The sequence below is a fragment of the Bos taurus genome, chromosome 4 (assembly GCF_002263795.3).
Source record: "Bos taurus isolate L1 Dominette 01449 registration number 42190680 breed Hereford chromosome 4, ARS-UCD2.0, whole genome shotgun sequence".
Lineage (NCBI taxonomy): Eukaryota > Metazoa > Chordata > Mammalia > Artiodactyla > Bovidae > Bos > Bos taurus.
Genome location: NC_037331.1, coordinates 14,002,336 through 14,146,514, shown reverse-complemented (window position 1 = coordinate 14,146,514; position 144,179 = coordinate 14,002,336). Strand labels below are relative to the sequence as shown.

Below are 144,179 nucleotides of genomic sequence, written 5' to 3'. Positions count from 1 at the left end.
TTGCTGCCAAAATGAGACTATGACCCACAACAGAATGTGTTCCCCAAAGTCACCACCATGTTACTAGCAAGAATTCTTCAGAATAAATTATGATGACTCTCCCAAAACCTTCAACAGTTGAACATTACCAATATGAGTTCCTCATTGGCTTGGCTATGGGTCAGGGAAGATCTAAAGGAAAGAATTTGTTTCCTTGTCTCTCTTACTCTCACTCCCCTTTCCATTTCACCTTCTGTGATGATGGAGCCACTGTTACAATTCTTTCTCTGTCTCCAGGGTCTACTATTTCCCCATTCTACTAATGCCCAGATATGCGACTTCCTTCATAAGGTTTACAGATGTCATGGGCACTTAAAGTGGAAGCTGTTGTGTGATGGAGCTTGCTCTCTCTTGGGCCTCTGCCTTTTGCATGAGACAAACATTCCTCAGCTAGCCAGTTATTCACAGAGAGATGGGAGACAGAGTCTTGGCTGACCTATAGACCTGCGGTTTGAACCCAAGAAGCCCAGTAGATCCCAGCCAGCCTAGGGCAACTGATCACCCCCTGATTTGCATTTGCGTGAGCAAGCCTAGTAGAGATCAGCAGAGTTGACCTACAGATGTGTGTTAAATACATAATTATTGTTGTATGTCATTGAGATTTTGTGATTGTTATTTTGTGTTCTTGCAAAATACACCATGGCTAATGGGTTCATTCCCTCTCCTCTGTTTCTCTGTCTCTCTCCCTTTCTTTCCTTGTCTTTCATCATCTTCACTGTTGAGAAGTGTCCCACCTCAACTGATGCTGGTCCCTTAGTTATATCAACTATCTGCTAGATAATAACATAAATCCCAGGTAATCTACTTTTAAAGTTTATTACAGCAAAGGAAGGAAATCCATATAAAAGGATTTGAGCAGGCAATTCTCATTAGCCATGCCTATTTTTTAACAGGCATTTGGAAATGTTTTTGTTGTTGTTCACATGTACCTATCACTATCATGGTGATTAATTTTCACTATAACACTATGTAGGATAAAGTGAGGTATATAATAAAAGTGATATTGGGTAACTCTGATGTGTAAGTCATTCATTATCCCATATTATGGCATTTTATAGGATATCATTCATTGTGAGAGGAATCTCAAAACATCCAAGCCTGTATGTACAATATGTAACATCTTTTCTTCCCCTGATCTCTTGTTTGTTCTTTTTTTTTTTTTCCAGGCTGTTTATTATGGAGAAGTTTGCCAGGCACAGAGTTACCATTCCCTTTTCTCCTTTACCATGTAAATGTCAGTTGAAAACGTGCCAAGTTCCAGATACAATAGAATCATAATACTACCACTGTGCTTCTGGATTAATTAATCATAATGAATGAAATTTTTCTTGATTTTGTATGCCAAGCCTGGAAGCATAATTCAATTACATCTTTGACTTCTGTAGCCTGAAGCAACCACTTAAACTCAGCTGTCATAAAGCTTTTGGAGTGAGATCAAAAAACACTAAGTAATAATAATTTAAAAAAGATTGTAAAAAGGAATAAGAGGAAGTAAAAAATATTCTTTAAATATATCAAAGGAATATATGTATGTATCAAAGAAGGGCACGATAAAATATTGTTTCCAAATATGAGAATCGAATGTGATGACACTGCCTTAAAAAATCTTTGTTTTCTCCTCCCAAACCATCTGGAAATAGTGTTAGGCATAAACAAAACCCACGCTGGAACACTGAAAGGGAGCACTGAAAACCTCAGTGAAGACTAAACTAATCTGAAATCTGTCAGAACTTAAACTAATCTGAAATCTGTCAGAACTTATTTTCACTTTCAGAACTAGGAGATCATTATGAAACCTCTAAGTTACTCCTGTAATATAGACTTTTTGTTCTGTTTTGCTCTGTTTGCTTGTTTCTAATGTAAGTGCCATCCCCTTGAGGGCTGTCTGTATATGAAGCCAAATTGTCTGTGGTTTAATTTATAACAGCCACTGTTTTCCTTTATTGCAAAAATTAAAATGACCATAAAGAAAAATTTAAGAATCCTCTGTAATCCCAGCACTTATAGATATCCCCAGCTAATATTTGGGTGTAAATAATCTCATTCTTTGTTACCCAAGTTTTGTGTGTGTATAAAAAAAATCAGATAATGTAATACACATTGTGTTTACTTTTAATGAGGCAGCAGGAACATCTTTCCTTATTATAATACTCTATGTCCTCCTTTTAATGACTAACTCTCAAGGATGTTTCATTGAATCCCAAATTGCTCAGAAATAAATAACATTGATGAACATCTAGCAAGAGAGGATAGTTTGTGCTTGCAAAGACTTTGACTGAGAAGACATCTTGGATCTCCAGTATTATTGAATGACAACCACAGAATTTTAAACTTCAAGCTCATTCCCCATGATTACAAGCCCCTGAAAACTAGAAATTAATAAGCCCGGTATTTCTGAGAGAATAGTTCCACTTTGAGGATGCTTTTTCTGTATGCTCTGAAAATGATATCACCGCATTCTTTGCTGCCTTACTGCTGACACCAGTGAGAAATAGCTTTCAGTATGACTCTAAGCATCCACTCGATCCCAGGTATCCATCCCACTGTGATGTGACAGAAGCCTAGTGACTTAAATGAGTATCTCCATGCTTCTCAGCCGCAAAAAGCTGGAGCAGCTGACAATATACAGAAAACATATCGAATAGTCAACACCTTCCATTCACCTGTGGAATGATTAGTAGGAAGGATTAATCTGGGAAGGATTAGTAGGAAGGGGACAAGAAGGAGTGTGTGTAAGTTTAAATCTGCAACAATGAGATGATGCAAAGAAGCATGAGGAAGATGGGATAGGAATAATTATCTGATCAGAATGATGAAAATACAACACAAAAGCCACAGGAATCTATTAGGGTTGAAGGGAAAAAGTGTAAAAGAACCAAATCAGTTTCATTATAGGACTAGGCCTCAGTCCAGAGATTAGAGGTGCTTTGATGGTGACTGGAGAGTCTCAGCAAAGCAAATCCATTTAATCTTTGATTACCACCTTTAGCCACAGTGGAATAACTGTAGATTTAATTTTAGGTTGAATCTACGACTTTAGGAAAAGTATTTGTTTGAATTTTTATCCCATTTAGACTTTTGATAATCATTTTATAAAATGGTGTCAACCCTGCCCAAAACCATTCTCCACGGATGTTAGCACACAAAGCACTGTATATAGTAGACATTTATTCATACTTTTTTTTAAAATGGAAAACTAAACATCAGACTAGTTATAGTTACATATGTGTTCAATTTTCCAAGAAAAATATTCTACTGGTTTGCAATTTGGGAAATAACCATTGTGATGACATTTCCTACCCATCTACCCTAAAGTAGCTATGAACCAATTCATTGTTCATTTGATGTAGCAATTTTCACAATATAGAATCGAGTGGAAAATCTGGAATTGTTTCCCATCATACTCACTTTACGACTCTAAGAGACTTAAGTCCCAAAGGGAATGGCAACCCACTCCAGTGTTCTTACCTAGGAAATCCCACACATAGAGGAGCCTGGTCGGCTACAGTCTACAGGGTCACAAGAGTCAGATATGACTTAGTGACTAGATCAAACCAAAGAACACTGTTAAGGATTAGAAAAGTCTTCCTCTGCCCCAGGAGGAGATTATTTACTTATACTGAGGCTTCAGTCTGTTTCCAACAGAAAACAGCGGCCCGTAGTCCTATTGACTGACTAGCTAATTATCCTTATGCAAGGTCTTTGTACTATAGCACTTGTGTAGGCATTTCTGAGAGATGACACCCATAATCAAACAGAAAACCCATGAACATACTTTTTCCCATGGCAAAAGCTTGGTAGCAACTCTGGCTCAGTAAATTCATAGGACGGGGAGACAAAGTTCACCAAGAGAAATCTACTTGGGTCTCATGCATGGTTTCACGGGCCATTTCTCCTTCATCATTAATCAACCTACAGAGACCCCTCTTTTTCTGAGTTTCCAGAGAATTAGGCTTTTTATTCTGTTTCACTTGAAATGAATTTCACCTAAGTTCTTCAAGGACAGGTGTCATAGTATAGGTTTTCCAGCCACAATTGGTGGGCGTATACTGACTTCTTACAATGTACTCATTGTGATTACTCAGTGATGCTAAGACTTACATGCGATGGCTCCCTTCAGCATCCTTTTCTCTGCCCATCCTGGGAAAAGCAATGCTTATTAGATGTTAGATAAGTCGCTCTTTACTGTTTCTGTCAGATATCATTCACTGAGGGACAGTAATGTGCCTTATGGAACTACAGTGAATTGCCTGTTTCATGGCACTAGTCTGAAAGCATCCTTGAATTCAATTCAACAGCCTGACTGCCAGGTGGCTCCTGAAACCATGTAAGATAAAAAAGAAAAAAAAAAAAAGAAAATGGGATTCTTATCTGGGAAGTGCCATACTATAAATGACAAGCATGATATGCTGACTGACTGACTGGTAGGTGGATTATGTTAACACCTGAAAAGCAGAGATTTGCTGGGAGGAAAAAGAAAATAATTTCACTTATAAAATTTGCCTAATTGTAAGCTTCCTAGATTTTTTTTAAATTTTATTTTATTTTTAAACTTTACATAATTGTATTAGTTTTGCCAAATATCAAAATGAATCCACCACAGGTATACATGTGTTCCCCATCCTGAACCCTCCTCCCTCCTCCCTCCCCATACTATCCCTCTGGGTCGTCCCAGTGCACCAGCCCCAAGCATCCAGTATCGTGCATCGAACCTGGACTGGCATCTCGTTTCATACATGATATTTTACATGTTTCAATGCCATTCTCCCAAATCTTCCCACCCTCTCCTTCTCCCTCAGAGTCCATAAGACTGTTCTATACATCACTGTCTCTTTTGCTGTCTCATACACAGGGTTATTGTTACCATCTTTCTAAATTCCATATATATGCGTTAGTATACTGTATTGGTGTTTTTCCTTCTGGCTTACTTCACTCTGTATAATAGGCTCCAGTTTCATCCACCTCATTAGAACTGATTCAAATGTATTCTTTTTAATGGCTGAGTAATACTCCATTGTGTATATGTACCACAGCTTTCTTATCCATTCATCTGCTGATGGACATCTAGGTTGCTTCCATGTCCTGGCTATTATAAACAGTGCTGCGATAAACATTGGGGTACATGTGTCTCTTTCCCTTCTGGTTTCCTCAGTGTGTATGCCCAGCAGTGGGATTGCTGGATCATAAGGCAGTTCTATTTCCAGTTTTTTAAGGAATCTCCACACTGTTCTCCATAGTGGCTGTACTAGTTTGCATTCCCACCAACAGTGTAAGAAGGTTCCCTTTTCTCCACACCCTCTCCAGCATCCTAGATTTTTAAAATAGACTTTTTTCCATTTTCTTTAAAAGATTAATGGTCTTAATCCAAACAAAACTGTAAATTAGTTGAATTTAATTCCGTCCCTCATCCCCTTTCTACCCACTCTCCCACTCAGAGAAGCCACTTGTCCGCATCATCTGTGGTTCTCCCATCTTATCTATGCCCCTCCCCATTAAATACCATTTGAGGGAAGAATTTGATACTATCATTCACATGGGCTTGAAAAAAAATTCCTCTAGAATGCGAGCTTCACAAGTGCAGATCGGGTTTTTGTTTTTGTCTATTTTGCTCATTGGTACATTCCAAGCACCTAGACAGGAACTGGAACACAATACTCAGTAAATACTTGCTGTTGAATGATAAGTCTCAGTGCTTTTCCTGACCCTGGGGTAATTGCAATTTTCATTTTATATTCTCATATATGTGTGTAAGAAAGAGGGAAAGGCCAACTCCTGGGCTACCAGGAGCTGGAGGCTTGAGATATCTTGAATCTCATACTTTTACAAATAAACATAATGTGTACAAGACAAAACTGTGAGAATTATCTCCTCTATAGCCTGTTCTCCTGCCCTTCTTGAGAGGGAGGAGAGGGCTGCCTCAAAGGAACCCCAGGGAGGAAGTGAGGCCACATTGTGAGAAGCCACACGGCAATCATGCTGTGGGCCTGTTCACAACCAAGAAAGAAGATGGTGTCTGAAGTTGTAGCAAAGGCTGAACTCCACCCTTAGGAAGTATACTGTGACCCAAAAGAGCCGGAAGCCCAATGCAAATCCCCTAGAGGATATAATGACATTTCCTGGAAAAATTCTCTAGCACCACCTAAAACCTTGTGACATTGCCCAACCCTTCTTGGTTTCTGACTCAGTTTCACTGTGAAGTCTGAATTCTGGAACATCAGACAAAGCTCCCAGTATATGTACTGTGACTCCCTTTTCCTCTCCCATGACTCTGCTTCCCAGATTATAAATATAACCTGACTCTGGTCATGCAGGTGTGATGCTGTGCAACATATTCCAAGGCCTTGGCTCTGCTCTACCTCAGTGCAAGGGGCAGCAGGTAGGTTTACAAATGTGGGCCTTTTATCTCTAATATCCTAAGGAAAGAATACTCAAAATATTTTAAATTTTTATTTTCTTATAATTATTTCTAAAGGTTAACAATGATTTCAAATGTAAAAAGAAAAGACATAAATGAAAACTACTATAATAAAAGTTAATGCAACAGAAAACTTCAGGAAATACTTATAGAAATAATTTATACTATACCATCTCTTATAAAATCTTCCCCAACCCGCCAAGTGGAGTGTGGATTTGCTCTGCCCACCATTACTTCTCTTGGTCACAGAACAATCCTTGCCTTCTGGGGAGCTTCCCCTCCCCTACAAATATTCACAAATAATGCACATAGGTCTGGTCACTCTAGCAGACCCTAGCAGACCTCCACACAGCACTTCTCAGGGGGATTCTGTTGTCTCCCTCCACACAGCTTCTCTACATGCTGGGAATTTGTTTTATCTTTGTTTCCCTAGTACTTAGTACAGTGCTTGTTATTGGGTTGGCCATAAAGTTTCCGTATGGAAAAACCCGAAGACCACGTGCTACGAAGCAGCTGAGCCTCTACTCCACAACTGTGAAGCCTGTGCTCTGCAACAAAAGAAGCTGCTGCAATGAGAAGCCTGTATGTCACAACTAGAGAATGGCTACCACTGGCTGCAACCAGAGAAAAGCCTGTGCAGCGATGAAGACCCAGCACAGCCAAAAATAAATCAATAAAATCATTTTTTTAAAGAGCTCTACAGATGATTCTGCTAGTGCTGAAGTGCTAGTCCAGAGAGGTTGTAGTAAGATAAAAGAACATAGCATCTGTCCATTTTTATGTCTGTACCTAGATACTCTATGCTCCCAGGATACTGAAAGAGTTAGCAAGTGTGATCTCCAAGTCAACATTAATTCTTTAGGGGACGCCACAGAAAATAAGTGAGGGCTCTAAAGGGTCTTGATTTTAAAAAGAAGGGTGAAGATTATCATTTTTAAAAATTACTTACAATGTGAAGTTGATTGCTTACAAAAATTTGAACTGCTTGCTAAACAATGTGTGAACATTTGGGAAATGACACGGGAGTCTAGAATTCAATCTGGATTAACTAAGAAAATTGATGCCTCGGTCTTTGTTTATGTTTTTTTGGGGGATAGTGTTAAATACATTGTTAGTCTATAAACTCATTTATTTTAGAAGTAAACATGCCAAAACTCTGAAGACTGTTGTTTTTCTGATCATACTTTATTTTAATCATTTTTGTACATCTCTCTTCTGTATTAGATTATGGCTTCTTTGTAGCTCCAATGCTAGCACAATTTCTGGCACATAATTTCACATTCCAAATGTTTATGTAAATTGAATCAAAATTTATCCTTGTGTAGAAGATAAAAATACAGGCTAGGTAATAATAAATGTAACTAAAAGTGTAGCCAGGAGTATAAATAAATGTAATCTTGGTAGTTTGGTACCTACTAAGTGTTTGATAAACAATTGTTGAGTGAAATTATATGAAATGAAAGCTAGTTGAGTATCACAACAATTTTTGGTCTGTTGTTTACTCAATGTTTATACAGTAAACTTGATATGAGGTATCAATTTCTTCCACAGCTTAATGTGACTTATTTGAAAGATGACAGAATAAATACTCAAATTTATTTCAACATTTTAGAATGCTAGTAAAAGACCAAATAGGTGAAATTTAATTAGAGGTATATGAAAATAGGATTTAAAAAAAATTTGGCTCAGTAACAAATGAAAAATACCAGGTGGCAGATAAGACATTTGCTATTCTGTCTTCTATTATTGATTCTCTGGGAATTATCCCCTTTCCACTCTTATTCCATGATTCAGGTGGCACTGAATCCATCCCTCAATATTGGAAAATGACCATGACTCAGGCCTGGCCCATTAGAACATTCCAACCCTTCAACCAGCATGTTTGGTTCAAGAACAGACATAGTGATAACTGAACTGGGATTTTTGATGGAACTGTTAATATACTGACCATCATGGTATCATGAGTTTGAAAACAAATATTCCAGGCCAAAAGTTCAATTTTCCATAATGTTTACTATGCTCTGCCATGAGCTGTATATTCTTTTATTTGACGATGATATGCAGAGGGCTGCTCACCTCACAAAGTGAAGAGTTCTTTAAGCCCATTTCTTAATAAAACCACTCCTTAGCCCTTTCAGATAGATGTACATTACTCTAAGGATAAAGGAAGAAAAGTGTTAGGCGATATAGTACGTGTGTGTGTGTGCGCACGCATGCACATGACAGAGAAAGAGAGAGAGAGAACTGGAACCAGACTGTCTGAAATCTCTCCCTTGTCATTTCATTTATATACCAAGCCATCATACAACTGCACAGCCTACACAATCATATGTGATAATCCTATTTATATAAAGCCAATAAACTCTCTTTTTTTCTTTGACAATATGTAAAGTTCTATGTGTTTAAGAAATGAGGCCCATTACAATGTTCTGCTAAGCAGCGTCTACCTAAGAGTCATCTTACTCTAGGTATGCAATGAGGTCCATAAAGACATGGCAAGAATCCATGAAATTAGAGTTTTGTCTTTACAATGAGTTAGGTCAAATTTTGGAGCAAAGCTTCTCTTCTCTCCTTCCCCTAACTCTCTCTCCTTGCCACCTATGCAAGAGGAGGAGGGCAGCAAAATAAATAATTCTTTGTCTAGAGAAAATTTCTAGAGAGTGAGGCAAAGAGCAAAGTGCTATCATAGTTACTGTGGGAAGATTCATAGGTTGGATACTATTCATATTTATAGATCTGAAAAAGAAGCTACTGAGAACCAGAGTGAAGGGAGATTAGGCACCTATTTATCTGACATTTTAGCAACTACAAGTTTAGAGAGGATATCTGAAGATTTAAAATAAGTAGCTATTAAGCTTTAGTACATCACAGCTTACAGGCCATTATGATTTGATCAGTCATCTGAGTGACTTGTTTGCCCCAGGAGGACACAAAGGTGGGAAAAAGAGCAAAAGCAGTCCCATCTGCCTGATAATCTCTATCTCCTCTCATTCTTAATCTAACTCCCTGAGAATATTATCTGCCTTTCTTAAAACTCCAAAATCCAAATGTCAGTCCTCCTTCCATCAAAATACTACCACATTGGAATTTTCAGGTCTCTCCCTATTTTAATAAAGGAAGAAAGGAAACGTCTGAGGTTACTCTTCTTAATTTTGGGTTAAGGAACCCCAAAGATGTTCATCTTAGCAGCTTTCCCATCACTGTGGATGTGTCATATCTGTAATAAAGATTCAATAAATGTGTGACAGATGAAGGAAAACACTTTTCATTTGGTGACACAATCTCTTGCACCACCAATGAGTTCTTGAAATGTTTTAACAATCATCACCATTTTCCTTATTTTTACAGCCTTAATACATTTACCTCATCAAAAAGCTAGCTAACTTTGGGGAGTCTAGGCCCCAATACGTTAGAGAACAGGAATGATCATCTCTGCCAGATATAGAAGGGACTCAGAAACAGGGGTTTGCAGTTACAAATGAATACAAGCCTCTTGGTGTTGAAATGCATTTACAGTTGGCGAATCATTGCTTCTTCTTTTTGGAATAAAATTTTCTTTAAAAGACTCAAAAAGTTTCTTGACATCAACTAGCTTGTAAAAAACACTATTTTGATTATTTAAATTTAAATGAATCAAAAACACATGGGTTAAATTTCCCTTAAAATATATACGGTTTATAAAATGAGAGGAAAAGTTGCTTGGCAAAAAGCAGCTTGGCTTTTACTGAACCCAAAACTTTTCAAAAATAGTTTAAGCTGCTTGATGAGCCCAAACCATGTTTATTTAAAATATGGTTTAAAAAAAAACGAAAGCCAAAAAGATATTTAATAAAAATACTCAAATTATAACTTTTTATAAAATATTTTTAATGAACAGTTTGAGAGGGTTCAAATAATTCACTTAATGGATTCCACAGACCTATAAGATTCTTTGAAATTGACTCAAGAAAATTACATTTGGCTTAATACCTTCAGACCTTTTCTTTTTGTGAGCCATAGATTATCTTTAGCCTCTTTAAAAAGTGGCAACATGCATTAATATTGGAAACATTCCCAGACAAACTTGACACTTTGTGAAACCATTTGTAAGGCACCCTTACGGTTTGCTGTCACTTTTCCAAAGCTGTTTGTTTTTCAAAGAAGACATTTAATTAATCCAAATTGCTTGGCTGATACCATTCAGATCTCCTTTTCCTTTCCCACTGCTCCCTTTCTTATCCTATTCTTACCCCGAACCAGAGAGTCTCTAAGAATATTTTTCTAGAAATATGCATGGTATTAATTCCCCAAATTCGTTATAACTCTGGGTGAAAAAAAAATGCCTGTTTTCTACAGTCAGTATCATTATCAGTCATTCATTCATCTAAGCATAATTAATTAAATAGATATTATTTTCAGCAACCCACTCCAGTATTCTTGCCTAGAGAATTCCATGGACAGAGGAAGCTGGTGGGCTACAGTCCACGGGGTCGCAAAGCGTCAGCCATGACTGAGCACATCAGCAGCATTTTCAGTGTTTGGCTATGGCACATATCATTTTCACCCATGCTTAACTGCCCAAAGTAAGTCACCTAATCAGGTTTGACATCAACTTCCATAGGAAAGCTAAGCTAAGCTAAGTCGCTTCAGTCGTGTCCGACTCTGTGTGACCCCATAGACGGCAGCCCACCAGGCTCCCCCGTCCCTGGGATTCTCCAGGCAAGAACACTGGAGTGGGTTGCCATTTCCTTCTCCAATGCAGGAAAGTGAAAAAGTGAAAGTGAAGTCGCTCAGTCGTGTCCGACTCTTCGCGACCCTATGGACTGCAGCCTACCAGGCTCCTCCATCCATGGGAGTTTCCAGGCAAGAGTACTGGAGTGGGGTGCCATTAAGGGATATTTTGAAGGATAATGTACCTACCATACCACATGGATACCCAATTGTGGTGTCAGAGTTAGAATCTGGTCAAATGCAATCTTAGGTCTAGTCTCCAAAGGGCTTGCTAATTTATATTTTAAAACTACATCAAAACCTCCTTTCAGAGTTAAGCGAATGAAGTGCTATTGAGCTGGTTACTGGACACTCTTGTACAGGGAAAGATTTCTTCTTGAACAGCTGTTTTCCCCCTAGTATCTTAATTTCTCCCTAGCACAATGTTGTTGAATGAGATTTTCTACTTGCCATGTACAGTATCCTATTAATTTTTTCCTTAAGAAGCTTAAATTTAATTAGAGTCAGCAATACCCTAGCCTAAAAAATCTATTTTTCCAATGTTGCTAATTTAAATTTTCTCTTTGAGAATCATTATTATGCTAAGACTGAATTTATGTTTACATTAATTTTTAGATATTTCTGTGAGGTTCTTTTTCTAAAGCAATGTGAAGTATTCTTTTTTTCCCTTTTCCCATAACTCAACACGTCCTAACTGATTTTATTCATTTGCCTTGGAAAAAATTCATCTTTTGGATTAAACCAAGCATGGAAAACCATAGCCTCAAATGAATATTTTGGAAGATGGTTGTATAAACAAAAGAAAAAAAGAGCTTGGGGTTAGAAAGACAACATTTAACAACAATGTCAGCTAATTCAGGGCCACAGAAGAAATAAAGAGAACATTAGTTTGTTCTTAGTGATGATAATAAAAATAGCTAACAATATGTGCAACAGTAATAATAGGAAGAAAATAGCTAACTTTTATTGTACACTTATTATGTGTCAACACTGGGTATATTATCTCAACTAATTCTCACATCAATAATATAACATAGGTACTACTATTATCTGTATTTTGCAAAAAAGAAAACCAAAGTTTTAAGAAGTCAAGAAATGCAACCAAGATCTCCAAGGTAATACTCTATGTCTGAGTAGATCTAAATAACTCTAGAATTTAAAAGTAATCATTGGGATAGCCCAGTGGTTCTCAAGAGTGGCTCCCAGAACAGCAGCAACTGACCTAGCAACCAGGAATCCCAGGGGTTGGTCCAGCAATGTGTCTTTTAACAATACAAGCCTAAGTTTGATACACACTGCATTATCCTATGCATCCTCCAACGATTTTCTTTTTAACCAAAAACTCTTTCTTCTTTTTGCTTTTTAATTGAGATGCGGCATACATAGAGTAAAGAGTATGAAGTACACTATTTCCTGATTTTGGAATGTCTATGAATTTTTGCTTGTTTGCTTGTTATTACAGGTATTATGTTTGGTGTTGGATTTTGCCTTTTTTTAAAGAGTGTTGGATTATTTTTGATATACTGTTGTTACTTGCATTTTATTTTGATCCCCATGAGACTTGTTTGTATGAATTTTTGGAGTGGGTCTAGAGCAACTGTTACTATAGGGATAGTTTAACCCCACTACCAAAAATGTGACCCTTTGGGGATCTCTATTTAATGCTCCAGTTAACCAGTGAGGAATCTCTAGTTTGGCTGACGGGAACAATTTCAATCCTTGTGTCAATTTTGAATTCAGCTTATGGCTCTCTTGCTCTTTTCCTGACCTCAGAGAGTTTTACCTTATGTGTTCAGGTCTTAGTGCTCAGCAAAATCCCAAGGGAAATTTTGTGGAGATTTCTGAAACTCTTTTCTGCTTGGCTGCCTTCCCTTCGTAACTCTTCTCTGCTGCTTCTAGCCACCTCAGAATCCCTGAACTCTGCTGTGTTCTCTTTGACACCCTTCTTCCTGTTCTACAATTCAGAATGTGCCTCCAAGTATTGGTAAGCTGAGGTGATCATATGAGTTAGTTTACTGGTTTCCCTTTTCTTGGGGTCCAGTGTCCTATACTTTCTGTTGTCCAACGTCTAAAAAGAATGTCTATCTATTTCATAGATTATTCCGTGCGCTTTACATGAAAAAGTAAATCTAGTACCTGTTGCTCCATCACGGCCTCTAAGTGGGATTTTACTACGTATTTTTAGAAAGGAACTGCCAAGTTGATTCCAATCTTAGCTAATACAATTTTTAGAAAGAACAAAGTTTGACTTATACTACCTAATTTCAATATGACCTATTAAAGCTATAATGTGGTATTAGAATAGACTATGTATGCCCAATGGAAGTGATATCACCCTAAGAGGGTGAAAGTTGATTCCTGCAGGAAAATACTCATATTCTTTTCATGCAAAAAGCACATATATACATTTATAGTACATTAAAAAGTATATACATAAATATATTTCAGGTAGTAAAAGTCCATGAGGTAGAGGGGCAATAAGAAATTAAACAATCTAGAAAGACTCTGTTGGAGGGTAATAATAAAAAGAGGTTGAGAAATACTGAAACAGACATTTATATCAGTGGAACAGAAGAGAAAGTCCAGAATAGAATCACACATAGTGGTCAAATGAGTTTTAGTCAAGCCACCAGTTAAGAAAGTCTTACTAAAAAATAGTGATGTAACAACTAGATATTCAAAACTGTGGAAGAAAATGAACCTCAACCTCTATCTTTATCCACTCACAAAAATTTCTCACAATGACTCATAGTTCAAAATGTAAAACCTAAAAACCAAAGCTTCTCTAAGGATATACTAAGAAATATCTCCGCAAACTTGGGAAAATATAATAAAAACAAAGATTTTTTAAGGACATAAAAGTACTAGCTATAAAAGAAAATATTGAATTAAACACTTCATATCTTCAAAGACACACTATTAATAAAGCAGATAAACAAAACACAGACTGGGAAGAATGTCTGCAACGTACATCTCTTATACATCAGTCATACGCAGAATACACAAAGAAGACTTACAAAAATAACAATTAAAATAACGATTTTAAATGAGCAAAAGACTTTAATAACCACTTAATAAAAAGGTGTACATATATTAATAAAACCAGGAAAAGATGGAAATCGAACAAAACATTCTTTTACTCTCACTAGAATTGTTAAAATGAAAATTATTGATATCTAGTTATTTTATCAAATGTAGGCAAATGTCCGGAGCAACTAGGACTCCTCTACACTGGTGGTGGAAGTGTGAAGTGGAATGACCTCTTTGGAACACTGTTTTTCATTTCCTTATAAAGTTAAACATACATTCATAACAGGATCCAGCAATTCCACTCAGATATCTCCCCAAGAACAATGAACACAAATGTTCATAGCAGAGGTTCTCAACTGAGGATAAATCTCCCCACTGGCCTCCTCACCACCCCAAATCAAGAAACATTTGGAAATGTCTGGAGACATTTTTGATTGCTACAGCTGGGGACTGCTACTAGGGACTAGTAAGTAGAAGCCAGGAATGCTGCTTATAAACTTGCAGTATACAAGTCGACTGCCGCAACAATTCTCCACCCCAAAAGTCAGTAATGCTGAGGCTAAGAAATCATGGTTGACACAAAAACTTGCAAATGAATGTTCAAAGTAGCCTCGTTAATACTAGCCCTAACTGTCAAATCCCAAATATCTATCAACAGGTGACTGTATAGACAAATGGTGGTGTATTCATACAATGGAATAGTAACTGGCAATATGATGAAGCAAGCTACTGAAAAAGATGCAACAATATGGAAGCATTTCAAAAACATTTTGTGGTGGAAAAAGCAAGACACAGAAGAGTATGACTATTTGATTCTATGTAAACAAATGTCTAAGAAAGACAAGACAGAGAGCAGATCAGCGGTTTCTGGGAATTAGACGTAGCAAGTAGCAACTGATTATGAAGAGGCCTGAGGGAGCTTTTTGGAATGATGGAAATATTCTATATCTTGATTGTACTGGTGAATACATTGGAATATACTTTTTTCAGAATTGTTGAAATCTATGCTTAAAATGAAGGCCTCATATTGCGTATTTATTTTCCCTCAATAAAGTTAGCTTAAAATAAAGTCTGTAGGAATAGTATAGTATCTGTAGAATAATTTGGAATAAATGGGTATCTGAAAAATATTGAGTCTTCTAATCTATCTCTCCATTTACTTGGTTCTTCTTTAATTTGTCTCAGCAATTTTTTGAGTAGAAGTTTTACACATCTTCATTAGATTTATTATTAGATATTTGATATCTTATGATGCTATCATAAATGGTATTTTAAATTTTTTATTTTCCAATTGTTCATTGCTATGTCTGGTTGTTTTTAACTTACAAAGCCCCGTAGAACTACTGATATGAGGGGGGGGGGTGAGCTTTAAACAGGGACAGTGGCACCACTCCTAAAACATGAATGAAGAGACCTGATTTTATTCATAGAAACTGGTTCTAGCAAATATAATGCATTGCATTTTCTATACTGCCTGCTAGGTGTCCAGCACACAAACTACCAGAGTGGATCAGGCTAAAATGTATCACTTATATAGTGAGGTCCCCTCACTTAGATCACGACATTTTGTGTGGCAGCCATGGAGGTTCTCTGCTCATATCTGCCTTCAAGAAACAGATTCCTGTTCATTTGCCAGGAATGCAGTTAGCAGACAGAGGCTTTGGCATCCTCATTATTTTTTGAGCAGAGGTAGTAGTCTTTCTGAGAAGTCCTCAGCCAGTGACCGGGCATGGCAAGGTTCTTGTGCTTGGCCATTCTGCCTAGTGGCGCCTCCTCGAACCAGGTATCTGTGCTCTGGAGCTCCCTACTAGAGTGGCCAAAACTCTGTTGGATTTCTCTCATGATCAGAGGCTCTTGTTGCTGAATTTGGCTTCCCTGGGCTCTTTTTCTTGCACAGGTATCAGAATGGTATTTCAGTCTGAAGGCTTTCCCTGCCCATCAGATTCTTTGCTCCTTTAAATTGCATACATTTCCTCATCTACTTCCTTGGCCCCATAAGCCTCTTGAACTACACTCCATTCCAGCATCTACTTCTGAGAGGATGTAACTGAACCGCAACCTCATAATACCTTTGAAGAAACTGAAATCTTTGCTTCAGTTACCCTTGCTATCAGGCCCATCAAAATTTACATTCCTCTCACACTCAAGTAGGAAATGGCAACTCACTCCAGTATTCTTGCCTGGAAATCTCATTGGAAAAGGAACTTCGTGGGCCACAGCCCAAGGGGTCACAAAGAGCTGGACACAGCTAAGCAACTGAACACCCATGCACGTGCACTATCCCTCGCAAGATGTGGCCTTTCTCTCCCTGCAAAGTTAAGAACTTCTCTTTATCTTAAGAATTCATATCCAACTTTGGCACATCCTACTTCACTGCTGGAGGTTGGTTCCTTTGTGAGTTTCTGCCTCTTTTTCTAGAAGAGTCTGAAGTGTCCTTATGCATGGATTATAAATCTCATCCAACAGATTTGTCTTACATATGGATCTAAAGAGCCTCTCGATGAAGGTGAAAGAGGAGAGTGAAAAAGATGGCTTAAAACTCAGCATTTAAAAAAACTAAGATCATGGCATCTGGTCCTACCACTTTATGGCAAGTAGATGGGAAAACAATGGAAATAGTGACAGACTTTATTTTCTTGGGCTCCAAAATCAATGCAGATGGTGACTGCAGCCATGAAATTAAAAGACGCTTGCTCCTTGGAAGAAAAGCTATGACCAGTGTAGACAGCATATTATAAAGAAGAGACATTACTTTGCCAACAAAGGTCTGTATAGTCAAAGCTATGGTTTTTCCAGTAGCCGTGTATGGATGTGAGAGTTGGATCATTAGGAAGGCTGAGTGCTGAAGAATTGATGCTTTTGAACTGTGGTGTTACAGAGGACTCTTGAGAGTCCCTTGGACTACAAGGAGATCAAACCAGTCAATCCTAAAGGAAATCAATCCTAAATATCCATTGGAAGGACTGATGCTGAAGCTGAAGCTCCAATATTTTGGCCACCTGATGAGAAGAGCCACTCATTAGAAAAGACCCTGATGCTGGAAAGATTGAAGGCAGGAGAAGAAGGGGATGACAGAGGACGAGATGGTTGGATGGCATCATTGACTCAATGGACATGAGTTTGAGAAAGCTCTGGGAGATGGTGAAGGACAGGGAAGCCTGGTGTGCTGCAGTCCATGGAGTTGTAAAGAGTCGAACACCACTGAGCAACTGAACAAAAACATATCCTTAGCTCTCTTCCCAAAGACTACACTTTTTTTTACCCATGAGTCCATTTACAGCTGCACAGGCCCCAAATTAGGCTTTCCTGGTGGCTGAGCTGGTAAAAAAATCTTCCTGCAATTCAGGAGACATGGGTTCAATCCCTGGGTTGGGAAAATCCCCTGGGGAAGGAAATGGCAATCCACTCCAGTGTCCTTGCCTGGAGAATCCCCAAGGACAGAGGAGCCTGGCGGGCTACAGTCCTTGGGGTCACAAAAGAGTAGGACACAGCTGAATGACTAACATTTTCTTTTTTTCTTTCAGGCCACAAATTAACATCCCTGCCCATCATGTTGCAAAACTACACTCTCATTGTTTTGAAACACTGTTACGTTTTTGAACTCTCATTGTAAGTCTTCTTTAAAAAAAAAAAGTACTGCCAATTCTTTATTCTTGGTTTCAGTTGTAAGATTAAGAAAGGAAGAAAAAAAAACTGAGTATTTTTCTTTTCAAAAGTTCTTAAATGGAATATGTTGTTTGAAGGCTTTTGTCCAAGTCTCTGGGGTCTCTAGAGGTAAGGATTTCTGGATATCTCATCTCTCATTGGTTTTCTGAATATGCCCACGACATAGAGTGGTTCTTATTTAGACTCTAACAACATTGCCATGCTCTCCTTCCATTCCTGTGTGGTCTTTTCAGGAAAGAGTAATTACCTTGTGGCTTCTCCATTACCATTCATTCATTCAACAAATATTTACTCAGTACCTACCGTGTGCCAGGCATTTTAATGCATATTTCATTTTATTACACAAAATAAAACTAAAGAGAAAAATTAAAGCAAAGCACAATCATCATGTGAATTTTAAAACCCGGAATAAAAGAGGCTTTTTGTTTTGTTTTATAGCAACAGGTCAAGGGAAGGTTGTATAAAATGGGTGGTTCAGTTCAGTTCAGTCACTCAGTCGTGTCCAACTCTGCTACCCCATGAACTGCAGCGTGTCAGGCCTCCGTGTCCATCACCAGCTCCCAGAGTTTACCCAAACTTACGTCCATTGAGCCGGTGATGCCATCCAACCATCTCATCCTATATTACCCCCTTCTCCTCCTGCCCTCAATCTTTCCCAGCATCAGGGTCTTTTCAAATGAGTCAACTCTTCCCATGAGGTGGCCAAAGTATTGGAGTTTCAGCTTCAACATCAGTCCTTCCAATGAACACCCAGGACTGATCTCCTTTAGGACGGACTGGTTGCATCTCCTTGCAGTCCAAGGGACTCTCAAGAGTCTTCTCCAACACCACAGTTTAAAAACATCAATTCTTCGGTGCTCAGCTTTCTTTATAGTCCAACTCTCACATCCATACATGACTACTGGAAAAACCATAGCCTTGACTAGACGGACTTTTGTTGGCAAAGTAATGTCTCTGCTTTTTAGCATGCTGTCTAGATTGGTCATAACTTTCCTTCCAAGGAGTAAGTGTCTTTTAATTTCATGGCTGCAGTCACCATCTGCAGTGATTTTGGAGCCCAGAAAAATAAAGTCTGACACTGTTTCCACTGTTTCCCCGTCTATTTGCCATGAAGTGATGGGACCAGATGCCATGATCTTCATTTTCTGAATGTTGAGTTTTAAGCAACTTTCTCACTCTCCTCTTTCACTTTCATCAAGAGGCTCTTTAGTTCTTCTTCACTTTCTGCCATAAGGGTAGTGTCATAGTGTCATCTGCATATCTGAGGTTATTGATATTTCTCCTGGCAATCTTGATTCCAGCTTGTGCTTCCTCCAGCCCAGCATTTCTCATGATGTACTCTGCATATAAGTTAAATAGGCAGGGTGACAATATACAGCCTTGAGGTACTCCTTTTCCTATTTGGAACCAGTCTGTTGTTCCATGTCCAGTTCTAACTGTTGCTTCCTGACCTGCATACAGGCTTCTCAAGAGGCAGATCAGGTGGTCTGGAATTCCCATCTCCTGAAGAATTTTCCACAGTTTATTGTGATCCACACAGTCAAAGGCTTTGGCATAGTCAATAAAGCAGAAATAGATGTTTTTCTGGAACTCTCTTGCTTTTTCCATGATCCAGCAGATGTTGGCAATTTAGTCTCTGGTTCCTCTGCCTTTTCTAAAATCAGCTTGAATATCTGGAAGTTCACGGTTCACGTATTGCTGAAGCCTGGCTTGGAGAATTTTGAGCATTACTTTACTAGCGTGTGAGATGAGTGCAATTGTGCGGTAGTTTGAGCATTCTTTGGCATTGCCTTTCTGTGGGATTGGAATGAAAACTGACTTTTTCCAGTCCTGTGGCCGCTGCTGAGTTTTCCAAATTTGCTGGCATATTGAGTGCAGCACTTTCACAGCATCATCTTTCAGGATTTGTAGGGAAAGACAGTAGAGTTAGATAATCTCTTGTTCACTTAATGCTTTGCAGTAGAAGCATCTATGCCAAGCTGCATCTCAAACTTTACCTATCCAAAATAGTTCTCCCCATACGCACACCCTAAACTTCTGTCTCTTAAAAAATATCCCATTTTATAAAAGACAAATCCATCCTTTCAGTTGCTCAGGTAAAAATCCTTAGTCATTCTCCTCTCTTCTCTTTTATACTTCATATCTAGTCCATCAGGAAAGCCTATGGACTAGACTCTACCTTCAAAAAATACCCAGACTCGAACCACTTACCATATTTCCCACAATACTCTAGTCCAAGCCACCATCATTCCTCCCCATGGTTACTGATACATCCTTCTAACTGACATTCTTGTTTCTGTTTCTGGCAATTAAAGTTTATTCTCAAGAGTACCCGAAGAGCTCCAGGGCTACTCCTCCACTGAAAATTCATTGCCTCTCCACCTCAGAGTAAAACCTGGGACCAAAGTCCATCCAGTGACTTTCACAGTACTACATAATCCGCTCTCATTTTCTCTCTGACCTCTCGTATTCTCTTTTCTGCCCCCTCTTCACTCTCTTCTACCCAGATGATCTCCTTAGTCACTGAGCATATACCTGCCTCAGGGCCTTTGCCCTAACTAATCCCTCTGCCTGGACTGCTCTGCCTCCAAAGATCCACCTGGTTTTCTCCTTAAATTTCAGATTTTACTCAAATTTTGCCTTTCCAATGAGGCCTTCTCTAGCCATTCTATCTAAATTTCCACATATCCTCAACTGCTTTCCCACAAAAGATATATCCAATCCCCATTTCTCTTTCTGTTTTTTCCTTAGCTCTGATACCTATCTAAATCCTATATATTTTACTAATTTATCTCATTTACTTATGACTAAGATTGCAAGCTCCACATAGCATGAATTTTTATGTTTGTTCAGTCTTATATCCCTAGCAGCTAGAACAGTTTTTAATACATAGTTGGCACTCAAAAAAATTAGTCGTGTGAATGAATCTTTAGATAATATAAGCAAAATTCCAGAACAGAATGTATTTTGTTGTTTCTATACTGAAAGTTCAAAGTCATCTCTTTTTTTAAACAAAATCAATGCTTGTAAAGCTTATACGCCTAGCATCTTTATTTACATATGTATTTTTAAAGGGATCACTTAAACCATATTTATACAAACTATATTTATACTAAATATAGTGTACTATATGTAGAAGTTCTACTTCTAAAGGTCTCTATAGAAGGAGATTCCACAACTCTCTCAGTAACTCTACTATATAATTCTCATTATCATAATCTTTTTATTCCAGCCCATCTGCTACAGTCTGAATATTTGTGTCCCAAGTTGACATTCACATGTTGAAATCCTCATGCCCAATGTGATGGAATTAGGAGGTGGAACCTTTGAAGATACTTAGATCATGAGAGGGGAGCCCTCATGAATGGGATTAGTGTTCTAATTAAAAAAGAAAGATCCCACGGAATGCCCTTGCCTCTTTGTGTCATGTGAGGAAGCAGGAAGAAACCTATAACCTGGAAGATGGTCCTCACTCCCCTATGCTGGCACCTTGATCTCAGATTTTCAGCCTCCAGAACCGTGAAAAATAATTTATGTTTTGGAGTTCCCTAGTGGTCCAGTGGCTAAGAATTATCTGCCAATTCAGGGGACACAGGTTCAATCCCTGGTTGGGGAAGATCCCACAAGTGGAGGCACAACTGAGCCTGCACACAGCTGCTGAGACAGGCTCCTCTGGAGCCCACAGGCTGCAGCGACTGAGCCGGCGTGTGCTAGAGCCCACGCTCTGCGAGCAGAGAAGCCGCTGCAGTGTGGAGCCTGTGCGCCGCAGCGCAGAGTGGCTTCTGCTCGCTGCAGCTAGAGAAAGCCACGCGGCAATGAAGACCCAGGGCAGCACTGCCCGGACACACACACAAAATACATACATATATATAAATCTAAAAAAATAAATTTATGTTTTTATAAGCTACCCAGCCTGTGGCATTTTATTATAGCGAGTGGAATGGACTAAGACACTATTCTAAGACTTTTAGGCCAGTGTTTTGGCCTATTTCTTTGTGTCTGCTTTCAGTGAAAATGGGTAGAATTGGCACCTTTTGTAAATTAATCTCTTCTCCAAATTGAATCATTCTAGCTATCCTAACTCTTCCTCCAAGTTTGGATTCACCAGCTCCCTAGCCAACAATTCTGTGGCTCTTCTGTCAATTGTGCTCAAGACTGGCATCCTTTTAGTGAGAATTTCTCTCCTGGGCACAAGTTTTGATACCTGTAAGGCCACTTCATTGAGACAAATGGAGAAACACACACACATCCATTCTTATCTGCCACCACAAACTGGTCTCATAATTAACACAATGCACAGAGTCTGCTTTATATCAGTTTAGGATAATATCACAAAACAGCTCCGTCGACAATTCAGGACCCCCAGCTTCACCTGATCTGACTTCTGCAGTAGCTACAAGTAGTTTCCTTGTCTCATCACAAACCCTTCAAGTTCTTTTCCACACTGACCACCATTACCTCAGAAAAAAATCTGGATTCTCAGGATGACACAGAAGGCCTTTCTTAATCTGGTCTCTATCTCCTTGTCCAGCTTGACTCCTCACCTTATTCTCTCAGGCCTTGTACTTTAGATTCTGCTTACTGAACTAACTACAGCTTCATGAGTATACCACATCCTTACAATTGCTTATTTCTGTTTATGATGCTTCTTTTGCCTAACCATCTTCTCCCGACCTATCTGCTTGCCTACAGATCTTGGTGGGGGGTGGGGGAGGGTCTTGGAAGGGACTTAATATAGAATATCTTTCTTCCCTATTTCAGTTCTGAATAAATTGAAAAATAAAGCAAAAGATGAAGGGGTTGGGAGATCAAAATATCATATTGATTACTCTTGGAGCTCAGACTAGAGGTCACAGCTTCTAGGTCTATGAACTCAGTGAGGATGCTCATAAGGAATGCCAGAGCTGGACAGCTCACTAGCTCACTGCAGCAGCACCGGGGGGAACTTAGCCCTGCCTGGTGGTCAGGGGAGAGCCTTCTCCAGTGACTGAGGGGGACCTGGAGAACTACGATAACCTGTGTGCCCTGCAGGCAGTGGATCTCAGCAGGAAGAAGAGTGAAACTGGCCCTGGTAAACCCAGTGATGTTTTGTAAACTTTCCATCTAGATCAGTCATTTCCCGCTCACGAGGACAGAGTAAGTGAAGAGGCAGAGAGAGGCCAGGAATGTGCTTTAAAACATCCTTTCACATGGACACCAGGAGTGGGAGAAAGGCAGTCCTGTATAACAGATTTCAGGCCTCACTTCAGTTCTTGCTCTTATGTGCATCCTCCTCTAGCTTTTAGTGAGAGATTTAGAGGCTCCTTTCCCTTGTCAGTGGTTCACAAACAAGGGTAATTTTTTTACCCCAGAGGAATTTTGACAATGTTTAGAGACATTTTTGAATGTCTTAATTGGGAGTAGGTATGCTACTGGCATAGTGGTAGTCAGTAGTGGGCTGCTGCTAAACATTCTACAATGCACAGAATATTTCCCCCAATAAATAATTATCTGACTCAAACACTCAGTAGTGCCAAGGCGGAGAAACCTTGCCCGAGGCATACATTGCCCCTCGTTTGTGCTCGCCCACCTTAACTCTGTAGAGTCTCCCAAAGCAGGCATTTATGTGTTTTAATTTTGGATTTCCAGTACTTAGAGGTGAAAAATAAACTTTTGTTGAAAGACTTAATGAATAAATGAGTCAGGCCATTAAAAATTAAAACCACAAGGAAATAGTCAACCAAATCTCTAAATGATATAGAGACTGGTTATATCCTACGGCTGTGAATCTGAAGGTGGGATGTGTGGTGTCTGTGATTTTCTAAAATTCCATGTAAAGTATGTTCATATTGGCATTTTTCTGAGTAGAGAACCTAGATTTTATCAGATTCCCAAAAGAAGGCTACTGCTCCAATAATGTTAGCAATCACATTTAACACACTAGTTAAAAATTATACCTTGATAATTAGTGTGTCAGCCCTCTTTCCAGGAAACATCTGGCTGTACCTGTCTGCCATGAAAGGATTACCTTGTGGTTCTGACTCATTATCCCCAAACTTAAGAGCCACAAGTGCTTGTTTTCACACCCAGAGGCTCCCGCCTTTGACTTTTTCATTGTTCTGCTATTGTTTGTGACCCTTGGGTCACATTTACTGAATTGACACATATAAGTGAAAGTTAAGGTCGCTCATGCCCGACTCTTGTGACCCCGTGGACTGTACCATCCGTGGAATTCTCCAGGCCAGAATACTGGAGTGGGTAGCCTTTCTGACACATAGGTAGCCCTCAAATATTGTATTCTGAGTGTTTCCTTAATCTCATTCCAGTTTGATTGTATTTCTAATTATGCATTGAATTTACCAAGACTACATTAAAATTTAATAGCCAGATTACAAATTATCTATTCAATGCATTATTTTACAGATGACAAGAAGAAGACCCAAAAGAAATAGGTTGGTTGTTCCATACCAGAGAAAACTGCAAGGATCAAAAAGAGATCTCCTGTTTCCTGGTTTAATCTGCTTTTTTAGCAAATATACTGAGGTTTTAACTATCATGACATTCTACTCACTAGTGAGCCTGTCTTGCTTCTTAAGCAGCTTTAGCTCCTGTATGTTATAGAAACTGCCTGCCATTTCCTGAGACCTGATCACAGCAAAGGAGAAAGAAAAAATAAATGAAACAAGACTGACAGACAATACAGTGACTGAGTAATAATTACGGACCTTGGGAGAGGTTCCTTGTACATTATGCCTTAACACAGAGTTCTTAGAAAATAAGGGCTTCTGAGGATGTTCTTTTTTCCTTAGGTGAAAAAAGAACTAGCCCCAGACCACTGCAGGTCCCCAGGGCTGCTTATGTATGCACTGGGTCTCACTCGGACAGGTCTAACGAGCTGGGGTCTTATATCATGAATTCCAGAGGACAGGAAAATTGTGCATTTTCATTTAAGGCCAAAATGATCACCAGGTAAGCAAACTGGCATCAGGGGAGCAGAATCTCATCTCCCAGGAAAGGGGGTGTGTCCACACATCACCTGCTTTTAACCTGTTACTAACCCTGCAATTCAGAAACTGCTGCTCTGCCCTATTACAGACATGAGGAGATGGCTCTTAAAAACTGGCTGCTTTTTATCATTTTGGCCACCTAGGAGCCATGTTATCTTCACCTAAATGCTTTCCATTTCTAAGCCTTGTTTCCCTCTTTTGTAAAAAAGATAATGACAGCAACTACCTTATAAGTCACTTAACTATTGCAGAGAACCCAGTAAGCTTATACTAAATGTTAACTATTTACATTTGAATATTTTTAATGGTATTGTTTTGGAGGGTAGCCATACTCTAGTTAACCATTATCTTTTTTCAGTTTCTTAAGAAGTTAATAAACTCTGTTTGGAAACTGAGCTTTCTCTTTCAACAACTTTGGTAAAAAACCTTCCTGACATTTCTGATGAGAACTTTGCTACTAAGCAAGAGAAGTACCATGTTTAATTTCATGCTGGCAATTTACTAGTCAAAATTGCTGTCTAATTACCTGATTTTCCAATTAACCTGTACAAAGATTCAATACCTGGAGGAGATACACTTGGCTAAATTAATTTTAATTTATGTTTAGTTTTACAAGTTACTTTCAGCATTTAATTTTATTGATTCACCCAAGTTGTGCAGAGTAACTGATGTGGGGGTGTGGTGCTGACTGTGCAGAGAAATCTGCCTAAGGAGAAGAAAATAAAAGTACAAATGCGCATAAATGTTTTAATTGATTTGACTGGTTGTTAGAAGCAAAAATAAACCTTTCCAGTTAAGGCTTTAAAAATAATTGGTTCTGGCTTGGTTCTTACAGGGTGTGTGTATATGTGTTTACATCCTATATTTTGAATTATGGGAGAGTTTGTATGAAAAATTAGAGAATAAGGCACTGGATTTTTTTCTTTCAGACTCTGGAAACATGGTTATGTTTAATATATTCTTGGGTTCCTGGCTTTATGCAGATGTTTTTTCATGTTTTATTTCTTATTTTTCTCCTTTCAACTTCAGTACCCACTCCATTCACCAATAGACATTCTAATCTGCTTAATATAGTGTTTGATATGCACATATCTTTGAAAACCGCATTAATATGTGCCTCACTTTTGTCACTAACAGTGTGTTTATGACACCTATCCATGTTGCTGTACGTATGTCTAGGGTATGATTCTAACTGCTATAAGATATTCCAAATATTCATTGGTTACATTTTATTTATGTATTCCCCAAGTGGTTGCAGCAGGGTTGTCCCCACTCTTTTTATATATCACCCAGTAGGTAACTATTTATGGGTCTGTGAGAATATTTTGTGGGGTATAAATGAACAGGAGTTATAGGAAACTGAATGGATAGAGCTATATCTATCTGTATACTTTTTATTTATTTATTTTTATCTGTATACTTTTTAAACATAAGTAGTGACAGACTGCTCTCCAGAATGGCTCTTCTTGTTTCCAAGCCTACTTCCAGTTTTCCCTTTTCCTGTTTCCACCTAGATTTTACTTCATATTATCTTTCTTCTAACTTTGGCCTCTCAAATCAGTAAAATATAATATTAAACAGTTATTTAAAATTTCTACTTTTTCCTGCTTACTAGTGAGGTTGAGCATCTTTTCATACACCTATTAGCTCTTTGGATTTTTCATTTTGTGAATTATTTCTATAGCCATGGTTCTTTTTACCCCCCTGCATTTTTTGGTTTGTAGTTACTAGAGATGTTCCTTGTTTATTCTAGTTTTAGAGCTAGCACATAACAGGTCACATCCAGTGACCTGTTAGCTTTGTCTATAGTACCCTTCACTAAACAGAAATTCTTAAATTTTGTATAGTCATAGCCATCAGTTTTGGGCAGCATCATTTGTACTTCATCCAAGAAGCCATTCCTTAGGATGGAGTTAGAAAATATTCCTTTACATTCTAAATATTAGCTTTAGGGTTTAACCTTGCACTTTTTGGTTTTTCATTTATTTGGAGTTATCTTTGTGTATACTTTGTGTGGAGTTACTTTGTGTAAAGTAAAAAGCTACTTTATTCTTCTTCACATGGTAAACCAGCACAGCCAGAATAATATGTTAAAAATTTATTTTTCTCTACTGCTTTATAATGCTTCCTCAATCATAAACTAGGTTTATATACCTATCGGTCTGTTTATAAGCTCTCTGTTCAATCACATTGGTCTCTTTGTCTATTCTTATATCAATACGACATTGCTTTTGTTGCTAAGGTTGGAAGTGTATCGTAAAGTCTAAGCTGTCATCTAGCTTTGCTATTCTGTTTAAAAATTTACCTAGTAATTTGGAGACTTTTATTCTTCCATTTAAATCTTAAAATCTGAAAACGTTCTGCTGGAATCTCAGTAACATTTTTAGGTCAATATTAAGAGAAAAATGTTTTGTTGTTATTTTATCTGTTTACTCAGATTCTCTTCTTACATTCTTACTGAGCTTTAAAATTTTCCATGAGTTCTTGTGTATTATATAGTTAAGTTTGTGTCTAGAAACCACAGTTTTTATTGTTACCATAAATGGTATCTCCTTTCTATTAATATTTTTAGCTAATTATTCCTGGTTGAAGTTTTTAAGTTGATTTTGTTTGGCAAATTTGCTGAACTCTCACAACACTTTAAATATTTCAATATTTTGTCTGCTGACTCATTTGAAATTTTTTAATATAGACCTGAAAAATGGCAGTTATTTGTTCCTTTCTAATCCTATATCTGTTATTTTTGAGTACTACTGTATGGCCAGAACTCCTGTTATCATATCACATTATGATTGTAGCCAACCTTCATAGTTTCTCTATAAAGTATGATGTTGGTTATAAAGGTTAGTAGATATAAAGTGGGTATAAAGTAGCTAGTAGATATAAAACCTATATTTATATCTAGGGAAAATATACTTCTAAAAAAGGTTTTTAAAAATAGTCCTTACCAAATTATTTTTCCAGCAATTTTAACAACAAAATTTTTTTCTAGTCCCTTAATATGTAGATTTTATGTTAAACCACCTTTGTATTCTCAAAACAAAAACTTCTTGATCATATTTCTGGTTTTAAAAATACGCTAGTTCTATTAGCAAAAACTGTGCTTAGAATTTTCTCATCTATGTTTATAAGTAATATTGCTTCTTACACTATTCTCATCTGGGTTTGAAATCAAGATCTTGCTAGCATGGTAAGTTTACTTAGGCTGCTTTCCCTCTTTTTCTATTTTTCTGGAATAACTTATATAAAGCTGAACAGTTCTTTAATAATTCAATAAAACTCTACTATAATATTGCACAAATGCTTTGATTACCATAAAAGTTTAATTGTATTAGTCTATTAAACTTTTTTATTTCTTCTTGGGCCAATTATACATTTTATGCTTTTCTCAAAATTTATATAATAAAAATATCAAATCAATATGTGTATATCTGAAACATATTTTAAGTCAACTATACTCAACAAAATAATAATAAATAGAATTAAAAGAATATGCATTTTTTGTGTGATGGGCATAAATTTCTGTACATATCTATTAGTTCAAATATATTAGCTGTTTAAATATTGTAAGTTGTTTCTTATTTTTGACTCTTGAAGGAGTAACTGTACTGAGTTATGTCTTAAAAACTCTTCACATGTAGTACTACTTTCAATGGTTTGAAATTTGCCTGATAGGTATTATTCTAATCTTTCATTTTCAACATTTTTGGATTTTTTCATTTTAAATTTCTTTCTTCTTAAGAACATGCTGCTCAGTTTTGTTCTCTTTTTGAATCTGAACATTTACTGGTGAGTTTACTCATATTGATCTTAATTATATCACGCAGTCATGTTCAACTCTTTGTGACCCCATGGATTATAGCCTGCCAGGCTCCTCTGTCCATGGAATTCTTCAGGCAGGAATACTGGAGTGGGTTGCCATTGCCTTCTCCAGGGCATCTTCCGGACCCAGGGATCAAATTCGAGTCTCCTACACTGCAGGCAGATTCTTTACCATCTGAGCCACCAGGGAAGCCTCATTATTATTTACTAGGACTGAAATGGCAAACCACTCCAGTATTCTCCTGGAAAATGCCAGGACAGAAGAGTCTAGTGGGCTATAGTCCATGGGAACACAAGAGTTGGACATGACTTAGGAACTAAATCATCACCATTTCTAAAATACAATTTTCTGTTTTCTTTATCATTGTTTTTGTGTTTTATTTGGTATTTTTTTTTATTTTTTTAATATATATAATTTTATTACAAAATTAAAAAAAAAACAAAAACAAAAAATGCAACATTCTCATTCTAGAAAACCCAAAAGTTGCTATTGATGCTAATTTCTATGAGTTTGCTGTGCTACCATACACAAGTCAAGAAATTAAAGAAACCATTAAATATTTAGAAACATTTAACATCAGAAGCTTGAAACTCTAACTGTATGTAGTAGCCCCTCAAAAAGCCACAACTTGCATTTTTAAAAAAGTATTTTCTCTACAAAGAATCTTATCAGCTATACAAAAATCTGTACAGTTTTTATACTGAAGCTAATATTGAGCTGCACTTGAATTCACATTCTTAGCAAAACAATTGCCTGAGCACACACGCACACTCCACACATATCATTACAAGATAGCCATTTATTCCTCATCTTCATCCTCCTCCTCCTCATCTTCATCTTCCTCCTCCTCTTCTTCTTCCTCATCTTCTGGTTCATTCTTCTTCTTGGAGCCTGTCGGCCTGCCAGGGCCCTTTTTTCCCGCTTCACTCTTGCCCTTGGCACGGTATGCAGCAATATCCTTTTCGTATTTCTCCTTTAGCTTAGCTGCTTTCTGTTCATACGGCTGTTTATCTTTGGCTGACTGCTCAGACCACATTTCACCCAATTTTTTTGCAGTATCCCCAATGGATAAGCCAGGGTGTTCGCTTTTGATCTTTGGGCGATGTTCGGAGCAAAACAGGAAGAAGGCAGATGGAGGCCTTTTCGGAGCGTTGGGATCTTTTTTCTTTCCCTTCTTGTCACCTTTAGGAGGGACATAATTTTTCATTTCCCTGTCGTAGCGAGCTTTGTCACTTTTTGCCATGTCTTCGAACTTGGACTTTTCCTTGGCCGACATGGTCTTCCATCTCTCGGAACATTTCTTGGAAAACTCTGCGAAATTGACTGAGGAGTCGGGATGCTTCTTCTTGTGCTCCTCGCGGCAGGTATTTATTTTGTGTCTTATTTGTTTTATCTTTATTTCCTATGGTATCAGGTAGCTCTTGTGCCTTGTTTTACATATTCTCACCCTACATTTTACTCCAGTCTTTCTTGAAGTGATCACCTTTACAGGGGTGTGTCCTAACAGTGCCCTGACTCAGCTGCATCTTCTAACTCTTGCTTCTTGCTTTCTGCCCCAAGGCTTATCTGATACAGCAGCATGAGCACTACATCTCTTCTTTCAGTCCTTAAGGAGGCAGACAATTGCTAGGAACATTTTCCACAGCTTCTTAAAATGTCCCATGAGAACCACTCTGTCTCTGTCCACAGCTCCATAATGCATTTTGGCTTTTCCTCCCTTCTTTCTATTTTGCTCCTCCAGTCCCCCACTCCTACTCACTGCAATCCCTTTCTCAAATAAACTATCTGCATTAAGCCCTTGTGTCAGATTCTGCTTTCTCAGGGATACCTAGCCTAAGACTCCTAACTTGCTTAGAAATATGGAATTTTCTTCAGCCAGTTTGAAAGTTACATACTATAGCATTTTATTTTTCATTGATACTTAATTTATTAAAATGAATGTTTTCCTCATTAATTTCATGAGCTAATAATATCTATAACTGCCACTCTCTCATTTACAAAAAACAGATTTAGTTCAGCATATGTTCACTTTTCTCTGGTTGCTCTGCTTCTGGTGATTTTGGTATTACATAGGATTTGTCTGGAATTATTATAGACGCATCTTGTTTCTCTTCCTGATTCTTGCATTTTCTCTTTTCTTTTTTTGGGCCACATTGTGCAGCATGTGGGACCAGGGATCGAACCAGAATCTTAACCACTGGACCACCAGGAAGTCCCCTGATTCTTTCTTTTTAATATGAAGTCAAACTTTACTCCCTATAAAGCTATAGAATCCTGCAAGATCTATTTCTCTTCCTCTGTAAATATTTGTCCAAGAGTGTATTTAATGAGAATCTTCTGTTATATATTTTCTCAGTCTTACATCACTGAGAATATAAAACCTGAAGTTCAGAGATTTTTTAACACTTTGTGTTAACCAGTAACACAAATATTACCCTATTATCTTATCCATCTAAGGTTGTTGTTGAGAAGTTATATAATAACAATAGCTACTACTTATAGAATGCTTATTATGTGCAAGGGAATGTTTTAAGCAATTTGCATATATTAACTCCTTTAATGTCAATGATAGCAATCTCATTCTTATTCCATTATAGATATAATTTCCTGTCCCCATTCCTTTCCCCATTTTGAAAGTCTGTAGAATTTTTTGTTTTTGGCTGATGGTCTTAAAGTGTGAGTATATTGCTCCCAGGTTTGATTTTTTATTTCTGTTTTCATCTATTCAATTTACCAATCCATAGTTTTTTTAAATCTAAGGTATTATATACTTCCTTAGTTCTGAAAAATTCTAGTTTATCATTTCTTCAAATATTTTCTTTCCTCCATTTATTTGGTTTTGACTTCTGGTTTTTCTCCAGTATTAGTAATATATAATTGACTTATAACATTGTGTAAGCTTAAGGTGTACAATGTGATGATTTGATACACTCATATATTGTGAAATGACTTACCACAGTAAATTAGTTAATATATCCATCACCTCACATGATTACCATTTTTTTTTCCTTTTTTTGTGGTGAGAACATTTAAGATCTACTCTCTTAACAGCTTTCAAGTATATAATATAGTATTACAAACTATAGTTACCAGGCTGTACATTAGATAATTAGAACTTATTCATAACTGGATGTTTGTACCCTTTGGCCACCATCTCCCTCTTTCCCTCATTATTCTAGCATGTAGTCCCCACTCTACTCTTTGTTGGTATGAATACAACTTTTTTAGATTTCATGTATATAATTGAAGTCATACATAATTTGTCTTTCTCCCTCTGACTTATTTTACTTGGCATCCATGTTGTCAAGTAGCAAAATTTTCTTCCTCCCTTTATTTGTTCCCTCTTCCCAAGACTCCTGTTATATAGATCTCAACTTTTGAAACAAATTTCTATCTTCTGTATCTTATGCCTTTGCTTTATACTTTCCTGGCTGTGCTTCCTGGGAGAGTTCTCTATCTGATCTTCCAGTTCACTAATTCATCTTCAAGTGTATTGAGCTCTTTATTTTAACTTTTATGTTCTGATGTCCAAGTTTCTTCCACTGATTCGTTCTTATAAAGATCTGTGTTTTGTGTTCCTAATAATCTCCCTTAATTTCTTCAATGATTTTCATTTGGCTTCATTTTTTTCTTCTCTCTAGTGTATTAGTTGTACTTCATCTAGTGCCAGTTGTTCAGTTTTTCTTCTTTTCAAAGGCTTACACCTCAAAAACTTACTACTTTTGCTGGTAACATTTCCAAACTGAAGGAGCAAAAGCCTAGACCTTACCCAGAACCTCACAGAGTGTATTTGGCACCAGGAAGGAGATATTCCTCAAGGAAGGTCTATGGTGTTATGTCACCCTCCTATCACTCACTCTGCTTGCTCTCCTGACCATCAAATAGGCAGACTGCTTTGAAATCTTCCTGTGCCTTGGCTTACGGAACTATTGTTTCCAAGAGCTGCCTCTCTGAATTGCAACCACCTATTCTATGGGAAATAGGAAGTGGAGAGGGAGGAAAGAATATCAGCGTCCACCCAAGATAAAAAGCTTCCCCTCAGCTGACTCTGATTCAGAGGACAGAATGGTCTTCTGCTCTAGGCTACCATGCTCCTCTCACCTAGGCCTAACCTACCTCTGTCCTCCCAGGAGTTTCTCACAGTTTGAATGTCGGGTTCTAGGATTCCTCAATCTTTTTCTTCCCCCTTGGCATCCTCAGGAGTGGGTCAGGGAACTTAGAGCTAGATCAATTTCTTGACCAGTACCAGCCAAGTACTTTCTGGGAACTCCCAACTGTATCCTCATTTATAAAATGTGTCTAAGAAAACATTTCTCCCAGAAATATGTTCAGGCTATCTTTCACCCAAGAAGTTTTACAGAGGTGACAGTTTTATGCCAAGGTGTTGAAGTTTCAGAAAGAATAGAGCCAGGACAAGATGGTAGGCCCTGACAAGTACATACACCTCAACCATATGAATTGGCTTCCAGTACCTCTGCAGAGACTTTTCATTCATTTCCCCCTTTCTTTCCTTCTTTTTTCCTTCTTCTCTCCCTGACCCCCACATCTCTCTCCCTCCCTCTCTCTCCTTTCCAGCCACCCCCCATCCCCTGAATGTAAAATAATCAGAAGCTGTTTGGTGGCAACATGAATCCACACAGGAGGACTCAGGTAAAAGCAGATCTGCAGCAGGAAGTTTGGTGAAAGGGCAAAGAGAAACATTTTGGTCAGATGAGGGTGACTGATTTGACTCCAGAATTAAAGTGTTACAATATAAGTTCCCCAACAATAGGTGATTCTTATAAGGAGAGCATTATATGGTTCTTCTTTGCTCTTCTAATTATAATGTCCCCTCTGATTTCTACCCATTAATGTGTTTCTTGCCAGAAGCAAGCCAGATGATTGAGTAACAACAGCTGGATTAGTCACTCCAAATTACTTAATAGTTTATAAAAGAAAAATACCTGAAATCTATAGTCAATTTTTATTTTCTCCCCAAGTGCGAAGTTGCATGAGGCTATCCAGAAAATGTTATTTTGTTTGCATTCTACATTTATGTAAATTCACAAGAATAAATGTTTCTAATGATATTATCTTCCCTCCTTTGTAAGTAGATAATTGACTGTTATACTTTCCAAAGAAGGATTTCACCAAATAAGGGCCTTTGCAAATGCAAATAGCACACACTTGGTGAATAAAAATAAATCTACCCCCAAAGAGAAAGTAACTGCTTCTCAGTAATGATAATGTTATTCATTTACCTCAGATTTTTTTCTTCAGATATTCTCAATTCATTCAATATAGAAAAAGGCTTTTAGAGTCAGGGTTTTGTTTTGTTTTGTTTTGTTTTTTTGCAGTTTTTGACATCTAAATTTATTTCATTATGGCCAGAACCTATTCCCCCTATTAATCTGGCCTTCTAAGTATGTCTTAATCATTCCCTGACTACTTTCTGTACCACTGTCACATCCTTTGAGCTTTCCTGGTGGTGCAGTGTTAAAGAATCCACCTGCCAATGCAGGAGACGCAGAGATTCGGGCTTGATCTCTGGGTGGGGAAGAAATAACACAGGGAAAAAGACCCTGTCCCTGTCCAACATAACAATTTCTTGGGGAATGTTAGAGTGTGACAGAGCTGTAGAGAGATGAACATAGTGGGTGCAGGAGTACCCAGGACAGGCATTTAATCCTGTCTTGGGGGACTATGGAAAATACTTGAAGAACAAATTGTCTATTGTTAAATCAGTATGATTATAGAGAGTTATTCAGGTGAAAAAGGATTGGTAGATAGCATTAAGGGTAGAAGGAACGAAGACGAGCAAGAATGAGTCAGAATATTTGGAGAGTTGCCCGCAATTCAGCGTGGCTGAGGCACTGAATGTGAGACAGAAAGAGGAGGGAGATAAGGCTGGAGAGGAAAGCTGTATATAATATGAGCTGAAACTCATCTTGAAGGCAGCAGGGGAGTAAGCAGTATCTTTAAGCAAGGGCATGACAAATCAGATTATTGCCAGAGGCTTTGTTTTGTTTTTTAAATTAAGATAGAATTGAAATATAAATGATATTAGTTTCAGGTATACAATACAGTGATTCAGTATTTATATATATATTGTGGAATAATCACTGCAAGTCTACTTAATATCATCACCACACGTAGTTACAGTTTCCTTTTAGAATGAGAACTTTTAAAATCTACTCTCTTAGTAACTTTCAAATATATAACATGGTATTATTAACTATTGGCACCACGCTGAATATTACACCCCCAGAAATTGTTTAGCTCATAACTAGAGGTTTGCACTTTTTGACTACCTTCACACATTTTGTAGCCCCTCTGGCAACCACCAATCTATTCTCTATGAGTTTCGCTTTTTAAAAAAATTCAGATTCTACACATAAGAAAGGTTTGGTAGAAACCAACACAATAGTGAAAACAATTATCCTTCAATTAAAAATAAATAAATTTCCAAAAAAAAGGTCAGATTAAATTTGTCTTTGTCTTATTTCACTTAGCATGATGCCCTCAGGGTTCACTCAAGGTTTGTAAATGGTAGAATTTCCATTTTTATGGCTGAATAATATTACATTGTGTGTATATGATGTTATATAATTATATACTATACAATAATATAGTATATATATTTTTCCTTATTGATTTACCCATCAGTGGACACTTAAGTTGTTTCTATGTCTTGTCTATTATAAATAACGCTACAGTGAACATGGAGGAGCAGATATCTTTTTGAGTTAGCGTTTTCATTTTTTTCAGATAAGTTCCCAGAAGCAGAATGCTGAATCATATGGTAGTTCTATTTTTGATTTTTTGAGGAAATTCCACACTGTTTTCCATAGTGGCTGTACCAGTTTATACTCCCACTGTTAGGGGAAGCACACTGATTGAAACCTCCCACCCTGGCCGGGCATCATAGTAACCATTTGCATGAGTTGTTTTATGACAGGAGATCCTGATAAGGAATATGGAACTAATAAGCCACCACCAACTGGAAGAGTTGGGAAAGGTCGAAAGGAGACACCGTGTGTCCGTCCACTTCCCAGAATACCTCTCGCTAGCATCCATCTTGGCTGAGTGATGCGTGTGCCACCAGGAAAGACTATGAATTAGAATGATTGGCCAAAGGCCACCCGGAAACTAATCACATCACCATAAAACCCGAGGCCCTTTCCCAATAAAATCTCTTGCTTTGCCAGCACATGTGTCTCCTCGGACAATTCATTTCTGAGTGTTAGACAAGAGCCCAGTTTTGGGCCCTGGAAGGGGTCCGCCTTCCTGCAACACCACCAGTAGAGCACAAGTGTTCCCTTTTCTCCATATTCTCTCCTGTTTTAAATCTCTTAAAATGGATTAATTTTTTAAAAGATCACCTTGTCTACTCTGTGGACCATAGATTAAAGGGAGACACAAAGAGATACAAGGAGACCAGTTCAGGAGGCTATTGTAATAATCCAAGAGAGAGATGAATGTGGATCAGACTAGGGTAGTGGAGAAAAGTAGATGATTTTCAGAGATATTTGGAAGTGAATTTAACAGGATTTGGTTAGTAAGTGAAATAAGGGTACAAAGCAAATATTGGTGTCACTAGTTTGGGGAACCTGGGAGGAAAAAGAGGAGAGATGGAGAAGAGAAGAGTAGGATAGGAGCTGGATGAAGAGGTGCATGATGAACGGTGGTCGGGAAAGGATGCCACACCTTGATGCTAATTAAACAAAAATGCTTGTACATATCACCAACCAGGCATGTAAGGAGGACCTTCCCAGGACCCTGAAACCACTCTACCATGGTGGCCATCTAGCCTGTTCATGTGATGTGATGGGTGTGGGGGCCAAATTCAAGCTGGTATGGGCCTAGGAGGAATGCTATGGCTCAGTGATGCTTGAGACACAGATCAACCCAGCTGTGGTTACTACAGGCGGGACACAAAGCTGCTAAAGATAAGACTATGGGTCTCTGTGCATTCTCTCCTAATTGGGCTTAGTATAGTTATAGTTGTTAACAACTCCTTCTTCCTTAAATACACACCCACTGGTGAGGTTCCTGAGAGATGCAGCTCATCCCTACTTATTTGATGTTGCCAAACTTCCAATACTTCATTAAAAAATGAAAGAATTAAGTCTGAGAAAGTTAAAGTCAGTTTAGCATTAAAAAATTATCTTCCTGAACACAGAGTGATGATAAAGGACGCAGAGACAGCAGTGATGCAGCTACAAGCCAAGGAACACAAGCATTTCTGGCTACTACAAGAAACTAGAGAGAAGCATGAAGCAGATTCTCCCTCAGAAACCCCCAAAGAAAATCAACCTTGCCAACACCTGGATTTTAGACTTCCAGACCCCCAAACCAAGAATATAAACTTCTGTTGTTTTAAACACCCTCTAAAAAATGATCTTCCTTTTGAGGAAACTGAAAGTGATATTTAATCTGTATGTCTTGAGAAATAAAATTTCCTTTGCTGGAAGAACAATGAAAATACGTTCTTCATATTTTTTCTTCATAACAACTAAAAACAAAGACAGACTTACAGAATTTTTATGTTAATATCAGCAATACTGGAAGGTTGCCCCGAAAGAAAATAGTGCCCACGGGAATGACAATTGCATAGCTCAAGAAAAGCAACTGTGTACTTAATGGTTTGCAGTGTGTTCAGTTCCTGGGTAGATCGGCAACTCAAAGTCCTTAGCAGTGCAAAGGGGTATTAGATCACCCACCGCCTCCCAACTCCCCCAACCAGGGCAGGATTCTTTTCTCTGGTATGTTCATAAGGACTCTGTTCAGTCTCGTTTTAAAGGTCTTAAGCTTAGAGGTTTTAATCATCTCTTTTAAAAGACTCTTCCCTCCTATCATAGGAAGTATGTCCTTAAGGGAAATTCACTGATACTTAACCCATATTTTACTTGTTATAATTTCCTATTACCCTAATTAATACCTTTCTGTGAGCCTTTCCTTGTGACTCATTCAGCAGGTATCATCTCTTCCTCTGCAGAGTTTCTACCATTCAGATCCCTTGCGTGTGGACAGTTATCCCAAGTCTGTAGTCAGCTTTAATAGTTAGGAAATGTTTAAGCCTGTAGTACTAATAAATCAGCTCAAGGTATAATTAGAGGCTTAACTCTGTGAAGAGAAGATGTAACCCATTTGTTAATAACATCACTTAGGTCTTTTGAAAACATTCTTGCCTAAAATAACTGAGTCAAATTGAGAATGAGCCTTTAACAAAATGTCAAAGTGATGGCCTTCTAGGAGAGTATGAGCCCAGTTCCTTCACTGAAAGTACAGCTAAGAATGCTCTGTAGCTTTCTGCTAGAGAGGCAAGTTGACTCAGCTTCTCCAAAGCTGATTAAAATTCATATATAATTAATATTCATTGATGTGCTAGATGCTTTTGTTTAATCCCCACATTACACTCATTTTATAGACTACAAGGCAAAGAGATGTTAAGAAATGTGCCCAATGCCACACAGTTGGAAGTGACAGATTCGAGGTATAGACTCAGGTTTTTCGACTCTAAATCCTGAGCTCCTAAAGTGTCATTCACCTAACTGCGGGATGATAAGACGATTACTTAGTGGGCTTGAGTCTTTCCACCACACACAAGGCCTCAGCAAAATATCTGCTTTGTATTTTCTGTTGTGCCATAAAGTATATGGACATTAAGAACAAAGATTTTTATGGATGTATAAGAGCCATGTAATTCATAGTTTCCACCTTGTAGTAACCCATGTCTCCTTGCTCAACCTACTTCGCATTGCTCATTTTGTATTCTTGTATGTATAGTCACTGACCCCTTTTATAGCCCAGGTGCTCCAAAAAGTTTTCCCAAAGATTACAGAGTAGAAAGTGGCTAAGTTCAAAATCAAACACAAGTCTCTCTGACTCCAGAGCTCTTCCTTTATTTATTTGTTGGAAGTGAATGAAGGAAGCCCTATTTTGCTTTCTTATTAGGAGTGTTGTGGGGGAAAAAAAAAAACAAAGAATGATTGCAACTTGTTTTACAAAGTAAAATAGATCAGTAAAGAACCAAGAGTATCGACCTATTCCTAGGAATAGTGCACATGATGAACTTTAAGATTCACTAAACCAGTTTTTCTGTTGTGTAAATCCTCCTCCTGTCACTGTCTTAAATATGCAATGTCATCTCTTACGTATTGTAATCTGTACAGCTAGTTCTAATTCTATTGCTACTCAGATAAATTATGTTTAAAATTGAAGCCAATAATTTTTAATGAAGAGATCACTCTGTATAATCAAATAATATTTCAAAAGAGCATGTAACCTGACAAACACTACCTCAGCCAGGGCGATCAAGGTCAACGTTAATGGTGATAAGTTATGTTGATAGCACGTTTGATGTCATGGGATGAAAATGACACCTTATCGCTGTGGTTTTGCTCTCAAAGATGCTAATCCTAGCCTAATTATGAGAAAAACACTAAAAAAAAAACTCAAAAGAGGGACATTCTTAAAATATTAACGTAAATATAGATATAGCCAAAACCAAAAAAATTAGCACTCCTCAAAATTAGCAAGGTCATCAAAAACTTAGAAAGTCTAAGTAATTGTCCCTGCCAAAGAGGACTCTAAGGAGACGTGATGACTAAATACAACTTCATATCCTGGATGGGATCCTGGAACAGAAGGATAGTAGGTAAGAACTAAGGAAATCTCAATGAAGTATGGACTTCAATTAGCAATAAATGTATTACAATATCAATAATGTATTGATAACGGTTCATTAATTATGACAACTATACCATACTAAGGTAAGATGTTAATGACAGGGGAATCTAGGTATGGGGTATATGAGACTCTCCATAGTATTCTCATAATTTTTCTATAAATTTAAAATTGTTCTAAAAAAAGTTTACTTAAAACTAAAACAAAAGAGCATGTATGTAGGTTCTTGCTTTGAACAAATTCCTTAAAATGTATATTCTCCTTCTCTTGTTCTCATGTTTTTTTAAAAATTCTAAGAACACAGGAAGAATAGCATCTTTTTTAATTCATAGGAAATAAGTTTATCATGGAAGTGTAATAAATTAGACTATTCCCATCCTTCTATCATGAACAGACATTAAGAAATTCAGGGCTATTTTTCTTTAACTTTACTGTTAATTAATTATGATTCTAAAAAAAATCATTTTTCCATTTGTAAAACAGATAAAGTTCTGCCATGTGGGAGGCTTATAAAATTTAATGAGATGAAATAAACGGATAGTGCATGAAAAGAATTACTTTAAGCACTGAAATATACACATTACCATATGTAAAATAAATAGCTAATGGGAAGTTGCCGCATGATGCAGGGATCTCAACCCAGTGCTCTGCGACATGGGATGGGTGAGAGGTGGGAGGGAGGCTCAAGAAGGAGGGGACACGCGTATGCTTATGGCTGATTCACATAGTTGTACGGCAGAAACCAACACAACACTGTAAAGCAATTATCCTCCAATTAAAAAAAAATAATTACTTTAGCACATTCTAATATCAGAGCCTTTAAATATAATCGGTTTTCATCCATTTCTACAGCTGACCAGAAGATTTTACTTTGCTGTCAGCAAAGAAGCCTATAATGATTTTATTCCTTTGTTGGATTTTCTTCACACAAATGAGCATGCACTTACACTGCTTAAATACCAGGACATGCTGACACAAGAATTGCATAGACAATCCACACCCTGGCTCCTGCTCAGTTTTTAAAATCCAGGACACAGTGTAACCCAGCAAGGCACTGTTTCATGAATCAGCCCCTTGATGCGAGGAAAAAGTCCTTGGCAACCTGGCTGTGCTGTTCTAAGGTACGAGAAGTGATTGCCTATGGAGAAGATATCAAGGCCACCCCATGTACAGGCTTACTCTGCCCAGGAAATTGGGAATTTTGCTTTGCTTAGAATCAGCCCTAGAATTCAGAATTAAGCTAACTACAACTTACTTTTCTAATATCCTAAAAATGCATGCTTTTCATAAGACCCTAGGCACTAGCTTTCGTATTTGTGCTTGCTTTGCCTTTGCTCACCAGCCCTGTGCCCTTGAAGTTAATACACCATTGCTTGATCTCATCAGGTAATATGAGGTACAGTGAGGCAATCAGCTGTTCGATTCAGTCACAGGTATGAGTGTGGAAACAACCCCATGTGTAATCAGAAGTCACAAGATGGTAAGGGCAACTGCAGGTTCTGAAAGGAGACCTGATTGGGTCTATGCCAGAAACTAGGCAGCCTAGCTTCTGGGGTAGGGTATGGTCATCAATTCTATGCTGTCTGTTGTTCTTAGGGTTTCTGCTATCACTGCCTGATTCAAGAGAATATCACCTGGTGGGACCAACCAACAAATTACCTCCAGTCTCTGGCCCAAGGTAATTTGCAAGTGCACCTTTTTGTCCCTCGTGTAGGCCTGTGGAACTCATGCTGATAGACTCATGGTAGCTACTGACAAGAATTTTATGGAAAATAAATTCACCCAGTTTTGTGGCTTGAGTTTTAGTATTACATGACTTGAAAGTTATAATACTGAATGCTATAGCCTGCGCTTCTTTTCTCTTTAATACTGTTCTTACCCATCTTTCCCTAGAGACTCCTCTCTCTTCTCATCTCCAGGACTCCGAGTCTGTGAGTGAATCATGTACTCTTCTGTAATTTTTTGTGAACTGTATAAGCAATGGACACCATTTCTGCTTTAAAAGTTTAGACTAAGTACTACAGGAATGATGACACCAGAAAAGAATGTAATAAGCATGGAAAGTTGTAAAAGCTAATAAATTATATCAAATTCTTCCAGTCAAAGTCCCTTTGGCTATGATGACACTATTTGGCTTTCAGTTCTTATTTATAAGAATCAAGTTCAGAAGAAATAAGGAAAAGTGTTGACTGAGTTCCTATTTATGGGTAATAGTTATTTTTCAGGCAATCTCATATGTATGTTACCAAACTCAGTGGGCATTTTCACAACACAGGAATCAACTCCTATGAACATACTGGGATACTCACATCCCTTCCCAGAATTTTCTGAATGCTAAGGAGTTATTCAATCAATATACAGAACAAAGAAGAATTTGACTTCAAATTTTATTTTTATCATTTGACTCATAAGAGCAATTAACCAGAATTTTATTAAATATAAATGTGATTCTGAAACAAATGCACAAGACTGCATGGCTTGGTTTCCAATTTCATTACCATATCTCTGCTCAGCAATGTTATGTGGACTCAAAGTTGGTCTAGGATTTTCTTCTTCACTTAGTCCTTAGATTCAGAACATCATTTAACAGAGGCTTATGTTCCATTAAAGCCACCAGATAATGCAAAAATATTTACACTAAGAAAGTTTATTTTTTTCCTCTAGATATGGAACTCATGGACTAAGGACAACCTTGGGTTTAATACTTATGGAATCAGGGAACAAAGCAAAGAGAATGTTTTGAAGCTGAGACAGCTAGCTGACACTTCCTCTTCCAATTGCGACATGACAGAGTTACATCTGCCCAGGAGCCTAAACAATACTATCAGTGGTCTAGGAGTTCTTGGTTTAAGGATATACCAAAAAATTCTTACTTTACAGTTTTCATTTTTCCAGATGCCTTATGAACCCACATCTTTTGAATTCTACATTTTCAATCCCACTGCAACTCTCTTTATAACATTTGGATAATGTGTTTTACATTCCATTTACCTGACTTCCTATGGGAAGAGAAGGGAGTATCTATGTATATTCATTTCTGTTAGTCCACAATAGGACTCACCTTTTTTTTCCAATTACCTTCTAGCTTATTTTGGTCTGTTTTGTAGATCCAGTTATTTTAGTACAATATAAGAGTAACTCACCACATTTCAAATTTGTATTTATATCTTCAGTTGAATGGGTGTCAGAAGCACAAATGAGGAAAATGGTGTTATAAAATTACAAAGAACTAGCATCTAGGATAAACATTGCTTTGGTCTTCATTCTATATGTGTGAATAGGAAAATAAATACAGGATAATTATATTATCCTTAGTACTTTAATATACAACAATAAGTGAGGGTGTATAGTTGAACAAACCTATCATGTGGTCAGTCATTATTGACTTGAGGTTTTAATTCAGAAGACATTTGTTTTGTTCTAAATACAGTGTTTACAAAGCTTTGATACATTGGCAGGAAAGCACCCAGAGAGGAAAAATTGTATTATAATATTAATAAATATGTTGGAATAAACATAGCCTCTGGAGTATTTTTACCTAAATTTTAAAGTGCTCCTAGAATCAATAAATGGTGCTGGGATAACTGCATATGCATGTTTTTAAAAGAGAATGAAGTTAGACCCTTATTTTATACCAGATACAAAAATTAACTCAAAATGGATCATAGACCTAAATTTTCATGACCTTGGATTAAACAATGGTTTCTAGATGGGACTCAAAAGCTCTAGAGATAAAAGGAAAGAAAAAGATAAATTGGGTTTCATTAAGATTAAAAACTTTTTAATGGTAACTATATGAGATGATATGCTAATAAACTTAACTTTGGTAATAATATCACAATGTGTATATATATATATTTATATATAATCATCACTTTGTGCACCTTAAACATATACAGCTTTTATATTAAAATTTACAAATAAGGAAGATTTAAAACTTTTGGCTTTAGTGGAATCATCAAGAAAATGAAAAGACAATCCACAGAATGGGAGAAATTGCAGATCATATATCTGATAAGTGACTTTTCTCAGAATATAGAAAGAACTCATAATAAAAAAAAAAAAAAAAAAACCTTGAAAAAGCTTTTGGCAAAGTTCAACACCCATTTATGATAAAAAAAAATCTCCAGAAAGTGGGCATATAGGAAGTATACCTCAATATAATAAAGGCTATATATGACAAATCTACAGCTAACATTATACTCAGGATATTGGAGAAACATTTCCTCCAAGATCCACTCTTGCCATTTTTATTCAACATAGTTTTGAAAGTTCTAGCCATGGCAATCAGAGAAGAAAAAGAAATAAATGGAGTCCAAATTGGAAAAGAAGTAAAACTGTCAATGTTTGCAGATGACACGATATTATAGACAATCCTAATGAGGCTAAAAGGAAACTACTAGAGCTCATCCATGCATTTGGTTAAGTTGCAGGATACAAAATTAATACACAGAAATCTGTTGCACTACTATACATTAACAACAAAAAATCAGAAAAATAAATTAAATAAACAATCTCATTTACCATCACATCAAAAAGAATAAATTATCTAGGAATAAACCTACCTAAGGAGACAAAAGACCTGAAAACTATAAGATGCTGCTGAAAGAAATCAAAGATGACACAAAGAGATGGAAAGATATACCATGTTCTTAGACTGGAAGAATGAATATTGTCAAAATGACTATACAGCCCAAGGCAATCTATAGGTTCAATGCAATTCCTATCAAATTACCAATTGACATTTTTGATAGAACTAGAAGAAAAAAAATCTTAAAATTTGTATGGAGACACAAAAGACCCCAAATAGTCAAAGCAATCTTGAGAAAGAAAAACAAAGTTGGAGGAATCAGATTCCCTGACTTCAGACTATACTACAAAGCTATAGTCATCAAAACTGTATGATGCCATCATAAAAAGAGAAATATAGATCAATGGAACAGAATAGAAAGCCCAGAGATAAAACCACCCATCTATGGTCATCTAATCTATGACAAAGGAGGCAAGTATGTACATTGGAGAGAAGAGAGTCTCTTCAATAAGTGGTCCTGGGCAGGGAACTCTACTCAATATTATGTGGCAGCCTGGATGGAAGGAGAATTTTAGGGGGAGAATAGATACATGTATACATATGGCTGAGTCCTTTTGCCATGAACCTGAAATTGTCACAGCATTGTTAATTGGCTATACTTTAATATGAAATAAAATGTTAAAAAAAAAAAAAAGTGGTGCTGGGGATTTCCTTGGAAGTCCAGTGGTTACGACTCTCTTTTTCCAATGCAGGGGGTATGGGTTTAATCTCTGGTCAGGGAACTTAGATCCCACATACTGCAGTGCAGCCGGAAAAAAAAAAAAAAAAAGTGGTGCTGGGAAAATGAGACAACTACATGTAAAAGGATGAAATTACAACACTCTCTAATACCGAGCACAAAAATAAACTCAAAATGTATTAAAGACCTATGTAAGGCTGGACACTGTTTGACATAAATCACACCAAGACCTTTTTCAAGCAGTCTCCTAGAATAAGGGAAATAAAAACAAAAATAAACAAATGGGACCTAACTAAACTCAAAAGCTCTTGAACAGCCAAGGAAACCATCAGATCAGATCAGTCACTCAGTCATGTCCGACTCTTTGCGACTCCATGAATCGCGGCACGCCAGGCCTCCCTGTCCATCATCAACTCCCAGAGTTCACTCAGACTCATGTCCATCAAGTCAGTGATGCCATCCAGCCATCTCATCCTCTGTCATCCCCTTCTCCTCCTGCCCCCAATCCCTCCCAGCATCAGAGTCTTTTCCAATGAGTCAACTCTTCGCATGAGGTGGCCAAAGTACTGGAGTTTCAGCTTTAGCATCATTCCTTCCAAAGAAATCCCAGGGCTGATCTCCTTCAGAATGGACTGGTTGGATCTCCTTGCAGTCCAAGGGACTCTCAAGAGTCTTCTCCAACACCACAGTTCAAAAGCATCAATTCTTCGGCACTCTTCACAGTCCAACTCTCACATCCATACATGACCACAAGAAAAACCATAGCCTTGACTAGACAAACCTTTGTTGGCAAAGGAATGTCTCTGCTTTTGAATATGCTATCTAGGTTGGTCATAACTTTCCTTCCAAGGAGTAAGCATCTTTTAATTTCATGGCTGCAAGGAAACCATAGACAAAACAAAAAGACAACCCACAGAATAGGAGAAATATTTGCAAATGATGCAACCAATAAGGGATTAGTCTCCAAAATTTACAAACAGTTCATGAGGCTCAATACAAAAATCAAACAACCCAATCAAAAAATGGGCAGAAGACCTAAATAGACATTTATCCAAAAAAGATATACAGATAGCCAAGAGAACACATGAAAAGTTGCTTAACATTGCTAATTATTAGAGAAATGTAAATCAAAACTACAATGAGATATTACCTCATACCAGTCAGAATGACCATCATCAAAAAATCTGCAAACAAAATGCTGGAGAGAGTGTGGAGAAAAGAGAACCCTCCTACACTGTTGGTGAGAAGATAAATTGGTACAACCACTATGGAGAATAGTATGGAGATTCCTTAGAAAACTAAAAATAGACCTACCATATGATCCACTAATTCTAGTCCTGGGCATATATCCAGAGAAAAATGAGGTTTGAAAGAATACATGCACCTCAATGTTCATTGTAGCGCTGTTTACAAAAACCAAGACATGAAAGCAACCTGAATGTCCATCAACAGATGAATGGATAAAGAAGATGTGGTACATATATACAATGGAATATTACTCAGCCATTAAAAAGCATGAAACAATGCCATTTGCAGCAACATGGATGAACCTGGAGATTATCATAAGTGAAGTAAGTCAGAAAGAAAAAACAAATATCATATGATAATGCTTATATGAAGAATCTTAAAAAATGATACAAATGAACTTATTTACAAAACAGAAACAGACTCACAAATTTAGAGAATAATCTTATGGTTACCACTGGAGAAGAATGGTGGGGGACAGATTGGGAGTTCGGGATTGACATGTACACACTACTATATTTAAGATAGATAGCCAACAAGAACTGACTCTATAGCACAGGAAAATCTGCTCAATATTCTATAAAAACCTAAATGGGAAAAGCATTTGAAAAAGAATAGATAGGTACAACTGAATCACTCTGCTGTATACCTGAAACTAACATAATATTTTTTATTATTTTTTTTGAAGGATAATTGTGTTACAGAATTTTGTTGTTTTCTGTCAAACCTCAAAATGAATCAGCCATAGGTATACATATATCCCCTCCCTTTTGAACCTCCCTCCCATCTCCCTCCCCATCCCACCCCTCTAGGTTGATACAGAGCCCCTGTTTGAGTTTCCTGAGCCATACAGCAAATTCCCATTGGCTATCTATTTTACATATGGTAATGTAATTCAAACTAACATAATATTCTTAATCAACTATGCTCCAATATAAAATTAAAAAAGAATCTTACTGACCAATAAATGTCTAATCTGAAAAGCTAAAAATAAAGATAACTCAATTTTAAAATGGAGAAAGGATTTGAATAGATATTTCTCCAAAGAAGATATCCAAATGTCCAATAAGCATTTGAACAAGTGAACATTATTAATCATTAGGGAAATGCAAATCAAAACCATAATGAGATACTACATCAAAACCATGAGAAAGAGTATAATCAAAATGACAATGACGAGTGCTGCCAAGATTGTGAATAAACTGGAACCCTCAAACATTGCTGATGGGAATGTAAAACGGTACTACACTTTAGAAACAGTTTGATAGTTCCTCAAAAAGTTAAATAAAGAGTTACTACTTGAGTCAACAAATCCACCCCTACAGAATCCACTCCTAGTTATATCCCAAAAGAAATGGAGACATAAATCCACATAAATGTATAACACACAAAAAGTGAAAAACAACCCAAATGAGCATCAACTGATGAATGGATAAACACAATGTGTTGTGCTCAAGCAATGTTATATTTCTGACCATAAAATGGTAGAAAGTATTGATACATGTTATAACATGGATGAACCTTGAAAAGGCTATGCCAAGGGAAAGAAGTCAGACCAAAAACCATACGCTGTATGACTCCATTTGTATGAAAAGTCTAAAATAGGTAAATCTTAGAGAGAGTACTTGGAGAAAGTAGATTAGTGGTTCCCAGGGCCTGGTGGAAGGGGAAATGGGAGTGACTGCTAATGGGTATTGGGTTTCTTTTTGGAGTGATGCAAATATTCTGAAATTAGCGTGATAGTTGCAAAACTGTGACTATACTAAAAACTTGTGAACTGTACACTTTAAAACAGTAACCTTTATGGTATGAGATAGGTATATGAAGTCCCCACACTTTAAGGTAAAGAAATTATGGTTTAAAAAGGTTGAGAACTTTAAGACTGATTCAACCCATAGGTCTCAAAATGTAGTCTGCAAGTCACCAGCGTCAACATCACCTGGCAACTTGTTAGCGAAGCACGTTCTTAGGTTACATGCAGGTCAAATGAGTCAGAACCCCCGGAGGCTGGGTTCAGGACTCTGTTTTAACAAGCCCTGCAGGTGATTCTGATGAATACTCAGGTTTGAAAGCCACTGGGTTAGTTACAATTTTAAGGCCTCATTGCTCTTCCTCCACTCACCAGATTCGTAAACTTTGGCAAGTTTCTTGACCTTCCTGTGCCTCAAATTATTCATCTGGAGAAATGGTTCCTAACAAAGTTATTATGAGGATAAAATATTTAAATACAAGTAATGTGCTTGGAAGACAGCTTGCCACTTAATGAGTTGAATACTCAGTAAGAATCAGCTATTATTCTATCAATCAAATGCAGATCCCCTAATTTGGGGGAATTGAGCCACATATATGTTTTAATTTTCTAGCAGCCACATAAAAAGGTAAAAACAAAATAATAATTTATTTCACCCAACGTATTAAAAATATTAGCGTTTCAACAAGCAATCAATGTAAAAAATGTTTAAGATAGTTTACATTCTCTTTTTAGAGTCAACGAAATCCAGTGTATTTTATACTTAGAGAACTTTTCCATACAGACTAGCCACATTTCAATTGCTCAGTAGTCACTTGTGGCTGGCGACTATCATACTGGAAAATACCACTCTGACACAAATGCTGAGCTGTTTACTCTCTCTAAAGTTCCTGTGCCTTCAGCACATAGTCTCTGCCCAAGGATTTTCGAGGAATGGATGGCCAGATGGGCACAGGTCAAGACATGGTGTTCCTAACCATGTCTCATCTTAACAGGTGATGCTGGTTACAGACAAGCCTTCAACACATGCTTTTTGCCCAATGTGGGCACAATAAAGGACAGAAATGGTAGAGACCTTGTAAATGTAGAAGAGATCAAGAAGAGATGGGAAGAATACACAGAAGAACTGTTCAAAAAAGATCTTAATGAACTGGATAACTATGATGGTGTGGTCAGTCACCCAGAGCCAGACATTCTGGAGTATGAAGTCAAGTGGGCCTTAAAAAGCACTGCTGTCAACAAAGCTAGTGGATGTGTTGGAATTCCAGGAGAGCTATTCAAAACCCTAGAAAATGGTGTTATCACAGTGTTGCACTCAATATGTCAGCAAATCTGGAAGACCCAGCAGCGGGTCTTTTACACTTGACTGGAAAAGGTAAATCCTCATCCTAATTCCCAAGAAGAGTAATACTAAAGAATGTTCAATACATCAGACAGTTGTACTCATCTCCCATGCTAGTAAGATCATGCTTAAAAGATTCCAGACTAGGCATCAGCATTATGTGAACCAAGAACTTCCAGATGTCCAAGCTGGGTTTAGAAAAGGCAGAGGAACCAGAGATCAAATTGCCAACATTTGTTGAATCATGGGCTTCCCTGGTGGCTCAAAGGTTAAAGCATCTGCCTGCAATGTGGGAGACCTAGGATTGATCCCTGGGTCAGGAAGACTCCTGGAGAAGGAAATGGCAACCCACTCCAGTATTCTTGCCTGGAGAATCCCATGAACAGAGGAGCCTGGTGGGCTACAGTCCACGGGGTCGCAAAGAGTCAGACATGACTGAGCGAGCGACTTGACTTGACTTAACTTAGAGAAAGCAAGAGAATTCCAGAAAAAAATCTTCCTCTGTTTCATAAACCATGCTAAAGCCTTTGACTATGTGGATCATAACAAACTGTGGAAAGCTCTTAAAGACATGGAATACCAGACCATCTTACCTATCTCCTGAGAAACCTGTATGTGAGTCAAGAAGCAACAGTTAGAACCCTGTATGGAACAATTGATTGGCTCAGGATTGAAAAGGATCATGACAGGGTTGTCTGTTGTCACCCTGTTTATTTAACCTATAGCACATCCTGAGAAATGCTGGGCTGGATGAATTACAAGCTGGAATCTAGATAGGTGGGAGAAATCAACAATCTCAGATATGTGGAAGATACCACTCTAATGGCCGAAAGCAAAGAGGAACTAAAGAACCTCCTGATGAGGGTGAAAGAGGAGAGTGAAAAAGTGGGCTTAAAACCAAATATTAAAAAAACTAAGATCATGGCATCCAGCCCTGTTACTTCATGGCAAATAGAAGGGGAACAAGTGGAAATAGTGACAGCTTTCCTCTTCTTGAACTCTAAAATCACTGTGGATGGTGACTGCAGCCATAAAATCAGAAGACGATTCCTTCTTGACAAGCTATGACAAACCTAGACAGTGTGTTGAAAAGCACAGACATTACTCTGCCTACAAAGGTCTGTAGAGTCAAGACCATGGTCTTCCCAGTGGTCATGTACAGTTGTGAGAACTGGACCATAAAGAAGACAGAAAGCCAAAGAATTGATGCTTTCAAACTGTGGTGCTGGGGAAGACTCCTAAGAGTCCCTTGGACAGCAAGGAGATCAAACCAGTCAATCTTAAAGGAAATCAACCCTGAATACTCATTGGAAGGACTGATGTGAAGTTGAAGCTCCAGGATTTTGGTCACCTGATGCAAACAGCTGACTCATTGGAAAAGTCCCTGAAGCTGGGAAAGATTGAGGGCAGAAGGAGAAGAGGGTGTCAGAGGATGAGATGGCTGGATGGCATCACCGATGCAATGGACTTGAACTTGGGAAAACTTCAGGAGATGGTGAGGGACAGGGAGGCCTGCCATGCTGCAGTCCATGGGGTCCCAAAGAGTTGGACACAACTGGGTGACTCAATAACAATGACAACAAGTTCTCAACTACATATTATTATACAAGAATGATCATGTAAACTGCCTGAGGAGAATCTTAATACAGTGGCAGATTACAGCTTTTTGTATGTTATTTGCTGTGGTATTCACAGGGTCTAGAAAACTTGCCGGGCACAGAGCAGACACTCAACAGATTTTTTTTTTTTAAATAAGTGAACAATGCTTTTCTAACTTAACCTCTTAATTTTATTACCATTTTTTCAAATATCTGAAAACATCTAATAATTCCTTTAATATTGCCCTTACTTCTCACAAAGCAGATCCATTTTTGTCTTCTAAATTGATTTTTAAGCTCTTATTTTAAAATATTTATCAAGCCCCTAGTAAAGATCAGGTTTCTTAGAGTATGAGCCCATAACAGAATTGCTGATATTAGGAGTTTATTTTCCATGACAGAATACATATTTCATATATGTACAGACATCATACAAAAATTACAAACAAAATTTTGTTTGGATTTTTCTATTGCTGGCCTAAGAATAAATGGAAGCAAGGAAGCAAATGTCTTAGAGTTTCAATATTGATGAGCGTTCCTTATTCTTAGTATAATCTAGGACATATTTATTGGAGAAGGAAATGGCAACCCACTCCAGTGTTCTTGCCTGGAGAATCCCAGGGACGCGGGAGCCTGGTGGGCTGCCGTCTACGGGGTCGCACAGAGTCAGACACGACTGAAGCGACTAAGTGAGCGAGTGAGCGAGGACACATTTACACATTAAGGGCCCACACCACTGGATAATGCTGACGTTATTAAAACATACAGACTGAAGGAGCATGAAGAAACACTGTTGATGTTGGGGTGGAGTGGTTTCCCAGAGAGACCGGTATCTGCTTTGAATTAGTTTCTTCTCTGAGTTCCTAGGAGTCCTGAAGCAAGATGGTATGTGAAGTTTACTCAGAGTAAAAGATGAGGTCCTAAAAACAACCTATAAGGCCTCCCAGACCTCTCTGTAGTAATATTCCTTAAGCTCACTCCCCTCCAGCCACACTGGCTTTCTTCCTGCTACTCAGACACACCAGGTTTGCTTCAACCTTCCTCCTGTGCTTTAGGTTCCCTTGGACTGTATTGCTCTTCCCCCAGTATACATTGGGCTACCTCCTTTTCTTCCTTCAAGTCTTGTTCTGATGTATTTCCTTTACAAGTTTTACCCGAATGTACACATTGAATACAGTAAGCACCTGGATTCCACCTCTGCCGCTCATTTTCCTTACATTTCATCCCCCTTAGATTCCTTACATTTCATCCTCCTTACATTTCACCAACCTAGCAACCTTAAACTGATTATCAGTATGTTGTTCATTGTTCCACACACTACTATGTTTAATAAAAGCCACAGGAGCAGAGATCTCGGTTTTTTTGTTGTTGTTCACTGATGTACTCTATCCTAGAGCAGTGGCTAGCCTATATAGTAGGGGCTCATATCCTTGTAGAATGAGTAAATGAATTAGTTCACTCATAGACCAGGCTCTGTAATAGATTTCCTTTTCAATTTTTGAGATTTCTCTAGCATTAAGATCAGCTGGGAGGTTTTGTGAGCCTGTCTGAAAAGTTGAACTCTCCCAATCTGTTGGCTGGGCTTGCTCACTGAAGGGTCCTGTCTCTGGAATTTTTTCTGTTGGGCAAATTGCCAGAGCCTGAATTTGTCCACCTTGGGATATGATGCAAGATTTAGGTTCTTTTTTTTTCTTTTTCTTTTTGGATGGGCCTGTTTCAATTTTGACTGACTTTACTGTTTTGCCTGGGGCTTTATTCTTTTATTGAGTTTTATTTTTCTGTGTTGATCAAGCAATTTAGCAACTATTCTTCTCAGAGCTATGGAATAGTAGAAATTAGAGATGGAAAAGAACTCACAGTTGATCCAGTCTATCCCCCTTGCCATTGAAGTCTTGCTTACCACAATACAATGTCCACGGCTTTGTTGAATGAGGTTTTAAATGTCCTCAGAGATTCCTTTGGGCGCCCACTCAACCAACCTAATACTCCTAACAATTAACAAAAATTCTCAATGTTTGTCTAAACTTTCCCTTTCATATTTTCATTTTATTTTTCCTATTGGTAGTCCAAGGTAGCAAGCCCTTTCTTTTTGGGGATTTTATACCTTTCAGAGAAGTGTAGACTTACATTTCTGCTCTGTTCCTTAGCCAATTGAATACATGTGTCCCTCCCTTAATCTTTTTATATTCTCTTTAATTGTATTTTTGCTCATTGAATTCCTTCAAACTCTTCATCTTAATTATTAGTATGTGTACTTTCACTGGTCATCCATTGAACTACTGTAACATAATGCTTCTCCTTCTGAAACCTGAAGACAAAGCACTTGCCATCTACCATGTGAAATTGCAAATATATACAATTCATTGCCGTAATCAACTAGGGTGTATTTATTCACTAGAATATTAAATAATTTCTGTGCGATGCTATTCACGTGACTTTAAAATTTGGATTGTAATTGTGTAATATCAGATATCTCATTGAAGCCCTTTGAACTTTTGTTTTTATGTCTGCAAAAGGAGAGAATATCTGCTTTAGCCTCCTTTGCTATAATCTTATAATAGTAAATATATAACTATAGGACTAGAAAGAGATCTTTCAGAGATAAAAAAGATTTCCCAGCTTTCAGACATAATCACACAGGTTAAATTATTTTCAATACTATGAAGTTCAAATGGCACTTTTTTTTTTCATTTGTTTACAGTAATTTATGCTAGATCAATGTATCTGTAACTAATTATACTAAAGTGAAAATTTTTTAAATTGCAAATGCCATGGACTGAGTTTTGTAAAATACAAAATCACAGGTTGGGTAAAGTAGTAATGTCAACTGCTCTAAAATTTTCAAATTTACACTTTCTGTTTTTATCTTGTCTCAGATGGGCACTGGTCCCTGGACCTCATTTTGAGTAGCCTTGATGAAGAATCAAGGCTAAACTCCTTACATTTAGATTCTGATACTTTTCAACATAAATATGTCTCTTCTGATGGTTAACATAATACTTGCTTTTACTATTCAGCTTGTCTGTTGCTTCCCTTCAAAGTCAACTTTTAAAAAATAGAAAAGTCAATTAATTATTTCCCCCAAACATCCAGTTATGTGTTTTCCATTTATTTGTGTTCACTTTTTCAACATGTAGTAATCCTGAATTTATTTCATAAAATCAAATATGAGTGAAAAATACTTTTAAGAAAGAAAAAAGCAATTTCTTGGCATTTATACCAGGTCATTGAGTTATAGGATGGTCTCCTGGTCACAAATGCAAGTAGCTTCATTTTCTGGAACTCTCACTAGTCTCTAGCAGTCCTGACCAAGGCCACACTGACAGTGGGCAGAAATCCATCAATCCAGGAAAGATTAAAAAACACTCTCACTTATTTCACCCTGTCTGGCACTCTGCCATCAATCTGTACCTTTTGGATTTAAGACACAGATTATATGTCAGCAATAACCAGAGTGGCTATTACATAAGCTGGTTATGGGATGCCATGTGCTTTCAACTGGCATCTTTTACAGTTTGGGTATAACAAAAATTTTGTTTTAGCACTCTTTTCTGAAATAAACTTCTCTTACTTTTAGTGGGTTTTAATTACTTTTAGAGGGAATTAAATAAAAATATACTAAACTATCATTTCTCCAGGGAACTAAAAAAATAAAATTTATGAGAAAACATGAAATGTGGGGAAATATTAAATACAGTAAACTCCACAAATGTAATGCATAAGTTAGACACTGAGCTTTTTAGGATCTAAGAATCTATTCCAAGAAAAAGAAAACTGAAATTTGAAGACTTATGAGCTTGTTTGAAAAACAGTAAAAAATAAGTTCCAGCTGGTCTGAGAACATAGGAAAGGTACAATACAGCACCAGGGTAAATAATAGCAGAGGATGAGTGAGGCATTGGCAGTGGAAAACTTTAAATACAGGACATCTTACACTTCTTTTTAAAGGGGTTTTTACAAATGTAAGGAAAAAGTACACACACACACACATAATATGTATCAATATCAGAAAAGTATATTAAAACAATGTATCAGATGAAGTTTTCTTTACACAGTTTTCCAAGAGCAAGCATATAGCTAATGTGGATTAATTACTAATGAATTTAATAAAGTGAACAGATTATTAGCTCTTAAAGCTAGTTATTTTGTTTTCAAATGTTCCAATGTACCAGATGTTTCATAAAAATAGTTTTCATTATTTAAAATGATTTATGAAGCTAGATGCCCAACTTTTATTTCTGTGTTAAAATTTAAGAGTTAAAAACCATTTAACAGACAAACAGAATTTGCAGTTCAGTTAGCAGTCACTGAATGTGAAAAGAGTTCTTAAAATGCTCCTCTTCACAGCCATTCTTGTTCCCATAGAAACCAATGTGAGATCCAGGAAAACAAGGTAAGTTCTAAAATAATCACCATTATAAATACCCATTATATAAATGTAAATACAGGCAATTGAAATGATTTAGATGATTTTGAAATTGCATATCATTTCCCAAACCATAATGATTCCTTCAGAGTGGTTCTTGTCTGTCATATAAATACAGCATTTACAAAATTTTAAAAATTCTTATGATTTACTTGTGAGACCATAATTGCCTTTTCAAACAAGTCTTGGGCATGCAAATATCAATTTTTTAACATGTATTTTGGTGCAGGATGGATCTTTTATTGGCTAGGCCTTTTTCTTTATGGCAGATTAAGTACTTATCATTACCAGCATTTGAATTTTACGTAATCATTTCTCTATTCATTATTAATTGCTCGACAATGAGATCTAGAGATTTTAGAGAGTTATTTTACAACTACGGTTTTTCACGTTTTTATTTGTCCAAGAATTTTGTCATGATAAAAGATCCAAGAAATCTTTTATTGGGATTGTAATTCTTCTCAAAGTCCAGAACCAATCCTTGAGTATAGACTACTCATAATATTAATGAAGATGCGAATGTTAGCTGTTCACAGAGATATACATCCCTCTAAGAAGAGCTAAGCCTCCTAGTGTTTAAGGAGCAAGAAAATTTCAGAGGAAAAGTCCCAAAAATGAGAAGCAAACACTTGAATTTAGTGTGGCTGTTGAAGGAGTTCTGGACATAACACCCTAAAATATACTGCTTTGGTATATTGATTTTAAGCTTGAAGGCACATGAAAAATGACAAGACAATGGAGAAGCTTTCTTTGAACTTTACCTGCCTAAAGACAAATCCTCCAGAAGGAACTCAACTGTCATAAATCTTCTCCCTAGGATTGACTCTCATCACCTGAGAAGAGACTAGATGTCCAATTCAAATCCAGACAAATTGTCACAAACTCTATCTCCCTTCTATTCTTCAAGAGCCCATTTATCATTCTTAAAAACCATTTACTCTCTCCTTGGTTGCCCATGTCCCCCACTTTCCCCTATTATAATAAGAGTATATAAGCTCTCAAATCTCAGTGCTTTTCGAGGTGTTCCTTTTTTTTTTCCTGTGATGCCCTGCTGCGTGTTATAATAAAAAATAATAAATGTGTTTATCTTTAATGCTACTAAGCTGCCTGTCATCAATTTATTTTATAGACTCAGCTATTGACCCTAGGAGAGTAGAGGGACCTTTTTTTTTTTTTTCTCTCCTACAAAGTTAAAGACAACACAACAAGTTATGGACAAGTCACACAGTATTGATAGCTGGATCAATTTGCAGAAACTCAGATATTTTACCTTACATTTCATTGAAACCCTTGATTCTTAAAAGGTGGTCCCCAAACCAGTAACACTGACATTGCCTGTGAGATTGTTAAAAATGTAGAATCTCAGGCCCTAGGCAGACAAGGTTAATATAGGCCTGAACACACATTAGAGTTTAGAAACACAGCCAGTCCCAAGTATTTGCTCCAGAAGAATTTAGTTTTATTCTAGTGGACTGATGGAAGCTACTGTCCAGGATGTAAATCTAAAAGGAGAAAGACCATGTCTGCAAGTGGCGTCTGCACAGCATGTAGCTCAGAGCAGAATCCATAAACAAAATTAAATAAGTCTGAGAAAAGAGAATGGAAATTATCTCTTTAGTTTTGAAACTGGCGAAACTCCTTAATTTTGAAAATTTCAAAAAATTTTTCAAGTTTTGTTTTTAAAAGAAAACATTCTCTTATTTTCACCCACTCCCCATAAGCCAAGCCATTAAAATATATTATGCATACAAATCAATTCAACATGGATTAAAGATTTAAATGTAAGACCTGAAGCTATACAAAACTCCTAGAAGAAAACATAGGGAAGAGCATCATGACATTGGTCTAGACAGTTTCTTGGATATCACGTCAAAAAACACAGCCAACAAAAGCAAAAATAGACAAGTGGTGCTACATTGAACTAAAAAATTCTGTACAGCAAAATAAACAGTAGAGTGAAATGGCAACCTACAGAATAGGAGGAAATACGTGCAAACTATATATAACTAACAAGGGGTGAGTCTCCAAAGCATACAAGGAACTCCTACAACTCAACAGCAAAAAAAAAAACCCCAAATAACCCAATTTAAAAATGGGCAAATGACTTGAGAAGACATTTCTCCAAAGAAGACATACAAAAGAGTGACAGGTGTGTGAAAAGGTTATCAACATAATAAATTATCAAGGAAATTAAAATCAAAACCACAACGAAATAGTCTCTCATATATGTCAAGATGGCTTTTATTTAAAAACCCTCAAAAAGTAACTTGTATTGACAAAGGTGTGAAGAAATTGTAACCTTTATATAATACTGGTGGGAATGTAAAAGTTGCAGCCACTCTGAAAAACAGAATGGAGATTTCTTTTAAAAATTACAAATAGAACTACTATATGATCCAGCAATCCCACCTGTGGACAGTTATCTGAAAGAATAAAAAATCAGGATCTGGAAAAGATAGCTGCACTTCCCGTTTACTGCATTAACCACAATAGCCAAGATATGGAAACAACCTAGATGTCTATTGATGAATGCAAGAATAAAGAAAGTGTAGCATATATGCACAATGGAATATTATTCAGCCTTTAAAAAGTTCTGCCATATTTGACAACATGGATGAATCAGGAAGATATTCATGCTAAGTGAAATAAAGTAGTCTTAGAAGGACAGACACTGAATGATTCCACTTATATGAGGTACCTAAAGTAGTCACACTCATGAAAACAGAGAATAGAAGGTGGTTGCCAGGAGCTGGGAGGAGAGGGAAATGAGGAACTGCTTTTCAATCACAAAATTTCAGTTATACAAAATAAGTAAGTTCTAGAGGTCTGCTGAATAACACTGTGGCAATAGTTAACAATACTATATTGTGCATTTAAAATTGTGTTAAGTGTTCCTACCACAGCAAATTAAACAAAAACACCCAACATAGATCACAGCAGGGTTCAGAGCTAGCTGCAAGTGCCCAGTGTTGTAACCCAGAGATATCCTCATCTTTATTTTCTAATATCTCATCCTTTCTACACTTCCCCTGCTTTATTTCCACGGCTGCAAGTGGTTTGGTTTGACCCACCTCCTTTCATATTTTTGTTTTCTCAGTTACATTTGCATTTATTACCAATGTACGTAAAATTTCGTATATTATGAATTTGGTGGGGAGAGGAAGGTCCTAAAGTTGTGCTTCATGGATTTATCTCATCTAGAACCCGCCTTCTGAAGACAGGGAGAAGCTGCAGCAAACGGTTGTGTTCTGGTGGTTGGAAAAGGCAGGTAAAAAGATAGCTACAACAAGGCAAAAAGTTCATTACTGAACTTTGATGTCAAACATGGATGCTGTTGGAAATAAACTTTTCTTCTAACCTTGAGGAGTTTTATGCATTGATGTAAGGTGGGAATCAGCATTATTCTCCTTTCTACTTCAAACTATTACTATTTATTGCCTATTTACCATATACCAGGCACTTTTCTCAGAGAAGGCGATGGCACCCCACTCCAGTACTCTTGCCTGGAAAATCCCATGGACGGAGGAGCCTGGTAGGCTGCAGTCCATGGGGTAGTGAAGAGTCGGACACGACTGAGAGACTTCCCTTTCACTTTTCACTTTCATGCATTGGAGAAGGAAATGACAACCCACTCCAGTGTTCTTGCTTGGAGAATCCCAGGGATGGGGGAGCCTGGTGGGCTGCTGTCTATGGGGCCGCACAGAGTCAGACATGACTGAAGCGACTTAGCAGCAGCAGCAGGCACTCTTCTGAGTATTCTATATGAAATAGATCATTTAATCCTTACAACAACCTTATGGGGAAGGTAATATATTACTCCCACTTCCAAGATGGGTAAACTGAGACTCAAGAAGGAAAATAATTTTCTAGGACCTCTCAACTGATAAGTAGCTGAATTTGAGTTTGGGTGACCTAACTTAGTAGCAGAACTAAGGGAGGGTGACCCTGGAGCCAAAGCTTTTTGCATACTTTGAACGGACATCATAGACTTGAGGTGTATGTCGGCCTCTTCAGTTCTTCATGGCTGGTCAACTAGCTGTTATTTCCTAAAATCAAAAAGAAAGTGCCTTTGAAATCGGTCCTTCCTTTAGATATCAGCCATTTGATGATCCCTCACCTGGAAAGAAATACAGAAAGGACAATCTTGATGATCCATTCTGTCTCATTACTGGTCAACTCCACAGCTTAAGCATTCATGTATTTTTGATTTAAGTTTTATGTGCATTCCATTTGCTTCTCCAGTGGACCACATTTTGTCAGAACTCTCCACCATGACCTGTCCATCTTGGGTGAGACAGACTGAAAACCACAATCACAGAAAACTAACCAATCAGATCACATGGACCACAGCCTTGTCTAACTCAATGAAACCATGAGTCTCATCTCATTCTCTCCAAATTTCCTAAATTGTTGGTCATGTGCTGAATATGTTAGCTTCTTCTGCTATTAGTCAATTTCTGGTTCCAAGCGATTTAATCACTATCTAAGGATCAGTTTGGTGTTCCAGTCATATAATGTCACGGTGGAAAGACACTATCACTTAAGCCAACTCACACTTATTATGAAATTCCTAAAGATGACATATCCAAGAAGATGAAAGATATTATTTTGTACTCATTTCTCAGCACTCACTTCTTCTGAAAGATTTCCTTGGCCTTGTTGAGGTCCCCAGAACAAGCCACCAAGCTGTGTTGCCCTGTCTTCCCAACTCGGCCCCATCTCATCCAAACACTGAAGTTTCTCTGGGCATCATCTTCTAACAGCTGAATCAGATTAATACTTGCTGTAGAACTGGAGATAGGTCTGATTTAGCATGACATCATAGACACCATTTCCTTCACAGTATACATGGGCCTTTCCCACGCTGGCTGTGCACTCTGGGTCCACCAGAGCTTTGCCCTTTAACAGCAAGCTCTTCACAGACTCTTATCTGTCTTAAGTCCTGTCATTACCTGCCTTTCCTTCAGCCACAGGCTCCTTTTTCATTCTGTGACATTTTCGAATTTTCTTTGCAGGAGGAGGGTCTTCTGTAATTGTTTTGCCATTATTAACTCTTTCAGCTTGTGATCTGCCAACCAGCAGTCCTCCTCAGCTGAGCTGCCGTGGATCATACAGTGGAAGTAAGAAATAGATTCAAGGGATTTGATCTGATACACACAGAGTGCCTGAAGAAGTATGGACAGAGGTTCGTGACATTGTACAGAAGAAAGGGATCAAGATCATCCCCAAGAAAAAGAAATGCAAAAAAGCAAAATGGCTGTCTAAGGAGACCTTAAAAATAGCTGTGTAAAGAAAAGAAGCGAAAAGCAAAGGAAAAGGAAAGATATACCTATTTGAATGCAGAGTTCCAAAGAATAGCAAGGAGACATAAGAAAGCCTTCCTCAGTGATCAATGCAAAGAAATAGAGGAAAACAATAGAATGTGAAAGACTAGAGATCTCTTCAAGAAAATTAGAGCTACCAAGGGAACATTCCATGCAAAGATGGGCTCAATAAAGGACAGAAATGGTATGGACCTAACAGAAACAGAAGATATTAAGAAGAGGTGGCAAGAATACATAGAAGAACTATACAAAAAAGATCTTCATGATCCAGATAATCACGATGGTGTGATCACTCACCTAGAGCCAGACATCTTGGAGTGCAAAGTCAAGTGGGCCTTAGGAAGCATCACTAAGAACAAAGCTAGTGGAGGTGATGGAATTCCGGTTGAGCTACTTCAAATCCTAAAAGATGATGCTGTGAAAGTGCTGCACTCAATATGCTAGCAAATTTGGAAAACTCAGCAGTGGCCACAGGACTGGAAAAGGTCACTTTTCACTCCAATCCCAAATAAAGGCCATGTCAAAGAATGCTCAAACTACCACACAACTGCACTCATCTCACACATTAGTAATGCTCAAAATTCTCCAAGCCAGGCTTCAACAGTACATGAACCGTGAAATTCCAGATGTTCAAGCTGGTTTTAGAAAAGGCAGAAAAACCAAAGATCAAATTGCCAACATCCTTTGGATTATCAAAAAAGCAAGAGAGTTCCAGAAAAACATCTCTTTCTGCTTTTTTGACTATGCCAAAGCATAGTGTGTGATCCACTGTGGGAAACTGTGGAAATTCTGAAAGAGATGGGAATACCAGATTACCTGACCTGCCTCTTGAGAAATCTGTATGCAGGTCAGGAAGCAACAGTTGGAACTACTGGCTTAAAGCTCAACATTCAGAAAACTAAGATCATGGCATCTGGTCCTGTCACTTCATGGCAAATACATGTGGAAACAGTGGAAACAGTAACAGACTTTGTTTTTTGGGGCTCCAAAGTCACTGCAGATGGTGACTGCAGCCATGAAATTAAAAGATGCTTACTCCTTGGAAGAAAAGTTATGACCAGCCTAGATGGCATATTAAAAGGCAGAGACATTACTTTGCCAACAAAAGTCCATCTAGTCAACGCTGTGATTTTTTTGGTAGTCATGTATGGATGTGAGAGTTAGACTATAAGGTAAGCTGAGTGCTGAAGAACTGATGCTTTTGAACTGTGGTGTTGGAGAAGACTCTTGAGAGTCCCTTGGACTGCAAGGAGATCCAATCAGTCCATCCCAAAGGAAATCAGTCCTGAATATTCATTGGAAGGACTGATGTTGAAGCTGAAACTCCAATACTTTGGCCACCAGATGCAAAGAATGGACTCACTGGAAAAGACCTTGATGCCTGGGAAAGATTGAAGGCGGGAGGAGAAGGGGACGACAGAGGATGAGATGGTTGGACAGCATCACCGATGCGATGGATGTGAGTTTGAGTAGGCTCTGGGAGTTGGTGATGGACAGGAAGGCCTGGCATGCTGCAGTCCATGGGATCGCAAAGAGTGAGACATGACTGAGCAACTGAACTGAACTAACTGAACTGAATGGGCAGGAACTTTAGGTTTCATTTGCTTGAGATAAAGGGAATCATCTACTGTAAAACCTGCTTCTGACTTGACTTTCTGTGAAGTTAAATGTAATCAACTAATTACAGATATTGTTGCTGCTGCTGCTAAGTTGCTTCAGTCGTGTCCGACTCTGTGCGACCCCATAGACAGCAGCCCACTAGGCTCCTCTGTCCCTGAGATTCTCCAGGCAAGAACACTGGAGTGGGTTGCCATGTCCTTCTCCAATGCATGAAAGTGAAAAGTGAAAGTGAAAAGTGAAAGTGAAGTCGCTCAGTGGTGTCTGACTCTTAGCAACCCCATGGACTGCAGCCCACCAGGCTCCTCAATCCATGGGATTTTCCAGGCAAGAGTACTGGAGTGGGTTGTCATTGCCTTCTCCACAGATATTGTTACCAAAACACAAGTCCATGTGCTTGACACACAGTGAGGCCAAACAATACCTTTAATAATATTAATGGTTTTGCAGTAACATTTGCCTGGAAAAGCATAGGTAATAACAGCCCACAGTAGTGCCCACCTGGAACAGAGAAAGGTATACTGAGGGCCCTGGAAGTAGACGGGTGGCCCATGCCTTAAAAACCCCAAACTTAGAAAAGGTTGGGGAGGGTGTGATGAGTTGCTGCAAACTTCCTGGTGTCAGAACCTGGGTACTTGAGGTCAGGTAATGGTCAGGTATTTTGCATGTTTGCTCAGCTGCTCAGTCATGTCTGAGTCTTTGTGACCCTGTGAACTGTAACCCACCAGGCTCCTCTGTCCATGGGATTTCCCAGGCAAGAATACTGGACTGGGTTCCAATTCCTTCTTTAGCAGATGTTCCCAACCCAAGGATCGAACCAGCATCTGGTCAGGTAACATGTTCCTGCCAATCTCCACCAAACAAATGTTATTTTCTGTTCTGACAACAAGGGCCAGGTCCCCAGACACAACGTTCACCCTCCAAAGTCCACGCCTGGCTGAGAGGAGGCAGATCTCAGTTGGCAGCTCCCTCAGGGCCAAGTCCCCAGGACCCACCCAGCCATCATTGCTGAGGGAGCCAGGTACCCAGGACCCAACTGGTCCTTGGCCTCCTCAGGCTGCCCAGAGGGCAGGGGCTGGGCCCACAAACCAGATCCCAGGCAGACAGCTCCCGCCATTCGGTTACAGAGGCAGGAACAGGGAAGAGGTTCACCACTGCCTCAAGGCCTGGGCCTGGCCAGTGGGTGGCCTCGGTGAGGGCTCTGGAGACCTGCAGGACACAGCTTCAGTCTGTTCCCTGGGCCCCCCAGGTCAGCTGCCAGCCATAAGCCATGTGAGCTGGAGAGTCCCTGGGAGACAGCCAGGAGCCACCTCTTACCTCACACTTCCAATCCACCACTCCACCAGCCAAGTGGAACGGCCTCATTAACGGTCGCTCAGTGACAGTTGCTCGTTTCAGGGAGGCGCCCACTGTGGTGCCTGACCAATGGCTGAGCGCTGCTAACAGTCGTGTGGGTAACTGTTGCCAGGTAACTGCGGCAGACACAGCAACAGCCTGCGCTGGTGGCGGTACCTGGCCCTCCTCTATGATAACATCATCTGATGTGTAGGTAAAGGCATAGTTTTAACTGTTAATACGATGCTTCTCATTAGAGTTGTGAAGGGTTTCCCCTCCAGAGAGCTGAGTCAATGCTAAGGGTTGTTTTCTTCTTCATTCTACTGCTTGCCCTCTGCAAGTCTACCTGCATTTTATGTTTCTGCCATTTTCCTACGTGTGTATGCTTAGTAGTGGTAGAAAGAAATGATTCCAGGGGTTCTTGTGTCAACTGTCGACCTCTTCACACATTGAGATAGTTTGTTTCCTATCCTATGAAAACCCTTTAGCACTTCACCACTTCTTAGCACTGTGAGTTTGGCCACATCACAACCTCTCTGTGCCTCAATTCCTATAAGCATAAAAGGGATTTTTTTCTACTTACTTCATAGGGCAGTTGTGAGGACAATTCAGTGAGTAAATACACAGATAAGACTTTGCACAGTACTTGATATTTGTTGAAATCTGAAAGTGTCAGTTGCTCAGTCTTGTGTAACTCTTTGCAACTCTATGGACTATAGGCCACCAAGCCCCTCTGTCCACGGCATTTCTCAGGCAAGAATACTGGAGTGGGTTGCCATTTCTTTCACCAGGGGATCTTCCTGACCCAGGAATTGAACCCAGGTCTCCTGTATTGCAGGCAGATTCTTTACCATCTGAGCCACCAGGGAATACTTGTTAGCTATTATTATTTTATTATTATTAATATAATTGACTTGTGGAGGACCTGACTTACTTGCAAAATATCACCAAGATATCATCTAAGAAACAAAACCCACAGTCTGAGACTTTTAGGGTTGGTATGGAGAATCTGAGGTATTTAAAATGTACTTCAAAGAAACCAAGTGATTTGCCTAAACTCCTGTTTAGTAGGAATTGGTCCATCAAACACATATTCTCATGTGTTCAATTTAACTAAGTAATAATGCTGCTTATACCTTATTAATAGCTACCATTTCCCAAAGTTTTTCCATATGCCATAACCATTAAAATAAGAAGTTGTTCATTGTGCCACATGCCATGATGACTAAAATGAAAAGTTATTTCAGTGGTTCCAGCATTCTGGATTTAATGAATCAGTACATTTTTTTAAATTGGAGATTTAATGTAGGGTTGTTTTTTAAAAATTAATTCCTTTAAATTGAATATATTCTATTTTAGGAGAGAATCATCCTATGTCACTCATCAGTTTTTCTCTGGTTAAAAACTGATATAAATGTCATGATATATCAGATTAAATAATAGGTCCAGCAACTAGAAACTCTTGACTTCTTGGTCAAAAAATTTATAGCACTTCAAAAATGTAGATAGATATACATCCTATAACACAAAGTTCACCGTTTTGAAGTGTACACTTCAGTGGATTTCAGTACATTCACTATCCTGCAACCATTATTACTATCCAGTGTGGACTTTTATCACTCCACAAAGAAACCTTCCTCCTATCAGCAGTTAGTCCCAAATCTCCCTTATCTATCTCTTAGTAGTCATTAATGTTTCTATCTCTTCAGATATGTCCTTTGGAATATCTTTTATCTATGCACAAAATGGCTGTCTCAGATATATGATCTGGTTTTCATTCTTTGCTGCTTAAATGAAACTGCCTGCCCAAAACTTCGCCTTGGTGTGTGGGTTACCAGGGGCATGTGTAATATGTATAACCGAGGGTACAATAGAGAGTATGAAATTCTAAGAGACCTCACTGTCTACATTTACTTCCACTTTTAAATTTTCCTCATCTTTTCTTTCATTAATTTGGTATTTAGTTATATAACATGCCAAATTACATACACTTTGAACTTAATTTGAAGACAGCTAATGTTTTCAGTAATCAACACAAATAAAAACAGTATTATAAGAACCTATTAAAAAATTTACATCGAAGTCCCCAAATTCTGGTCCAAATTTGTGCTCTTATTTCATTGCTCCATTGTCTGTATGTGCATGCATTCTGTTCATTTCTCAATTTTATTTTAAAATAAAGATTCAAATGTATTACATTTCACTATGATTTACCTGTTTACATGTCTCTGAGTGGAATATGAACTCCTTGAAGGAAGGCCTCTATGTTTGATTTTCAGCACACTGCCTGGTACATCATGTAAAATAATGTTGAATGAAGGAATGTGACTTAAATACATAACAATACATCAAAACCTACAATAATACCCAATTATTAATAGGGTATTATAAAACAACTCCTCTATACTACTACCTGTGTTAGTTGCTTAGTTACATCCACTCTTTGCAACCTCATGGACTGTAGCCCACAGGCTCCTCTGTCCATAGAATTCTCCAGGCAAGAATACTGCAATGGGTAGTTACTCCCTTCTCCAGGGGATCTTCCCAACCCAGGGATAGAACCCAAGTCTAATGCATTGCAGGCAGATTCTTTACCGTCTGAGCCACCAGAGAAGCCCAACATTGTATACTACATATACACATATCATCTAAAGTTTTATGTAGTTCACTACTATATTTAAAATAATACTCCATATTTGAAAAATTAAAAACGACATATTTAGAACAGCAAAAAATGTCACATGTATAGTTTTACATAGTATTCTAATACCTTGTAAATTAGTTACTACATACACATATACACAGCACACTGTTTAGCAGGGTATTTACCATAGCTTAAGCACAAGACAGAAGAAAACTGAACAATGAAAAAGCTTGGAGATTAAAGTCAGGCAAACAAACTTGCCTTTGGATTGTTTAGCACTACCTGAGTGATGCAGGCTGTTCTTTCTGAATCTGAATTTTCTGTGATGTGGAGACTTTTAATTTCATGGTTAGGGAACTGGTTTAAGGGTGGAGTTAATCTAATTTAAGAACCTGCACTTGGCTGGCCGACCTTTGACGAACTTTAGCCGATACTTCATCCCTCAGCCTAAACCAAGTAACGGTGTTTATTTTTTCCACACATTATGAGTCTTTTCCAGTCAGAGAAACCTACCCTGTTTCTCAATTTGTCAAGTCAGGGAGTCCGGGTAAAATAGTAAAGGCACAAAACAATCCATCTTTATAACTCTGAATAACTGCTAAACCCGCAGGAAGCGCTGGGCGGACCTCCAGTATCCCAGCATTCCTTGCGCTACCCGGTTGCTCTTCTCCCGTATCTCTATGGTAGAGTCAGCATAGAGGCGGCAACGGCGGAGGTCGCTGCGGTGAGGAAGAACGAGGGCTCGAACTTTCTTACTGGCCTGAGAGCTTTAGGGCTCCTGGGGTCACGATGTCAGAGAAAAAACAGCCGGTAGACTTGGGTCTCCTGGAGGAGGACGACGAGTTCGAGGAGTTCCCTGCGGAAGGTAGGCCGCGGCCCCTGGGCCTCGTGGACCGTGACTCAGGCCTCCGAGTGGAGGCGGTGCGAGTAGAAGGGCCCGGCCGGGGGGCGCCGGTGGGAAGTGAGGACCGTGCTGTTGGGACTCGAGGCTCTCTGCTCGCTCGACCCTTCACGGCTGGCTTCGGGGCGGAGTGTCACGGTGGGATTCACCTCAGCAGTGAGGCTGAATGTTCTGTTTCCTCACTGGGAGGAGCCACGGTGGTTCCCCAGCCCAAATCCGGGGTGGTGTGTCCTATTACGCTTCAGCTCGGTTACCCGCCACCTAGTTCGTATCTACGTAATCTCTTTTCCCTTTATTTATTGTTGTCGTTACTGTTGTTATTTGTTTTAGCAGTCTTCCTTTGCCTTGAACCCTTCCAGAGTTAAATTGTTCCTAGTTAGACCAGTGCTGCTTATTTTCAGGATTTCACACATGAAGCCTGTTGAGTAGAATGGGAGGATCAGGTGTCGATGCTTAATACCCGTTATTGCCTTTCTCTTGTTCCTCATTCATTTTTGATCACTTAAAGTTTTAGGATTTATAAAATCCTAAGACGTCTGCATTTTTGTTAGCTTCTTGGTTGCCAAGAGGAACTTTAGTTATCTCATTGTAGGTAATAGCAAATAGGTAACAGTGATTGAGTGGTTGCTTGTCTTGAGTGTTTTGCTTGTATTAACTTGATTCATTTTCACAAGTCTAGTAAGTAGTAACTGGCATTAACATTTTTCAGATAAACAAACAGAAGCTTAGAAAAGTTAAGAAACGTGCCCAGTGTTGCATAACTGGCTCGAAAAAATGGACAGGTGGTTCAGTTGACACTAGCACTCTTTAGCCGTATTGCTTCTGTTTGTTAGATCGTTGTTGCCAGTTAGATTTCCAAAATTAATTGGGTTTTATGGACTAATTGTTATGCATAGGGTAAATTTTGTCTCCTAATGACAGGAGTGGCTTTTCTGAAAGTGGTAGAGAATTGGGGTTGATGTTGAACAAATCTGTTAAACAGTTATTGCGTCACCAAAATTTTCCCAAGTTGTACTACTGTGCATAAAACCACATAGCTGTAGCATTTGTTATTTTAATTTATAGTGTATTCTGTTTAGTGGAAGACGACATTAGAGCACATACTACACAAACTCATAAACTAACTCAAAAGTACATTTATTTTCAGTTCTGGGATTCATTTTGTATTGTGTTTTGTTTTGGTAGTGGATTTATCTGTCCAGACATATTTTCTTGATCTCACTTTCAGGTTGGTTCATAATCCTTAACTGTCAGCTGCCTAGTAGAAAATTGGCTTATTGAGATTAGTATCTGCTTATAACTCAAACTTAATATTTGATATAGTTAGCATTTATTCCAGAGAAGGCAATGGCACCCCACTCCAGTACTCTTGCCTGGAAAATCCCATGGACAGAGGAGCCTGGTGGGCTGCAGTCCATGGGGTCCCTAAGAGTCGGACACGACTGAGTGACTTCCCTTTCACTTTTCACTTTCATGCATTGGAGAAGGAAATGGCAACCCACTCCAGTGTTCTTGCCTGGAGAATCCCAGGGACGGGGGAGCCTGGCGGGCTGCCGTCTATGGGGTCGCACAGAGTCGGACACGACTGAAGTGACTTAGCAGTAGCAGCAGCATTTATTCATTGTTTATCAGATACAAGATACAATATTAGGCACTTTATCTACATTTTATACTCTAATTTTCACAACTCTAAGGAAACTGAGGCTCAGAGATTGTAAAAGTGTGTCATTAAGTGGTTGTCGGCATCTGAAAGGTCTTTGAGTCCCCAACCCAAGCAAAGTTCAGCCTAAATCCCTAACGTTTAGCAAAGTGCCTGGGACATGGTAGATGGTCAGTAAATGCTTGTTGAATGAATGAACCTATGTTTAGTACTTGAGAATTGACTGCTTAAAAAGTATGGTGGCTCAGATGGTAACGCATCTGCCTACAATGTGGGAGACCTGGGTTTGATGCCTGAGTGGGGAAGATTCCCTGGAGAAGGAAATGGCAAACCACTCTAGTACTCTTGCCTGGAAAATTCCGTGGACAGAGGAGCCTGGTAGGCTACAGTCCATGGGGTTGCAGAGAGTCAGGCACGAGTTCACTTTCACTTTTTCAAAGGTAATTGTGTACCTGATGATACATATGATGTTTCAGCAACTTTGATCAGTTTTTGCAGAATATGTTATTCTTGTACTAAGTTTATGTTGTGAGCATCAATTTATCCAAAATATTGGTAGTTACATATGTTAAAAAAAAATCTTATTAAAGTTAAAAGGAAAAGCAAAGAATTTTTTTCCCTCTAAACAGACTGGTTTTCTCTCTCACAATAGACTGGTTTGTTAGCATTAGTAACTCACCATTTATTGGTCACCTAACAGAAAATTTATCATCTTTAGGTTTGAATATGTAGAACTTAATTCATTCAGGAAACTTTCTGTTGAGATTGAGAAATAACATTTGAAATGCCTTTGCACGTTCAGATTTTTGTTTTTTCTCCAGCTTATATTTCAAACAGGTAGAGTCAGAGATGTACTGTTGAAAGCACTACTTTGAAACTGGCCCGTTTTGAATCTTTCAGTATTTCAGTTTTCAGATCAGCTATTAGCGCCCTGAATTACTTTTCAAGTCTTTTCCCTTCTTTGGAGATTCTTTTCCTTGTGATTGTTTTTATGGTAAATATGCCATTGATAAACTTGCTAGCAGATAATGCTTAAAATTGCCTATAATCATCTGTTTGGTTTATAGGAGGTCTTACTTTCAATAGCCTGTTGGGTTCTATGCTCCAGAAAGTGGATGATGTCCATTATCTAGGGTAGCTTTCAGTTAAGAGCCCATTTCATGAAAGCCATTACTGAAATTGTGTATCTTTGGTTTGACTAAAGGATTGTAGGTCTTTTGAGGGTGTTGTTGCTTCATCTCATTCTGGATAAGAATGTGTTTGGTAGGGTGTCAATTCAATCATAAGGAAAGGGAATTTCTGTTTTAGAAAGGAAACTAAAATAAGGTGTTTTCATGGAGACTTCTTTGTTTCTTCTGAATAGGTGCTCTTCAGGGTGAGGTGTAACATGTGATTTTCTGAAGGTGCGAGGGAACAAATGCTCCTTTTTATAATTTAGAATGAAAATAAAAATAATCAAATGAGATCTAATTAAACTGAAAAGCTTCTGCAGCAAAGGAAACCATAAACTAAACAAAAAGATTACAGATGAGAAAATATCTACAAATGAAGGGACACACAAGGGTTTACTCTCCGGACTATTTTAAACTTTAAAACTGTGGATCTGTATTACATTGTTAGTCCTCACGATTCTAATGGTGGATATGTAATCTGGTCATAAACAGAAACTGTTAAAAATCATGTTTAGAATCTTTGTGAGTTCTGCAGCTTCTTGACTATTTAAACTGCTTGAGTATAGGCTTTATTGGAAGACTTTCCACATTTTGAGAATGATCTTAATAGTTTTGGAGGCTTGGAATGGTTAGAATTTTAGAACTGGAAAGCAACTTAAAGTCAAGAGAAGCTAGCATTTGTCAAGATCTTATAGCTAGGTTAGTAGTAGCAGGGTGGCACCTAAAATCGAACTACTCTAATATATTTGAAATTTTAAACATTGCAAATCAGACATAAAAGCTATTAAAATATTTTCATTAATCTCATTTCTCTAACAGTGAGAAGTGGTGTGAATAAAAATGGGAAGTGCAAGTGGGCCTTTAAGTTCTTTTATTCGCTTCTTCCTGTGCCAGAATTGAGAGGTTCCCCCCCTTTTTTGAGGGAAAAGAATATTTAAAATGAACCTGATTTTGCCTTCAGAAGCAATGATGTTTACAAGAAAATACTGTTACACTTAGTAGTCTGTAACTTTTCTATAAGTCAGTGGAACTGCTGTGCTAGCTGAAGCAGACTGTGTGCTAAGTTGATTCAGTAGTGTCTGCCTCTGTGCGACCCTGTGGACTGTAGCCCGCCAGGCTCCTCTGTCCATGGGATTTGCCAGGCAAGAATACTGGAGTGGATTGCCATTTCCGCCTTCAGGGGATCTTCCCAACCCAGGGATTGAACATGTGTCTGATGGTTCCCTAATGCTAGTATTAGCATTGTGGAATAACTGAGGCACTTTGGCCTGTGCCTAACAAAGTAGGATATCTTATAGTGTGGTTCTTAACCAGGGGAGTATTTTTGGATATCACATTCATTTGTCTAGTGAGAAAGTAAAATAACTGTTAGCATATAGTGGATAAAGATCAAGGATTTTAAATACCTGCTATGCATAGACCAGTCCTGCTCAAGGAGGAGTTGTCCTATGAAAAATGTCACTGAGAAATATTTATGTGAACATTGGATACCAACTGAGCTAAATTCTCAACAAGAAGGTTCCTTAAAATCTTAAATGTTGCAAGTAGATACAGCTAATCCCATGCCAGATACTATACTAGTCAGTTTACTTAGAACCAGAAGGGCTTTGGTGTAATGGACACATAAATTAAATCATGTTTAAATTAATTGCATGGTAGTAGCAAGAAACGTAGAATTATGTTAACTAAAATCTTTTAAGAAAAAAGATAAATAATAGTGAGGGACTTCCCTGGTGGTCTAGTGGCTAAGACTGAGCTCCCAGTGCAGGGGGTGCGGGTTCCATCACTGGTCAAGAAACTAGATCCTGCATGCCGCAACCGAGTTCCAGTGCTGCAACTAAAGATCCCGCATGCCACAACCAAGATCCGGCGCAGCCAAATAATAATACTAAAAAGAGCGGGCCATGCCTCAGTCTTATATATATATTTTAAAAATAAATACAATACATGCTAAAGTCCATATGTGATTTCTGTTCATGGTAATCATATGCAAGAAGAAAGTTTTTGAGCCCCAAGATGGAATCTAGGATCAGACTTAGGTTCAGAATCCACCATTCATCAACTTTCAAGGTGTCAACTTGTAGTAGTTACTTAAATTCTTTAAAATATTTTTGCAGCAGAATATATAGGATGATTGTATAAGTAGCTGTTTATTTAAAAGTTAAACCTAAAAAAGGTATAAATTTAAAAGTGAAAGCACTGTTTCTCCTGCTTTCCCCAAAAACAATTCCCATGCTTCAGTATAACCAGTTAAACAATTCTTTTAATGTCCTTCTAGAGTTTATATATGAGATATGTGTGTGTGTTTGTATATTTCCTCACAAAGGACAGTATTTTATATACTGTTTTTCTACTTGCTTTTACGTTTATATCTTGGACATGTGTCACATTAATATAAACATCTATCTCATGCTTTTTAATAGTTGTGTTCTACTAGTCTATTGTATGCACATTAAATAATCTATAAATATTGATATCTAGTGGTTTTAGGTTTTTTTGTTTGCTTGTTTTTATGCTTTGTTTTCTTCTGTTACAGAATATATTGAGGTCAATATTCTTATATTTTTGCTTTTGTTCTTGTAAGATAAATTCTTAGAAGTTGTCAGATCAACTCAAAATTCATTTTTAATTTTGAAATATAATTTTTATTTTAAAAAATTACAAACTTACAGAATAATTGAAAGTATAATACAAACAACTCCCCCCACCCCAGCTACTTGAGAGTAAGTTGCCAACCTGATGTTCATCACCTCTACATATTTTAATGTGTATGTCCTACAAAGACATAACCTCAATACAATATACAAAATTGGAAATTAACACACAGATGTATAACTATCATCTAATCCACAGGTACCTTTCAGATTTCTCCAGTTGTTACAGTAATATTTTGATTAAAATCATGGATTACATTCAGTTGTCTCTTCTGTGTACCTCTTGTCCTCTTCAGTCTACAGCAGGTGTCTCTGTTTGACTTTTATGATTTTGATGCTTTTGAAGATTACAGGCAAGTTATAGTATGTTTCTCAACTTAGGATTGGCTCATATTTCTATATAAGTAGATTGAGGTTCTGTACCTTGGTAGGAGTATCATAGTAGTGATGTTGTGTTTCCACTGCATCCTGTCAGGTGGAACATGATAGTTATTCCAACTAACACGGAATAGTTGGAATAACTATCCAACATGATAGTTATCAGTTGTGTTCTACTAGTTCATTGTATGCACATTAAATATTCTATAAGTATTTATTGATACCTAGGTAGTTTTAGGTTTTTTGTTTGCTTGTTTTTATGCTTTGTTTTTTCTGTTACAGAATATATTGAGATGAATATCCTTATATCTTTGCTTTTGTTCTTATTTGTAAGATAAATTCTTAGGATAGTTGGATAGTTATTCCAACTATCATTCCAACTATTAACAATGGAATAAATTAACACTCATTTATTCCATTGTTGATAATCTCTTTATTAAGTTAGCATCTGTGATTCTTTTCCATTGTTAGATTACACATTTTCCCTTTGTAATTAATAGGTATTTTACCGAGAGGGACTTTGAACCTATGTAAATATAGTTTTCCACTCATTATCAGACTTTGAGTTTATTCGTTTGTATATTTGTATCAGTACAGATTCATGGATTCTCATTCAGTTGGTTATAATTTGTGGCTATTATTTATTTTGATCTTTAGGTTGTCCCAAATTTGAACATCAGAAATCCCAGCAAGCTGTCTTCTGTGACCTTTTGATGTCATCATCATTCTTTGTGCATTTCATAACATTCTGATACAACAAATTATTTCAAGCTAATCTTATCTTTTCCTGTTCCAGTCCTGGAATCAACCATTCCTTTAAGCTGCATTCGTTTTGGTGGAGAATACTTGGATGGCAAGGTCTTAACCTCCAGTTGTGCTAATGACTTTTGAGACACTCTCAATGGAAGGAGCTAGGAAATACACAAGTGTGTGTGTGTGTGTGTGTGTGTGTGTGTGTGTATTCTTTTACATCTATTTATGTATGTGCTTATATTAAACCAGAAGTTCAGATAGATATCTCTAGTTTACAGTTCAACACCATAGAGCTCATTCTAGTTTATTCCCTTTCCACATTTGTGACTTTCTTCCCCAATAGTGAGAAACCTGGCTCCTGTTATCATAAATAATTGTCTATTGGGTGATTATCCTTCCTAACCAATGTTTGTTGCCCTCTCCACCCCACAAATCCCCTTGTTATCTCACTTGGGCTTCAACATTGTATGCCAGGCCACTGTCACCTCTCCTTCCTCTAGTCTTAGATGGTTTCTTCACTCTGTCTTGGCTATGACACAGCAACCACACAACACTGCCCCTCCACAGGAATGCACTCCTGGCTCTGCTTGGGCTCTGACACCTTATTCAGAACCAGATACCTTTTGAATTTTGACATAGTCTCAAATTGCCATTTACAAGTGTTTAGGTGCTCAGTCGTTTCCGACTCTTTGCAAACCCCCATGGACTGTAGCCCATCAGGTTCCTCTGTCCATGGGATTCTCCAGGCAAGAAGACTGGAGTGGATTGCCATTTCCTTCTCCAACTATAGTTCACCTTTTCCCTCAGAAGGCTCCCTACACTCCATATTAAACATTTTAGTCTTTACAAACCTGAGGGATGAAAATGGAATTGCATCATTTTGATTTGGATTTATTTCTTTGAGTGACATTAACCATTGCATTTTTTCTTGAATTGTTACCTTCTTAATCCTCAGTTCCTTCGTATAATTTGTGGATAATGATTAGAGACATGTAAGGATTATTTGATTGTGTTAGTCTGTTTGAGCTGCCATAACAAAATACTGTAGATTGAGTGACTTAATAATAATTAATTTTCTTTCAATTTGGATTGTGAGAGGTCCAAGATTAAGTTCAATACCTGTTCAGTACCTGGCGAGGGTTTTCATCCTGGCTTGCAGATTGTTGCCTTCCTACCATATGCTTACAGGATAGAGAGAGAGCTCTCTGGATTCTCTTCTAGTAACACTAATTTCATTATGAGGACTCTACTTTCATGATTTCATACTACCCTCATTACCTTCTAAAGTCCCCATCTCCAAATACCATCACAATGAGAGTGATTAGGGCTTCAACTTATAAATTTCAGGGTTTGACACAAGCATTCAGTCCATAAGAATGATATATTTTATGTACAGCATAGAATTTGGCACAAAGTTGGTATTCAGTGAACATTAGTCCCCCCCTTTTTTTCTCCCTCCTAATCTTAAGGATTTGGATTTTTGCATGTTTGGTATTTATTTAATTTGAACCATTTTTGATAAATATTTTGTAATTTTAGATGTATCCAAAATTAAGCTTGTTGAGTTTGTGGGTTATTTGATTATTTTTTAGTATTAAAAACTTACAAATTAAAAAACATTGTCAAAAGTTTTTCCAAAAGTACTTTAAAAAATAGTTGGTTATTTACATAAAATATGAAGATATATACTGGCATACATTGTTTTAAGAATGTGTACAGGAGATATAAAGAAATACAGTGGAATGAAAAAACCCCAAATCAAGATACTGGTGCTTGCCAGAGCTTTGTGAGAGGTGTGACTCAGGATATTAAACAGTAAAACTACTTGGAAAAACTATTTGCTTATTTATTTAACTTAGTGGAATGAAGAAGTATTAAGCAGTTGTGATTTAAATAGTGTTCAGCGTTAAGTAGTAATGTTTTTAAGCATAATCCATTGAAAGATGTGATGAACAGTGAAAATGAGGGAAAAATAGAAGTTTCAAAAACTATACTTATACTCTTCTGTAGTATTAAAAATTCACCAAATACTTTTTTTTTTCCAATTTTCTGTTCTATTATTGATGTAATGCTTGGTAGAAATAGTATTATCTTTATTCTGGACCCATTTTCTCTCTTTTACCTCAATCACCCCTTAAGTTTCCTTGCAGTGGTTAGCATGTAATAAATAACTTACTAATTGGATATATGTTTGTAGAGTGTTTCCTATAAATCTGGCACTGAAAGATGCAGAATGAGAATGATTCTAGCTGCCATTTATCAGTACAAAGTGCTTTAAATAGTCTTGTGTAATCCTCATAGCAGCCTAATGACAGTTTTATAATTGGGGTTCAGCAAAATAACTTAACCAAGGACAAAGTTAACTAGAAGCTGCATTGAGTCAAATTTGACTCTTCAGGTAGATATTTGCCTTTGAATTTAGTGATATAAATGTCAGTGGAGATATGGATCAGTAAGTTTTCATGCCAGGCTTGCGCTTTTTAGTATTTTGCAGGTGCTTATCCTATGGGGAGGGCTCCAAGCCTTTCTCTCCCTACCTCCAATTAAACCAGAACACCTTTGCTTTTGACTGTGTTTATCTGTTGGGTTTCTGGGTAAGATTTTGCTTGGTTTCCTACCAGTGGAAGGAGAATTACTGGTGGTGTGGGATTAAGCCGTTGATAGTAAAGTGCAGCAGCAGTTTAAAAGAAGGGAAATTATTTCCAGTTGTGTACCATGTGAGGCAGTAACATTTGAACAGAGCTTTCAAAATGTAGAAATGTAGGAAAGGGATTTCCAGAAAAAAAGAGGAGTACATTCTTGGAGGTATAAAATCAGTGTGTACGTGTGTTTCATTTGACTGTGAAATAGTTGCACACGCAGGTAGTTTGGGGCCTAATCATGGAAAGCTTTAAGCCACATGACCAGTTTGGACCTGATCCTTAGGTAGATGAGAAGGGGGGGATTGTTTGTTTGATATGTGTAAGTTTCCTTAGGCAATAGGCAGTTTAGGAAAAATTAACCCAGCAGAATTAATTTGAAAGGATAGAAAGAAAGAGTCAGGGAAGCTAATTAGCAAATTGTTCAAATAGCTTAGTTAGGACTAAGGGCCTGTAGTAGGTTGTTATTAGGAAAGAATGATTCAGAAATAGCAAGGAAGCTTTGGCAACTAGTTTGATACAGAGTGTGGGAATAGGAAAAATCAGGGATTGTGATTTTGCACTTCCATGACTAGTGGAAAGACCGATGGTGGAAAAGATAAGAATAGTTAATGGCTTTGGGGAATTTTATAGAATTCAAGAGAACTAAAGCACTAATCAACAAAGAGGATCAAAGTCAGTGTGTTTGTAGTGGAATCTGATACACACACACACACACACACACACAACATATATTGTTGTTGTTCAGTTGCTAAGTTATGTCGGACTCTTTGTGATCTCATGAACTGCAGCACACCAGGCTTCCCCGTCCCAGTGTTTGCTCAAACTCACATCCATTGAGTTGGTGATGCCATCCAACCTTCTCATCCTCTGTTGCCCACTTCTCTTCCTGCCCTCAATCTTGCCCAGCATCAGGGTCTTTTTCCAGTGAGTTAGCTCTTCGCATCAGGTGGCCAAAGTATTGGAACTTCAGCAACAGTCCTTCCAATGAATGTTCAGGGTTGATTTCTTTTAGGATTGACTGACTTGAACTCCTTGCTCTGAGGGACCCTCAAGAGTCTTCTGGAGCTCCATAATTCAAAAGCATCAGTTCTTTGGTACTTAGCCTTCTTTATGGTCTAATTCACACATCCGTACATGACTACTGGAAAAACCATAGCTTTGACTGTATGTACCATTCTTGGCAAAGTGATGTCTCTGCTTTTTAATATACTGTCTAGGTTTGTTATAGCTTTTCTTCCAAGGAGCAAGTGTCTTTTAATTTCATGACTGCAGTCACAGTCCACAATCATTTTGGAGCCCAAGAAAATAGTCTGTCACTGTTTCCATTTTTTCCCCATGTATTTGCCATGAAGTGATGGGACTAGATGCCATGATCTTAGTTTTTTGAATGTTGAGTTTTAAGCCAGGTATGTTTAATTATTGATGAAAGGAATTATGTTTGAACTTCCTTTTTAAAAAAATGTAAGAAAAATTACAAAGAAAGGCAATGCCAAAGAATGCTCAAACTACCAGACAATTGCACTCATCTTACATGCTAGTAAACTAATGCTCAAAATTCTCCAAGCCAGGCTTCAGCAATATGTGAACCGTGAACTTCCTGATGTTCAAGCTGGTTTTAGAAAAGGCAGAGGAACCAGAGATCAAATTGCAAACATCCGCTGGATCATAGAAAAAGCAAGAGAGTTCCAGAAAAGCATCTATTTCTGCTTTATTGACTATGCCAAAGCCTTTGACTGTGTGGATCACAAGAAACTGTGGAAAATTCTGAAAGAGATGGGAATACCAGACCACCTGATCTGCCTCTTGAGAAATTTGTATGCAGGTCAGGAAGCAACAGTTAGAACTGGACATGGAACAACAGACTGGTTCCAAATAGGAAAAGGAGTTCGTCAAGGCTGTATATTGTCACCCTGTTTATTTAACTTATATGCAGAGTACATCATGAGAAACGCTGGACTGGAAGAAACACAAACTGGAATCGAGATTGCTGGGAGAAATATTAATAACCTCAGATATGCAGATGACACCACCCTTATGGCAGAAAGTGAAGAGGAACTCAAAAGCCTCTTGATGAAAGTGAAAGACAAGAGTGAAAAAGTTGGCTTAAAGCTCAACATTCAGAAAACGAAGATCATGGCGTCTAGTCCCACCACTTCATGGGAAATAGATGGAGAAACAGTGGAAACAGTGTCAGACTTTATTTTTCTGGGCTCCAAAATCACTGCAGATGGTGACTGCAGCCATGAAATTAAAAGACGCTTACTCCTTGGAAGAAAAGTTATGACCAACCTAGATAGCATATTCAAAAGCAGAGACATTATTTTGCCAACAAAGGTTCATCTAGTCAAGGCTATGGTTTTTCCTGTGGTCATGTATGGATGTGAGAGTTGGACTGTGAAGAAGGCTGAGCGCCGAAGAATTGATGCTTTTGAAGTGTGGTGTTGGAGAAGACTCTTGAGAGTCCCTTGGACTGCAAGGAGATGAGCCCTGGGATTTCTTTGGAAGGAATGATGCTAAAGCTGAAACTCCAGTACTTTGGCCACCTCATGCCAAGAGTTGACTCATTGGAAAAGACCCTGATGCTGGGAGGGATTGGGGGCAGGAGGAGAAGGGGACAACAGAGGATGAGATGGCTGGATGGCATCATTGACTTGATGGACATGAGTCTGAGTGAACTCCGGGAGTTGGTGATGGACAGGGAGGCCTGGCATGCTGCAATTCATGGGGTCGCAAAGAGTCGGACACGACTGAGTGACTGATCTGATCTGATGTAAGTTATCTTGGGCCTCTGTTTCAGATTCTGAACCACAAACAACTGAAAACTCACCAGTAGTCTGGTAGCAACATCGTTTAAGACTTTGTTGTTTGCTCTGAAGTTCTCCACTGACATTTTTGATCCTTGTTGGAGAAAATTTAGGTATAGTACAATGGTGCTATGCTGGCGGTGATTTCCTAGCTACTGGGTATGGAGATGTTTTTGTACCATGATAACCTACAGAAATGAAATTTTATAAAAAAAAGTGTGATATGTTTTATGCAACTTAAGCAGGAACATGTATAAATTTATCTCAGAATGACCAAATGTAGTGTGGCTTTATTATCATATTTATGACTGTAATGATGCTATTTGCAACTATTGCTGTCTCACCTATGGTGATGAATGTACAATTTAAAACTTTTTTGAACTTTCCTTTGTTTCTTTTATATTTTTCTTCTTGTAATGTTCTGTATATACATGCACATTTTTTATTTGAAGGAACTTTGTTGGAGATTAGTTAGTTTATATTCAGAGTAGTTTTACTGTTAAGGAATGAATGAGAGTTTGATGCTCCTGAAAATCGCTGTAAAATAGAACATTTGCAACCCTATTTGGTATAAATAGAATTTCCTCTTTACTTTTCTCCCAAGTGATATACTTCATACTTTCAAGAAATTTCCGAATGTATGTTGGAGAGTGGGGAGAGTAAATACTTTTAAAAACATTGAGAGAAAAACTTTTTCATACTTAAATGTCAAGGTAATACTTAGATGAAGTATTGGGATCTTTGATAACTCTGATTTTTGAAATTTAAAGCTAGTCAAAGATATAATTCTCACTGGCAACTGTGAACAAAGCCAAATTTGGGGCAAAGTCTCAAATAATTAAGGATTGCTAGAAACTTATGTATTAGGCATCTGTTATTGGTTATTTCCAATTCTGACTTCTTAAAATATGGTAATTTTTTTTACCAGTACACATCTGGAGGTCTGCACACTGAAGTAAACACAGCTGTGGTTATTTAAATGATTAATCACAACCTTGGCAGTGCATTTAGTGTTGAAGATACAGTGTGTACTTTATAGTCATCTGTGTATTGAAGGAGGGCATTAGACATAAATCAGATACCCTTGTTTGATTTTTATTATTTTGCCCTTTTTTAAAAAAAAAGTATTTGTGAGTTTAATGCTTTAAAAGTAATTAAGATTGCGTGGTTATCAATGCAGTGTTATAATGGAAAAGTAAACACAGTTCAGAGATTTTTTGCAAGAGAAGTCTGCCAAATTCAGAGATTAATCAATCACGTTTTCATGTTGCATACTCATTTAGTTGCATTTACATATATTGTAGTTTATATATATTGTGACATGTATTGTATGGAGGACTTAAAAGAGTTGGAAATAAATTTGGGGATATTATACCCTATTTAAACTTTTTATGTAATATAGTTCATTCAGTACATTCCTAGATAATAAAGAAAATCTTTATTTACAGTTTTCGTTTAAAATAGTTTATAGATTCTGGTTTGTTTTTGTATGCTCCCTAGTGTCAGACATAATTATAAAGTACTATATAATAATACCTAAGAAATATAGAGCTATTGTCATGAGTCTTTGTGTGTGTGTGTTCTACCTAAAATCTTGATCGCAATACTGTTTTTTCTCCATTTGTGAGCCAGTTTCTTTTTCTTGGGACTTTATTTCTACTTTCCTTTCCTTTTCTTGCCATTAAAGTTAAATGAAAGAGTTGTTAACAGAGAAAGAGATGTGTGACTCTTATGCTAAATAATCATCAGAATTCAACTTGATAAAGTGAAAATTGTGCTAGTCTTAAAATTTTTAAAAAGACACTGTTCAGGGACTTCCCTGGCAGTCCAGTATTTTAGACTCCACACTTCCACTGCAGAGAGTGTTGATTTGATCCCTGGTCAGGAAACAGATTCCTGCATGCTGCAGTGACGCCCTCCCCCCAAAAAAGATAGTGTTCAAACTAATATTTCCCATATTATTAGTATGTGAAAGAGTTAAGAATTGGACCTCCTACAAAATAAGTTATTGAATCTTTTATGTTTCTTATTCTAGATTGCTTCTTATCTGAAGCAATAAAGTACAAATTAACAGTTTTTTTTAATCTCTTAAGGTTAAAAGAATTAAAGCCATCTTGAAGATAATTTAGTGACACAAGTAATAACAATATTAAAATCAGTGTTTTATTTTTTATTTATTTTTTTGGCCACACCTCACAGCTTGTGGAATCCTAGTTCCCCAACCAGGGATTGAACCCAGCCTTTGGCAATGAAAGCATGGAGTCCTAACCACTGGACTTTCAGGGAATTCCCTGAAATCAACACTTTAAATCAAATCATAATTAGATTAAAAGTTCCTGTGGGCCCTGTATTTTAATTGTTCTCGAAAGGGTAAACTTACAAGATTAAGAGAGAAATGTGAAATAAATGTTCTTGTTATATTTCTGACCTGAATCTTTTGATATATAATCATTTTCTTAAAATTTTAGGAAACTGGTTAGTTAGAAGTGGTTCAGGCAGATGTGAGGTTTGGTGTCTTAGAACCTTAAAGATCAGTTGTGACTTGAGCCTATGTCATCTCTTTTACTCAAGATCATGTATTATATTCTAATTAATGTATTTATGTATCAAATTAATCAAATCATAATATACTCAACTTATTTTTTGGAACATTAAACTCTATTAGATATCTTTATAAAGATTCTTTAAAATATTAGTAAAATAGATGCTTCTTTTAACAATTCCTATTTCTAGGCTTAACTCAAATATGTTTAAAATCTGGAATTTGAGGTCATGAAATAATGTTAGAAAAAAAGTTAGTAAATATTTTCTGGTAAAATAGTCTCTTTCTCTCTCTCTCTTTGTTTTTTTTTTTTTTTGGTAGTAGTAATGGTGGTGGTTTCCAAAGAGCGGTATGCTATATAGTGATCTCTAAGGCTTTCTCTGTTTCCAAAATTCTGCAATTTTAAATAATCTTCAGTCATTTTATAAAAATTTGAGGTATAAAGCCAAATTTTGCTACATTGATTTAATAAAATGATTTTGTATGGATTTTTTATACTGGAAGGTGTTAGTGAAATTAAATCAAGAAACAAAAAATCCTAAGCTGTCTATTAGTACTATTAGATAGCTCAGAGCTATAGGTTATAGGAAGACTGGAGGGGATGAGGATGAATAACATTTTATAGTTGTTATTCACTTGCTGTAAAAGGGATTTTGGTGTTTTTTAGTTGCCAAGTCATGTATGACTCTTCATGACCCCATGGACTGCAGCATGCCAGGCTTCCCTGTCCATCACCAACTCCTGGAGGTGGCTCAACCTGATGTCCATCGAGTCAGTGATTCCATCCAGCCATCTCATCCTCTGTAGTCCCCTTCTCCTCCTGCCTTTAATCTTTCCCATCATCAGGGTCTTTTCCAGTGAGTCAGTTCTTCACATCAGGTGGCCAAATTATTGGAGCTTCAGCATCAGTCCTTCCAATGAATATTCAGGGTTGATTTCTTTAGGAATGACTGGTTTGAACTCCTTGCAGTCCAAGGGACTCTCAAGAGTCTTCTCCAGCACCACAGTTCAAAAGCATCAATACTTCGGCGGTCTGCCTTCTTTATGGTCCAGATCTCATATCCATACATGACTCCTGGAAAGACCAAAGCCTTGACTAGATGGACCTTTGTTGGCAAAGTGATGTCTTTGCTTTTTAACACACTTGTCTAGGTTTGTCATAAAAGAGATAATGGATTGCATTTTTCCATTATAGGTTCAACATTCAAGAATTTGAATTTCTGTGATTTGAAGTCCCTTATTGAATTTTAATTAAAAGATAAAATCATGAGGTTGACTTTTGGTGATTTAGTTTTAGAGAAATATATCTACTCTGAGCTCCTTTTTAATTTAAAATTTGATTCAGGCTGCAACCCATACTATCTTAATGTTCCTGTTGTATACGTAATGCTGCAATTTCTTTATTTTTTGCCTTAAAACAGCTCCCTTCTTTCTGAGATTTCTTTGCTCTTAGAAGAATAAAAAGAAAATTTGTATATAAGAATTTAGGGAGTAAACAGTTTATTGATTGCAATGACAATATGAGAATAACAGTACTCTTTTATCCCTGTACCTAACGATTAACTCTTGACTTAACTAAGTCAGTTTGCTTGTTCATGAATGTTAAGAAATGTTATTTTTTCATCTTTAACCTTGGAAATAGATATCCTTTTCTTTTTTGGCCAAACTGTGTGGCCCCAGGACTTCATTCTCTGACGAAGGATGGAATCTGTGCCCTCTACAGTGGAAGCACAGGGTCGTAACCACTGGACCTCCCAGGAAGTCCCTCAATACACTATTTTTTTTCAAATTTGGTTGCGTTAGCTTTCTGAGCGCTCTTCCCATAGACTGAAGGAAATCCTAAATGTGATTTTCTTTTCTCTAACTTCTTAATCTGTACTCACTATAAACTATAGGTGGATTCATAAACAGAATAAAAAATTTTAATTTGAAAGGTACTTCTGTAAGAAAGGAGAACATGTAAGGGTATCTCTAGCCCAGTCAACTTAATTTTGAGATGTAGTTAATATTTAGTACTGTTAAATATTACTGTTGTTAAGGACCTCAGAGAATAGTAATAGGATTTGAATTTAGATCATTAAAAATATTTCCTCTTTGAGAATAATAATATTTCTGGAATATGCAAAAATATTTATGCAGATAAAAATCAGTATTTTCCATTATTGAAAGTTTACTAATGAATGCCTTATTCACTACCCTATATAGGTGATTAAAACACAAGTGAGCACACACATTGCCATTGCCAATACATTTGCCTAAACTTCCTAGGAACCTGAAATAAAATGCTTGAGAGAAACTTCCATCTTTTTAGGCACTGATATCGTAAAGAAATTTCCCATATGATCTCTCTTCAGGGAGCACTGAAAGAGATGATCATGTATTCTTACAGTAAATACAGTTGAGAATTTTACATGACTCATTCACAACACATGATATTATTATCTCTTCTGTCTTGAAATTTATACTCTTGATTCCACTGGAACCACCCACTGCCCTGAGATTGACCACTCAGAGGAAGAGAATTTGAGAAACGTAGTTCCATTTATCCAACATTTTTTTGAGTGCCTACTCTGAGCTTTCTTGGTGGCTCAGATGATAAAGAATCTGTCTGCAATGCAGGAAACTTGGGTTCAATCCCTGGGTCAGGAAGGTCCCCTGGAGAAGGGATTGGCTACCCACTCTAGTATTCTTGCCTGCAGAATCCCATCAACAGAGCAGCCTGGTGGGCTAGAGTCCATGCGGTAGCAAAGAGTCCGATGTGACTGAGCAGCTAACACACTATGTGCCCAGTACTCAACTCTAGATATTAGAGTTCCAAATTTAATAAAATATGCTTCCTACCTGAATGTTTGAATATTTGCTTATGTAAATAGTGGTAGTCATTTTGGGCATCAGTGGAAGGTAAGTATAGAGTAAGGAGGACAGAAAAAGACCACTAATAATTCATGATAGTAGTTACTTATTAGAAACATAGCTAAGAACATTTTAATCTTAAAAAAAAACCAATAAGAAAAGGAATGAGTTAGGCTTTTCTTATAAAGCACATACAGATTTTAAGCTATTCAGCAATGGTTCATATTGGTATTATATTTATCATATTATGTACCTAACAAAAAATTTTAAATGCCATTTGTCAACATACAGAAGAAAATACTTCCATTTACCTGGTTTTCCAAACCAGAAACTTGGGAGGCATCTTAGTTATCCTTTCTCCTTCAACTCTCACAATTATTCATTAAGTCCTTTTCATTTCAACTCAAAAATCTACTTACTCTCCCCCTCCCTATTATTGCTGCCATTTTGTTAAATTAAAAGAGATTATTTCCTTCATGAACTATTGAAGTGTTATTAAGTCGTGTCGGACTCTCTGTGGCCCCATGGACTGTAGCCCACCGGGCTCCTCTGTCCCTGGGATTCTCCAGGCAAGAATACTGGAGTTCATTGCCCTTTCCTTCTCCAGGAGATCTTCCTAACCAGAGATTGAACCCAGGTCTCCCACATGCAGGCAGATTCTTTACCATCTGAGTCACCAGGGAAGCCCTAGTAGGACACATTTAAGAGTGAGTGTGACACATGCTTACTGTTTTTGGAGGGGATGGGATCAAACAAAAATATGCAAGATCGATTTAGTTCTTTTGAATCTTTCACAACATAAGCATATGCACAACAGGTATCATGTAGCTAAGAGTATAGAGATAAATAAAAATTTTTACTCTTAAGGAGCTCAGATGCTCGGAATGGATATAGACATATAAACTGAGAATTAGGATTGTACAGTGTGTAGGTGTTGTGATAGAGATATACATGAAAGAGGGGACCTTAACTGAAGGAAGAGAGGGAATTAGGAAGGCTTCCAGAGGTGATATCCAGACTGGTTTTTTAAAAGCTGTTTTTCTCAGATTTTGAAACTTTGAACCCTGTAGAAGTTTTTGAGGGCACAAAAAGGGGTTGTATAATGGGTGAAGGGATCAAAAGGTACACATTTGCAGTTATTTAAGTCATGAGAATGTCATGTATAGCATGGTGACTGTAGTTACTAATACTCTGTGGCATGTTTGAAAGTTGCTAGGAGAGTAGATCTTAAAAGTCCTCATCACAAGGAAAAAAATGTGTATGCTGGTTATGGATTTTAATTCAACTCATTGTGGTGATCATTTCTCAGTGTATACAAATGTCAAATAATGTATGCTAACACCTACTGTTATATGTCAATTATACCTCAAAAAAAGGTCAGTGAACACCCACATTTCATTAGTTAGCATTTTCTCATATTTACTTTGTTTCTATCAAAGTATGATGTAATATATATATTTGTGTGTGTGTATTGGAGAAGGCAATGGCACTTGCCCACTCCAGTACTCTTGCCTGGCAAATCCCATGGATGGAGGAGCCTGGTGGGCTGCAGTCCATGGGGTCGCTAAGAGTTGGACATGACTGAGCGACTTCCTTTCACTTTTCACTTTCCTGCATTGGAGAAGGAAATGGCACCCCACTCCAGTGTTCTTGCCTGGAGAATCCCAGGGATGGGGGAGCCTTGTGGGCTTCTGTCTATGGGGTCGCACAGAGTCGGACACGACTGAAGCGACTTAGCAGCAGCAGTGTGTGTGTGTATATATATATTTGAGAAGCATTTGCAAGTAAACACAACAAAATGACACTTGGTTCTTAAATATTTCAGCATGCATATCTTAATAAGGACATTCTCTAAGACAATTTTACAACCGTATTTAAGAAAATATTCTGCTTTTTACTATTTGTGTATGAGTTATCTTTTTATTTATTTTTGGCTTTGCTAGTTCTTCTATATTGCATGCCCTTTTCTCTAGCTATGGTGAACAGGCTCCTCATAGCAGTGGATTGTCTTCTGTGGAACATGCTAGGGTGTGCAGGCTTCAGTAGATGCACTTCCTGGGCTCCAGAACATGGGCTCAATAGTTTGGGCACACTGGTTTAGCTGCTCTGTGGTATATGGGATCTTCCCAGACCAGGGATTAAACTCATGTCTCCTTCATGGGCACTGGCTCACCACTGAGCCACCAGGGAAGCCCTGAGTTATCTTTCTTTTTTTTTTTTAGCAGTTTTGAATTCCAGGCTGATCTCTTCCTGCTGCTCAACTTACTTTAGTGTTACTGGTGCTGTGTTTTGAACGACTGTGTAATAGACCTTATAAAAATAAGCCCAAGGAAAAATCAACAGTAAAATATCCTCCTGAAGTTATAATAAATTTTCATGGCAAATAGAATTTTTTGTATTAACTACTATTTTAGATTATCTGCAAATTCAAAAATTGAGAAGACAAGATAGCATCAATTGAGATGTAAAGAGGAAGATTTCTATATCTCATAAATATGGTTTTAGATGTTTTGAATTGAGAGATTCTTAAGTAGCAAGCTTTCTGAAGCTTTTCTCTTTATGGAAATAATGTATGAGAAATGCTTAGCATCTGTTTCTGTTTTTTAGACTGGGCTGGTTTAGATGAAGATGAAGATGCACATGTCTGGGAGGATAATTGGGATGATGACAACGTAGAGGATGACTTCTCCAATCAGTTAAGGTAAGTTTAACTCAAAATTTATATAGCTTAGTATTCTAAGTATGGAATTTGTAAAATATATGAAATTGACCTTTGAAATATTTCTGAATTATGAAAAGTAAGATACATTGCCTTCATCTCTTATGTTTCTAAACATGAACTCTTTGGGTAATTGCATAGAACTTTTGTTCTTTCTGGTTTCTTTATAAAAGTAGTTAAATAGAAGCATATTTGTCTTTTTTATCCTTGTGGGTTTAATTCTGTCACTTTTAATTTTCTACCAATATTGAACAAATCAGCAGAAATTAGAATCTTGAAGTACTCAGACCCAATGTATTAGTGATTCTCAAACAGGGATGGAGATTGACGTGTTGGGAATGTACTTTTTCATATTCATGTGCAGTTCAGTTCAGTCAGTCGTGTCCGACTCTTTGCGGCCCCATGAATTGCAGCACTCCAGGCCTCCCTGTCCATCACCAACTGCCGGAGTTCACTCAGACTCATGTTCATCGAGTCAGTAATGCCATCCAGCCATCTCATCCTCTCTCGTCCTGTTCTCCTCCCGCCCTCAATCTTTCCCAGCATCAGGGTCTTTACAAATGATTCAGCTCTTCTCATCAGGTAGCCAAAGTATTGAAGTTTCAGCTTCAACATCAGTCCTTCCAGTGAACACCCAGAACTGATCTCCTTTAGGATGGACTGGTTGGATCTCCTTGCAGTCCAGGGGACTCTCAAGAGTCTTCTCCAACACCACAATTCAAAAGCATCAATTCTTCTGCACTCAGCCTTCTTTATAGTCCAACTCTCACATCCATACATGACCACAGGAAAAACCATAGCCTTGACTAGACGGACCTTTGTTAGCAAAGTAATGTCTCTGCTTTTTAATATGCTGTGTAGGTTGGTCATAACTTTCCTTCCAAGGAACAAGCGTCTTTTAATTTCATGGCTGCAATCACCATCTGCAGTGATTTTGGATCCCCAAAAAAATAAAGTCAGCCACTGTTGCCCCATGTATTTGCCATGAAGTGATGGGACCAGATGCCATGATCTTAGTTTTCTGAATGTTGAGCTTTAAGCCAGCTTTTTCACTCTCTTTCACTTTCATCAAGAGGCTCTTTAGTTCTTCTTTACTTTCTGCCATAAGGGTAGTGTCATCTGCATATCTGAGGTTATTGATATTTCTCCCGGCAATCTTGATTCCAGCTTGTGCTTCTTCCAGCCCAGCGTTTCTCATGCTGTACTCTGCATATAAGTAAAATAAGCAGGGTGACAATATACAGCCTTGACGTACTCCTTTTCCTATTTGGAACCAGTCTGTTGTTCCATGTCCAGTTCTAACTGTTGCTTCCTGACTTGCATACAGATTTCTCAAGAGGCAGGTCAGGTGGTCTGGTATTCCCATCTCTTTCAGAATTTTCCATAGTTTATTGTGATCCACACAGTCAAAGGCTTTGGCATAGTCAGTAAAGCAGAAATAGATGTTTTTCTGGAACTCTCTTGCTTATTTGATGATCCAGCAGATGTTGGCAATTTGATCTCTGGTTTTTCTGCCTTTTCTAAAACCTACTTGAATGTCTGGAAGTTCAGGGTTCACGTATTGCTGAAACCTGGCTTAGAGAATTTTGAACATTACTTTACAATTGTGTGGTAGTTTGAGCATTCTTTGGCATTGCCTTTCTTTGGGATTGGAATGAAAACTGACCTTTTCCAGTCCTGTGGCCACTGCTGAGTTTTCCAAATTTGCTGGCATATTGAGTGCAGCACTTTCACAGCATCATCTTTTAGGATTTGAAGTAGCTCATCTGGAATTCCATCACCATCACTAGCTTTGTTCGTAGTGATGCTTCCTAAGGCCCACTTGACTTCACATTCCAGGATGTCTGGCTCTAGGTCAGTGATCACACCATTGTGATTATCTGGGTCGTGAAGCTCTTTTTTGTATAGTTCTTCTGTGTAGTCTTGTCACCTCTTAATATCTTCTGCTTCTGTCAGGTCCATGCCATTTCTGTCTTTTATTGAGCCCATCTTTGTTTGAAATGTTCCCTTGGTATCTCTAATTGTCTTGAAGAGATCTCTAGTCCTTCCCATTCCATTGTTTTCCTCTGTTTCTTTGCACTGATCACTGAGGAAGTCTTTCTTATCTCTCCTTGCTGTTCTTTGGAACTCTACATTCAAATGGGTATATCTTCCTTTTTCTCCTTTGCTTTTCACTTCTCTTCTTTTCACAGCTATTTGTAAGGCCTCCTCAGACAGCCATTTTACTTTTTTGCTTTTTTACATTTTTACTTTTTCTGGGGGATGGTCTTGATCCCTGTCTCCTGTACAATGTCATGAACCTCCGTCTGTAGTTCATCAGGCACTCTGTCTGTCAGATCTAGTCCCTTAAATCTATTTCTCACTTCCACTGTATAGTCATAAGGGATTTGATTTAGGTCATACCTGAATGGTCTAGTGGTTTTCTCCACTTTCTTCAGTTTCAGTCTGAATTTGGCAATAAGGAGTTCATGATCTGAGCCACAGACAGTTCCCTGTCTTGTTTTTGCTGACTATATAGAGCTTCTCCATCTTTGGCTGCAAAGAATATAATCAGTCTGATTTCGATGTTGGCCATCTGGTGATGTCCATGTGTAGAGAGTTTATAAATATAATTGGTCTCTACCTCCTGTCATGAGGGAAAAGACACACACAAAGCTGAGTGAATTTGGTGACTTACTACCTAAATCTTAGATTGAATCTTGGGTGTTTTTTTTGTTGTTGTTGTCGTTGTAAAATAAGGGAGAATGAATAATCTACATTGATTTTGTTTAAAGGCAGCAGAAGCTATTGTTTAAGATATTACATTCATTTTAAATAGGAAACATGTGAAGGACAGGCATTACAATCTTCAATTTCCTGGGGTGGGGGAAAACTGAAACATTTTAGTTAAATTTAGCAAAGGAAGGGATAGAATCAGAAACTTGTGCTGATCTCTTGACTCCTAATCCAGTGTTTCAGCACCAGCCCATACCATCCTCTATACCTGAGCAGAAGACAAAGATGATTCATATGAATAAGCTCTAGCTTTAATATTATTCATGGACTTTAGGTCAGTATTTATATTATAAATACCTAAAAATTTTAAGGAAATGAGTTTGGGGAAATGAATAATATATATCATTCCTACCATGTATTTTTTTTCCTAACGTGTAATTTTTGCATTGCATTTACATTAGATTGTGTGATAGTGTCTAAGCTAAATTACGCTTGAGAACTAATGTCTTTTTATCTTAGATATAGTGATATAGTTGTGCACATTAATCATACTTAACATTTGTACAGTGTTTTATAAATTGGCCCTCATGTAATTTTGTTGTGAACTTTTATAAAATCTAAATTGTGGCAGATCAGTTCCTGGTGATACTTGGAATGGTAGTTTAAATAAATAACTGAAACTGATTATACGACTAAAAACCTTTTTTTGCAAATGTTTATACAGTGCAAATCAGCAGGACTGAAATTTCAGGTTGAAAAAATTACTTAAAATTGTAAAAAGTATGTTTTAACAGTGTTTGTGCCAGTACACGTTTTTGAAATTTTTATCCATATTTAAAGTTAGGAAAGGGAAAGGAGATGGTGGGACGAATGGAGTGAGTAGCATGGAAGCATATACCATAGGTAAAATAGATAGCCAGTGGGAAAATCCTGTATGACTTGGGCAGCGCAAACCAGGCTCTGTGACATCCTAGAGGGGTGGGAGATGGGAGGGAGGTTCAAGAGGAAGGGGACATATATATACCTGTGGCCGATTTATATTGATGTATGGCAGGAACTAACACAATATTGTAAAGCAGTTATCCTTCAGTTAATAATAAGTTAAAAAAGAAGTCTTATTTAATACTTTATATTACTGTATTTATTTTGCCTACGTATAGTTAACAGAATAATTCTCACACACCTTTAAATTTGATTAATAACTTTTGGTTACGGTGATACGTATGTCAGTATGAAAAGTAATCTCTTTGTTCTTTATGGATAAATAACAGTATGATTATAAAAATCCCTGAAAGTTTGGTAGCAGTGTCTAGTGTTCTTAGCCATATGGTTAATGATACTTAAAATTTATGCTTAAATATTTATTATGAATAGAATAATTATACAGTATTTGGAGAATATCACTAATTCCCTCACATTTCTTCCATAAATACATTTATCAGAGAAATAAGGAATATAAAACACAGGTTTATTAATGGGAAAGCAGTTTTATTGTCATTATGTTGATACACATCCAGTTTCCTTCTTAGGGACTAAAGTAAAACTATTTGGTAGTATTTTAAATTGATGTTCAGGCTGTTAGCTCATTTATTTATTAATTGTGTAATTTTAAAAAATTATCTTTTTTCTTTATCATAAAGAATGCCTAGTGATGATGTTCTTTTGTCTGTCTTTATAGAGCTGAACTAGAGAAACATGGGTATAAGATGGAGACTTCATAGCATCCAGAAGAAGTGTTGAAGCAACCTACACCTGAACTGTTTACTAAATTCTAGAACAGAGAACCCAGGCTGGGATACCTACAAATGTTTATTTCATTACCTGCTTTGATTTATCTTTGTTTTTGTAATGCAAAAAAATAAATGTTTTGATCTAATTTTGGTTTGGTTCAGAAGTCTTCATCTTTTGACTGTAATCATTAATTTTCTGATTGTGCTTTTTTCAGAACTTTATTATAGACAGCAAAATTTTCTTGTAATGAATTTTTTTTTAATGAATTCTTTTTTTTAATGTTAACTGAGGCTCTAAGAGGTTAAGTGATTTTGAGGCTAGAATTCATCTGATTGCCAATTCAGTACTTCTCTTAAACCACATAGATTAAATGTTGGTCTTATTTATAAGGTACTTCTTTTAAGTTACATTTAACTTTAATTTCATCTATATTTTGAAAGCTTAGGCATTTACTGACATTTCTAAGGTGACCCTTCATAACCTGTGTTTTTAAAATATTAGTCATTTTAAATTGCTGTAATTAGTTTCTGAGCCATTAATAATATTAATAGTTGATAAAATATTATTAGTACTTAACATCCAGAGTGGTTTGACCACAGTTCTAAGAATGATGTCTCTGTCAAAACTGAGGAAGTGGACTCAGATATTTTGTTAACATATATACATCCTCATATACTACATAACAGATTCAGTTAGTACAATTAAATTTCTGCACAGTGGTTACTATTGCCACATCTACTTTTGTGAATGGGGAGATTTAATTTGGTAAAGGATTCTTATAACATTCAGAATGGAGATAATATATATAGCTTTTATTAGGAATATTTTCCAATTTTAATGTGTTATTTGTTTACAAGTAGAATCATTGGTACTCTTGAGTAATTTAAAATCTAAAATTTATGTATCATGAGATAATATTGACATGAAAAAGAGGGTTGGGCACTTGAAATATCATTTGAGGTGTGCCTTGAAATTATTTTGGACATAGATAATTTTATTCTTCTAAGACAAGCATGCCTCTGCTTTGTCTACTAGATGGAACTACTAGATGAACAGATGGAATAAAGAATAAGACAGAATTTGGAAACTTTTTTTTAAATGATTTTTTTAATCATATAATGAAGCACAGGCAGCCATACTAATGTAGCTTGTGAAGAAATACGATGTACATTTCCTCAGTATTATGCTCAGTGATTACAAGGGCATCATTAGACTCCATGTCACCTGACCGTGTCAGATTAGCACACAGAGGGAGGGCCATCTCCTATGCCTTGAATTTAAATTGGTGAGGTACAATTTTGAAATTCCATAGGATTTGGGCAGAGATTTTAAATGGGTTACCTCTAGTTTCTCAATGTTTTGTTCTTAATAAGTTTTCAATATTCAGTTTAGGTGGCTTTCTCTGAGTACCTGATAATTGGTATTTGGCATCTGGATGATGAAGCACATCAGTGGTAGAAGATTAGACCAGCCAGACAGCTGAAGAAAGTTCTGTTTATGGATTTTACGGTTAGTTGATATTCTTTAACTTTGGATCTTCACAATGAGTCTGTGAAACAAGCAAGAAGGGCCTGTTTGTTGTAGACATTTTATCAAATAGAAAACTAGATCTCACAGAAAAATAAGAGATGAAAGGGTCCAAGGTTGCTTTTGAATTGTCAGATATAGACTCGAACACAGGTTTTTAACCTTTTAATTTTTCATAATCACTTAATTCTAGTTGAATCATTTTAAATTAAAATTGTAGGTGTAATAGTGGTCAGGTTTTCTGTTTTTTTTCTTAAAGAGTTTTCCTCTTATTTTTTCTAAATTTTATCTATTTTTTGGCCACACTGCAGATCCCTGCTCCCTATAGTGGAAGTGTTGGAATCTTAACCACTAAGCCACCAGGGAAATCCCTGATGGTCAGTAATTTTCATCAGGCCTTGGATTAAAATTGTTGCCATTGGATGCCATACTACTCCCACTGAATATTTAACTTAGAGGACTATGATAATGAGCCCTCTTTTTTGAAAAATATAGTGTGTTAATAACGCTTTTTTTGTGTTTCAAGATCTGCCTCATTTTTTAAAGGTATTTGTATCTTATCTCTCCCATGCTTAACCTTAAGTTAAATGATGGAACATTATTCACCCTTTGGCAGTGAGTTGACAATTTGCAGTACTTATGGTCCACCCCAGTGGCTCAGCGGTAAAGAATCCGCTTCCCACTGCAGGAGATGCAGGTGACTCGGGTTCCATCCCTGGGTCAGGAAGATTCCCCTGGAGGAGGAAATGGCAGTTTACTCCAGTATTCTTGCTGGGAGGGAAAATCCCCTGGCAGGCTACAGTCCATAGGGTTGCTAAGAGGCAGACAGGACTGAATATGCATGCAATCCACTCACATATATGACATTAAAGAGTTGGACTAGAGTTCTCTAGCTACCTTAGTGGCTTCTGTTGTACTCCAGTTTTAAATCTTGGTATGAGTCCAGACCCTGCCCTAGGTCCACTTCTTGCTTTATCTGTACATTAATAATCTCATCCCGTCTCAGGTGCTTAAAACAACAACAAAAATAGCTCTATGATTTGATTCTCTATTCTCAGTATTGGCCTCTCCCTGAAGCCCCAAACTCATATATTCAGCTGACATATATTCAAACTCAAACTCATTTATTCAGCTGACAGCTGCATCAGCTCTCCAGTGTCTAATGGGTATCTTAAAGATAACTTGGTGGAGAGAGAAGCCTTGATAATCTTTCTCAAACCTGATCTTTCCTCCAGTTGTCTGCATCTCAGTGGGTGGCTCCTTAATCCCCATGCTGAAGCCAGCCCTGTTAGAACTTTTCTTGAATCCTTTTTTCTCCCAGTATTCAGCCCATTGAAAAATTCTTGTCAATTGTCTCCAAAGAATATCCTGTGTAGCTATCATTGCTTGCCTACTAGCAGCGTCCATTTCCCTCTTCTCTTTTCTAACAGATACACATTTCCCCCTCTCAGATATCCATCCTTCATTCACATAGACCACGTGACTCCAGGCAAGCCAACCCCAACCCCAGTTCATCTTCTGTATAAATGAATGAATGAGGGATGGACTGACTTTCCAAGTGTGAGCTAGTGAAACAATGGGCCAGAGTCAAAATTGCAAAGAAGAATTCTGGCTCTTGAAGTAGCACATAAAGGGAGGCTCTTCCTCTGCATATGAATAAGGGAGCATCTGATCTCAGTTGGAAGTGACAGTCATCTAGCAACCATACCAGTTTGAGGGTTAAAATGATTAGAAAGCCTGGAGAAAACGGTTCTTTGATGTCATTGAACTGCTCTAGTGCTAGGCTTCCTGTAAAAAGCCTACAAATTTCCTGGACATTTAAGACATCTTAGATTGGAGATATGGTTTCTAACGTATGTCCAGAATCTTATCTATTTCCACTTACTAGTCTAATCTACCACCGTTGTTCACCAGGACTTAGTGCAATGATCACCTAACTGGTCTCTGTTATGCTTTCTCTGCCCGACAGTCTTGTGGGAAAAACATTGTGGTCTTGTTAAAATTTAGATCATGTTGCCCCTTAAATGCCATCAGGGGCGTCTTAAAGCAGCATGAAATCTAAAGCTTATAAAGCCAACATAATTTGGCTTCTTATCTCAACTTACATCACTTAATTTTCAGTAATGTCATATTTTGGTCACTTAATGAAGAATTTTAAAAAAGCTCACCTAAGCAGAAAATGATCAGATAGTTGGCTTGAACATGGGAGGGGCCTATGAGCTGTCGCCTGGAATGCTTGCCTTCTTCATCTATAAGTCAGGCCTTTCCTAGCCACTAAGTCACTCAGTAGTGTTCGCTCTCTGCAACCCCATAGACTGCAGCAGGCCAGGCTTCCCTGTCTATCACCAACTCCCAGATCTTGCCCAAACTCATGTTCATTGAGTCAGCGATGCCATCCAACCATCTCATCCTCTGTAGTCCCCTTCTCTTGCTGTCTTCAATCTTTCCAGCATCAGGGTCTTTTCTGATGAGTCATTTCTTCGCATTAGGTGGCCAAAGTATTGGAGCTTCAGCATCAGTCCTTCTAAATGAATATTCAGGACTGATTTCCTTTAGGATGGACTGGTTGGATCTCCTTGCTGTCCAAGGGACTCTCAATAATCTTGTCAAACATCACAGTTCAAAAGCATCAATTCTTCAGTGCTCAGCTTTCTTTATGGTCCAGCTCTCACATGCATACATGTCTACTGGACAAACCATAGCCTTGACTAGACAGACCTTTGTTGGCAAAGTAATGTCTCTGTTTTTTAATATGCTGTCTAAGTTGTCATAGCTTTTCTTCCAAGGAACAAGCGTCTTAATTTCATGACCGTAGTCACCATCTGCAGTGATTTTGGAGCACAAGAAAAAGTCTGTCACTGTTTGCATTGTTTCCCCATCTATTTTGCCATGAATGATGGGACCTGATGCCATAATCTTCATTTTTTGAATGTTGAGTTTTAAACCAGTTTTTTAAGTTTCCTCTTTAACTTTCATCAAGAGGCTTTTTAGTTCTTCTTTGCCTTCTGTGATAAGGGTGGTGTCATCTGCATATCTGAGGTTATTGATATTTCTCTGCATATCCCGGCCATCTTGATTCCAGCTGTGTTTCATCCAGCCTGGTATTTCACATGATCTATTCTGCATATAAGTTAAATAAGCAAGGTGACAACAATGTACAGCCTTGATGTACTCCTTTCCCAATTAGGAACCAGTACATTGTTCCATGTCTGGTTCTAATTGTTGCTTCTTGACCTGCATACAGATTTCTCAGGAGGTAGGTCAGGTGGTCTGGTAGTCCCATCTCTTTAAGAATTTTCCATAGTTTGTTGTGACCCATACAGTCAAAGGCTTTAGCATAGTCAGTGAAGCAGTAGATGTTTTTCTGAATTGCTTTCTTTGTGATCCAACTGATGTTGGCAATTTAATCTCTGGTTCCTCTGCCTTTTCTAGTTCAGTCGCTCAGTTGTGTCTGACTTTGCGACCCCGTGAACCACAGCACACCAGGCCTCCCTGTCCATCACCAACTCCTGGAGTTACCCAAACTCATCTCCATTGAGTTGATGATGCCATCCAACCATCTCATCCTCTTGTCTCCTTCTCCTCCTGCCCTTAATCTTCCCAGCATCAGGTCTTTTCAAATGAGTCAGTCTTTGCATCAGGTGGCCAAAGTATTGGAGTTTCAGCTTTAACATCAGTCCTTCCAATGAACACCCAGGACTGATCTCCTTTAGGATGGACTGGTTGGATCTCCAAGGGACTCTAGAGACTCTTCTCCAACACCACAGTCCAAAAGCATCAATTCTTCTGTGCTCAGTTTTCTTTATAGTCCAACTCTCACATGCATACATGACCACTGGAAAAACCGTAGCCTTGACTAGAAAGACCTCCAGTCTAAATCCAGTCTAAAGTAGTTGATCCAAAAGAGGTTACGTGCTTTTAAAAAAAAAATGCTCTTCAATAATGATTTTTCCATTAAATGTTGCAATGAAAAGGATTAGAAATGTATGTTTTCAGAATAAGTAATGGTGAACAATGACCAGAATATTGATTTGGCTTTGCTCTCTTATGTAGTTGCCTTGGGTGGGTTTCATTTTATAGTAGCTATAGTTTGAATCCACTTGTCAGGTGGAATCACTATATTATTACTCTTTGTTCCACAGATGTCATGGAATTAAATGAAGTTAATATTTCTTCCCTCCTTGTTATCCTTCGACTACTGTTTATTATTCAGGAAGTATTAGAACAGTATCAGTGATGGCAATAAGGCAGGATGACATCTTAGAGTAAGGTGACTATTAGAGATAGTCTTGTAATTTTTTTCCCCCCATTGGAGATAATAGTTATAGGTGTAGGCAGGACCATGAGCTAATATTGGAGTGGTACATGGGAAATTGAAAACTCTAAATTGATATCTTCACCTGGGCCAGCACAATTCAGTTCAGTCGCTCAGTCGTGTCCAACTCTTTGCGACCCCATGAATTGCAGCTCGCCAGGCCTCCCTGTCCATCACCAACTCCCGGAGTTCACTCAGACTCACGTCTATCGAGTCGGTGATGCCATCCACCCATCTCATCCTCTGTCATACCCTTTTCCTCCTGCCCCCAATCCCTTCCAACATCAGAGTCTTTTCCAATGAGTCAACTCTTGGCATGAGGTGGCCAAAGTACTGGAGTTTCAGCTTTAGCATCATTCCTTCCAAAGAAATCTCAGGGCTGATCTCCTTCAGAATGGACTGGTTGAATCTCCTTGCAGTCCAAGGGACTCTCAAGAGTCTTCTCCAACACCACAGTTCAAAAGCATCAATTCTTCGGCGCTCAGCCTTCTTCACAATCCAACTCTCACATCCATACATGACCACAGGAAAAACCATAGCCTTGACTAGCCGGACCTTAGTTGGCAAAGTAATGCCTCTGCTTTTTAATATGCTGTCTAGGTTGGTCATAATTTTTCTTCCAAGGAGTAAGCGTCTTAATTTCATGGCTGCAGTCACCATCTGCAGTGATATTGGAGCCCAAAAAAATAAAGTCTGACACTGTATCCATTGTTTCCCCATTTATTTGCCATGAAGTGACGGGACCAGATGCTGTGATCTTCATTTTCTTAATGTTGAGCTTTAAGCCAGCTTTTTCACTCTCCACTTTCACTTTCACCAAGAGGCTTTTTAGTTCCTCTTCACTTTTTGCCATAAGGGTGGTGTCATCTGCATATCTGAGGTTATTGATATTTCTCCCAGCAATCTTGATTCCAGCATGTGCTTCTTCCAGCCCAGCGTTTCTCATGATGTACTCTGCATAGAAGTTAAATAAGCAGGGTGACAATATGCAGCCTTGACGTACTCCTTTTCCTATTTGGAACCAGTCTGTTGTTCCATGTCCAGTTCCAACTGTTGCTTCCTGACTTGCATACAGATTTCTCAAGAGGCAGATCAGGTAGTCTGATATTCCCATCTCATTCAGAATTTTCCACAGTTTATTGTGATCCACATAGTCAAAGGCTTTGGCATAGTCAATAAAGCAGAAATAGATGTTTTTCTGGAACTCTCTTGCTTTTTCAGTGATCCAGCGGATGTTGGCAATTTGCTCTGTGGTTCCTCTGCCTTTTCTAAAACCAGCTTGAACATCTGGAAGTTCACGGTTCATGTATTGCTGAAGCCTGGCTTGAAGAATTTTGAGCATTACTTTACTAGCATGTGAGATGACTGCAATTAGTTTGAGCATTCTTTGGCATTGCCTTTCTTTGGGATTGGAATGAAAACTGACCTTTTCCAGTCCTGTGGCCACTGCTGAGTTTTCCAAATTTGCTGGCATATTGAGTGCAGCACTTTCACAGCATCATATTTCAGGATTTGGAATAGTTCAACTGGAATTCCATCACCTTCACTAGCTTTGTTCATAGTGATGCTTTCTAAGGCCCACTTGACTTCACATTCCAGGATGTCTGGCTCTAGGTGAGTGATCACACCATCGTGAATATCTTGGTCATGAAGATCTTCTTTGTACAGTTCTTCTGTGTATTCTTGCCACCTCTTCTTAATATCTTCTGCTTCTATTAGGTCCATACCGTTTCTGTCCTTTATCGAGCCCATCTTTGCATGAAATATTCCTTTGGTAGCTCTAATTTTCTTGAAGAGATCTCTAGTCTTTCCCATTTTGTTGTTTCCTCTATTCTTTGCATTGATTGCTGAGGAAGGCTTTCTTATCTCTCCTTGCTATTCTTTGGAACTCTGCATTCAGATGTTTATATCTTTCCTTTTCTCCTTTGCTTTTCGCTTCTCTTTTTTCACAGCTATTTGTAAGGCCTCCCCAGACAGCCATTTTGCTTTTTTGCATTTCTTTTCCATGGGGATGGTCTTGATCCTTGTCTCCTGTACAGTGTCACGAACCTCATTCCATAGTTCATCAGGCACTCTATCTATCAGATCTAGGCCCTTAAATCTATTTCTCACTTCCACTGTATAATCATAAGGGATTTGATTTTGGTCATACCTGAATGGTGTAGTGGTTTTCCCTACTTTCTTCAATTTCAGTCTGAATTTGGCAATAAGGAGTTCATGGTCTGAGCCACAGTCAGCTCCTGGTCTTGTTTTTGTTGACTGTATAGAGCTTCTCCATCTTTGGCTGCAAAGAATATAATCAGTCTGATTTCGGTGTTGACCATCTGGTGATGTCCATGTGTAGAGTCTTCTCTTGTGTTGTTGGAAGAGGGTGTTTGCTATGACCAGTGCATTTTCTTGGCAAAACTCTATTAGTCTTTGCCCTGCTTCGTTCTGTTTTCCAAGGCCAAATTTGCCTGTTACTCCAGGTGTTTCTTGACTTCCTACTTTTGCATTCCAGTCCCCTATAATGAAAAGGACATCCTTTTGGGGTGTTAGTTCTAAAAGGTCTTGTAGGTCTTCATAGAACCGTTCCACTTCAGCTTCTTCAGCGTTACTGGTTGGGGCATAGACTTGGATTACTGTGATATTGAATGGTTTGCCTTGGAAACGAACAGAGATCATTCTGTCGTTTTTGAGATTGCATCCAAGTCCTGCATTTCGGACTCTTTTTGTTGACCATGATGGCTACTCCTTTTCTTCCGAGGGATTTCTGCCCGCGGTAGTAGATATAATGGTCATCTGAGTTAAATTCCCCCATTCCAGTCCATTTCAGTTCGCTGATTCCTAGAATGTCAACATTCACTCTTGCCATCTCTTGTTTGACCACTTCCAATTTGCCTTGATTCATGGACCTGACATTCCAGGTTCCTATGCAATATTGCTCTTACAGCATCAGACCTTGCTTATATCACCAGTCACATCCACAGCTGGGTATCGTTTTTGCTTTGGCTCCATCCCTTCATTCTTTCTGGAGTTATTTCTCCACTGATCTCCAGTAGCATATTGGGCACCTACTGACCTGGGGAGTTCCTCTTTCAGTATCCTATCATTTTGCCTTTTCATACTGTTCATGGGGTTTTCAAGGCAAGAATACTGAAGTGGTTTGCCATTGCCTTCTCCAGTGGACCACATTCTGTCAGACCTCTCCACCATGACCCGCATGTCTTGGGTGGCCCCATAGGCATGGCTTAGTTTCATTGAGTTAGACAAGGCTGTGGCCCTAGTTTGATTAGATTGACTAGTTTTCTGTGATTATGGTTTCAGTGTGTCTGCCCTCTGATGCCCTCTTGCAACACCTACTGTCTTACTGGGCCAGCACACCTTTATTTATAATGTAATATTGTGTATTTTTCTTATTGTTTTTGTCCTTTGTTTATTATTGATATCCTAGTCTAGGTTGTGAATTCTTTAAAGGTAGAACCCCTTTTATATTCGTCTTATACTTCCTCGTCTTAGTTTGGGTTCTCTCAGAAGCAGACCTAGAGATAAGGATTTGAATGTGAGTAGTTTATTACAGAAGTCATGAAAAACTGGGGGAGTAAGGAAAGAAATGGAGGGAAGGTAATAAAGAGTATATATCAAGCAAATTACCACAGTGACCAAATAGACCTTAATTTTACCTGGGAATTTTGGGAAGCTGTTTACAACATACCTCAGTTACTTGAACCAAGACGTTGCAGGCAGGCTATTTATCTACCAGCTGCAGTCCATCATTGGTTGAGCGTTAGTCTGAGGGAGGGAAATTGTTAATTTCCCAGGAAATCATGGTGTAGCCCATGTGCATGTTGAGTAGATTTCTGGCTGCCAGGGAAGGATTTCAGGCAGAATCATAGCTGCTGACAGTTAGAAAAGGGGCTGTCATCCCTGGAAATGGTAAGTGATGAAGGACTAGGGTGGGACACTGGCAACAACTGCACATCCCTCGGCTGTACCTAATGTGTTTTAAGACACGTTCTTACTAAAAATCTTGAAACCATTGATTCGGAGATCAGAAGGATTGACAGAATCAGCATAGACCAGGAAGTAGAATAGAGATACTGTATCTTTTAACAATAAGAGAGAACTTTTGCCAGTCTTCTGGTTATCAGGCACAAATCTTTATAATAAGTAAATAGACATTTAATTGCTACCTTCAGGAAAATACGTTGCAGAAAAATTTTCATAACATTTTACTTTGTCTAAAATATGGCATCATTGAAACCCAGTAAGATTCAATAGATTGAACCGTGTTTATATTTTCAAGATTAGTCTCGTTTAAGATAAATGATATGCTTTTGTCTACATTAGTGTTAATAAGTAAATAAAGATGATTTTACTAAGAATGTTTGAATTTTATGGTTGGCATTTTATGTGTAGAAACCTGTGGTCCAAGGTAATTGAAAGTATCTTCATGATTTTGATGATATTTCTAAGTAGAGGAATGGACAGAACACTGATTTTATGAGAAGAGCAATTTTTCTTTGCTAAGATCACTATCACTAACTACAAAGATGATAATTTGTTTATGTCATTTAATTTGTCAGTAATTTCCCCTTTGGTAATTAAAAAATGGATAGATGCTAAATTATTTTAGCTTTGGAGACATATTTATCTTTCCTCTGAAGCAATTCTATAGAAAAAATTATACAGGAGAAGAATGTCTTGCTGAAATTTATCAATTATAAGCAAAATGTTAAATGCTATTGATTTATATATTGGAGAGTTTTCTTCATATTTTGCAATTTAGCTTGTTAAAATAGTAAAATGTTTTGGAAGCTATATTTCCACTCTTTGACCCAGTAGTCTTCGTCTATATATAGTTACTAGTTGTCAATAGTGTAAGGGATTGATTTCTGTTTGATTTTATTGTTTTTCAAATTATATTTGGTTATTGATAGACTAATAAATAATCCAAGTATTTTTAAAGTCACTAGAAGACAACATATATACTTTTCCTTGGGAAATTTTTTTCCCTAATTTTTCCTGTTTGAATGAAATTAGTAGTCTTGTTTTTAGAACTGTCAGATGGTACAGGTCCTGGGAGCCTGCGTGGTGTGAGGATGGGGATCCACACATCCCTTTTTATTTCAGTCATAAGTTTTTTGACCTTTTTTGCTTTAGCCATTGGGATTCAGTGTAAGATTTTACTTGGCAAAATTGATTCTGCTGCCTTTCTTCTAACGTTTGATAACAGTGATCTAGATTTTCTACAATATTGGCAATTTCTCCTAAATACTAACAAGTAAGTTAGATTTTACTTTCTGTCCAGATTCAGGGTAGAGCCACTTCATACTGTGAAAATTATGAACATTTTTTCTAAGTTTGCTGAGTCTCTGTTATCTATATATTTGTGACTATGATTTTAGTTCTGTAGAATTGGACAGATTCTTAAAGAGCATCTGCCTCTACAATAGATGAAGATATAAACCCTAAGCAATTGTGACCTGTCCCCAAGGTCACGTTGGACAGAAGCAAGAAAAGATTGTTCCAATATTCTTTCCACTGCATTGAACTTTCTGTTTTAGAGGTTCTATTTCATCAAGACTTTTTTTCCCCCCAATATATGTATTTTCTTGGTCATACCACAGAGCATGTGGAATCTTAGTTCCCTGATCCGGGATGCAAACCGTGCCCCTTGCATTGGAAGTGCAGAGTCTTAACCATTGGACTGCCAGTGAATTCCTGTGTGTGTGTCTGTGTGTGTGTGTGTCTGTGTGTTGTTTAGTTGCTAAGTTGTATCTGACTTTTGTAATCCCATGGACGGTTAGCCCACCAGACTCCTCTGTCCATGGGATTTTCTAGGCAAGAATACTGGAGTGGGTTGCCATGTCCTTCTCCAGGGGATCTTCCCAACCCAGGGATCAAACCCATGTCTCCAGCATCTCCTGCATTGGCAGGCTGATACTTTACCGCTGAATCACCTGATAAGTCCCTTGTTAAATATTAGGAAATATTAATGGCATACAGGGAAGGATGAGAGCAAATAATATTGCAGAAGAAATTCATCCATTCAAAAAATATTGCAGAGCTACCACGCATCAGGTTTAATTCAGTTGTTCAGTAGTGTCCAACTCTTTGACACCCCATGGATTGCAGCACACCAGGCCTCCCTGTCCATCACCAACTCCCTAAATTTACTTAAACTTAGGTCCATTGAGTTGGTGATGCCATCCAACCATCTCATCCTCTGTCATCCCCTTCTCCCACCTTCAGTCTTTCCCAGCATCAGGGTTTTTTCAATGAGTCAGTTCTTCACATCAGGTGGCCAAAGTATTGGAGTTTCAGTTTCAACATCAGTCCTTCCAATGAATATTCAGGACTGATTTCCTTTAGGATGGACTGACTGGATCTCCTTTCAGTCTAAGAGACTCTCAAGAGTCTTCAACACCATAGTTCAAAAGCATCAATTCTTCGGTGCTCAGCTTTCTTTATAGTCCAACTCTCACATCCATACATGACTATTGGAAAAACCATAACCTTGACTAGATGGACCTTTGTTGACAAAGTAATGTCTCTGCTTTTTAATATGCTGTGTAGGTTGGTCATAACTTTCCTTCCAAGGAGTATCTTAATTTCATGGCTGTAGTCACCATCTGTAGTGATTTTGGAGCCCCCCAAAATAAAGTTTGCCACTGTTTCCACTGTTTTCCCATCTATTTGCCATGAAGTGATGGGACCAGATGCCATGATCTTAGTTTTCTGAATGTTGAGCTTTAAGCCAACTTTTTCACTCTCCTCTTTCACTTTATCAAGAGGCTCTTTAGTTATTCACTTTCTGCCATAAGGGTGGTATCATCTGCATATCTGAGGTTATTGATATTTCTCCCAGCAATCTTGATTCCAGCTTGTGCTTCATCCAGCCCAGCGTTTCTCATGATGTACTCTGCATAGAAGTTAAATAAGCAGGGTGACAATATATAGCCTTGACATACTCCTTTCCCTGTTTGGAACCAGTCTGTTCCACGTCCAGTTCTAACTGTTGCTTCCTGACCTGCATACAGATTTCTCAAGAGGCATCAGGTAGCGTGTTACTTATTGAAATGAGGCTGTTAACTTACATATAAAATCTCTACATGTGCTCTATGCAGTGTGTAGTGTTCATGTAAGTTAAGTAGATGACTCCTAGCCTTGAGGGTTAAAATAATTTCTGTGTTAACACTGTATTGCACATTGATTTCATCTTGACCACCTAGGATACCTTGCCCTTTGTATTGATAACATCCAGATTTTTTATAGGTAATTAACACCACTGCCTCTTTACTCCATCTCTCCTCCCAACTTCTCCACCTTCAGAGGGCTAAAAATCAAATTCATCTGTCCAATTCTAAGCAAATGGGTGAAAACATGCAGCCGGTTCTAGGCCAGTTAAACTCTGTATCCTAGGACCTTCTATCTCAGAGAGATACAAAGATGTCAGAATTCATTCTGTCTTGACCACAGAATAGTTCCTGTTTCTGAGATCCTCTCCTTGATGGAGCATCCACATTGTATCCTTCTGAAGCCTGGCGTTTCAGGCTTATCTTTGATTCTCATAACTTTAATGTCCTTTCACTAAATTCCCTTGCATGCTAAGTCACTTCAGTTGTGTCAGATTCTTTGTGATCTCATGGACTGTAGCCCACCAGGCTCCTCTGCCCGTGGAATTCTCCGGGCAAGAATACTGGAGTGGGTTGCCATTTCCTGCCCCAGGGGATCTTCCCAACCCAGGGATCGAATCTGTGTCTCCTGTGGCTCCTGCATTGCAGGTGGACTCTTTACCACTGAGCCACCAGGGAAGCCAAACCTATGTTAATTAAGGTTGGTTTCTAGCGCTTATAATTGTTTAATCCCAACTGATATCTTTGGACATAACAACACAAGTGGGTAGAGAAGAACAGGAGCTACGGATAGTTAGGTTCTTTGTCTCAAAGTCCAAAACCTGAGTCATTGTAGGAAGAAGTGACAATTCTAACTGCCTGAATGAACCATTTAGCTCTTTGTTACATTAACAAGCTTGATATCAGGAGAACTGTTATGCAATAAAGATTATTCCCTTCTCTCACTCATCTTCTGCCTTCTCATTTAAAGGCTGCTTCCTATGGAGTGGCACAAGGCCTCTTAGGGCTGTGAAGCACTGTCATCCTTTTCTTCATTTTGATCTGTTAAAGTACCATCTCACCGGCCCTCTACTGAGTGCTGTTGACCTTGTTCGCTGATTGCTTTTAGTGATTCCCTTCAGTGATTGATGAGATGACTGGACAGTAATGAAAACAGAGCTGATTCACTTTATCCTAGCAGGATTAAAGCCTGGAAACAAATCTAATTTTCTTTTATGGGGAGGGGAAATAGGAACAAAGATTTTGATCAGCGTCTTAAAGTAACATGAAAGGAAGACTGGCGGACTTCACATGGTAAAAGGAAACTTTGTAGAGGAAAGGAAATGTGACTGTTAGATTCCTAATGGAAGGAGTGGTGGTGGTCTAGTTTCCTTTTCAACAGTAAATGCCATTCACATGCTAGGCATGGTGTATCTACTAGCTCACAAACCCTCCAGATAAATTTGTGATCTAAATTGGGAGAAAAAAGACATGTGGGAGACATAGAACAATGGTGGAAAAATCGAAGAGATTAGAATGGAGCTTTTGTCAGCATAATTTGATCTTTCCCTCTCCATAATCTCTGTAAAATTGGGAAAATTAGCTTGTAGGAAATTGAGATATGTATAAAGTTCTCAAGTTCTCTGAGTCTTCCCCCCGCCCCGCCAGTGGTGATGAATATGAAGGGTTAAGTATTAAAAACTATATCATAGCACAGAATGTTAGATATGTGTACATATTTTTAAAATTAAAATTCTAATCCTTTAATACTTATAGGCAAGTTACAGGTACCCATGACTGTGTTAGGCCTTGTCATAGAAAGATGGGCCATTACAAGAACACTCCTCATTTCAGATTTTCCTTGCAGCAGTAAATAGGTAGTTATAGACAGAGAAAAAGGCAGCGGAATAGCCCAGTGAAATACCATTGCATTATTGTAATCACAGTTTACACGTCAATGACTTAGTCTCTAGGCCTCTTTTATAAATGAAATAAGTTTGGATGTATCAGGCCAATAAGTTTGGATGTATCAAGGCCACTGCCTGTCTCTACAATACCTCAATGGAAACTGGAAAATGCTACCCTTTGCTCCAGTAGAATGCAGCCCCTTGGCAAGTAGAACACAGGCTGGATTTCAGCTCTCCTGGTTTCTTTCACTAGGTTCTTTTATACAAAGTTACATCCTATATAGCTATATATAACAGCCCTGATTTGAGTTCTTAGTTGTGTGCAACAGAGATTAACCCTAAATATCTTAAGCCAAAGGGAAATTTACTGGGCAGGATACCAGGGGCAGCAGGAATCTGAGAAAGTGACAAGAGTTAGGGCTTCTCTGGCATCAGGAGTTAACCAAGGCTTCAACTCAATGCGGGAGACCCGGTTCGATCCCTGGGTGGGGAAGATCCCTGGAGAAGGAAATGGAAACCCACTCCAGTATTCCTGCCTGGAAAATTCCATGGATAGAGGAGCCTGATAGGCTACAGTCCATGGGGTCGCAAAGAGTCGGACACAACTGAGCGACTTCACTTTACTTCACTTCAACTCAGTAGCTTTCTGGTCCTTGGGTCCCAAGTGCTGCAATGAATTTGACCTTGGCCTGTGCGCTCTTCTTTTGTATTGCTCACTTAGGATTTACAACCCCAGGAGTGGTGTTTGATTGCCTGGACCCTGGGTATACCAGGAAGCTGGTGGAGGAAGGAGCAAGCCCCCCACTTCTGAATTGGGAATTGGCAATGAGAGGTGGCACTTGGTGAGCTCCCACTGAGACTACATACCATTCAAACTATCCCCACGGGGAGGCCTGGAGGCTATTAGGAAGGTGTGTTATGTATGGAGAGAGCTGGGTGCTGGGTAACTACAAAATAGTAAATATCTGGTGTAGGGCTTAGTAATAGCATCTGCTTTTTTTTGTTGTTGTTATCTAATAAAGTATTATCTAGACCAAGCAGTTACAAAACCGCTATAAGGACAGGCACATAAAAAGTGTGCTAACTAGAGGCACGTAGGAAACTAGCTTTCCTGACCTGGTGTTGGAGTGCATGTCCTTTTCTCTATGTACAGAAGTGATGGCAGAAATGGATGACCCAGAAGAGAAGAATCTCAGGTGAAAATGTGTAGTGAAATACTCAAGAAGTAATCTTGTGAATTCATGATTCCTCTTAGGTCTTTGTTTTCTGTCTCAGAGGCCAGAAGACAATTTTCTTTAAGAAAGATCCTGAATTTCTATTATCTCCTCTCTCATAGATAGAAATGCTTTTTTTTTTCTACCTTTCTTTCTGTTTTTTTTTTCCCTTCCTTTCTCCATCCCTTCCTCCCTCCCTCCTTACTTTCTCCTTTTCTTCGTGTTCTTTCTTTTTTCTTCCCCTTTTACCTTTTCTTTCCTCTTTCTGCCATATCCATGAATAGCAAAGAAGTGCCTGTTATAATCAACAAAGTGATCTGCTGGGAGTGGGGCGAGATGCTGTGACCCTAGGCTTCTGTAGGATTCCAAGCCTTCTATGCGACCCTTCTCTGCTCCTTCCTGCTGTAAAGGATGGCTGCTGCTTTTAGATGAGGTTACCAGAACGGGAGAGAGGCTGACAGTGATTCTGTTTTTCAGTTGTTACCCGTGACTCTCTACTGATTTTTCTCTTAAACTGTGAATTTTTCATGTCCTTGAGTTTCTTCTGTGTACAAAACCTTTTTGTAGTCAAGTCTCTGTACAGGTTCCTGGCCTGGCACGTAATCCAGTGGTTTTGTCTTTCTTCCAATAATACCATTGTCCATATTATGAAACAACAAAATTCCTGCTCCTTTGTATATACTTCTTTTGATGGGTTGATGTTCATTTATTTAAAAAGAATAAAACACTGTCCTAAGACCTAGTGATGTTCTAAGCCCTAGTTTACTTTTCTGTTTTATTGGAAAGTAAAACTTATATGTTCTTATAGATTCCTTGCATATCTTATAGTCTAGTGGTGGAGACCAGGAAAAAACAAGTGGACAACTGTGTAAATATGTAATTACAAATTATGAGGGAAATAATTTTAAAGAAAAATGGGCTCAATAATAAAAATAGTATTGTTGTTGTTGTTCAGTTGCTAAGTCGTGTCCGACTCTTTTTAACACCACGGACTGCAGCACACCAGGTTCCTCTGTCCTCCACTATCTCCTGGAATTTGCTCAAATTCATATCCATTGAGTAAGTGATGCTGGGACCTGCTTAAGAAACGATGAGTTTGAGGAAGGTAAATCGTGATCTGAAAATTGACAAGGAACCTTTATACAGGTGGATAGGGAGGTAGGAGTCAAGGGTGGGGGAAGTAAGGTTGGTGTGCGGGTGGGATGTAAGTGGTATATATTATTCAAGATGGGCCAGGCTTAAGCTGTAGTGACAAGTAGCCCCCAGATCATCATAGCTGAACACTTAAGAGTTTATCTCTTGCTTACATAAAGTATGTTGGGTGAGACAGCTGTATTCTTGGTGAGTCAGGTCCATCACATGGAATCCCATCTCCACATACAGCTGCCACATTCTCTACCGAATGGGGGGAAGGTTATATGGTACTTTTCTCCACTGTGTTCACAGCCCTACCTAAGCACAAAGAGCTGGAATGCTCAGGAGGGAGTAGAGAGCTGTATATTGTTGAGCATGAGTCACTTCCATCTCAGAGTCTGTAGGAGTGAGGCAAGAGCTAGAACATTCCAGGCAGAGAGGGCAGCCTGGAGGAAAGTTTTGAGGTAAGATTTTGGTCAGTATACTGCAGTATTGTTGGGTTGTAAGAGATCATGCCACTTCCTGTAGTTGTGTAGAAGACGCACAGTTGAGGTGTGACACCATCTACTCTTTCAGTTACCAGAGTTAATGCAAAATCATGTCTTTCATATAAAAATATGGCTTCAAAATCTTAGAGTCCTAGATGGGAAAGAGATAACTACTAATGATTACTAATATTATACTGTTTGTGATAAATATGTGCTCAGTTGTGTCCAACTCTTTGCAACTCCATGGGTTGCAACCTTAAAGGCTCCTCTGTCCATGGAATTCTCCAGGCAAGAATACTGGATTGGGTTGACGTTTCCTCCTCCAGGGGATCTTCCTGACCCAGAGATCGAACATGGGTCTCCTGCATCTCCTGTGTCTCCTGCATTGGCAGATGGATTCCGTACCACTAAGCCACCTCATCTGTAGAATGGGAATAATAGTACTTAGAATAAACTGAGAACATGCATATGCTATATTTATAAATATAAAAACATATACATTTATATATAAGTATATATAAATATATACATTTATACTGTCCAACTTGTGGTTTCTGCATTGTATTCTCCACCAAGCTGTCAGAATGAACCTAATAAAACATAGGTCAAATTAAAAAAAAAAAAAATATATATATATATATAGAGAGAGAGAGAGAGAGAGAGTACAGCATCATCTTTTAGAATTTGAAATAGCTCAACTGGAATTCCATCACCTCCACTAGCTTTGTTCATAGTGATGCTTCCTGAGGCCCACTTAACTTCACATTCCAGGATGTCTGGCTCTAGGTGAGTGAGCACACCATCATGGTTATTTGGGTCATGAAGATCTTTTTTGTATAGTTCTATGTATTCTTGCCACCTCTTCTTAATATCTTCTGCTTCTATTAGGTCCAGACCATTTCTGTCCTTTATTGTGCTCATCTTTGTATGAAATGTTTCCTTGGCATTTCTGATTTTCTTGAAGAGATCTCTAGTCTTTCCTATTCTCTTATTTTCCTCTATTTCTTTGCATTGATCACTGAGGAAGGCTTTCTTATCTCTCCTTGTTATTCTTTGGAACTCTGCATTCCAATGGGTATATCTTTTCTTTCCTCCTTTGCCTTTTGCTTCTCTTCTTTTCTCAGCTATTTGTAAGGCCTCAGAGAACCATTTTGCCTTTTTACACTTCTTTTTCATGGGGATGGTCTTGATCGCTGCCTCCTGTACAATGTCACGAATCTCTGTCCATAGTTCTTCAGGCACTCTGTCTATCAGATCTAATCCCTTGAACCTATTTGTCACTTCCATACTAGACAGCATATTAAAAAGCAGAGACATTACTTTGCTGACAAAGGTCCATCTAGTCAAAGCTATGGTTTTTCCAGTAGTCATGTATGGATGTGAGAGTTGGACTATAAAGAAAGCTGAGCACCGAAGAATTGATGCTTTTGGAACTGTGGTGTTGGAGAAGACTCTTGACAGTCTCTTGAACTGAAAGAAGATCCAACCAGTCCATCCTAAAGGAAATCAGTCCTGAATATTCATTGGAAGGACTGATGTTGAAGCTGAAACCACAATACTTTGGCTACCTGATGTGAAGAACTGACTCATTGGAAAAAGACCATGGTGCTGGGAAAGATTGAAGGCAGGAGGAGAAGGGGATGAAAGAGGATGAGGTGGTTGGATGGCATCACTGATTCTATGGACATGAGCTTGAGTAAGACCTGGGAGTTGGTGATGGACAGGGAAGCCTGGCGTGCTGCAGTCCATGGGGTTGCAAAGAGTTGGACACGACAGTGAATTGAACTGAATATATAGTATATGCATGTTCTCAGTTTAAGTACTATTATTCCCATTCTACAGATGAAACAGGTACAAAAAGGCCAAGAGATTTACTTAAGGTCACACAGCAGGTAAGTGATGGAGTTGGTATTCAAACTCGGGCAGTCTGACTCAGGGCCCATTTCACCACTAACTCTAAAGCAGACTGAAAATGTTTCCTTGGTCTTGGCCAGAAAGGGCCTTGGGGACCAGGTGTTTGACCCTGTAGAAGAGAAAGTGTTATTGCATCTGGCAGGCACAAGGTGGAGGACAGGAGAAAGGAATGAGTGTAAGGTGCTAATGGAGTTGTATGGCCTTTGGGGGTTAGTGTTTATCCTGAGAATTCAGTTTGGGATGGTGAGAAGCCATTACTTTGTTAGCGTAACTAGATATTGTCCTGCTGTTCTTGTTGTTGGTCTTTCATATTGAGTATTTCTGGAAGCTTCATCCTATTGTAGTTGGAGACCAAAAGGTGCCCTGTACTGCTCTAGTGCCCAAGTCATAGAAGCACCATCCAGGGACCCATCATTAAAGCACAGAAACCAGAGGGATGAAAACTCAGTGGGGATGAAGCTGGAGGTTCTTGAACAACTGCCCTTCCCCACATACCGTGTTTCCCCTCAGTACTAAAACCTAGGTGGGTCTGACATTCTCCCCTCCAAACTTTTGAGTAGTTGTCTGCCGAATTCAATAACTTGGCACCCAGTCGTGACCTTGGGGCAGAGAGGGTATCATTCTCGGTTTTCTGCCCACCTTTTTTTCCTCCACATAGTAAGTGACTGTGGGATACAAGTGCAAGGTAACTACCTAGAAGCCCTGGGAAGAAATGCCAGATGTGCAGGATATTCAGTAAATAACTTTCAGGGAATTATACTTGAGAGACCGTTGAGTTTCTATTTGTCTTACCTGGAGTCAAAGCAAGTTTCACTCGATGAGGGCACTGACCTGAGAACCGGCGTGAGCTATGTAACCAACCAGGAGACGGGGAGTGTTTTGGCTTTCTAAAAATAAATCCACTTTTATATAAGATAGCTCTAGGACAAAATTCTCCCTCCTGATCTGGGCATCATATAATAGCAATAGGTTTCTCAGCTTCGGTGTACACTGTGAACTTAAAGCTTTTTAACAGTATTATCCAGATAGTTAATTTTTTTCCATTTAGCACTAGTCATGGGTTATAGTTTTCAGATGAGGTCTGCTCTCTATCCCCAGAGCATGTTTTCCCAGCATATTCTATGATATTTCCTGCCTCCTGGTTTTGCCCATGCAGTTTCCCAAGCTGGGATGCCCTTTCCTCATTTCTTCAATTGGCGAAATCGTTATTACTCTTTAGAATTCATTTTAGGGCACTATCCCCTACTGGAAGCCTTCTTTTTGGATTCCCAGGTTGGGCTTGTGCTTCCTGCTGCACTCAGTACCTTTATCTTATTTTTTAGCTTCATTAAATTAAAGTTATCTGCTTTGAGGGGTTTCCCCCCTTTCATTAAATTCTTAAGTCCTCATGGGTGGGGTCTGTTTTTGTTCAGCCTTTTCACCTCTAGATCTAGTAAAGTCCTTAATGATGTCCTTAATTCTCCAAGCCAGAATACTGGAGTGGGTAGCTGTTCCCTTCTCTAGGGGATCTTCCCAACCCAGGGATCGAACCCAGGTCTCCCACATTGCAGGCTGATTCTTTACCAGCTGAACCACCAGGGAAGTCCTTAATGATGTCAGTTAGAGCCTAATAATGATGGGTAAAAGCTGGTGATAAGATGTAGGGAGAGTTCCACAATTCTTTTGGAGCTTTGGAAGTGGAACTGATTCTATATAGCCATCATTGAAACAATGGAATCAAAATTAAGCTCCACAATCCAGTCATTCCAGCGAAGGTAAATAGAAAATACTGAATCTAGATTTCAAACGTATTGCTGACTTCTAACTTGTTTTGAAGCAAGATGTTTATTCCACGTGTCTTAATTTGCACAGCTGAAAAATGACTGTGTTGCATTGATTGAAATTTGTGGGGCCTGATATTCTTATTGAACTGTTGGATATCAACCATTTTGAATGCAGCTCATTATGCCAGAAACACCACTGTCACTTAATTGATGCAGAAGCGAAGACCAAGAGTCCTGGAGCAGTATGTACTGATTTGACATTTTCCTGGAATTGACAGGAGATATATTTCCATGTGGCAAGCTACTGAATCCCCCTACCCCAACCTCCCTGCTTTTCAAGTTATAAACACTTTTCTCATCGACATTTATTAGAAAGTAACACAAAGCATATTGTTGGGTTTGTATTCTGTGGATGTTTCACATTGGGCATATTGTAAGCTCTCTGTTTGCCAGACATGATGGCATTCTTGGAGGTCAAGGTTTTAAATCCAGTTCTTTCATTTTAATAATTTCATTGACTTAACCTTTATATAGATGAAATGTATAGTTTCCTCAAAGAATACTTTGGTGCTCCATGCTTGCAGAAAGAATGCTTCAGGTTAGAGAATCAGTCTGTGATCTATCAGGTGATGATACAAAAGGTTTAACTTAAACACAAACACTAGGTCACAGAGGGCCAGGATCCAGATGGTTTTGTATTTGGTTACAGCATCCTACCTCTCCCTGTCACCTCTACCCTTTCTTCTCTTTTCTGCCATCTGTCAATATACTTGAATGAGGAACTTTATCACATGTGCTATCAACAAGTTGTTTTTTTTTTTTCCCACCTTCTCTTTTATGAGGTAGTAATAAAAGTGTATATCATATGGGAGGAGTGTTTGGGGGAGAATGGATACATGTATATGCATGGCTGAGTTCCTCTGTTGTCCACCTGAAGCTGTTAATATCACAGCATTGTTAACTGGCTGTGCTATGCTTAGTGGCTCAGTTGTGTCTGACTCTTTGCAATCCCATGGACTGTGTAGCCCATGAGGTTCCTCTCTCCATGGGGATTCTCCAGGCAAAAAAACTAGAGTGGGTTGCTATGCCCTCCTCCTGGGGATCTTCCCAAACTAGGGATCAAACCCAGGCCTCCCACACTGCCAGGGCATTCTTTACCATCTGAACCATAAAAAGTTTTTGAAAGGGAGTATATCATAAGACAGCATCTAGTTTTACACTGTACTCAATCTTTACTCCAGAGCTAAATAGTTTAAGACTGAGCCATTAGTAATTCCAGTATTTGAGGCAAAGGGATTAAATGTTATATTTGATCTAACTTAAGGAGTGAAGTATAATTTTCTTCCATTATTTTGATCTTCTTTCTATCCAATTCATTCTTTCCATGCTCTGCTGAACTGTATATTTGATTATCAATGTTTTTTATTCATTATCTAAAAATTGTAGGTTTTGTTATTAAGTTAATAATACATTATAATTTATTATGGGCTTCCCTGGTGGCTCAGAGGGTAAAGCTTCTGCCTGCAATACGGGACACCTAGCCGCGTTCAATTCCCGGGTCCGGAAGATCCCCTAGAGAAGAAAATGGCAACCCACTCCAGTACCCTTGCCTAGAAAAATTCCATGGACAGAGAAGCCTGGTAGGCTATAGTCCATGGGGTCGCAAAGAGTCGGACATAACTGAGTGACTTCACTTAATTTCACTTCATAATTTATTATAGCAAATTACCACATTTGTTGGGAAGTTGAACATTTGAAATTAACCAAAACAAGAAATTAACAACATCATACAAAACAGCTTATGAACCTTGCTGTCAGAATCACCTGATTTATTCTAAGCTCAATTAAGTACTAGCTGTGAGGCCTTAGGCACATTGCTTAATCTTTCTAAACCTCATCTGAAAGGGGATGTTCAGTTCAGTTCAGTTCAGTCGCTCATTCGTGTCTGACTTTTTACGACCCCATGAATCGCAGCACGCCAGGCCTCCCTGTCCATCACCAACTCCCGGAGTTCACTCAAACTCATGTCCATCGAGTCAGTGATGCCATCCAGCCATCTCATCCTCTGTCGTCCCCTTCTCCTCCTGCCCCCAATCCCTCCCAGCATCAGTCTTTTCCAATGAGTCAACTCTTCCCATGAGGTGGCCAAAGTATTAGAATTTCAGCCTCAGCATCAGTCCTTCCAATGAACACCAAGGACTGATCTCCTTTAGGATGGACTGGTTGGATCTCCTTGCAGTCCAAGGGACTCTCAAGAGTCTTCTCCAACACCACACTTCAAAAGCATCAATTCTTGGGCATTCAGCCTTCTTCACAGTCCAACTCTCACATCCATACACGGCCACTGGAAAAACCATAGCCTTGACTAGACGGACCTTTGTTGGCAAAGTAATGTCTCTGCTTTTTAGTATGCTATCTAGGTTGGTCATAACTTTCCTTCCAAGGAGTAAGCATTTTTTAATTTCATGGCTGCAATTACCATCTGCATTGATTTTGGAGCCCCCAAAAATAAAGTCTGACATTGTTTCCACTGTTTCCCCATCTATTTGCCATGAAGTGATGGGACCAGATGCCATGATCTTCGTTTTCTGAATGTTGAGTGTTAAGCCAACTTTTTCACTCTCCTCTTTCACTTTCATCAAGAGGTTTTTTAGTTCCTCTTCACTTTCTGCCATAAGGGTGGTATCATCTGCATATCTGAGGTTATTGATATTTCTCCTGGCAATCTTGATTCCAGTTTGTGCTTCTTCCAGTCCAGCGTTTCTCATGATGTACTCTGCATATAAGTTAAATAAGCAGGGTGACAATATACAGCCTTGACGTACTCCTTTTCTTATTTGGAACCAGTCTGTTGTTCCATGTCCAGTTCTAACTGTTGCTTCCTGACCTGCATATAGGTTTCTCAAGAGGCAGGTCAGATGGTCTGGTATTCCCATCTCTTTCAGAATTTTCCACAGTTTCTTGTGATCCACACAGTCAAAGGCTTTGGCATAGTCAATAAAGCAGAAATAGATATTTTTCTGGAACTCTCTTTGCTTTTTCGATGATCCAGCAGATGTTGGCAATTTGTTCTCTGGTTCCTCTGCCTTTTCTAAAACCAGCTTGAACATCAGGAAGTTCACAGTTCACATATTGCTGAAGCCTGGCTTGGAGAATTTTGAGCATTACTTTACTAGCGTGTGAGATGAGTGCAATTGTGCAGTAGTTTGAGCATGCTTTGGCATTGCTTTTCTTTGGAATTGGAATGAAAAGTGACCTTTTCCAGTCCTGTGGCCACTGCTGAGTTTTCCAAATTTGCTGGCACATTTAGTGCAGCACTTTCACAGCATCATATTTCAGGATTTGAAGTAGCTCAACTGGAATTCCATCACCTCCACTAGCTTTGTTCATAGTGATGCTTTCTAAGGCCCACTTGACTTCACATTCCAGGATGTCTGGCTCTAGGTGAGTGATCACACCATCGTGATTATCTGGGTTGTGAAGCTCTTTTTTGTACAGTTCTTCTGTGTATTCTTGCCACCTCTTCTTAATATCTTCTGCTTTCTGTTTTTTACCAAGCCCATCTTTTCATGAAATGTTCCCTTGGTATCTCTAATTTTCTTGAAGAGATCTCTAGTCTTTCCCATTCTGTTGTTTTCCTCTATTTCTTTGCATTTATCACTGAGGAAGGCTTTCTTATCTCTCCTTGCTATTCTTTGGAACTCTGCATTCAGATGTTTATATCTTTCCTTTTCTCCTTTGCTTTTCGGTTCTCTTCTTTTCACAGCTATTTGTAAGGCCTCCTCAGACAGCCATTTTGCTTTTTTGCATTTCTTTTCCATGAGGATGGTGTTAGTCCCTGTTTCCTGTACAGTGTCACGAACCTCCATCCATAGTTCATCAGGCACTCTGGCTATCAGATCTAGTCCCTTAAATCTATTTCTCACTTCCACTGTATAGTCATAAGGGATTTGATTTAGGTCATACCTGAATGGTCTAGTGGTTGTCTCCACTTTCTTCAATTTCAATCTGAATTTGGCAATAAGAAGTTCATGATCTGAGCCACAGTCAGCTCCCGGTCTCGTTTTTGCTGACTGTATAGAGCTTCTCCATCTTTGGCTGCAAAGAATATAATCAATCTGATTTTGGTGTTGACCATCTGGTGATGTCTATGTGTAGAGACTTCTCTTGTGTTGTAGGACTATGTAAATTGAGGAGTTATTGTAAGGTTAGTGAGGTAAGTCTTTACAGCATTTAGCAGAGAACCTGACACTCTTTAAGTACTCCATAAGTGATAATAGTTTTCATTTTTAGTGTTTATTCTGTTAAACTAATTTTGACCACTAAAGAGATGAAGAAATGAAATGGAGTTTTTTTTAAAAACCTACTACTCTATTTTTAAATGTGATTCTCTGGTGGTTTTTAAAAGCTATTTTTATTATATGTAGAGAGATATAGCTTCATGAATACAGTTATCATCTGCAGAAAGTCATGCACTACTTGGCTCATGTGCCTTGGGTCAAAGGCTGCATATTGCTTTTCTCTCATGCTTTCTACCAAGTTCATTGTACTAATACCAACAGCTTGGAACAGCACTCAGCCAACTGCAGCCTCCAGCCCCCTGTCTGTTTTTGTATGGTCTGAGAGCTAAGAATGGTTTGTATATTTTTTAATGGAAAGTAAATTTTTTAAAAGAATAATATTTTGTGACATAGGAAAATTATATGAAATTCAAATTTCAGTGACCACAAATAAAATTTTATTGGAACACAGCCACTCACATGTATTTACATATTGTCTGAGACAGGTTTTGATCGTCAGAGTTGAGTGCTTGTGATAGAGACTGCATGACCCGCAAGGTCTAAAGTATTTATTATCTGGCCCTTCGCAGAAAGGCCCTTTACTTCTGACTTCGAATAATAAAAATATATTTATGGATAAGGCTTTCAGAAGTGAGTCTTCATTTAAAGACTGTACTTTTGTTTGCTAAGGCTGCCATGACAAATTATCATAGACGTGAAACTTTGGGTGGCCCAAACAACGAAAATGTATTGTCTCACAGTTCTAGAGATGAGAAGTGTCAAATCAAGATGTGGGCAGGCCATAATGTCTCTGAAACCTGTAGAGGAATCTTTCCTTGCCTCTTTTTGGCTTCTAATGGTTTGCTCACAATCTTGTGTCCCTTGGCTTACAACTGCATAAATGAGTCTACCTTCGTTGTTGCATGGTGTTCTCCCTGTGTGTCTGGCTTCACTGACTGTGTTCTTATAAGGACATACCCTACTCCAGTGTGGCCTCGTCTTAACATTTGTAAGGACCTTATTTCCAAATAAGTTCACATTCTGAGGTACTGTGGGCTAGGATTTCAACCTATCTTTTTTTTAAAAAATTAATTTATTTTTAAAATTTTTTGATTGGGGGATAATTTCTTTACAATGTTGTATTGGTTTCTGCTGTACAACGTATCTTTTTAGTTTGCAGGGTAGGTTGGTTGGGGAGACATAATTCAACCCATAACTATCAGGAAACTAGATTCCAAAAATATGAAGGGATTTACTTAAAGTCACAAGGAGAGTTAGTAGCAGAACCAAGACAAAACTTTGAAGTCATAAGACTTGACTAGAACCTGGAAATCTAAAATTTTAATTAATGAATAAACTTTCCACTACACTATATGGGTTCAATGTAAATTAATCACCCACATCTAATGTATATACAATATAGAACATTTTTGAGTCCTTTTAGTCTCTCTCTATATATATACACAAATATATATAAACATTATTAATGAAACATACTATTTAAAGTTCTGGACTCTTATTTATTTACACCTAAGAGAGAATGAGTATAATGAATGTTTTCTTTCTATTTCATTTGTCAGCTAACCATTCCAGAAAACAGAATAAAGTATTTATAATCTATATTATGTACTGACACTTCAATATTCTGCTAAACTGTCAAAGTTTACTTTCTTATTCAGAAGTGACATGCATACAAAACAGTATTAAAGAAGAAAAATCAGTAATATAAATAATAATTTGTTTAAAGTTCTTTTAAAAATAATGTATCTGCTAACTATATATTTTTTTCTTTTCCAATGGCTATCACTTTTATCAACCATAAAAACTCAAGCCTAAAATTATTCCTCTCTCAAAACACTCTAAAAGTACTATTTGTAGATAGATTCTCACCTCCAAAGGTTTGTTAATGGTTGTATGCAAGGAGCTAATAGAATTTCTCATGTTAAAATATTAAAATATGGTGTATGGGGGAAAAAAAGGATTCCTTTAGAACTAAAAAATGATAGAAACATGGAAAATAAATATACTGGTATTATACAAGGGCAGGAAATAGAGTTGGGAACATTTCACCAGACCTTGTTTACCTGTGAATACCAACTGTTCTTCAGAATATTTTTCACATAGTATCAGATGCTTATGTTATGGGGAAGCCAGGGCATTTGAGATTAAAGAAATCAACCTGTGTGATTTAGCATTGCTATTCCCTTGAGCTGAAATCAGGCTTTTGGTTTAATGTTTTGGAAGATGCTTCTGCCTCCTTCAGCCAGCACTAAGGCAATTGGGTACATGGCTCAGTAATCCTAGATATAAATACCCTAAATTAACTTTCAGGTGTAACATTTGGACACTTAAAACCTAAAGTATCTTATGATTAAATTACTGAACATTGAAGGAAAAAGCTGACAATAGCTTTGTTGCTGCACAGAAGGTTCCAGATTTAGTGGGCCATGGAGTAATTAATTGCCACAATGTATGCCTTTGAAGTAGTTGGAAGAAAGGAAAAATTACCCCATTTAACTGATAGAAAAACTGAGATGAGGGCAGCTAACTAGCTTGTGGTTACCCAGGGAATAGTTGGCTGAGACTCCAGGATTCCTGACTCCAAATTCATTGCTGTAACCACCAGACTAAAACCAGCTGCCAAAGGCTGTAATTTGGTCTTGAAGCCGTGGCTATAGTTTAGAACCACAATAGTGAGGGAAACGCACTTAAAGGAGGACCTTGAAAATCTTTCAAGGGAATTATGCCTCTTTATCTATGTTGATTATGCAATGATTGGAATAAATGTGGGTTTTGGCTCCACCACATTTGTGGTGTGGGTTAGGCTAGGGTCCCTTTTAGGAAACTGGGAAGTTTGCCTCACTCTTGGACCAAAGTTTTTAAACCAATTGTGTTGAGTTCATGATGCACAAATCAACGTGTTAACATTATGCTTTTTATTTGGCAGAAGTCATAACATAGGTTGCCATGGATATAACAAGATGGGCCAGAGAGGAGAGGATTGGAGACTTGGAAACTGAGAGAGCACACTTCTTGGGGCCACATGGTGATCTGGAGTGGCCCAGAGGTGGGTGATCTGCAGGGAACTGAGTGGGCATAGACTTTGCACTGAGAAAGCCTTTAGTGTCTCCAGAAGCAGTAACAGAAGTGGGTTCTGACCGTGGGTGCCAGGCTGAAGCTCTGTAAGGCAACCCTCAGACATCATGGACGTTGGGATTTTCATCTTTGGGGCTGAGGCTCAAAGAGTGAGTTTCAATGTCAACATTCAAGTTATTTTTGTAAGAGTAAAGAAACACTTACTCCATTGGAATGGTGTACCAGGTAATAATAACCATTACATTAACATCAATAATAACTATATAATATCTACTCTTTATTGAACTTCTATGGGATGGATGTTATGCTAGCTTTTTACATTTGTTATCTTGTTCATTCTTAACTGTAGCCCTGCAATATAGGTTTTATTTTTCATATTCTATAAATGTAAATGTGTTATTGAGACTCAGAAGGGTCTCAATTTGCCTAAAGTCACAGGGATACAGTAAGAGAGAGAAGGGATTTGAACTTAAGACTCCAATACCACTGCCCATGCTTTATGTTCGTCCTCACTGGAGTAGGGGACATATCAGTCCATAGGTATAAGATGAGAGCCTAGTTATGAAATCTTAGGGGCAAGGCTGTTGGATGTAGTGTGAAAACTCTTAATGTGTTTTTTAAGAACAAGATTGATTCTAGAGATTAAGCCTTGGCTGCGTTTTCAAGTAGGCATGAAATGGCTGTATAGCAGGAGATTGAGGTTACTAACCAGGTCCTTATCCATATGCAAGTGCCCTTCCTCATAGTGACAGCTTTTCCTCACTTACTGGTTATGTGCACAGACTTTGAAGCCATACAGAGGCAATTTCAAATATTGTTTCAGACCCTTATTAGCTGTGTGGTTAGGGGTACCACACAGGATTACTAAACCTCTCTGAGCCCTGCTTTCTTCATCTACAGAGCCAGCAACTCACAGGCTTGTTGGGAAGAGTCAATGAAGTCTTATATACACATCCAGCCTGTGACACATTGTCAATGGTCTTCAATATTACATTACAATAATTACATTAATTCCTTTAGAATCACCTGGAGGCCTATGAAACCCCCGATGGCTGGGCACATTCCAGATCACTTAAATCAGAATCTCTAGGTATGGGATCTGAACATCAATCCAGATCCAGTTTTTCAAAACTCCCTATGTGATTACATTGTAGGCCAAGGTTGAGCACCAACATGTAAATGCTGAATAATACTTTTATCTCATTTAGGCAAAAGGTAGTTTTCTTCCTTAGTCTAGCAAAGAATTAGAGAAATTCCTGAGTGCAAGTTATGGCTAAGTTAAATATTAAACATAAAAAGTATTTTCCTATTTATAAATACAGAACTAGCTTTTCATATTTACTCTCTCAGGAGTTCAAAGTTACTGTTTCCTTTATTTTATTAGGTCTCCAATTTTATCTATTAATTTGAACAATGAACAAGAATGAGAAACCAAGGGCAAGTTTTTAAGGATGGATATATACCTCCACAGCAGATTGTCATACATCACTCCCCTGCCCGGAAACCCCACCTACACACATACATTTTCCCCTTTGGGAGCTCCCTGTGTTGTGGATTAGCGGTGTCTGTGACCACATCATGTCTGAAACCCATCTCTGGGGTTTGGCAAGCCAGGGGGCAGTACAACCTGAGGCCTGGGTCTGGAACTGGCTCTCAGTGGGAAGCTAATGTAGAACTGCCTTTTTGGGGTGGAGGATCATGGAGATGGCCAGTGGGAAGTTTGGAGGCCAGTGCCTGCAGGGACACTGAGAGTTTCAGAATTGAGAGCCCAGATGCAAATGCTGAGCCCACTGAGCAGGTGCGGGATTGTCAATGAGGGAGAGCTGAATGGAAACTGGATTGAATCAGGAGCAGAAGAGAGGTTGCTGGATGATTGTCGCAAACAACACTGTGTATCCACTGCTCAAACTGTGAGTGCTGAGCTGATTTATTTGGTCAAGGTGGGCTTGTCATAACCAGATATATGTCATGATCCTTAAGTCACTCTATGACCAATACTTTTTTCAAAGTATCAGTTGGGCTAGAAAGAGTTGGCATAGCTGATAAAACAGACTAGTTGTTGAAAGAACAAAGACTAAAGTAAAAGTAGGGTGTCCATCCTTGTTTGACAGGTATAACTTAATTATAAATAGGGCTCCCTTTCATTCTCAAAGCTGCCCTTGATTTGGCTAAAAAAATAAAAATAAAAATTATACAGTCCCCCTGTAAAAGAGTCTTGGAGTTCCATATTCTTCTAAACTGGAACTGATCACACTAACTGTATCAATAGTCTTAGTTAGAATTTCAAAAAATCAGTGAGGATATACCCACCTATGAGGATAAAAGTAAAAATTATTTACCAAATTCATTCGTTACTTTGAGGGAACGGTTGTCCCACAAGCGGAAAGCTCTTTATAGCCAGGTAATAGCAGCAAGGTTTAGCAGAAACTAAGTTTACCACTTTGGTCAAATGTGTCTATTTCTGGGACTTCCCTGGTGGTTCCCAATTTGCCTTGCAATGCAGGGGATGCAGGTTTGATTCCTGGTCAGGGAACTAAGATCCCACATGCTACTGAGCAACTAAACCCGTATGCTCTGGGTGCCACAACTAGAGAGTCAGGGTGCCGCTACCAGAGATCTGCATGACAAAACTAAGGCTTGTCACAGCCAAGTAAATAAATTAATCACAAAATTCATCTATTTCTATGCCAGCCCCACCATAACCTAATTAATAAAGTCTTTATATCTGATAGAGCAAATCATCTAAACTTATTCTTCTTTTCCAGTAAGGTGTTAACATTATTGACCATTTGTTCTTTTCATATGAATTTTAGCATCACTTTGCTGAATTTCTTGAAGCAAGTTGTTGAGATTTTGATTGCAATTACGTTGAGTTTAGGGAACAATTTCGAGGGGGAATTGATATCTTAATGATTTGGGAGGTCTTTCTCATCAGAAATGTGGTATGTTCTTTGACTATTAGGTCTGAATGGCTTTCAATAGAGTTTTGTGGATTTACCCAGAAAGACCTTTCATGTCTTTTGAGAAGTAGTAAAGAATAGCGCCGTAGCATTTGGAATCTGGTACCAGGCTCCCTGGATTTGAACTCCATCATTTTTCACCTATTAAATGTAAATTTACATAAGCTCCCTGTGCATTAGATGCTTCGTCTTTAAAGTAGGGATATAATTATGCTCACTTCAAAAGGCTGTTTGGGCCTCCTTGGTGGCTCAGTGGTAAAGAAAGGGCTATTGTAAATAGTAAATGAATTAGTATGTAAAACATAGAGTAACAGGTCTGGGAAATAATAAGAAACACAAGTATTTGCTGCTAATATTCCTAGGTTCCTTTTTTTTATAATTACATTTTTCTACATGGACATGTAATTGACTTTAATATTGATTTTAAACTTAATTATGTTGTGGTCAGATAACCATTTGTTAGAAATTTCTTGAGGATTGCTTTATGGTTTACATTCAGTTTTCATAAATATTCCATGAGTTCTTCAGAAGAATATATATTCTTAAGTTATTGGGTACAGATTTCTCTATGTAATAATTAACTTGAGTTTATGAATTATGTTGTTCAAATCTCCTACATTAATACATTTAAAGTATTTTCAGTTTATCTAGATTAGTGAATGAAATTGAATTAATAATATGGGAGATCTCTAAGCAATTTTATTTATTAAGAAAACATGTATTTGTTTATTTGGCTGTCCGGGTTTTAGTTGTGACACACGAGATCTTCAGATGCAGCCACAGGATCTTTAGTTGCGGCATGTGAACTCTTGGTTGCGACATGTGGGATCTAGTTCCCTGACCAGGGATTGAACCTGAGCCCCCTTCACTGGAAGCACAGAGTCTTAGCCACTGGACCACCGGGGAAGTTCCTCTAAATAATTTAAAAATTTCACAACACCTACTGAAAATCATACATACAATAGCCATGAGGCTTCTCAGCTTAAATAAAGCAGAAGGTTTCTTTGCTTTTTACCTGAATTAGATTGAGTCCTTATGTTCAGTCCTTACATTTCTTCTTTCCGTCTTTATGTTCAGAGTAGCAGTTATTTATATTTCTGGTTTTTAAAGATGAAATCATTGCACAACAAAATGCCACTATATTTCTACTAGTTTATTGTTGTTGTTGTTGTTCTCTTAATCTCTCTGACCGATCCAGAATTGAGAGTGGTGTGTTGAAATCTCCCACTATGAGAAAGGACTTGTCCATTTCTCTCTATGGTTGTATCAACTTTTGATTTATATCATTTGAAGCTATTTTATTAGTTATATGCAATTTTAGAACTGTTATATATCTTCCTGGGGAGTTGAAACTTCTGTTGTTATATTGGGATATTCTCTATCCATAAGAATGGCTTTTTTTGTTTCAAAGTCTGTCACTTCTGTATTATTATAGCTATCCCAACTCTATTTTGATTAATATTTGCATGGCTAGTTTTTCCTGTCCTTTTATTTTCCACTGTTTCATTTCCTTAGGTGTGTTTTTTGGTGTGCCACTTATAAACAATAAATAGTTGAATTTTACTTTTCATCCAGTCTGGCAAATTTAATACAATTACATTTACTGTGATTATTGACGTATCTGGGCTTTTTAAAAAACCATAGTACTTTGTTCCTTCTCTTTGATTCACATTTTCTTTGCCTCTTCCAATTATCTTCCTGCCTTTTGGAGGCTGATGGAATACGGTTTTTTTCATTCCATTTTCTTCTGTTTATCTGAAAGTTTATCATTGTACTTCTTTTGTTTTAGTGATCACCTTTGAAATTTGGAAATAAGTTTAAAGAAGTCAATAATTAGTGCCTTAATCTCTCTCTTTGGAAGCATACACAGATCGTTAATATATTGTAATTATAGTCACTCTCTCACCCACCTTTAGTGTTTCTGTCTCTTTTTTAAGCCATCAAATTTGAATTCTTACTCTTTTACAAATAATTTCACTTTCTTCCTGTGACTCCCATATTTCTTTCTTGGGATAATCCCTCTTCCTGATAATCACCTTTGGAAATTCCTTTGTTGTTGTTGTTCAATCGCTCAGTCATATCTGACCCTTTGTGACCCCACGGACTACAGCACGCCAGGCTTCCCTATCCTTCACCATCTCCTGGAGTTTGCTCAAATTCATGTGCATTGAGTTGTTGAAGCCATCCAACCATCTCATCCTCTGTCATCCCCTTTTCCTCCTGTCTTCAATCTTTTCCAGCATCAGGGTCTTTTCCAAATGAGTTGGCTCTTCACATCAGGTGGCCAAAATTGGAGCTTCAGCTTCAACATCAGTCCTTCCAATGAATATTCAGGATTGATCTCCTTTAGATTGACTGGTTTGATCTCCTTGCTGTCCAAGGGATTCTCAAGAGTCTTCTCCAGCACCACAGTTCAAAAGCATCAATTCTTTGGCACTCAGCCTTCTTTATGGTCCAAATCTAGTAAAAGTCTTTTAGTGATGATTTCAACTTTTGTTTGCAAAAAAAAAAAATTTTTTTTTCCTTTGTGCTTGGAAGACAATTGTTCTAAGGATATGAGTTGGTAGTTTATTTCCTGTCAACACTTTGAAAATATTATTTTAGTTTTCTAGCTTCCCTCATTGCCTTGGAGACTCTACCTGTAATTTGTAGATCATTATTTCCTGTTGCTTTTATGATTTTCCCTTTGTCTTTGGTGTTCTGTAGTTTCAATAAAATGTAATCAGATAGGGATTTCTTTTTTATTTTTATTTTATTCTTATTGTATTTATTTTTCTTGGTGTGAGTCATACTTCCTGCATCATGTTTCCTCAATTCTGAAAAATTCTGAGACTTTATTTTAGATACTGACTTTCTCTAGTCTCTTTTGTCTCTTCCTGGTGTTTGGTGTAGTCTGCAGGTACTAACATGTACCAAGGCTTTCAGTGAAGTTGTGTTCCTAGAAGTAGTTGAGGGACAGCCACAATAATGCAACTAAGCACATCTGTAGGCTCTCAGTTGAGTGAGTTATTGTCTTTGTGCAAATTAGAAAAAAAGTGCCCCCTTCCGCAGATCAGGGCAGTAGATTTCGTGAGCAGAGAGCATGGTCTGGGGAGTAGGCTCAGGGTGGGTTTTGGTTACTTGCTAAGCCCTTAGCTGGACAGCACCCTTGAAATGGTAAGACCTGTGGTAACTGGGTGCAGGGTCAAGATCAGAGACATAGGAAGGAAGCCCCAAAGGGCTACAGGACAACAGGGAAATCTTCATGTTGTACAAAGGGAGAGATGGCTTGATGACAGGCAACAACACTTGCACACAGACCCTGCCGCCTTTTATGGCTCACTTTCTAAAATGGAACAAGACATAGGCCCTGTATCTTAGGAATTACGTTGTTTCTGTGTATGGATTTAACCTTTGTTTCTTTTTACCTACATTCTTTCCTGGGGGTGGGGGTTGTCCATATAAAAACAGATTGTTTGGACATTTTTTACTAATGAAAAACAGCTATGTGATTTAACCATTTAATTAGTAAAGCAATGAAAAGACTGTACATTACAAATGTTCAGCAATTTTCATTATATGAAATATATACACCAAGTATCTCTGATCACCCAAACGGGTGCTTAGTTACTAAGTAAACCCAGTGAAAAGAGAGGCATTGAGATTTATACTCAGCCACTTTTCACTGGGCACTAACACTGCAAAGGACTGGCCAGGTCCCAAGCACTGTACTACGAGAGTACAAGAGAAATATTAGCAAAATACTAACATGGTAATCCTTGGGCCCTGAAGCTGGAAGAGATGCAAGCCATCGAATCATACAACCCATCCTCTGATTTCACTTGGGATTCATCAGCCTAAATAACCTAATCGAGTGTCATAATTGATTTGGGAGACTCATTTCCTTCCCTGGAAATCATTAAAGGTGGCCACGGCTTGCTGGAAGCAGCACTTTCTCTAATGGCATCCTCTGGACTCCTTCACAAGGAAGAAAGGCCGTGTCAGCAGGTGGCTGCTCAGCCCTGCTGGCCCAAGGCCTGCCCAGACCTGCCCTCTGCACAAAGGCGGCCAGTGGCTCCTGAGGCCCCCCCACTGGGCGCCTTTCAGAGTGAACAAAAAGGGCGCATTGCCGTTCCTAATGGAGGCAGCCACCCTGGGCAAGGGGCTGGCCCTAGAGTCTCCTTGGCCACCACCCCAATTAGCAAGGCATGCTCCTTGCCAGTCAAGAATTTTCAGCAGGAAACTCTTTTGTGAGTGATTCAACTTCTCCCCTGTGTGAAATACTTAGAGATTGTGACTTCTTTTTCGAAGCCAGTGCTAAATTCCTAATTAAATCCTTACCTTTGAGGTTTTCCAGCCAACTGAGAAAAACCCACTAGAGGTGGCCCTAAAGAATTTGCAATTCCTTCTGTTTGGTTTCACCAGTGAGAGGTGAAGCTGGGAGCAGCCACCCAGCTCAGAATACCTTTGGAGTTACAAGAGGTGGTTCTCCTTTCCCAAGATTTTAATCCTCTTCTATTTAGGGTGGAAATAGCCTAAACCAAAATCTGAAAGACTGGCATCAAGTCCTGATAAAGATGCTGAATTTTAAGGTCACAAATTGAAAGATGTCCGAGATTTAGTTTTAGGATGTTCATTCATCTCTATAAGTACCCTATTCTTAAGCATGCCTCTTCGTCCACAGTGGAAATTTCCATTTGAAATACACCCGCTACAAGTATAAGACATACCCAGTTTAGAATCACCTCCAGAGTGCTGAGCTAACCTCAAGTCTATAAATGGCATTTCTAAAATCATCTAAGAAAAAAATGTCCATGTCATTGGTGAGATAGAAAGGGTGCCCTAACTTGCTCCTTGATTTAACCATTATTACTGTTCTTCCATGTTCTCCATGATCCAACTTATATTTTCTTGCTGCCATTTAAATTTCTTGTCTCTGTGGAGATGCATAACAGATGTTTCATATTTTTCAGGGCTTAAAAACAATATTTCTATGGGGTATGTAATCAAAATTTAATATTATAGATTGCATATTTTATAGTAGCAGCTACTGCCCATAAATTGGCTCAAGCTGTAAATAAGCCAAACTTATATATTATATATATGTATATTTAAATTTCTTTTTATATTTTATATTTTTTAACATGCACTCTTAGCTGCAGTAGTTGAAGAGCACATGTTAAAAGTACTGGAGTGTGGCATTCTTATTCATCCCTTTCTTACTCACAGATTTTATGGGACTCAGAGGTTATTTTTCCCACTTGATCTTGCATCACTAAATAAATAAATGTAGATGATTTTTGATGTATAAAGATAGATTTGTAAACACGGATCCTGCATTTAGATGAAAGAATTCTACTTATATTTTACTAGGTCTAAACTGACTCTTGAGGACTAAAGAAAAAATGTATAATTTATCAAGGAAGCTGCTTAAATGCAAAATTAATTAGACCAGAGGAGGTTGGACAAGGGGATTAAACAGTCATGCTGGGATTTGGATGCTTGTTGACAGATCACATGGGCCAAGGAGGCCATGTTGGCGTGGGGAATCGTACGTTCTGTGCATCAGAGACTACAAGAAATAATTCAGCTGAAGTAGTGATGATCAGACAAGAGACTCAGACTTGTGAAGATGAGCCAAAATGAGAGGGAAGAATGCTCAGGAATGAGGGACTCAGACTGCTAAGACTGTAGGAATGGGGGAGAGACTGGGGATGAGTGGGTTTGGGCAACGAAAGGCCAGGAACTGAGACCAGAGAAATTAGGCTGCATCTTGTATTTCCTTCCCTGGAGAAAGAAATGGCCACCCACTCCAGCATTCTTGCCTGGAGAATCCCATGGACAGAGGAGCCGGGTGGGCTACAGTCCATAGGATTGCAAAGAGCTGGACATGACTTAGTGACTAAACAACTTGTATGTGTAGCAGATGCTAGCACCACCAGCAACAGTGGAATTTGATTTTGAGCTGTTAGAGTGGAGGGAGCATTTATTAGCTTCTATCCAAAGGAGAGCTGGTCTCTGAGAGAAGTCTAGTCTGAGGCTAAGGAAGCAAGGAGACTTGAGATGGGGAGCAAAAGGACAGGGGGCTGGACGTACCCTCCAGAGCAAGTTTCCTTACTGAATGAGTCCTTTAAAGACTGTGTAGAAGCAGCTGTGGGAATCTGGCCCGAAGTTTCTGTCATCAAGATTAATTGCTGGTTAATAGGTAGCCAGTGGTGGCTCAGACAGTAAAGCGTCTGCCTACAGTGCAGGAGACCCGGGTTCAATCCCTGGGTCAGGAAGATCTCCTGGAGAAGGAAATGGCAACTCACTCCAGTATTCTTGCCTGGAAAATCCCATGGACAGAGGGGCCTGGCAGGCTACAGTCCATGGGGTTGCAAAGAATCAGACACGACTGAGTACGCACACACACTCTAGAAGTAGAATTGCTGGATCAGGTGGAAAGTCTGTGTTTTTGTTTTTATTTGCTGGGGATGGGGACTGCTGTGCTATTTTCCTCAGTAACTGTACCATTTTACATTCCCACCAGCAGGGTCCACAGGATTTCAATTTCTCCATATTTTCACCAACAGTTTTTAAACTTTCTGTTAAAATATGATAGCCAACCCAGTGAGTGTGAACTGATATCTCACTGTGGTTAAGGTAATGGCACCCCACTCCAGTACTCTTGCCTGGAAAATCCCATGGACGGAGGAGCCTGGTGGGCTGCAGTCCATGGGGTTGCTAAGAGTCACACACGACTAAGCGACTTCACTTTCACTTTTCACTTTCATGCATTGGAGAAGGAAATGGCAACCCATTCCAGTGTTCTTGCCTGGAGAATCCCATGGACGGGGGAGCCTGGTGGGCTGCCGTCTATGGGGTCGCACAGAGTCGGACACGACTGAAGTGACTTAGCAGTAGCAGTAACAATGATTAGTAGGGCTTCCCAGGTAGCTCAGTGGTAAAAGAATCTGCCTGCCAATGCAGGAGACATAGGAGATGCCAGTTCAATCCATGGGTGGGGAAAATCCCTGGAGGAGGAAATGGCAACCCACACCAATATTCTTGCCTGGATAATTCTATGAACAGATGAGCCTGGCAAGCTTTAGACTGACTGAGCATACACACATTGTCATGTTCTGTATTTTGAGAGGCAGAGAGATGTAATGGTCAGCACATGGCTCTAGAGCCATTGAGCCCTGCATCGGACTCATGGCCCTGCCATTTATAAGCCATGTGACTTTGGTCAAATGGCTCTTTAAACCTCTGGTGCCTCCATTTGTTCACGAGAAAGTGGAGCTAATTACAGTACCCACCATCATAGGGTTGTTGTATTAAGTCAGATAAGACATGTAAAGTATGCAGCCCAGTGCTTGGGACCTTAGCCATTTCTATCATTATTGTTATTAGAACTGAGGAATCTCCAAAACTATGGTTCTATAGCTGCTAGAAAATCCACCTGAATTGTTCTTATAGGCCAACAAGTAATGGTGCTGTCAAAGTGAAAGTGAAGTCGCGCACTTGTGTCTCTTTGCGACCCCATGGACTGTAGCCTACCACGCTCTTCTGTCCATGGGATTTTCCAGGCAAAAGTACTGGAGTGGGTTGCCATTTCCTTCTCTAGAGGATCTTCCCAACCCAGGGATTGAACCTGGGTCTCCCTCATTGTAGGCAGACGCTTTACCGTCTGAGCCACCAGGGAAGTCCTGTCAAAACTACAGTGGAAATAAAAAAGAAAAAGGAGAAACATATTTATTCTGTTCTTAGACTCTTTTTTCAGTGCATGCTTGAATGATCATCTGTATGAGTATGTGTGTTTTAAGTTTAATTCATACAATTAGCTTTTTATTTCACATCTCAAGCAATTAGAGTACAAAGGGGAAAAACACTTCACTTTCCTCTTTGGAGAAATACAACTGAAGATGAAAAAGAACATTTTCTAAGGCAGTTTAAATTTCACTGGGGATTTTAAATGCTATCATACACAAAATCTTTTTATTTTATTTTTTTAAAGGAGAGGATTTTTTTTTTTTTTTTTTTCCTGGTTATACTTGGTCTTTGTTGCTATAAGTGGGCTTTCTCTAGCTCCAGTGAGCAGGCACGTGCCTACTCTTCCTTGCAGGGCACGGACTTCTCCTGTGATGGCTTCTCTTGTGGCGGGGCACAGGCTCTAGATATTTGGGCTTCAGGAGTTGTGGTACACAGGCTCAGGACTCCCAGCTCATGAGCTTAGTTGCTCTATTGCATGCAGAATCTTCCTGGACCAGGGATTGAATCTGTGTCTCCTGAATTGGCAAGCGGATTCCTATCCACTGTGCCACCAGGCAAGTCCTACACAAAACTTTCATGCTTGCAAAGTAGTAAAAAATGGTATTTGATTACCATAAAAATTGAAATAACCCTCATTAAATATAAAATCTACCCTCTTCTTTTTGTGTCGATGATTATTTTTTGTGATCTTCCTCCATTTTTAGCAAAAAGAGAAGATATTTCACCATGCCTACAATATGTTCATAGTACTTTACCAAAATATATGCAACATGTATAAAATGCAAAGGATTACTAACCTTATTATAGAATTAGCTCATAAAAATACAAATGCTCGCATGTAACAAATGGGCAACAGACATGAACAGGAAATTCACACTATAAGAAATACAAATGGCCAGTAAACAATAAAGTAACAAATACTATTTTAACAGGGCTTCCCTGACAGCTCAGTTGGTAAAGAAATCTGACGATCTGATGGCAATGCAGGAGACTCCAATTTGATTCCTGGGTTGGGAAGATCTGCTGGAGAAGGGATAGGCTACCCACTATTCTTGGGCTTCCCTTGTTGCTCAGCTGGTAAAGAATCTGCCTGCAATTCGGGAAACCTGGGTTTGATCCCTGGGTTAGGAAGATCTCCTGGAGAAGGAAATGCTACCCACTCCAGTATTCTGACCTGGAGAATCCCATGGACTATATAGTCCATGGGGTCCATGGGGTCACAAAAATCAGACACAGCTGAGCGACTTTCACTAATTTTAACATAAGAAGCTTATTTGACTTGGGGGTATGTATTTTACCACAAAATTCTTATTTTTTTTTTTAACATAGCATGTAGTTATATCATTATTAAGCTTGAATCGGTATGCTTTTTTACCTTTTTTTTTTTCAGATTTATTTATTTATTTATTTATTATTGGTTGCACTGGGTCCTATCACCTTTTTAAAAAACATTTATTTATTTTTGATTTTTGATTGCACTGGATCTTTGTTGTTTTATTGCATGGGCTTTCTCTAGTGTCAGGGAGCTGGGGCTACCCTCTAGTTGAGGTGTGGAGGCTTCTCACTGAGGTAGCCTTTCTTGCTATGCAGCACATGGGCTCATGAGCTTCAGTATTTGTGGCGATGGTCTAGGCACACGGGCTTCAGTACTTGTGATGTTCTCCAGTACTTAGTTGCCCCTCAGTATATGGGATCTTCCTGGACCAGGGACTGAGCCCATGTCACCTGCATTGGCAGAGGGATTCTTAACCACTAGACTACTAGAGAAGCCCACCACAAAGTTCTTCATGATTCAATTACATTGAAACCAAACCTGCAGATTAAGAGAGATTCTTCTCAAACAAGTTTATTATGTCAGTTTTACATGTTGTCCGAAACCCATGAAAAAAAAAAAAGAGATGAGAAAAGATATGAAATAAAATAAAAAGTAGAAACTTTTACATATTCAAACATGAAGTCTCTGCTTTGCAGTTCCTGAACAAAGTTATTTTCAATCTCTTCCCATGTTTTGAGTTTGGTAAAACTTTTGACCTTATCTTTTTGCATCCTAAAACCATTTTGCCATCTTGTTCTTTACCGGCCTTGTAGGTTGAAGCTTCTTTTTTGGTTTTGATGATCATAAGTGCCATTGTCTATGAGCAGAGACCTTGGTCTCTACCATGACCTAATTCTTGACTGTGTCTATGGTTCTTTCTCTCAAATCCACCTAACATGAATTATATTTGATAGTGTGGCTATTCTTGAAAGACTTCCTCAGTTATTATATTGTACTTATTTTTAAGTAATAATAGTTTATCTTTGAAAAGTACCACCTGCCACTTTAATCATATATGGGAACTCATATACATAAATAATATTTTAAATAGGGATCTTAAAGGAAGAACCTAACACCTTTTTTCAGTGTGGAATTTTAAGTTCTCTTAATCCCTAATTTATTACACTCTGGCCACAGAGGTGACACTTCCTACGAGGTTTGGGAAATTTATGGCAGTACTAATAAAAATCAATCCTTGACTCGCCACCCACATGCTGTTTGAAGCTGTTCTTTTGGAAGACCTGGAGACTGTGGCATCTTAGATTCTTGACTTTGTTGTCATTCATCCCACCCACCCTTCATTTTTCTCCCTTAGTAACTGGTTTCCTCTCAGTCCTAGTAACCTAGAGGCACAGAAGTCCAAAGGCAACAGTCAAATGGAAACATAAATCTCAGCCCCTCACACCTGAACACACCACAGGCAAGCTGACTGCCAGACTAACTCTGGGAAGCAGCTGCTATCAAATTTCATGGATGAGACTTACCTTATACCAAAAAAAAAAGTCGCTGCCTAAAAAACAGGAAAACAGAGAAATTTATATATTTTGAAGTGGTTAATAGCTGTCAGGCCAGTTTTTTTTTTTTTATGTTGTGAAAATGTTGGATCTTATCTGTAGCTCTGAGTGTGTGAGTGGTGTAAGTTCTTCCATTTGCTTTTTTCATTTAGAAGTTAGTGGTTCTCTTTGGAATTCTAAGAAATGCCTTTCAGAGACAGAAGAGCCCTTACAATGTTGTACTGTTATTTATAGTTATTTAAAGATTTTTAAATCTTTGTATTCTTTCATATTAAAGCTGTCAGAATTCAGTCTCCCCAAATGACTTTGCCTCCTAGCATCTACTTGAGCAAACTGATTCAGTCGAAGGACCCGCTGGTAAGGTGTCTCCCCCACTGCCGGGAGACCATGCTCCGGAGTTTGGGAACCACTGCCCCTCAGTAATGAAAACTTGTCTTCTCATCAGTGTAATATGCCAGGCCAAAGAGAAGTTTCTGTTATCTGGCTGAGGGAAGGCTGCACAGCAGTTTCCCATCGTTTGTGCTGTGGACCCTTAGTTTTTTACAAGATGCCCATAGGAAAGATTTTTGTGGTCAAGTCAGTTATGGAAACCTCTGCCTTTGAGCTGTTTATAGATTCACAGCGCACATTAGCATGAACATGCTCTGAGACTTCCTGTGTTTTTTTTTTTTTTTTTTTTAAACTTTGTTTAACTGTTTAGCTTAGTGATTTCCAATTTTTTTTTGACCACAGAATCTTGTTGGGGGGAAAAATGTTATTAATATTTCATAGAACTGGTATGCTACAGCAAACATAAAGAATGTACTGATGGACAGTGTTAGGAAGATGGATTAGTTTAACAATAGGAAGGATAGATTAGGAGTCACAGATCTACATTCACATTGAACTGCTGCTTACCAAAATATATATAATATAATAACTTATCTATTACTTTTGGTGGCACTGGGTCTTCAGTGCTGTGCTCAGGCTTTCTCTAGTTGCAGTGAGTGAGGGCTACTCTTACTTATGGTGCTCGGGCTTCCCATTGCGCTGGTCTGTCTTGCGGCGCGCAGGCTCGAGGCTCGCGGGCGTCGGTAGTTGTGGTGCATGGACTTAGTTGCTCCACAGCATGTAGAATCCTCCTGGACCAGGGATCAAACCAGTGTTCCCTGCATTGGGAGGCAGATGCGTATCCACCACACCACCAGGGAAGTCCCAACAACTTTAATTTTAGATCTCCAGACCTCTCTCATCCTCAGTTGGAAAAAAAGGAAATAGCAGTACTGTTGATCACACAGACTGCTGGTGAGATGAAAGGAGGCAGTGTGTGGGAGGCTGTGGGACTAGCGCTCGGCACAGTTTTGGTCAAATATTGACTCTTCTTGAGGAATGAACTCTGGGACTGAATGACACAATGGGGTACATGGCACACAGAGTGACTGACAGAGGCCCTGCTGCCGCCTGGCACGCACATACGTGCTGTGTGTGATCAGGCAGGGTTAGAGGAGCAGCTTACTGGTGAGCTTGGCGCAATCGAAAGGGATACGGGCATTTCTATGCCACCAAATTGGCCTACTTCAGTCAAGACTGGCCATCTGGAAGTCACAAAGGATAGGACAACCACTCTCATAACGCTGAATCAACTCTATTTTTCTCAAAAGACAAGCAAGATCATTAACTGTGGAGATTTAGTAGACTTTTTCCTCAGAAGGAAAAACACAAAGCTTTCCGTCTCAGCTTTGGCTTGTGATATTTTCTCCTTAAGCAACCAAGCAGCTAACATTGACTAGGAGATCTTTTGTGGATGATTTTGAGACTCTTTTCATAGACCGGGGGAATATTTTCATCTCAATATCTTGGCATACCTCAAAAAATTATCTCAGTTTTTTAAGCTCTAGTTTAAAAACACATTATTTTTTAAATAGTCTTTTTTTTTTTTTTCAAAAAAATTTTTAACTTTTTGTTTTGTATCAAGGTATAGCCAATTAACAATGTAGTGATAATTTCCGGTAAACAGCAAAAGAACTCAGGCATACATATACATGTATGAACTATCCCTACAGTAAACTTTCTATATACACGTGGTACCCAGCAGTATATAGTTAACTCCTCAGGAGTTCATTGCTAGCTCTTTCTGCTGCATTTCCATTTATTGCCATTAATAGATTCTTTAATTAGAAGTTCTCAAAGAGTCTTACAAATGAACTGTGGTAGGCATGGAGCTGCTCCACTCATAGCCTCTTTACAATGTGCACTGCTTCCCAGCATCTAGGAGGGCCATCTGCAGAGACTTCAGTTCTCAGCTCCTGAAGGATTCACCTCAGTTGCCCACCTCAGGTCACACCCTCCTCAGGATTGTTCACATCCAATGACTGATCCAGGCAGAAGTAAAAATGCTCCCCATTTTGGTCCAACATGAGATAGCTCTGTTGGCCAATATGTGCTTCAGCACCCCTCGCTGGGTGGGCCATGGCTTTGTCAGGCCTGAATTGCAGCTGGACCTGCAGTGGTCTGCAAAAAAAATTGACCAGCAAAAAAAAAAAAAATGCCATTTGCACCTTGATGCTGGGAAAGATTGAGGGCAAGAGAAGACGGTGACAGAGGATGAGATGGGTGGATGGCATCATTGACACAGTGGACATGAGTTTGAGCAAATTCCAGGAGATAGTAAAGGACGGGAAGCCTAGCATGCTGCAGTCCATGGGCTTGCAAAGAGTCAGACATGACTTTGCAACTGAACAACAACAACAATTTGACCTTTGCTTAATCCTGCTCCCTTTACCTCCTTTTTACAGATATTGATTCCAAAATCTTAGCATCTGCTTCTGGAGAAGCTAGTCTGTGCCAGAGGCTGGAGCTTCTTTTTACGCCTAAATATCTAGGCTGTAATCATGAATACTGCATTCTCTCTTTGATTGTAAGTTCTTTGTGAGCAAGAACTATATAGAGACTTCTATATCTATGCCACAGTTTCTACTGTTGTGCCATGGACAAAGAAGACAGCTGTTAAACATGTTATGAATGAAATGATACGTTTTTTATTCAGGTGGACAGCATGCTTCTCTTTTTGAAACCCGTCTATACTGAGGAAGTGGTCACAAATTAATAGAGCCATGTTGGAACACGGAAATTTCTGTCAGTCCTTTCAGCTTTTTTATTGAGTCTCTCAGTGTCCTCTTACTCTGGAAATTTTCAGGATGTAGTTTTCGCTTCCTTCCCTTTTTCCTTCTGTCTGGGTCCAAAGCTAACACTGACACCCAGCATTCTTCCACCTATATCCTTCCACATTCTTACATGATAGCTGAAATGATATTTTTCTTTATGAATTGTTATGCACAGCAAAATTTTTGACTAATGCATTCAAGAATTGTGAATGCCGTTTTCCCCTTAAATAGGTCCCTTTAGACAAATAACTGCCAAGCATTTTTTCCTGTGAATATGTAAATAGGTTAAAAATGAAGATGCAGCCAGTGTTGTGTGAATATTATTCCAACATTACACTTAAGATCCTTTCAGCCCCATTTGCTAACATTTTGTACTCCCAGCCAAAGTGCCAAAAATTGCTCTCTCCTCATGCAATTTTCAAAAATTTTGCTGGCACAAAATGAAGTAAAATCTCTATCTGCAGGAGAGAGCAAACTTCATTTAGTGTGTTTTACAAAGTGCTAAATAGGTTTTCTATTTTGGGAGTAGAGTGGCAGAACGTGTGCTTCCTGCTATCCTGATCAAACATTTGCAATTCCGTCCCTGCATAGATCACACATTCCAGGTTGGCTTTGGATTTATTAACATAATACTTGTTATTTTATTCAAAAGAAAAGAAAAACAATTACAATGTGTTCAAGGGATGTGATGTCAGTACTGGAAAGTTATTTTTCCTTGCTGTTAATTTTTTTCCCCATTATTTAAAATAAAATAGTGGTTACAGTCCTTACAAGAGGCTTTTCAACGGATTTCAACTGAATTCAAATGATTTCAAAATTAGAGCTCTTATTTCCTATTTTCTGGTGCATCCTCCAAAAGAAAAAAAAAGTGTCATGGTCTCACTGCTGATAAATTTAGGATCCTGGATCCCCAGCTTTATTTCAAGTAGTCCATCAAATCGGTATCTGGCAGAAACCATACATGACTAAATAGTCACAGAATATTTCTAGAAACAAAGTACTTGTCTCATAATAAAAACAAAAATAATAATGGCTGCTATTTATGGATTGTTTAAAGTGTTTCAGAGTGTTTAGGGCTTCCCAGGTGGCACTAGTGGTAAAGAATCCACCTGCCAATGCAGGAGTTGCAAGAAATGTGGGTTCCATCCCTGGGTTGAGAAGATCCCCTGGAGAAGGAAATGGCAACCCACTCCAGTATTCCTTTCTGGAAAATTCCATGGACAGAGGAGCCTGGCAGGGTACAGTCCATGGGGTTGCAAAGAGTCGGACATGACTGAGTGGCTAAGAACACACACATAGAATGTTCCAGACATTATTCTAAGAACATGACCTGTATTATCTCATGGAAGTTCACACCCACCTTCTGAGATTTGTTGTTATTTAGTCACTAAGTCATGTCTGACTCTGTGACCCCATGGACTGCAGCATGCCAGATTTTCCTGTCCTTCACTATCTCCCAGAGTTTGCTCAAATTCATGTCCATTGAGTCCGTGATGTTATCCAACCATCTCATCCTCTGCCCCTCCTTCTCCTTTTTGCCTTCAGTCTTTCCTAGCATCAGGGTCTTTTCTGTGAGTTGGATCTTCACATCTGGTGGCCAAAGTATTTGAGCTACAGCTTTAGCACCAGTCCTTCCAATGAATAATCAGGGTTGATTTCCTTTAGGATTGACTGGTTTGACCTCTTTGCAGTCCAAGGGACTCTCATGAATCTTCTCCCATTTTTTCATTATCCCCATTTTTCAGATGAGGTATTAAAGGAAGTTAAGGAAGCTGGGCAAGTTAGTGAGCATATGAGCTGCGATTTAGAACTTGGTTTGGTTCCAGACCCTGCATTCTTTGTTAGTATGCAAAACTGTCTCACAAATAAAGCGAGTGTAGAGTGAGAATACCTTATACCCCTAGTGGGGTTTGCCATTTAGTCCATGAGGAAACTTGACGGAGAGAGCATGAAAACAAAGAATTAGGGGAGGAAGCAGAACACCACACAAGAAGTTGAAATATGTGACTTCTTTGTAAATGTCTCCATATGACGGCCTAAAACACATATGTTAAGAGTTTAGTTCAGTTCAGTTCAGTCGCTCAGTCGTGTCCGACTCTTTGTGACCCTATGAACTGCTGCACGCCAGGCCTCTCTGTCCATCACCAACTCCCAGAGTCCACCCAAACCCATGTCCATTGAGTCGGTGATGCCATCCACCATCTCACCCGCTGTCGTCCCCTTCTCTTCCTGCCCTCAATCTTTCCCAGCATCAGGGTCTTTTCAAATGAGTCAGCTCTTCACATCAGGTGGCCCAAGTATCGGGGTTTCAGCTTCAACATGAGTCCTTCCAATGAACACCCAGGACTGATCTCCTTTAGGATGGACTCGTTGGATTGCCTTGCAGTCCAGGGCACTCTCAATAGTATTCTCCAACACCACAGTTCAAAAGCATCAATTCTTTGGTGCTCAGCTTTCTCTATAGTCCAACTCTCACATCCATACATGACCACTGTAAAAACCATAGCCTTGACTAGATGGACCTTTGTTGACAAAGTAATGTCTCTGCTTTTCAATATGCTGTCTAGGTTGGTCATAACTTTCCTTCCAAGAAGTGTCTTTTAATTTCATGACTTCAGTCACCATCTACAGTGATTTCGGAGCCCAGAAAAATAAAGTCAGCCACTGTTTCCACTGTTTCCCCATCTATTTGCCATGAAGTGATGAGCCTGGATGCCGTGATCTTAGTTTTCTGAATGCTGAGCTTTATCTGTATACTTTTCCAGTTTCTGCCAGTGCTTAATGTGTGGCTTTTGTCAACACCCAGCTGTTACTTGAAAGGAAGCTCCCTTGAATGTCAGTGAAGGTTGGAGAATTGACCTAGGCAGTTAATTTTTGGAGAGTAATGATGCTAGTGAACACTAGCCTTTTTAGATATCTATTAATTCACCTTTTCAGAAGCCATTAACAGTAAAAAGAGATAAATTGCAAGGTTCTTAGATAGGGCTCCAATTGCATCACTAATCCACAGAGCCATCTTCCAAGTATATCTGCCTTTGTGTGGAAGTATCCTAAAGTCGTATTGCCCATGTCATCCGGGACAAGGCTGGAGGTGAGGGTCTATGTAGGCAATGGCATTCCCCACATTACCTAGAACTGTGCCTTGAATATCGTAAACAGCCAGCAAGTATTTTGTATATATGGTCCTTGTTTTCAAAAAAGTTCACATTTATACGACTTCCCTGGTGCTCTGCTTGTTAGGTCTTCACTTGCTAGTGCAGGGAGTGTATGTTCAATCCCTGCTCAGGGAGTTAAGATTCCACATGCCTTGTGGCCAAGAAACCAAAACAGAACTCAGACCTGGTCTCTGTAACAACCTATAAGGATGGGGTAGGGAAGGAGATGGGAGGGAGGTTCAAGAGGGAGAGGATATATGTTTACCTATGGCTGATTCATGTTGATGTTTGGCTGCTGCTGCTGCTGCTGCTAAGTCGCTTCAGTCATGTCCGACTGTGTGTGACCCCATAGATGGCAGCCCACCAGGCTCCCCCATCCCTGGGACTCTCCAGGCAAGAACACTGGAGTGGGTTGCCATTTCCTTCTCCAGTACATGAAAAGGAAAAGTGAAAGTGAAGTTGCTCAGTCGTGTGCGACTCTTAGCGACCCCATGGACTGCAGCCTACCAGGCTTCTCCACCCATGGGATTTTCCAGGCAAGAGTACTGGAGTGGGTTGCCAGTGCCTTCTCCATTGATGTTTGGCAGAAACCAGCAAAATTCTGTAAAGCAATTATCCTTGAATTAAAAAATAAATTTAAAATTAAAAAAACATAAAACAGAACATAAAACATAAAACAGAAGCAATATTGTAATAAAATTCAATAAAAGCTTTTAAAATGGTCCACATAAAAAAATCTTTAAAAAAATTTTATATTTGTAATTGGTGTAAAAAAATCTATGCTTATAATTTTTTTTATAAGAGAAGAAACTCAAGAAAATACGTTGTAAGAGAACTAAAATAACATGTGCCCCAGACAGTAGCAACTACTAATTCAGAGGAAAGAGAAAGGTCATTATGGTCTGAGGACTCAAGAGCACTTTGAACTGAGCTTTTAGGGATGAGCAGGATTTAGATAAGTCTAGAGTAGATGAAAGATCACCAGTTTTTTTTTTTTTTTTTTTTGTAAAGGGCTAGAGTGCTTTGTGGGCCACTTGTGGTCTCTGTTATAGCTCTTCAACTCTTCCACTTTAGTACAAAAGCAGCCAGAGAGAAATAGGCAAATGAATGGCCTGAGTTGTGTTCTATCAAAATTTTACAAAAAGAGACAGCAGGCCAGGTTTTGAATGCAGCCTGTAGTTTACTGACCCCTGGTCTAGACCATGGAGAAGGACATTGTAAGAAAGAGGCATGATCAAATGTATAGGGAGGAATGTATTCCTGCTGCTGCTGCTGCTGCTAGTCATTTCAGTCGTGTCCGACTCTGTGCGACCCCACAGACAGCAGCCCACCAGGCTTCCCTGTCCCTGGGATTCTCCAGGCAAGAACACTGGAGTGGATTGCCATTTCCTTCTCCAATGCATGAAAGTGAAAAGTGAAAGGGAAGTTGCTCAGTTGTGTCCGACTCTATGTGACCCCATGGACTACAGCCTACCAGGCTCCTCCATCCATGGGATTTTCCAAGCAAGAGTACTGGAGTGGGGTGCCATAGGGAGGGATGTATTCCTGGGACAGTGAAATATGGACGAATCAGTAGATAGATGTATCATCATCTCTACCCATGAAAGATGGCATTCTGCTAGACTGAAAAGATGCTACCTCTGCTTCCTGAGTCCAGACCTTTATCACCTTACACTGAACTCCTGAAGAAGCTCCCTAGTTCTTCTGTTAGCCTCTCATTCCTACCTGGAAAAAAAAACCCTACTCTGTCATGCCCTCTTCATATACTGCTGAGTTTTCTCATCTGTATTTAGAAGTGGGAATGATGTCCAGGTCTTTTCCCATTATTCTTAAATAGAAAGATGGTAGAGAATTGGTTGTTTGAAGGGAAAAACTAATAAATAAATCTCTAGCTAGCTTAATCGAAGAAAAATTGAATGAAATAGCCAAAATTAAGAATAAGAAAGGAAATATGATGGATAAGAAAGTGTTAGTCACTCAGTCATGTCTGACTCTTTGTGACCCCATGAATGGTAGCCCAATAGGCTCCTTTGTCCACGGGTTTCTCTAAGCAAGAATACTGGAGTGGGTAGCCATTCTCTTCTTCAGGGGGTCTTCTGGACTCAAGGATCAAACCCAGGTCTCCTGCATTGTAGGCAGATTCTTTACCGTCTGAGCCACCAGGGAAGCCCAGTAAATAAAATCTTGAAATTTTTTTCAGGAAAGTATGTTATCAAAATTAGGAAGTAGAAAATTTGATAGCTGAAGAAACAAATTTTAAGCTTTTACAATGTTACCTCGGAAAAACTGATCTTGGAAATTTTGAGTGAGCTCTTTCAAAATTTTAAGGAAGACATTACTCTTAGTTCTTCTAAGTTGTTTCAGAGCATAGGGGAAAGATGGGGAATTCAAAATTCATTCTATAAAGATCATATAATTTTGGTACTAAACCTGACAAAAACTGAATAATGGGAAAAAACCTGGACATCATTTCCACTTCTAAATACAGATGAGAAAACCTAGCTGTATATAAGAGGACATGACAAAGTAGGGTTACTTTTAGGACTGAATAGCAACTGCAAAAACTTCCATAGAACTGTTATATTCTAAGATCTGCTCATGTATTAACTCAGTTCTCACAACAATAAATGAGGTGTGTTCCATTACTGTATCCCCTTTACAGATGAAGAAATTAAAGTATAGGAAGATTAAGTGGAGACTGCTACTTCCGACAACTTTTTAAATATAAGTAAAGTAGCGTTTCAACCATTCCAATATGATGACAGTTTGAATCACTTGGAAGAATGAGGCTTATTTTATAAATGATCTTGGTATTATTTCTTACTTATTTGGGAAAAAAACTAAATAGTTTAATTTCAGTGTTTTACAAAGTAAACTTCAAAAGGATAATACCTTATCTCTAAGTGGTAAGATAATGGGTGTTTTCCTTTGGTAATTATATTTTTAATTTTAATTTTTCCATAGTACATACTCTTTTTTAGTCAAAGAATTAGTGTCTTTTCCTGAAAACCAACCATTTCTAGCAGGCTTTTGGTTTTAGTTGTCACATCGTGTCTGATTCTTTTGTGCATGGACTGTAGCTTACTAGGCTCCTCTGTCCGTGGGATTTCCCAGGAAGAATACTGGAGTGGGTTGCCATTTCCTTCTCCAGATCTTCATGATCCAGGGATCGTCTCCTGTATCACAGGCAGATTCTTTACTGTGGAGCCAGCAGAGAAGCCCCTTCTATCAGGCTCCAAGGTTTCAAACCAAATTAAATCCACTCAGTTCAGTAGACTTTTAGCATTGCATCATGACCCTACTATCTAAAAAGATGTGAATTTTGAGAATGTTAAGATTAATGACACAAAAGTGAAGTGAGGTGAGTGTCCTAAATGGAACAAAATCACCTAAGAGAAGTCAAAACAAGGGCTTGAAACTCTTGGTTACCGATCATCCAGTAAAACTCTGAAAATGGAAGGGCTTGATGAAGGGAAGATCATGGTGACTTGATCATTATGAGCAACATCACTGGGGTGGGAGGGCAGAATTTGTACCTCAGTACCTCTGTGGGAGTAATTCACAGGACATGGTCACCAACCAGTGGTTACCCCCTGAGCTTGTCAAGGCAATTTAAGTGACAGGGGAGAAACCCAGAAGTCTCCCTTTTGTTCCCCTCCTTCAGGAATATTTGTTCACCAATTCAATGAGAAAAAGCAAGTAGCATATATAACCCAGGATCTCTAAAATGTGTGCACACACACGTGTGTCTCTAGTCACCACAGGAGATCATAATCAGCTGTTCACAAAAGGCCCTGGATTTTTTTTCCCCCTGGATCTTGTTTCCAGGGCTCAAGTAGCTTATCCGAGTCTAATTAGAGAAGGGTTAGCTCTGATTATGTTTAAAGAAATGTGGTTAGTGAAAGAGGCCCAAAAGGGAGACCTCAGAACTGGAGTTGGGTGGAGACACTAGTTTTCTATGTTTTACATGGTAGCTGTGATTGCTGTGGGTTTGCAATCTGCTGGATTAGTCCATCATTCACTTTAAAGTCCACCTCATACTGCTTGTTACAAAGATGAGAAGGATCCGGATTTCCGCATCTGACTCAGCAGAGGATGGAGGTGCCTCCTTGCAATTGAGATAAGTACTGTCTGGGTGGGATGGAGGAGTAAAGTGGGGAAAAAAAAGTATGTAAGCAAGAGATGATTCAAAATGCTACTCATTTGTGACTCAG

At 38.5% G+C, this 144,179-nt stretch overlaps 1 protein-coding gene and 1 non-coding gene across 2 annotated transcripts; one reads left to right on the top strand and one right to left on the bottom strand.

Annotated features, from left to right (window-relative positions):
- Positions 1–29,453: 29,453 nt before the first annotated feature.
- On the bottom strand, positions 29,454–66,327 carry LOC618297 (high mobility group protein B2). The gene is made up of 3 exons (XR_003034486.2): positions 66,300–66,327; positions 63,227–63,447; positions 29,454–30,071 (listed from the first exon to the last, which is right to left on the bottom strand). It is a non-coding gene; the product is annotated as a high mobility group protein B2 (transcript).
- A 252-nt stretch (positions 66,328–66,579) lies between these two features.
- SEM1 (SEM1 26S proteasome subunit) lies at positions 66,580–91,557 on the top strand. Its single transcript, NM_001113317.2, has 3 exons — positions 66,580–66,753; positions 86,855–86,948; positions 91,360–91,557. The coding sequence occupies exons 1-3, from the start codon at positions 66,678–66,680 to the stop codon at positions 91,400–91,402; spliced, it is 213 nt and encodes a 70-aa protein (NP_001106788.1). The 5' UTR covers positions 66,580–66,677; the 3' UTR covers positions 91,403–91,557.
- The last annotated feature ends 52,622 nt before the right edge of the window (positions 91,558–144,179 follow it).

Bases quoted from the DNA above. Each gene is read 5' to 3' on its own strand.
- SEM1 (NM_001113317.2), top strand. From the start codon at position 66,678: ATGTCAGAGAAAAAACAGCCGGTAGACTTGGGTCTCCTGGAGGAGGAC. The intron at 66,754-86,854 runs GTAGGCCGCGGC...TCTGTTTTTTAG, and splicing joins CGAGGAGTTCCCTGCGGAAG to ACTGGGCTGGTTTAGATGAA. The intron at 86,949-91,359 runs GTAAGTTTAACT...CTGTCTTTATAG, and splicing joins GACTTCTCCAATCAGTTAAG to AGCTGAACTAGAGAAACATG.